General features: G+C 37.1%; 4 protein-coding genes, 1 non-coding gene and 1 pseudogene across 5 annotated transcripts; 4 read left to right on the top strand and 2 right to left on the bottom strand.

The window, feature by feature from the left end:
* Positions 1-9223: 9223 nt before the first annotated feature.
* On the bottom strand, positions 9224-9358 carry LOC129399234 (U11 spliceosomal RNA). Its single transcript, XR_008627008.1, has one exon. It is a non-coding gene; the product is annotated as a U11 spliceosomal RNA (small nuclear RNA).
* A 19420-nt stretch (positions 9359-28778) lies between these two features.
* LOC129399162 (NKG2-A/NKG2-B type II integral membrane protein-like) lies at positions 28779-62871 on the top strand. The gene is made up of 7 exons (XM_055118457.1): positions 28779-28965; positions 29348-29431; positions 30055-30108; positions 30960-31111; positions 37704-37798; positions 62243-62334; positions 62807-62871. Exons 1-7 carry the CDS (start codon positions 28779-28781, stop codon positions 62869-62871), a joined length of 729 nt encoding a protein of 242 aa, XP_054974432.1.
* LOC129399230 (U11 spliceosomal RNA) lies at positions 45435-45561 on the bottom strand (annotated as a pseudogene).
* Positions 62872-63637: 766 nt separating the features above from the next.
* LOC129399161 (NKG2-A/NKG2-B type II integral membrane protein-like) lies at positions 63638-77596 on the top strand. Its single transcript, XM_055118456.1, has 6 exons — positions 63638-63824; positions 64325-64414; positions 64817-64870; positions 71028-71077; positions 76406-76540; positions 77585-77596. The coding sequence occupies exons 1-6, from the start codon at positions 63638-63640 to the stop codon at positions 77594-77596; spliced, it is 528 nt and encodes a 175-aa protein (XP_054974431.1).
* Positions 77597-77852: 256 nt separating this feature from the next.
* Positions 77853-83059, top strand: LOC129399160 (NKG2-F type II integral membrane protein-like). The gene is made up of 6 exons (XM_055118455.1): positions 77853-78039; positions 78891-78980; positions 79384-79437; positions 80312-80463; positions 82616-82710; positions 82930-83059. Exons 1-6 carry the CDS (start codon positions 77853-77855, stop codon positions 83057-83059), a joined length of 708 nt encoding a protein of 235 aa, XP_054974430.1.
* Positions 83060-96711: 13652 nt separating this feature from the next.
* On the top strand, positions 96712-107953 carry KLRK1 (killer cell lectin like receptor K1). Its single transcript, XM_055118454.1, has 7 exons — positions 96712-96751; positions 99034-99135; positions 104639-104731; positions 104934-104969; positions 105605-105756; positions 106204-106304; positions 107775-107953. Exons 1-7 carry the CDS (start codon positions 96712-96714, stop codon positions 107890-107892), a joined length of 642 nt encoding a protein of 213 aa, XP_054974429.1. The 3' UTR covers positions 107893-107953.
* The last annotated feature ends 36226 nt before the right edge of the window (positions 107954-144179 follow it).

Genomic DNA, 144179 nt, shown 5'->3' with positions numbered 1-144179 from the left:
CCTTATGCTCTGCGCTTGCTCTCTGGCCCTCTACTTTCCTTGCATTGCCCCTAGTTCAGCCTTTTGTGTTTTCTTTTGTATAATGCATATCTCTCTCTCTCTCTCTCTCTCTCTCTCTCTCTCTCTCTTTCTCTCTCTGTCTCTCTCTCTCATTTCTTGAGCTTTTTGTTTTCTTACTTTCTTACTCTCTCCTTCCTTCCTTTCCTCCCATTTATATCTGCACAGAATAGATTTAATTTCATAATTTTCTTTCCATTCGTATTTGATGTGAAAGTTCACTCTGTTTACTAAATTGCTGTGTTATTAGGGATGCATTAGTGAATTTAAAGCCATGAAAGAATATTCGTGTATTTGGTATTCATTGCACTTGTAGGTAAACTCTTGTTAGAAAAATTTCTGTAAATCTGGGGCTGGAGCGATAGCACAGCGGGTAGGGCATTTGCCTTGCACGCGGCCAACCCGGGTTCGAATCCCAGCATCCCATATGGTCCCCTGAGCACCGTCAGGGGTGATTCCTGAGTGCATGAGCCAGGAGTGACCCCTGTGCATCGCCAGGTATGACCCAAAAAGCAAAAAAAAAAAAAGAAAAAGAAAAAATTCTGTAAATCTAAGAATGTCCTACATTTCTCTTGAATATGCCTTCTGTGATTGAGTAACCACGCTTAACTTTTTATTTTATTTTATTTTTGTTTTGGGTAAAATCTGGTGGTTCTCAGGGCTTTCTCCTCACTCTGTTCTCAGGGATCACTCCTGCCAGTGCTCAGGGGGTCATATCAGATTGGCCAGTTTCAGGCAAGTTCCCCACCCTCTGAGTTATTGCTCTGGCCCCCTTTAAATTTCAATTTCATTTAATTAACTTAAGATGAACTTTGATGTCTACATTTCAGGTGGTTAATCTTGGTTAGTGTCTGCTGGAGGAACATGACAGTTCAATAATGTTATAATAATATTATAAGCATTATGAATTTATACTGCATCTAAAATGTGTGTGGACATAAAAGGTCAACTTATTTGTGTGTTTAATCTATGCATTGAATTGTTACTATATGTTATGATTTGGTGCATTATTTATGTGTACACAATACAGATTTATGTGAAAATAATCATATATCCTGGCAGATCAGTTTGTTTCATAAGCATTAAAAATTGCTTAATTCTCTGCTTCTGATTATGTTATTTCTTGCTTTTGCAAATCTGTTATTTTATTATTCTCACAAAGCTCTCATAAACCATTGAAAATAAATCGCAACTGAACACATCATTTTGAAACCATCATATTTTCAACATTGCTTCAATTGATTTGTTTTTTAATATATTCTTTCATTTTAAACTTTATTATTCTACATATGTTTATTAAATGTGTCTTTGTAATAAAAACACATTTATATGAACATTTTTCGTGAATATAAATTATTTTTGAGTCATATTTCACTTGCATCACTTGTCTTCCTGTTGATCTTCGATTTGCTCGAGTGGGTGACAGTAACGTTTCCATTCGTCTCTGTCAACTGCTAGTGTAACCCAATGGTATTTGCTCGGTCCAGGAGTGGGAAGAGCCTCAAACGGTTCATTCAGTTCATTCAAAGAAGTCTGACCATCTTGTTGGTGGGTGGCCATGCGGCCTTTTGACATCCTGTGGAATCCAGTCGGTAACAGCTCTAGTCCAGCGGTCATTTCTGAATAGCATTACGTGTCCGGCCCATCTGATTTTTGACACTTTGGCAAATGAAACAGCATCCCTGATTTTTGACTGTTGACAGAGGTCGGAACTCCACATTCCTTCTCTCACTTGAGTAAACATGATACTCCTAGCATGGCTCTTTCGATTCCTCTTTGGGATACCTGAATAGTGTTTTCATCCTGTTTTCGTAGGGCCCAGGTCTCTGAGGCATATGTTAGTGCAGGAAGAATGATGGAGCCCAGAGCCAGAGGTTCTTTGTCCTCTTAACCACTTCTTTGATACTCTTGAAGGAGTTCCACACTGCTCTCTTCCTCCTGTGCTGTTCTGGCGCCAAGTCATTCCACATGTTGTGTTCTCAACCCAGGTACACATAGCTGCTGCATTCGGAGATGTTTGTTCCATTGATAGCAAATGAAACGTCAGGGACTAGTTCATTTTTCATGAACATTATTTTGCTGAGATTCAGCTGCAGTCCGACCTTTCCACACTCACGGTCGAACTTGGCCAGCATTTGTGCCACTTGGCTAATGTTTGATGTTATTAGAATGATGTCATCAGCGAAGTGGAGGTGGTGTGTAGTTGCCGATCATCTATCTTCACACTCATTCCTTCCCATTCCAGTCATCGGATGACATTCTCAAGAGTGGCACTGAAGAGTTTCCGTGAAATGATATTACCCTGCCGAACCCTTCTCTTTACGTCAATGATCACTTCCTTGTAGAACGGTGAGATCCTGGTTGTGAATCCGTGATACAGTTTGCGGAGGATCTTGATGTACTGAGTTTGGACGCCCTGTTTGGCTAGGGTTTCAATGACCACTTCAGTCTCAATAGAATCAAAGGCCTTCTTTAAATCGATGAACGTTAGACAAAGCAGCATCTTGAACTCTTGCGAAACTTCAATGAGTTTGGTCACTGTGTGGATATGGTCGATCATGCTGAATCCTTTTTGGAATCCAATTGCGGGCATAGTTGTCCTTCATCTAGTGTTCTGCCTATTCTATTCAGAATGAATCGAGTGAACAACTTGTAGACAATAGATAACAGGCAGATTGCGTGATAGTTGCCCATGTCGTGAATGTCCTCCTTCTTGTACAACAGAATGGTGCTGCTGGTTTTCCATTGGGAAGGAAACTTGCATAAGGAGAGGTAGCATGTGAAGAGCCGAGCCAGTGTATTGATGAGTACTCGTGGAAGATTCTTTGAGTGTTCAGCTCAGACCATGTCTGGACCCAGTGCTGTTTGCGTCTTTACCGACGAAATGGTGTGTTGGATTTTGGAAGGGAGGACATTGGGAACAACATATCCATCCTGCGGAATTTGGTATGTGGGCAGGTGGACATGGCTGTCGAAGAGATCCAAGTAAAAGTCGTGAATAATCCTCTCCATTGCCCTTCTGGAAGATGTGATAGATCCATCGGAATGTCAGAGGGCAGTCATCTTGGTCTTGTAGTTGGCGAAGGACAGGTGAGCATTGCAAATACTTTCCCCAGATTCTGCTGCATTGGCCAACGCTGCTGCTCTTCTCTCTTTGAGGTCTTCCTTTATCGCTTTGCACAGCTTTGCGAGCTCGGGTGTTAGCTTGTGGTTGCCTGAGGCTCATGCCAAACCAAGCTGGTGAATGAGCTCGAGAGTTTGCAAAGACTTGCGTCTGTTTTTGGCTTTCCCACTCTCAGCATTCTTTGCACAGTCATGGAGGTGCTGAATCAGTCAGTCGACTGTATTCCTCATCGATATTGTCAACGATGGCATCTTCCCATGTTGCTGCAATAGTGACAAAGAGCTCGGGTTGGTGGTTATTCTGGGAGTTCTCTTCTTAAACTTAAACTTTGCAGTCTTTTCTCCCTGCTCTGTGAAGTAGAATTTTGCACGAAGGAGACAGTGGTCCTATCCCGTTTGGAATTTTAGGACAACAACATTATCCATCAGTCAGGCAAAACCTTCGATTGAATATGATGTGGTCAATTTCATTGTGGAACTGTCCACCGGGAGACTCCCATGTCCAACCTTTAGATTCGGCCTTCTGGAACTGTGAATTACCATGGATGGTCTTGGTTGACATGATGAACTCAGACAGTCTCTCTCCCTGTTCCATTTTAGACCTGGCACCCAATGTGGAGTTCTTCTGGTGACCTTTTTGGTCCTATCTTGGCATTAAAATCACCAACAATGATCTTGTAGAAGGTGTGGTCTTCTTTATAGAACTTCTCCAGCTCCATGTAGAACTTCTCAATTTCTTCTTTATTGTAGTTGGATGTTGGTGCATTTATGACGAAGATAGAAACTGCAGGCAGTGAGCCACATCTATTCAAGCCTAATCGTCCGATTCGGGTTGTTAAGCATTCGAATGAATCAATGCTCATGGCCAAGTTCGTGTTGATAAGGACACTGATGCCACCGATGCCTCTGTTGTCGCATGTTCCGAGGAACAGTTCTTCTCCAGTGTCAAAAATGGCATGATGTGATTGATGCCTTCTCATTCCGATCAGACCAATGATGTTATACTTGATCTTCTGGACTTGCACCATCAGGTCCTCATGGATGCTTCTGATGCCAGTGTACATGCGTTGAAAGTTCAGACAGTCATTTTAGTTTTTCTTCATTTTGGCAGTTCATCCCTGAAATTTTATCAGCCTCTTCTTGCTCATTCTTCTTAATGCTGCCATATCGGAGGCTCTTTCAGTGTCAGGCGAATGAGGCCCATTGTTGTTAAATGTTTTTGGCATATCAAATACGCCACGGGTAGCTTGCCAGGCTCTGCTGTGCAGGCAGTGTACTTTCGGTAGCTTGGCAGGCTCTCGAAAGGGATGCAGGCTATTGGGGCAGCCTCCAATTGCCCTTACAGATGTTCCCATGGTTCACACCATATTTGAACTCCATCAAATATGATGCAGAAGTCATGGAAAATGCGTATTAAATGTCTTGTGCTGTGTCGAGCGTGGCGGTGGCTGGATAGTGGAGGTAGTGGAGGTCAGCCGGTGAGTTATTTATCTCCACTACCCAGCCACCACCGCTCCAGGCCACTTTCCGGACAGTTAGGCCTAACCTCATGCACAAGTGAAGCCCCAGAAAACCAGGTAAAGCAGAACTTTGCCACCTTGGACTCCAGGCTTAACGAGACCCGGAAACAAGATCCTCTGTCTGAATTATATTTACTATCAAAAAATGACCATCATGAAGTTGTGAGGAGTAGAGATTCGAAACAAGATCCTCTGCCTGAATTATATTTACTATGCAAAAAATTGACATCATGAAGTTGTGAGGAGTCACTGTGACTGTCACTGTCATCCCATTGCTCATCGATTTGTTCGAGTGGGCACCAGTAACGTCTCTCATTGAGAGAGTTATTGTTACTGTTTTTGGCATATCCAATATGCCACGGGTAGCTTGCCAGGCTCTGCCATGTGGGCGTGATACTCTCGGTAGCTTGCCGGACTCTCCAAGAGGGGCGGAGGAATCGAACATGGGTCGGCCGCATGAATTGCGACCACCCTACCCTGTGAGGAGTAGAGATTTGTATTACCAAAATTTAGCAATTGAGTCCAGGTAGGTCATCAACATTGTTCTTTTTTAACTTATTTTTTATTGCAACCCCATGATTTAATAAGTTGTTCATAATGCCATTGTTTCAGGCATCAAATATTCCCATACCAAATGCTACAACTAGTGTGTCCTTTCCTCCACCAATACCCCACCACCCCAGCCTGACACCTTGCAGACACAATCAAATTTACTTCCTATTGTTTGTTGCAACAAAAAGGCAAATGGAACTGTCAAATTTGAGATCCAGTAAGAGTCAATTTGAGATAACTTGTACATCTCACAGTGATGCTACCAAGGACATTGAAGATCTGCCGTGCTGGCTGGTGCTACTTGAAACCAGTGTTATTGTGAGGCTTGTGGAGCTTGTGGTGCTTCTATGCAACATTTGAATCAGTTTTGCTCTGTTCAACAGTACTATGAAATTCTGAGGTGAAGGGCTGCGCAGTCCATGAGCTAAAAACCTGGAACAATTTGGTGGCATAGCTGTTTGATGAGGTTCAGTTGTGAAACTGGGCTGTTTTTAAAGTCTGAGACTGTTGCCTCTGGCTGTGGGCTGCTGGGACTTCTGGAAGAGGAGGGGGATCCTGCCCACCAACATTGTGGGAAGGTCCCAGTGTTCTCAGGCCAGGCCAGTCTATTTGGGAAGAATAGGTGGTGTCATGTTCTATTGTGATGCTGGGTTGTTTCCCTGTTGGCAGGTCATCTACATTATTCTTAATGAGACCTAAGGTTTTAGTATTTGTTATTGAGATAGAAGCAATTTAACAATAAAGGATGGTTCTGTCCTTTGTGCCACCCCCTCCTCCCATAGCTCTTGTTTCCAAGGTATTTGCTAATAGACCAGCTAAATGACAAACTAGAAGCTCAGAGTTAGAGCTCTGTATGGTGGGCGTGTGCCTTTAGCTCTCTTTAAATTAAAATCTAAGGATTTACTGTTGAAATTTCAAGTGACACTTCAGTAAGGAATCTAGTTTTTGTTTTGTCTTGTTTTGTTTTGTTTTGTTTTAACTCTTGCTTCTCTTTCTGAGTCTCCACAGGTCAGTCTGTCCAGACCACAGATATTTCACACCTTAAAAGTTTTTTTCACACCTCGTTTCTCTGTAGAGGACACTTCACATCCTGACCAGCAGAAGGTATTTGGTGCTGCTCTTCTCTCGCAATTCATGGAATATTATGAAATCTCTAATTGAAACAATTGAGATACAAATCAAATAGAACATTAGTATCTCTGTTTGAAAACTCAAGGTGAAAAAGAATAAAAATATAAAATATGCAAAGGATTTATTAATGATTCAATTTCTTGATTTTGAAGAATCAGTCAATACTTCAAAATCATTTGGTATTTGTAAACAGTTTGGCTATAATTCTTTATCTACACTATTTGTAGTATGCCTTTAAAAATCTCTTGCTAAAATGAATTTACCTGATCACACATATCAAACACAATGTTTCATACATTGATTTATATTAAATAAAATGTTAGCTCTTAAAAGGCATTAGGATTAGGAAGCTCCCATATTTTTGTTCCACCTTGCACAAATTGTTAAAAATTAAAAGACCTTAAAAATATTGAACAAAGTATGATATACATACATGTAAATGTGATAAACATCCATAAAAGCCTCTCCTATACTTTGAATCTCACATATTCATGTTATTATGAATAAGAAATCATAAACATTAATTTTATGAATTTAAAAATAAAATAAGCAATCTATTATTAAAATTTAATGAAGCTAGTCTGTTAAGTGTTTCACATGAATAATAATCTACATATTTTTCATTCTTATTTTATACCAGTAGGCTGTATTATAGGGTAATGTGCAATCTTTAAACTTAGTAAATGTCAAGGGTTTTAAATATAAAAGTCCGAATTAATCTTGTATGTAAGTTAAATTATTTTATCTGATATATTTTAATTGATAATTTAATTGACTGGTTTGAAAATCAACATTATCTTTATGAAAATTTGAATAAACAATTTTGTTCCATAGATAATCTTTCATTTGCTAAGGATATATATATATATTGATTGTTTCAACAATCAATATATATATATATATTGATTCAGTTGATTCAACAATCAATATATATATATATATTGATTGTTGAATCAATTGCCTGCTTCTTAGGCAAAATGTTATTTAAAATCATTTAAAATAAATATTTAAAGTAATTTTCCTTGGTACGCTTGCTATCATTATGATCTCTAATGTTTTCCTTTTTGTATCCCCAGCAAGTAATATTGCATCAAATTAGAAGAATCAAACTTAAAATTTGTTCTTTCATGATGCAGATGTTTAAATCTTTAAGACAGTGACAACTCAGCTTTTTATTGTTAACCTGTAAAATGACTATTACTCAAGTTTCCCCGCCCCCAGTGACTTGCTAGGATCTTGACCACACCATATATTAACTGCTACATGTAGTCAGTACAGATAACTGCTACATGTAGTCAGTACACAGCACAGGTCCCTGCCACGAAGCAGCTCAGAGATGAGACGTCAAAGAGAAAACGACCCACAACTAAATTTGGAATCAAGAAGACAGTTAATAAAAGGTAAGGACTCTAATAACTTTATTTCAGTAACGAACTAGTAGCAAATAAAGCTGGAAATAGACCTTGAAAACGTTTCTCAGAACCTTTAAAGTCCTAACAATATTAGTGCAAAGGTAATGCATTGAATAGACATTTGACTGTCTAGAATGAACAATTGGGTGTGGAGGTGCAGGGAAGAAAGGGAATGAGGCTTATATAGTTTTCATTGCTGGAATCAAAACTTGAAGAAGCTGGATTATAATACAAAATCTAAGAATGAATTTTACTCATGCATTGTAATTTGATGTCTTTAATTTTAAAAAAACCTCTTGGAATATTATATTTATTGAAAATGCAATGGCATTTTCTACAGTAGGATTACAATTTTACCTAGTGGTTCGGTTAACATATTGCCTGTGCTTGAGGGTACCTTTGGAAATAATGATATGATTACCAACCTTTCTCCTTTCTGTGTGTTTCCATTACTCCTCCTGCAGGTTTCCCCTTCCCTCTAGAACAGTTGATTGCTGAGGTCCTGGGAATTACCTGCTTGGTCTTGCTGTCTACCCTCGTGAAAACCATAATCCTTACATCCTGTAAGAATATGTTTGAGGGGTCTGGGGTATGACTCAGTGGGCAGGAGGCAGGACTAGCCCCTGAGAATAATTAGGTGTGCATCCAAAATAAAAATTAAAAAACAGAATTGAAAATTTTCAAGAAAAGTGTTGAATTTGATAATGATCAATGTCTATATACATTTATAATATCATAAAAATAACTTATTTTATATGTGAACTTAGACTGATTATTCTAAATATAGTAAAAATTTATATATAAAAATGCATATTCACTAAATTAATGTAAAATTATCATCACATAAATATTTCATTGCAATTTAATGAAAATTATAGTAATAGAGCAACTGCAGAGATGTGATATGTATTAACTTATTTCATAAATAAAAGAAGTGTAATAAAAGAATTAAATGTCTCATTGAGAAACAATTATTCATTTTGAGATATTTTAAATAAGATATTTATGTAATACTATGAATAGTCATATTCTTTCCCTATGCTTATAAAATATTCTGCCAAGTCTTCAACATTATTTCATCCCACTGCTCATCAATTTGCTCGAGCAGGCACCAGTAACGTCTCTGTTATGAGACTTGTTGTTACTGTTTTTGGCATATCCAATACGCCACGGGGAGCTTACCAGGCTCTATTGTGCTGGCAGGATACTCTCAGGTACTTTGCCAGGCTCTCCGAGAGGGGCGGAGGACTCGAACCTGGGTAGGCTGGATGCAAGGTGAACGCCTTACCCACTGTGCTATCACTCCAGCCCGATATCATTATTTCATGGTTAAACTAATGTTATTGTAGGTTTTTTAACCTAAGACAATGTAACTGATCTCAAATTAAATAATTATACTTATCATTATTATTAAAAATTATTTTTCGGGGGAACACCAGAACCCAATGATCACTAGCTGCCTTACTGTCAAAAAACTCTGTTTTCAAAATCTTTTGATGTTGTTTCTGCATGAAGAGCAAGTGAGCTGCCCTATGTGTGCCACTCACGGCAGAAGGGCTTTTTTAAAATAAATTTTTATAGAATTACTTTCCATTTTTCTAGATACTGAAATTGAAGTGCCAGAATTGAATAATGCATCTCTAACTAGCAGGATTCAGAAAGGTATATAATGCTTTTTGAAATTCTAATAATACAATTAATTTTTTATACTTTATACTATACTAAAATGAGATTATAGTAGAATACTTGAGAAATCAAAAATTATTCAATTTTGTGGTCAATGCTTACAGTTGTTTTGTAAGATGGAACTTCTTATTCAACATTGTGAAAAGATACTCATTTAGAACCACCATAGTTGTTTTAATTAGCTAAAGCTTTCCGCAGTTCTGTTATTGACATACTATACATTGAAATACAATAGGAATAAGATTAGTCTCTAAAAGCGGGGTTTTATTGATTGTCATTCCAAATGTGTGCAGTAGATACTTTTGTTCGTTTCTTAGCATTGAATTAGTTTTCATGGTAAATCTGCGTTCATTTCATCTTATTCTAATCCCTAAATAATCGACCAAATTTAAAACTAAAACTGTTATGACAGTTACTGAAATATTGGAACAAAATAATTTTGCCTTAAAGTAAAAGGAGTCTAGGGGGCTGGAGCAATAATAGCATAGCAGGTAGGGCGTTTGCCCTGCACGCGGCCGACCCAGGTTCGATTCCCAGCATCCCATATGGTCCCCTGAGCACCGCCAGGCGTAATTCCTGAGTGCAGAGCCAGAAGTAACCCCTGAGCATCTCCGGCTGTGACCCAAAAGGCAAAAAAAAAAAAAAGGAAAAAGAGTCTCCTGACCCTACTTTGATTCCTAGCATCTTATATAGTCCTCCGAGGAATGACGACTGAGCACAAAGCCAGGAGTTAGCCTTGAACACGGCTTGGTATATACCTAGAAGCAAACAAACAACAAAAAACAACAGGCACAAAATAAATAAGGAGTCAGCTTTCCTGAGAACTAGTACAGGGGCTAACACATACCTTGCAGCTACCTGCTCAGCTTCAATCCTAGCACCATAGCCTGTCTGTGTGCATCCCTAGAATCCCAGGTATTTCTTGGAATCCCAGTGCTGAAGCGGTACCATATCCCTGGGCCCCTGCTACAAGCCTAGTTCACTAAGAACTGACAGGAGGACCCTGGGCCTTCTGAGCATGCATTAGTGGCCCCTTGAGCAACCACCTCAAAACATAATTTTTTTAAAAAAGGGAGTCATAAGACATCTAGTGATTTTCAAGTACTCTGATTAGTGCTATTAATATTTTGTCTCTATCCTACTTTAAGAAACTCCGTTCTTCAATCTTGTGAAGGATAATGAATTCAAAATTGGTTAATACATATGCAATGGTTATCAGGGAGTCATGTTTTACACAAAAATGAGGAAGATTCACTTCGTATAACTACACTCATTGTTATCAATTGACTCAAATTCTTCCACCATATTTTAATGAGAGTTTTTTTTCTATTCTAAAATTGTCATTTTGTTCATTGTCTTTCAGGACATGCAGAGAGAGTATTTTTTTTTTCATAAGGGAAATAGTAGCAGAGCCTTCTCTCTTCCCGTGTACGGATGTGTTGCTTTATGTTCTATGTCTGTGAAGCACACAGCTGTGCCATGAACATATATATTTATACCTATACACATGTTAAAACTATTTTTTACATAGGGTTTTTAAATAATAACTCGTGATCTTCCTCCAGCGTGTCATTGTAAACATTGTCCAGAGGAGTGGCTCAGCTATTCCAACAGCTGTTACTATATCAGCGATGAAACAAAACCATGGAATGAGAGTTTGAAGGACTGCATTTCCAAGAAGTCTAAGCTGCTGTATATAGACAGTGAAGAAGAAATGGTAAGATTTTAAAAGTCTTAAACATTTTGATAAGCAATATTGAAGTCAACTTCATGTTTAAAGGAATATCAATATTTGGTACTTATTGTACTTAACTTTGTTAACATACTACTTGAATTCAAATATCCTTAAAAAATTTTATAACATAAATACAGATTTGATTTTTTTTAATTTTTATTTTTTAATCTTCTCTGGGGAGAGGGACACCTCTGGTGAGGCTGGTGATGCTTGGGGCTAATTTCATGCTCAGCAATCACTCCTAGCAGTGCTTGGGGATGATACAAATTGTTGGAAATCAAACTGGGGTCAGCCACATGTAAAGCAAGTGCCGTAACCCCTGTGCTCTCTCTCTCTCTCTTTCTCTCTCTCTCTACCACATTTGATTTTTCTTTTTTGGGGGGGGGTTTCATCAAAAACAGGGCATTTTGGGGCCTGAAAAATAATACTGGTTTAGATGCTTTCCTTGCCTTTAAAACAGCCAAGCCTCTTTCATCTCCCTGAACTACACAGGGACCCCTGTGCCCCACTTGGAGTGAATCCTGTGCACACATCCAGCATAACCAGGTGTGACTGAACAAAACCAGGTTTGACTCAAAAAAACAGAAACACAAAAAGAAGAGAAAGAAATGAAAATGTGGCATTTTGTTAATGGGGAGGCTCAGGGGTCACAAGATTGTACCTGGGCAGGCTCAGGAGTTTGCTAGGGATCAAACTCTGAGTCTTATGCATGCTCCATCACTTTAAGTCATCTCTCATTTCCCTGACAGTGTCTTCTTACTCTAAAATAAATGTTGCTGGCTAAAGCCATCATCAAAGAAATTAAATGTTTTATTTATTATATATATTTATCATCAAATAATAAGAATTGTGCAATTGCAAATAAATCATAAAGGAAAATCTTCCAACTCTGGTATTTTCGTTTTGTACTCTCCATTTGCTTAATCAATCAATATTCTGATTTTTAATATTCTAAATTATCTTTGCTCACTTTTTGCTTCATACGCATGGAAGTATTATGTGTGTCTCTCCTTTCACTTTATGTGATATGTTGCAGTTCATTTCTAGATTTTCATTTGTCTGTTGAAGTTAAATTTCCACTGTTCTGCTCTTTGGATATTTCATTTTGATTTATTTAATAAAAAGTTTAAAAGTAAGTTTTATGAATATGTTTATAAAATATATTTTATAATAAAATTCCTATTTTGTTATAATTATATTTGTATAGTGTGAAATATATTTATAAGTGAGTATATTTTATAGTATAATATTATACTACAATTGTAGTATGATACTACTACATAGAATACACTATACTATGTACTAGTGTAGTGTGATACCATAACTGTATTTAGTTATAAATATATGAGATGTAATAAAATCACAGGGATCTATATATGGTGTATGTAGCCAAAATATATAATTAATGAATACCTAATATTGTGATTATTGAATTTTTCTAAAATTAATTTATAACTGTATTAGATCACTGTCACCGTGTCACTGTCATCCCGTTGTTCATGGATTTGCTCGAGTGGGCACCAGTAACGTCTCCATTGTGAGACTTGTTACTGATTTTGGCATATTGAATAAGCCATGGGTAGTTTGCCAGGCTCTGCCATGCAGGTGAGGTACTCTCGGTAGCTTGCCGGGCTCTCTGAGAGGGGCAGAGAAATCTCGAACCCAGGTTGGCTGCATGCAAGGCAAATTCCCTACTCGCTGTACTATCACTCCAGCCCAACTGTATTAGAGAACTGTGTTAGATATTTTGCATAATAGTCAAAATTTAGCAATATCAAGAATTTAAATATTATAAGCTCTCTTGACTATATAAAAGCATAATTATGTTAATATGTATTTTTCTGATTGCTATAAATTGAATATTATTTTCTGTTCCATTAATTATTATAGTAGTCTCTTTATGACGTGTCTATTTGGTTCTCTTGCCCATTTTTTCTTCTTGTCTGTATTTTCCTTCCAAAATGTTTGTTTAATTTAACTGTGAACTTTCTTTTCCTTATGTCATTGAAGTTTATATGAGGGGTTTATATTGGAGTTTTTTAATGTGTTCTATTTTAATAACAGTAATTATTCTTATTCACTGTATCAGTATCACTGTCATCGCATTGTTCATCTATTTGCTCTAGCGGGCACCAGTAACGTCTCCATTTGTACCAGCCCTGAGATTTTAGCACCCTCTCCTTACTCAATTTTCTCAACAATTGGAAGCCCTTTCAGGGCTAGGGAAATGAGACCTGTTACTGTTAACTGTATTTGGCATATCGAATACACCATGGGGAGCTTGCCAGGCTCTTATTAAGTTTAATTATTATTTAATTGCAATTGTTATTGAATTTTAATTATTTTTAGAATATTAAAATAATTATGAATTCTGGAAGCAATTACCTTTCTAGATGTCTGATTTGTAAACGTTTTCTCTAAGATTATCATGTGTAATGTTTTCTGTTAAAAAATTCAGAAAAATGTTTCTGTGGAAAGTAAACTCCATCAATTTTTTTGTACATCATTCTTTTGATATTGTATCTAAGAAATATCTATCTCAAAGCCATTTAATTTTTTTCTAATATGTATTCTTGATTTTTATAGATTACATTTAGTTTCATGAGAAATTTTGAGGTATTTATGTATAAAGTGCAAGAGGAGGCTTATAGAACTGGCAATAGAACCAAGGTCTTTTGAAACCAATATTTGCCTACTGATTTGCTTTTTATTCAATAGTTTTGTATCTTTTTTTATTCAGAATGCTAATTATATTATTATTTTTTAATTATTTTTTAAAAAATCACTGGGAGATACAGTTACAAAGCTTTTCTGTTTGAGTTTCAGTCATACAATGATTGATCACCCAACCCTCCACCAGTGCACATCTTCCACTACCAAGGTCCCCAGTACCCACCTGCCGCCCCATCCCACCCCTCCCCCTGCCTCTATGGCAGACAATCTCTCCCATACTCTCTTGTATTGCTTGTTATGAATAGCAAGAACGGCTGAGTGCTCCAGGAATTCTAAAATTTTAGATTATTAGGATCTGGAGAAATCTCTGCAACGAGCTGCTTGGTTCAGACAATCCTTTGTGTGTCTCTGGATCATGCCCATTAAGGAGCTCAAGTAGCAGCCTGAAGGCAATTTCTGCGCCTGACTTCCACGGTCCCACGGGAGTATGAGAAGGACGGGCCCATGCCCTATCTCTTGAGGCCTGGAATTTGCCATCCCTGAATCTGTGTACCTGCACTTCTCATTGGGTTCTGGTAGTTGGTGGCTGCTGGGGATTTTTAGCGGACAGGTGGAGAGATGACGCCTGACCCAGTCTAAGGCCCCCCGGTGAAGTCAGCCTGTCTTAAAGTCCGGAGGTATCTTTGCAGAGAGATGCTTGGTTCAGAGATTCTTTTGTGGGGCTCTGGATGTATGACTCTTATTTCTATCTTTTCCAGAGAAATAAACTCTTGCATAACTCCTGCAGGGCACGGCTGCTCACCCACAAGGTGCCACGGTCCTAACTGTGGCTTTTGATTTCTTTTGAAATTTATGGGTCTCTGAAATAAGGCCAGTAAATGAACTTGTATAGCTGAGCTAGAGGTGGTTTGTGGGCGTAGTTCTCACATACCTAACTTTTGGCTGTTTAATTTGTGGGTGAACTTGGACCCAAGTTGTTGGTTGGGGTCTGGCCAAAGGCACAATAATAACTTGGGGTATCAGGAAGTCTTAAGACACCATCAGGCTGCTGATGCACTCGCCCCGCAGGCACAGGTTGCATCTTGCTAATTTTATCTACACACATATGTGTGAGGTGACACAGGCTTAATGGGACTTTGCTCCTTTGGCCAAATCACTGAATGTGATTTTCACAAGATTCAAATCACCTCATTGTCCTGCCGGTTGTGTCAATATTATCTATTTTATCATTGTCTTTAACAATTGGTTAGCTTTTTGATTATGCTATTTTGAAATGTGAATTTCAGCACGCTGGTTCATTAGAAGTTTGCTAAGTCTCAGGTCTATAAACATTCTTGAATGAAATAAGCTTATTCTTTCATTGTTTCTAACACTTCTTTTTCTTTCTGTATTTCCTCTTGTCATGTCATGTTTAATTCTAAATTTTTTTATATAGTGAGAGTCTCTGAAATTTTTCTATTTTTCTCTCGCCTCTCATGTTCTAACATGAAAAGTCTCTACAACTCTATCTCTAATTTCATCAATTCTATCTTTCGCATCTTAAATTTTCAATTTAGTGATTTTTTTGCTTCAGATAATGTATTTTAACTTATATCATATTTTTCATTTGATTTCATTTTTATTTTTCTATTGTTATTTCCTATCAGCGCTATTTTATATCATTCTATTAATTCAAATATAATTATCTTCTTGACATCATATCTGTAATGTCTATTTCATTCAATGACAGATGATACAAATAACTTAATTTTATTATAAAAATTAAAACTAACATACAAGAATTTTTTGATATTTCATAATGCTTTTCCTCATAGAATATATTTGTGGCTTTTAATATCCTGCCTTGGAGTGGACCCTCCAAAGAAACCAATGATGGTGTACAGATGTGGTCAGATTTTTCTTCCAAGTGGTAAGCTCCTTAAGCATCCTTATATTTCTATGTGTAGTAGTGATTAATCTTAGAAAGATTAATAATTGTATAGATGTGATACAAATATTTTTACTGAAAAATTTTACATGAATTTTTGAGATTTTGACATATAACTATTATTCTAGAAGTTATATGTATTTGGAGTTTTTTGATTATGTATATAGTTATGTATATACAGTTATGTGTATTCATCATATACTAGGTGTGACTTTCCAATATTAACTTTATATTATTTTATATATTTTAGGGTCTCAAGTTCTACAAAAAACCTGGACAAATGTTTCTATGTACATTATTCTAGAAAGAAAATTACACAAGCACCCTGTTCAGAAAGAAGATTGTATGTTTGTAGGCAGCAATTTCTTTAACTTAAATTTTGCAAACTGCTGTTCTTACCATATTATATAATTCTCATTTTTTCAAAAGGAATATAACTATATACAGGGTTATATTTATGTTAATTTTATTAATCCCAATTTGCATCCAAATTAAGAGTAAGATAGAGGGAATTTCCATTCCCCAATTCCCTCACCCCACGCCCCCATGGACATCACTATACATCACTATATACTATACATCACAGATGTTATAGCTTATACTGAGGATGTCTCTATTAACTCAACTGGATGATCTAAAGTCCATGATTTACCTTTGAATTCACATTGTTGTTGTAGAATTAATTTAAAATACACATTCATATGGATCACCAAATTATATGCCAGGCACATCTTGTACATTCCTTAATAATTTGTTATTTTAATAAACGTCTGAATTATAAACCATCACTTTGAGCTTTTTATTCATTATTTCTCATAATGTGTATATTTTGTAATTAGTTGATTGTTCTGACCCTTAAAAGTGTTGCCAAGGAGGATTAAACAGGCAAGGTATTAGTTGTGTACCGTATCTCAGAGTGGATTCAAGAGACAGAAGCAGGAGAGGTCTGAAGAAAATAATTCACTGTTCGGATTTGTCCATTAGGTGTGGATAATAGACAGAGGATACCTTTAGGTTAAAGAGGGGACCCAGAGAAGGAGTCCCTTGGAGATCAGGATTCCTAGGATGGATATCAGAGTTAATTGAAGCCCCGTGGCACAGACAGTGTTGGGGCCGAGCTGTCCTGCACGGCCCTGGGAAAGGGCAGTTCTAAGGTTACAGTAGAAATTGCTGATGGGTCCCAGGCTGCAGAGGGCAGCAGGCAGTGGTTCAGTGCAGGAAACCGGGACTACCCACAATGGCTTGCTGGAAGGTGAATTCCACAGGACTTCCTGCCTACTGCCCCTTAGAAACCGAAAGAGAGAAAAATGCCAGGAAGCAGGGTGAGTCCCTTTCCCTGCTGTGTCTCCCCAGTGACTTTTACTGACAATGATCAGGCAAACTTGTTTATTTGCAAAATAAATCACTGTTTCATAGATATTTATCTCTTTCAACTCGAACGTGATCCTCACAGTCAATCTATATGTATCAGAGAATATTCAAAATTAGTTGCCTACATCAATGGAAGCTGATCTAGTTACTGAAGTGGTGTTATAAACAGGGATTCTTCAGAGCCTTCAGAGCTACACTCAGGGATCCTTGGGGGACAACATGTACCAGTCAACTGAATGCAAGATACACTTCATAAACCCTTCTGGAATAAAAATTCATGCACTCTCTCTGTCTCTCTCTCTCTCTTTCTCTGTCTCTCTCTGTCTCTCTGTCTCTGTCTCTCTGTCTGTCTGTCTCTCTCTCTCCCCCCCCACCCCATATATATGTATATTTATAGTGTGTGTGTAGTGTTTGTTTGTTTGCTTGTTTTGTTCTTATTTTTGGGCTACACTGTGCAGTGCTTAGGGCTTACAACTGGCTCTTTGTTCAAGAATCATCTCTGGTGTTGCTTACGTGACCATATGAGGTGCCAGTGTTTGAATCTGGTCAGTTGTATACAAGACAAATACCCTGCCAGCCCAGAAGTTGTTAGCTCCTAAATGTTTACAATACCTTCTTGAAAACTTAAATGAATATACACTGTATATTTGAAATATTTTTTAATATTTGCTTATGAAATTTACCCATATTTTGGATATTTTATCTTTATTTTATAGTCTGCTAATAGCATACTTTTAATTTACTATTTTATTGCTATATTAGGCATTAATGAATATTTGATAATTTCTAGAGATTTTTATAATTTGATTTTGTTTTGTAGTCACATCTGCAGGTATACCGAGGCTGTTCCTCATAATTTTTCTCAAGGTACCATGTGATACTAAGGATGAAACCTATGGTCCTTACATGCAAAGTCTGCACACGAGCCCATCAAACTCTCTAACCCTGGCCCAGTTTCAGGATGATTTTTGTTTTTTAGTAAAAAAACTCATATACATATTCATGGTTTTAGCTTTAATATGGTCTTAAATATATTCTTAGTTTTAGATTCTAATCTAACTTTTCATTTTGAAATTAAACATTTTATAAAATACACTTACTTACATTTTTAATAATTATTTCTCTAGTAATTATTTAAATGAAAATTCTTTATTTGTAGAAAGATAGTTTGATCAATCAATTATTCAATTTTTTAAATGAAGCAAGATAGTTCCTATTTAACATAATTTTCTTAGAAAAAAGTAAGGGGCGAGAAAGAGCAAATATATTCATGGTAGAACACAGGCTTCTCCAGAGTGGAAAAGCTTGAAGAGAGAGATACGCGAACAGGGAGAACATGGGCTTAAAAGAACAAGTCTGATTTACATTTTTAGAGCTTTAATTCTTCCTTGAATTTGAATTTTTTCATAACAGTAATACTCATTGATAAAAGGGTCAATTTCCAAGTTTCATTTCTTTCTAAGAGAGACAACACAGGAAAAGAAAAAGGTAAGAATCATGCATTTTAAGTTAATGATAACAATGAATAAAATGCTAAATATTTATCAATAGTGATGGAATTAAAGAAATACTCTACTCAGTTATTTTAAATTCATGAATGTACCATTTATATTCTAATTTACAAAAATGTCATTATTTATACCTTTTGTGCAAACAGTGTTAACTACCACACCAAACCTACGACTAAAGTTTCCATATCCCTCTGTCACTGTTCTCTATTCTTAAGAGTCTTCTAATTTATGCCTCACTTCTTTGTGAACTTTGTGAATTTTATCTTTAAAGTCGAAGGGTTTGTTTGCATTAGACCTTGTCTATTTCCTTGCTTTGCTTCCTTACATATCACATACGATAAATGAGTATATAAGTGCAATCATTTGGTATTTTTCTCCTGACTTTCTCCCAATTCTTAGAAATATTCTATGAAAAGTCCAATGATTAACTTAAAAAATAATGTAGTCTTATTAGATACACAGAAAATAGTTTCAGCAATGGAGAGATAGCTCATGTGCAGGAGACCCAGATTCAGCTCCTGGAACTGTGCGGATCCCCTGGTGCCCACAAACACCACAGATAGTGACCTAAGACAGAGTCATGAGTAGCTTGAAATATTTCTGGGTGTTGTTCAAAAAAGAGAAAGAAAATATAAAAAATACCACTGCTTCACATAGCATAAAAAAGAAATTTTTTATCCATTATGATGCTAACAGAATCATTCCCTGGTAAAAAAAAAATGTGTTATGCTTGTATCACTTGTATCGCTTATCATCCCATTGATCTTCCATTTGTTCGAGCAGGCGCCAGTAACGTCTCCATTTGTCCCTGTCGAGTGCTAGTGTAGCCCAATGATATCTGCTCACTCTAGGAACATGAAGAGCCTCAAACTATTTTTTCAGGGTTTTGACAAAGAATTCTGGCCATCTCATTGATGGGCAGCCACACGGTCTTTTGATGTCCCGTGGATTCCAGTCGGTAACAGCTCTAGTCCAGCAGTCGTCTCTAAATCGCATTATGTGTCCAGCCCCTCTGATTTTTGATACCTTGGCAAACAAGACAGCGTCCCTGATTCTTGACCATTGACAGAGGTTGGAACTCCGGATTCCTTCTTTCACTTGAGTGAAACGTGATACTTCAAGCATAGCCCTTTTGATTCCTCTTTGGGATACCCAAATAGCATTCTCATCCTGTCTTCATAGGGCCCAGGTCTCTGAGGCGTCTGTTAGTGCAGGAAGAACAGTGGAGTCGAAAAGATGTGTCCGGAGCCGGCGATTCTTTGTCCTCTTAACCACTTCTTTGATGCTCTTGAAAGCGTTCCACTCTGCTCTCTTCCTCCTGCACAGTTCTGGCCCCAAGTCATTCCTCATGTTGATTTCTTGACCCACGTACATGTAAGCTGCTGCATTCGGAGATGATCGTTCCATTGAGAGCAAATGGAACATCAGGAACTAGTTCGTTTTTCATGAACATTGTTTTGCTGAGATTCAACTGCTGTCCGACCTTTCCACACTCGCAGTCGAAGTCGGTCAGCATTTGTACTGCTTGGCTAGTGTTTGGTGTTATGAGAACGATGTCATCAGCGAAGTGGAGGTGGTGTAATTGCTGAACTTCTATCTTCCCTCCCATTCCTGTTATGCTATACTCATCAAATATCAAAGCATATAATATGCAGCTCTAAATTTATTTCATGAAAGGATAAACTTTAGCATGAAAACACTTAAATTGGATTCTGTTGTATATCTATATCTCCATCTATGTACCAAAAATATAATTTCTTTGATGTCTTACTTTTATTTTTTGCTTAGTGTTATATTATGTCTATCCACCTTTCAAAAGGTCACTTGCTGTTAGTCCATTTTATAAAATGTCAAAGAAGAGATAAATTTATATGTATGAAGGTACACCAATGGAAGTGGAATAAAATGGGAAGTGACTTTTAATTGCTTTCGTATTTCTTTTGAAATTGATGAAAACTTTATAAATTTTGATAATGCTGTTAATTAAATTTAAATCTTCATTTTTTCACTTTCTGTCACTGTCACTGTCATTCCACTGCTCATCGATTTGCTTGAGCGGGCACCAGTAACGTCTCCATTGTGAGACTTGTTACTGTTTTCGGCATATTGAATACACCACAGGGACCTTACCAAGCACTGCTGTGCAGACGAGATACTCTTGGTGGCTTACCAGGCTCTCCGAGAGGGGCAGAGGAATTGAACTCATGTCGGCTGCATGCAAGGCAAATGCCCTACCCACTGCGCTATCGCTCTAGCCCCTTTATTCACTTTAATTAGAAAAATTTATGTTAGATGAATTATTCCCTTAGACAAGTTGTTAAATTTGGGGAATGGTGTTTGGAAATATATTAATACTTGAAGTAATGTGCTAAGGTGTCATCTTCACAATATTAAATGTGGTGCAGAGATTAAATACCCAGGTCTGCTGCATTTAAGGCTAGAGCTATATCTGGTGTACAATCGCTCTAGCCCTTAGTTTCATTTTTTTCTCTCTGAAAATTTTGCCCGCATGCCTGACTAGAGGGGCCCCTCTGAGGGGATGGGCTCCAGCTTCCCTCCCCACCCTGAGCAGAGCTCCTGGCAGCCGAAGACCACTGGAACCTAGTTACAGCCATGCTCGAGGCCCCTCTCCACATGTTCAAACAGACCTCACGCGTGAAGGTACCGGCAGAGGAACCCAGGTGTGTGTAATCCCATCAACAGCTATCATCCAGAGACTTAAAAGCGAGCTCCCAGAAGCACAGGGCCACTCGATATCTTGTAGCCTACTTCTCCCTCTGGGAGAAACTGGCAAGCTTCTGAGAGTTTCCTGCCCACATGGGACAGCCTTGCAAGCTTCCCATGGTGTATTCATATGCTAAATCCAGTAACAAGCTGAATCTCATTCCTCTGACCCTGAAAGAGCCTCCAGTGCGACATCATTGGGAGGGCAGAGTAGAGAGAGACTTCTAAGATCTCAGGGAAAGGACAAATGGAGAGGTTACTGAGCCTGCTCGAGAATTCGACAATTAACAGGATTTTGTGATCATGATTGTGAAAATTTTTAAACCAGAATATATCTTAAAAGCTCATTTATGAATAATAAATTCAAATGCAAAAATGTTAAGAATTAGTCCAGAGAAACTGAGAAAAATTGGGGAAATTGATAATATTTTTGCCAGCTACAATAAGGTTGAAAATGCATTCTTTAAAATAGTTTGGTTCATGGTTAAATTTTATTTTAATAGTGTTATGATATTATTTTATTAAAATAAAATTCTATTTTAATAGTGTTAGAATATTTTCATTATAACACAAGTCACACTATACCATATATAAATAAAGAAAAAAGTGTGCACTGTCAATTTTAATAACCTTGTAAAAAGTACAATTAAAGCCTTTAAGAGACACTAAACAAGGCCAAAGTGTTCAGAGTTGTGACTAAGAAGGAAGGGAGTTCACAGTACCAGTGCTCCAAATCTTTTGTCTTCAGGTTTTATTAAGGTACAAAATCAAGTTCTCAGAGGTATTTTCTCATGGAAAAATTACATAGTACTAAATGAGCCCAGAATTCCCAAGAAATTCTCAAGAATTATTCCCAAGAAATATCTTGACATAAGTTCTTTTAAATACACAGTGAAGAGAGTGGGCACTGAGAGGCCGCTAAGTGTGGTCACTCCACCTCATACCTCTTCATCCTCAGCAATGGAAAACAAATTATCTAATGCTTCCTTTTCAGCAGGTCTGACTTTAGGGGAGAGACTCTCCAAACAATAATAGTGAGTTTTGTTGAAATATTGTATGCAATCAAAGTGAAAGTAAAGTGAAATTTATTAGTTACACAGGCGGGGGGGGCTTAGGGTGGGGGGCTAGGGGCGTGGGGGGTTGGGGTGTGAGGGGGCGGGGTGGAGCTATACTGGGATTCTTGGTGGTGGAATATGAGCACTGGTGAAGGGATGGGTATTCGAGCATTGTATAACTGAGATTTAAACCTGAAAACTTTGTAACTTTCCACATGGTGACTCAATAAAAAATTAAAAAAAAAACACAGTGAGTGCAGTAATTTCTTGCTCATATTTTAAGTTACGCTTTGATTTAAAGAAAATTGACATTTTCCATTCTTGTATTGTGTATTTTGCACATAGAATGCTGTTCATGGAGACCATAAGTACTGTTTGCTTACAAGACTACCTGGTTTCTCCCTGAAAGATGCACAACCATCCAGGCCCAAAAGAAATTATGTGTGGCTGTCTCTTTGCTTCGCACGGGCAGAGCCTGGCAACTTACCCGTGGCATATTCAAAATGCCAGAAACAGTAACGATAGGTCTCATTACCCTGACCGTGAAAGAGCCTCCAGTTGTTGGGAAAGACAAGTAAGGAGAGGCTGCTAAAATCTCAGGGCTGGGAGGGATAGAGATGTTACTGGTGCCTGCTCAAGTAAATCGATGAGCAACGGATGACAGTGTTACAGTAATACAGTCTCTTTGCTAGCTCATATTATTTAATATAATTTACATGAGTTAGGTATGGGGCAAAATTTATAAATAATCAAACTAGAAGAGAACTTTGGTATCTTTATTTGGATAGTTCAGGCTAGAAAACATGATATCAATGAATAGAAAGCATGAATATCAAAGGATAAAAAATATAAAATAATGTCTTTGAATTTCATAAATATTCATTCTTCACTATGTAAAAACAGTTAAATGTATAAGAACAATGAATCTTTTTCAAATTAATGCAATTAAATGTTAATTTAATAAATATTCTCATAGGAACCATTTTTTAGAAGTCATAATAAATATAGATACGCTTAATTTTAATGTTTAGTCCATTATTAAAGAAGTTTCTTAAAATAGTACATACAATTGTGAAATTCAAATGTTTTCCTCACATTCTCACTTATTTTTGATTTTTCAAAATAAAAATCAAGATGAAGTACTGCTGGTGAAATTTTAGTTTATATAACACTTTGAAAAATATCAAGCAGAAAATTTTGGAAGTGCTTTTCAAAACATATGTACTAGACACTGATAAAAGAGTGTTCTAATCATATTATATGGCTGCATAAGGAACAGATGAAAAAATGTTATTTGTGCCAAAATAACAATTAGAGTAATGAACTATTGAGAGCTATAAAAGTCAATATTTGAGTGTATTTATATATATTATGTCTTACATTTTTAAATTTTCACTTAAGTAAATAAAATCACTGGACTAAAAATAAGTTTTTAGAAGTTAAAATTTTAAACCAAAAATTGATTTTAGTTCTACTCACTATAAAGTTCATTAACTATATTTTTTAACTTACATTATCTAATTTATTAAAATTTCTTATACAACTCAAACTACTTTCACTGACTTCCATAGCTCTATAATGCTTCTGAAAATTTGTGCCAATTGCATCATTCCAAGTGATCTTTGTCCATCTTTCAAGTATTGTTTCTAAACCATTAAATCAATTGACAATTTATTACCTAGAATGTGTATTTTAAACCTTTGATTTTAAGATCAAACATTATTCTATTTCAAATAAATTTAGTGTCATAAAAAAGCTAAATAAACTATTTTTTCAACATTTGAAAGATTTCTATGAATTCCATGATCATTTAAAATAATTATTTGGTGATCCAAAGAGAGTGTACAGGAGGTAAGACATTTGTCTTGCATGCAACAGGGTCCAAATCCCTTGTACCACCTATGGTCCCATAAACACTGCCAGCAGTGATCCCTTGTACAGAGCAGAGGGAAACCCTGAGCATTGTCAGGCCTAGCCTAACTCCTCCCCCTTCCCAAATAGTGATAAAAATTAAAAGTTCATTTGATAACAAGTCACTTTAGTGCAGGAAATAGTTAATGCTAATTTTCTTCCAGTTTTAGGTCATTCCATCTTAAAATATTAACAGACTTAAGGTTTTGTCCTAAAAATTAGTGCATCAATATTTTCTAATAGGCCATATATCTTTTCTGCCATCTATCTTTTTCTTATAGTGTTGAAAATGCTTCCATGGAATCTGAGTTTAAACTAATGAGAATGTTATTATTTGTGTGCTAATTATTATTTACCATCTTGATGTTTCTCCAACCAATAATAATGCATCAAACATAGAACTTCATTCTAAAAGCTAGTCTACCACAAAACACCTTTAAAAATGTATCACTGTATCACTGTCGTCCCATTACTCATCAATTTGCTCAAGTGGGCACCAGTAATGCCTCCTTTACAAGACTTGTTACTGTTTTTGGCATATCGAATACTCCACGGGTAGCTTGCCAGGATATGCCGTGTGAGCCAGATAGTTTTGGTAGCTTACTGGACTCTCCGAGAGAGGTGGAAGAATCAAACCCGGGTCATTCGCATGCAAGGCAAACGCCCTGCCCGCTGTGCTATAGCTCCAGTATATATGTATATACGTATATATATGTATATATATATACTCCTCAACTCTTATAATTTACTGATGAAAGAAATAAAAGTATCTTTTGTAAAGCTTATGAGGTAACTTGAAAAAGTCCCTAAAGATGGGACTAGTTGTCAGGGGACCAAATGATATGATCAGTAGAAAGGAAATTTTAGTTCCACCCCCATTAACCTCCAGGGAGAGGAGAGAAAAGCTGGGCTGAAGATTGAATCGATCAGAAATAGCCAATTACTCAATCATTAATGTCTAGACAATGAAGTCTCCATTAAACCTCAGAAGGAATGGGTTTGGAGAGCCTTTGTGTTGATGAAGATGTGCAGTTCCAAGGAGAGTGGCATCTGTAAAGTAGGCAGCGTAGCTCTGTGCCCTTCACAACACCGTGCCCAAGCGTCACTATTAATCTGGCTATTTCTCAGTTTTGTCCTTTTCCAGCCACAAACAGATGCCTGTCTTCGGAAACTCTCGAGTTCATTCGTCAACGTGGTTTGGCATGAGCCTCAGGCAACCACAAGCTAACGTCTGAGCTCACAAAGCTGTGCAGAGATGCGATAAAGGAAGACCTCAAAGAGAGAAGAGCAGCAGTGTTGGTCAGCGCAGCAGAAGCCGGGAAAAGTATTTGTAATGCTCGCCTGTCCTTTGCCAACTACAAGACCAAGATGACTGCCCTCTGACGTCCCGATGGATCGATCACATCCTCCAGAAAGGCAGTGGAGAAAATTATTCATGACTTCTACTCGGATCTCCTTGAGTTGAGACTGAGGCAGTCATTGAAGCCCTGGCCAAACAGGGCGTTCAAACTCAGTATATCAAAATCCTCCATGAGCTGTATTGTGGATTCACCACCAGGATCTCACCATTCTACAAGGAAGTGATCATTGATGTAAAGAGAGGGGTTCAGCACAGTGATACCATTTCACTAAAAGTCTTCAGTGCCGCCCTCGAGAACATCATGCGACAACTGGAATGGGAAGGAATGGGAGTGAAGATAGACGGTTGGCAATTACACCACCTCCGCTTTGCTGATTACATCATTCTCATAACACCAAACATTAGCCAAGCAACACAAATGCTGACCGACTTCGACTGAGAGTGTGGAAAGGTCGGATTGCAGCTGAATCTCAACAAGATGATGTTCATGAAAAACGAACTAGTCCCTGAAGCTCCATTTGCTCTCAATGGAACGAACATCTCCGAATGCAGCAGCTATGTGTACCTGGGTCAAGAAATCAACATGAGGAACAACTTGGTGCCAGAACTGCGCAGGAGGAAGAGAGCAGCGTGGAATGTATTCAAGAGCGTTGAAGAGGTGGTTAAGAGAATGAAGAACCTCTGACTCTGGGCACATCTCTTCGACTCCATCATTCTTCCTGCACTAACATACGCCTCAGAGACCTGGGCCCTATGCAAACAGGATGAGAATGCTATTAGGGTATCCCAAGGAGGAATCGGAAGAGCTATGCTGGGAATATCATGTTCACTGAAGTGAGAGAAGGAATCCGGAGTTTTGACCTCCGTCGATGGTCAAAAATCAGGGATGCTGTCTCATATGCCAAGGCATCAAAAATCAGATGGGCCGGTCATGTAATGTGATTCAGAGACGACCGCTGGACTGGAGCTGTTACTGACTGGATTCCACGGGACGTCAGAAGACCTTGTGGCTGCCCACCAACTAGATGGTCAGATTTCTTTGTCAAATCTCTGAATGAACGATTTGAGGCTCTTCCTGTTCCTGGAGCGAGCAGATATCATTGGGCTGCACTAGCTCGAGACAGAGACAAATTGAGACGTTACTGGCGCCCGCTCGAGCAAATCGAAGATCAACGAGACTACAAGTGATACAAGTGATACAAGTCCTTTTCTAATAAACCAGTAATCTAGTAAGAATGATATTTTTAAAATGGGGTTTATTTTCTTGCATTTTGGGGTCACACTCAATGATGCTCAGGGGTTACTCCTGGTTCTGCACTCAGAAATTAGTCCTAGTGGTTTTGGGGGGACCATATGGGATGCTGGGGGTAGAATACAGGTTGGCCACATGCAAGGCAAATGCCCTACCTACAGTCCTATGGCTCCAGCCCCCCAAAAGATGATTTTCTGAGTTCAGTGAACAGCTCTAATCATTTAATCCAATGTAAGACGACCCTTTGAAACTCACAATTTATGGCCTGCTGTGGGTGAAAATCACAGGGGACAATTTAAGCTTTCTAACTGGCTTCTCAAGGTAGGAAGGGAGGAAGGCAGTTTTGTGGACTGAGCCCTTAATCTGTGTAATCTGATACTATTTCCAGGGAGATACTATCAAATTAGTTGAAATGTAGGACTCCCTGATTCTAGTGTCTTATAATTTCTTGCTAATATGTGGACATCATTCCCCCATTAGAATTGGGTGCAAAATCTTTTAACTTTGACTTTGGTTTAATACAAATTCTTTTGTATTAATAATACAATCATATAATCCCACAAGCTCCACCAGGACTGATCCCTGAGCACTAATCTAGGTATAAACCCTGAGCACAGCTGGATGTGGTACAAAAAACAAACAAACAAACAAAAAGGGCTCATAGATATTATGGCTAGAGATGTGTTTTGTGAAGCTCAAGGATTTCATTTTGGGCTATTTCTCTGCCCATTTTAGATATTTTTAAACTATCTTTATAGTTAACATTTAATGTTGTTATAGTTAACATTCTTTAACTATTTTTGGTTTTTTAGACACCATGATTTATAAAGTTGTTTTAGGTGTATAGTATTTCCATCTCTACATCCTAACACCCTATGACCGCATCCCTCCACCGGTGGCTTGAAGCCATGTTACTTGCTGTGATGTCTATGGATCTGAGAAATTTTAAAAAATATATACATTAAGCTCCTACAAATACTAAGAAATACTTGTGATATATAGTTCCTTCTTCCCTGACCATTATTTATACTCCCCTTTGCTGACGATTTTTTCAATTGTGAATATCTTATCTAATGTTTCAGCTGTGTCTTATGAAATTCTTCTTTTGAAAGAGCCACGTGCAATTTTTTACTCTCTTGAAAGGTTGTACCATTTCATTATAACTAGAAAGGGCTTTTGGAATGTTACCAATTTGGTAACATTCCTCTGGCAACAGATCTAGGCCTTAATAGGACAGAATTGGATTGAATTAGATGGCTAAACCTTCTGAATCAATGATCCAAAACTTTTGGAGGGAGAGCAACTGTATTTGCCAAACTGAAATGGATACTTGTGTACAGACAGGTGAAAGTTCCTTTTACCTTGTTCACTTTTCATGGTATATTATGTATTTCATCAGGAACCTAATAAGAGTTATTATCTGTCGAGATTGTGTAACTGAGACTTAAACCTGAAAGTTTTGTAACTTTCCACATGGTGATTCAATAAAAAAAATAAAAATAAACAAATAATAATAAATTTTTTAAAAAAAGAATTATTATCAAACTTTCACTTTAAAAATGAGCTATCTTTAAAGTTCTATGGAAATTAGAACCAGACTTTTACCTTATGCAATATATAGTTCCTCATGCATTGTTTGCAGTACATGTGGTATAATACAACTGACACTCCACCCACTTTGACTAGGGTGAGAACCTTGTCATCTTAGACCCCTGTCTTCAGATTCAGTGGGTAATTGCAGTTATCAGCACAGTCACCTACAGTTCCCAGCTGCAGAGATGAATAACCAACGGGTAACCTATGAAGAGCTGAATCTGCATAAGGGCTGGAAGAGAGGCCAAAGGGAACCCCAGGTCTCCAGAGGCTCTGATGCAGTAACTGAGCAGGAAATAACCTATGCTGAGTTAGATCTTCAAAACCCTTGTCAGGATCCTCAAGGAAATAACCAGCAGAACCACAGCAGAGGTAAGACTTTTTCACAAATACAATAGAATGTAACTGCTCTAGTATTTGCACAACAGTGGAATAGAGTAAGGAATGATCTGCTCCTGTTCTTTTGCTGGTGAGAATCAGATCGTGAAATTGAAATATGGCATTTTAGCATGAAATCTGAGAACTAATTTTATTCAAGCATTGTAATTTGTTGCTGTTGACCAAAATCTCATGTGGGTTATATTTACTGAAAATGCAATAGATGCAGTATCCAGGGAGAATTTTAGAATGGCAGAAATAGTTTTAGAATTCAAGTTCATACCTGTTAATCCCTGTACAAGTGGTTTGTTTTATATACTAACCATCTACACATTTGTGTCTGTTTTTTATTTTCTGTGTTTTTATTTTCCTCCAGTCGCTTTACCAGAGAAATTCATTGCTGGGTCCCTGGTACTCCTCTGCCTTGTTTGGATGATAATAATTATCATTGTTATTCCCTGTAAGTAAATTTTGGAAAGATTAAAAGGAGACTTTTCACATTAATGATTGTGACTTTAAATATTCATAATGTGAATAGGCAGAAACTCTCATTTCGATCAATGTTCTTGGAAAATGTCTAATAGTTATTCTAAGTATATTAAAAACTACCGATACAGGGGCTGGGATAATAGTATATCACTTGCCTTGCACACAGTGACCTGGATTCTCATATGGTTCCCCAATCGTTTCCTGAAGTGACCCTGGAGTACAGAGCCAGGAGTAACCCCCTTGTCCGACGCCCAGGTTGGACTAATTTGGGTGTGGCCCCAAACCAAAAAGCGAACAAAAACAATTCAATACAGAACGATGTGAAAATTGATATAGTGTAAAAATTGTTATAAATTAATTCTGAACACTGATTAAGTGAAATCAAGTAAGAGATGGTGAGATTAGGTATCTTAGGGTTTTGAAATATTCTCCCCAATGTTCATTATTTTATTAAGTTCTCTAAAATAATTTCCTTTTAGGGTACTCTAATCCTTAGCAAATTAATAAATTTCTCAAACAAAATTTCTTTCAAAGAACTAAAATACTGCCTTATTTAAATCAAAATTGACTTTTTTATGTATTTAATTCTTCTAGCTACTGAAAAACAGGAGTCAAAAAATTCATCTCTGGTAACAGAAGTGCAAAAAGGTATGTTTTTGAAAATTTCAGATGTTATTAGTACCTTTTATATTTTATCTTAAGTTAAACCAAAATGTAAATCGGGCTGAGGAGGTGGCTTAAAGAGTTGGAGTGCAGGGCTCACAGGTGGGTACCCCAGGCTCCATCCCTGGCACCGCATAATTCCTTTGTATTTCCAGAAATGATCCTTGGGGAGCTACAGGGCGTAGCCACCGAGCACTTTCTCTATGTCCCCCCCCATCATTAATAAATAATTACAGGAGAGCGTTCTTCTAAGGCATCAATGGGCAGAAACATTTGTTTAAAAAACACCATATCTATAAAGAATTGGATTAACTTTCTCATTGTTAAAACTTGAGAAAAGAGCTCATTTTTATAGTCTAAAATGTAGTTTAAGGACTGAAGAGATAATAAGGAGTTAAGGCACTTATCTTGCATGCGGCTCTCGGCAGCTCAATCCCTAACTCTGTGTACGGTCCCTTCGCACCACCTGAAGTGATCTCTGCGCCTAGAGCTAGGCATAAGCCTGAGCCGTGTTGAGTGTGGTTCCTAAACCAAAAACTTAGCTCATTGACTTTCAGGACAAATAGAGAGTGGATTTGTTATGATATCTTTATATGGGTCTATATGTTAGGGAATAAAAATTCTGTGACTGCGCATATGTTTTAAATGTACCACCTCAAGTACATAGATATATATGCACCTATATTTAACATATCTATACATATGTATGTGTTTATATACATGAGTATATAACTACGTATATATGTATACATATATACATATGCTTATCCATGTATGTAATCTTATTTTAGTTAAGAATTAAATAGCTTTTTCATTATGACTTGATTTTTCTTCAGCAGATCATTGTAGTCAGTGTCCAAAGGAATGGTTCACATATTTCAACAGCTGCTATTATATCAGTAATGAAAAGAAAACATGGAATGAAAGTATGATGGCCTGTGTGTCTAAGAAATCTAAGCTGCTTTATATAGATAATCCCGAAGACATGGTAAGATTTTAAAGCTGTAACTATTTTGTTAAATGATATTTCAATGAATATTATGTTTAAAGAGCTCATCAATATTTTTATGCATTATAGATTGTTAAGTTTAATATTATGATTTAATATTAATATAGTTCAATATTAATATTAATAAAGCTTAATATTAATATTACCACTCAAGCAATTCGGTGAGCAATGGAATGACAGTGATACAGTGAAGTTTAATATTAAGTTTTTAGCTCCAGCTAAAATTTTTCAATTGCAACAATTTTTCAGCTATTGTGATTACATTTTTATACAAAGAATTATTGAACATTTAGGTTTCTAGGGCAGTGCACAGGGGTCACGGGCCTGTACCTGGCAGTACTCGAGTGGATGTGGAGCCAAAGATCCAGTTAAAGATATTGCTCCATCCCTTCCGGCAATCTCTCCAGCTCCTTTAGAGCCTTCTTACTCCAAAATAAGTCTTACTTTTCTTATCAAGGAATCTAGACATATACTGCCAATATTTCCCAAGTAAAAAGAGCAGGTCCTTTCAAGTAAAATCTTCAAATAAAGTCTTCCAAACATGGTATATTCCTTTTGCCCTCTCTTTTTGCTGAACCAGTACTCTGAATTTTAATCTATTATAAATTATGGTTGTTTTGTTTTGTTTTGTTTTTGCTTTTTGGGTCGCACCTGGCAATGCACAGGGGTTACTCCTGGCTCTGCACTCAGGAGTTACTCCTGGCGGTGCTCAGGGGACCATATGGGATGCTGGGAATCGAACTCGGGTCTGATTCCTCCGTTCCTCTCGGAGAGCCTGGCAAGCTACCAAGAGTATCCCGCCCGAACAGTAGAGCCTGGCAAGCTACCTGTGGCTTATTCGATATGCCCAAAACAGTAACAACAAGTCTCACAATGGAGACATTACTGTTACTCACTAAAGTAAATCTATGAACAATAGGATGACAGTGCTACAGTGCTACAGTGTGAATTATGAATAGAAACATATAGTATATTAATGAAATGTTTTATGGTTATTGTGTTCTAGTTATATTAATTTTTTTACTAGTGAATCACCATAAGTTACAGTTACAAACTTATGAACTTTCACGTTTGCATTTTGTTTATATCCCTCCACAAGTGCCCAGTGCCCTCCACAAATGTTCCCATCCACCCTCCCACATCATCCCCCCCACCTCCCCACCTCTGTGGCAGGGCATTTCCTTTTGTTTTCTCTCTCCTTTTGGGTGTTGTGGTTTGCAATAGAGGCACTGCGTGGCCATCGTGTTTGGTCTATATTCTATTTTCAGCGTGCATCTCCCATCCCGTGCGGGTCCTCAAACCACACTTTACCTGGTATTCCCTTCTCTATGCGAGCTGCCCCTTCCTCCAGTGTGTGGGGCCAGCTTCCAAGCCTTGGAGCCAACCTCCTGGTACTTATCTCTACCATTCTTGGGTGCTAGTCTCCTATACTGTTATTTTATATTCCACAGATGAGCGCAATCTTTCTACGTCTGTCTCTCTCTTTCTGACTCATTTCACTTAGCATGGTACTTTCCATGTTGATCCACTTATATGCAAAGGTCATGACCTCATTTTTTCTAACAGCAGCATAGTATTCCATTGTGTAGATGTACCAGAGTTTCTTTAACCAGTCATCTGTTCTAGGGCACTTGGGTTTTTTCCAGATTCTGGCTATTGGAAACAGTGCTGCAATGAACATTCGAGTGCAGATGTCATTTTGACTGTACTTTTTTGCCTCTCTGAGATATATTCCCAGGAGTGTTATTGCTGGGTCAAATGGGAGCTCAATTTCTAATTTTTTGAGAAGCGGCCATACTGTTTTCTGAAAGGGCTGAACCAGTCAGCATTCCCACCAGCAGTGTAGAAGGGTCCCTTTCTCACCACATCCATGCCAACAGCGGTTGCTTTTGTTCTTTTGAATGTGTGCCAGTCTCTGTGGTGTGAGGTGGTATCTCATGGTTGTTTTGATCTGCATCTCTCTGATGATTAGTGATGAATTTTTTTCATGTGCCTTTTTGCCATTCGTATCCCTTCCTTGAGAAAATTTCTGTTCATTTTTATCCCCCATTTTTTGATGGGGTTGGGAGTTTTCTTCTTGTAGATTCCAGCCAGTGCCTTGTATATCCTTGATATCAACCCTTATGTGATGGGTATTGGGTGAATATTCTTTCCCATTCCATAGATTGTCTTTGTATTTTGGTCACTGTATCTTTTGCAGCGCAGAAGCTTCTTAGGTTAATATAGTCCTATTTGTTTATCTCTGTTTCCACTTGGTTGGTCAGTGGCATGTCATCATTGAATATACCAATAGCTTCAATGTCGTGAAGAGTTTTGCCAACCTAGTCTTCAATGTACCTTATGGATTCTGGTCTGATGTTGAAGTCAGATCCATTGTTCAAAATGTTCAGATCCATTTTGATCTGAATCTCGTGCATGGTGATAGGTCGAGATCTAAACCCATTTTTTACAAGTGGTTGTCCAGTTATGCCAGCACCATTTGTTGAAGAAACTTTCTTTGTTCCACTTCACATTTATTGCTCTAATTATATTCATTTTAATGGTGAAAATATTGCAGATAAAAATTTAAGACATAAACATATAATAGATGATAAATTGATTAATGTATATCAATTTGTTATATTATTCAGGCATTTTCTAATATTGTGAAAACACATTTTGTATAATAGTATTTTGATCTAAAGCTTAAGACCATTAGTAATTTAAATATTATAAGTTTTGATGACTACATATAAGAATTATCCTGACATTAATTTTTGTTTGTTTGGGGGTCACACCCTTCTGTGTTCTGGCATTCCTCTGACTCTGCACTCAACAACTACTCTGGGGACCAAATGGGATGCTCAGAATCAAACCTGGGTAAGTTATGTACATGTAAGGCTTGCACAATACATGCTGTATCATCTCTCTGACCCCAGAATTATTATGATATTGATAGGAATTTTCCTGATTGGTATAGTCTACTAATATTGCAACATTTTAATATTAATATTTTCTGTATCTTTTGACATTTTTCTTACCAGTGATCTTTATTTTCCTTCCAGCACTCTTTATTTTCCTTCCCAGATGCTTATGTCATATTTAAGTTATGAACTCTTTTATTTCATCAGATGCAAATATGTTATTTTTGACACAGTGGTTTAAATTTTTTAATTTCTATTGGTGCCTTTTAAAAATTATCAATTTGATAATTATTTAATTATATTAAGTTTAGTGGGCTGGAGCGATAGCACAGCAGGTAGGGCATTTGCCTTGCACATGGCCGACCCAGATTCAATTCCTCTGTCCCTCTCAGAGAGCCTGGCAAGATACCAAGAGTATCCTGCCCACACAGCAGAGCTTGGCAGGCTACCGGTGGCGTCTTCTATATGCCAAATACAGTAACAAGTCTCACAATGGAGGCGTTACTGGTGCCCGCTCGAGCAAATCATTGGGATGACAGTGATAAAGTTCGATTCTAAATTCTATTTGGACTTGAATTTCTATTTTTATTTCTAATTTCTATTCTATTTATATATATTCAGGAAACAAATTTCATAAAAAAATTTCATAAAAAACAGTAAGACTTGATTTCTGTCTTTGCTACAATTTAGTGCTAATAAAGTTCCAATAGGTCTTTTTAGTGCTATTAAGTTGTCCTAGTAAATACACAAAGTCAACAGCCCAGGAGAATATAAGCAGAACAACTCTAAAGATAGTGTCACATTTTTGTTTTACAGTGCATATGAAAGTTACATTTACACTATACTACTATAGGTGCCTTATGGCTGAAAAAAAACCCACTCTAATTACATGTGATAAGTAATGCAAATTGACACAAACCTCCAATTTGTAAAACCTGCAACTGCAATACTGTTCTGTGCTGGCAAGTCATATTGGAGCTCTGTAAGACAAAAGTATCTAAACTATATTTCCGAATATTTACCACTCTAAATATACACTTGGATTTAGTAAGTTAAGGGCTTACTAAATGCTAGTAAGTTGAACATTTAGGATCTGTTACTTGACTCTACCAAGAACTGACTTGATAGATAACCCAAGATAAGCCATACCACATTGAGGTTGGTATTTCTGATATTTTGGTCATTAATACCAGCCCCCCTTAAAAAGAAAACTTTGAATTTAGTAATGGTAGTAATGGTAGTAAATAGCTAGTTATTTTCCTTTTAAGCTCTCAAATGAAAATCCATTTTCATTAGTGACCGTGCTAGAACTCCAGCCCTGGTAGGGCGTTTGCCTTGCACACGGACAACTTGGGTTTGATATCTCTGCCCCTACAGGAGATCCCGGGAAGAAACCAAGAATGTCTTGCCCACACAATTCGATATGCCAAAAACAGTAACAACAAGTCTCACAATGGAGACGTTACTGGTGCCTGCTCGAGGAAATCGATGAGCAACAGGATGACTGTGACAGTGACAGTGATTCAGGAAACAAGTATCTTTAAAGATGCCTAATTTGTAAATAATTTTTCAAAGTTTACCACGTATAATTTTAATCATAAAATAAAAAAAATATGTTGATTTATTATTTTGTTTTGTTTGTTTGGTTTCTGTTTGGAGACCACTCTTAGGGGGACTGTATGCTGGCAATGTCAAGCCAGGGTCACACACATGCAGGACAAAAAAGACAAACACCTAACCTCCTGAACTATCCTTCAGGTCTTAGAAATAAATTGTTTGTTAAGTATACTTCAGTTATTTTATAACTCTTTCCTCTGACGAATCAAACTGACCTCTATCTAATTAAAAGGAATCCACATTTTTCTAATATATCTTCTTCATATTTTATAGCTTATATTCAGGTATTTTAAGATTTTTATAGCATGATATATGGATTAAATTATGTTCATTATTATTACCTTCCTTGCATATTTGTCACCAATTATTTCTGCATGTTGAGAAAGACTGTACTCCCTACTTAATACTTTGGTAATTTTGCTCAAACCCACATGTTATAAATGGGTGATGTACTTTTATATTTCTCAGTGTCTCATTGACTTAAATACTTTTAGGTTGAGTCTGAAATATAAGTATGGCTTACTTAAAGTAAGTTTCTAACAGTAATTTGTATTCTTTCTTTTTAAATGCTAGATTTTTGTATGCTTTATTCTATTACTTATCTTTTAGAATCAGTTTCTTTTTTCCTTATGAGAGTCACTCCTGGAGGTGCTTTGGTGCCTCGCGAGCTGAGAGTCAAACAAAGGCCTTGCACATGCGTTGCTACACTGTTAGCTAAATATTTGGGCTAATTGATTAGTTTTCTGTTCAAAATCTTCCACATCATATTCAATGCATTCAGTATCGGAGTGATTACATAATTTTACCTTCTTTATTCTTATATTGTAATGGATTGATATTGAGACTAAAATATAAATCCTACATGGCATCATTTCAATAAATCATCTTTTTTCATATAAAGTGATATGTTGCATCTTCAGTGTGATGACTATGTCCTATAATGCACAGAGCTGTTTTATTTGAATGTACATTTGTTTATTTTTATATTTTTCTTTTGTTGTCCGTGTTTTGATGCCCTACTTGGGAAGTCATTGCCGATTATACTATCCCAAACTTCCCTCCATGTTTTCTTCTAGAAATTTCATAGCTTCGAGTTCTGTAATTAGTACCTTAATCCCTTTGGATTGAAAATGATATATATGGTTCAGTAAAAAAATCCAAATAGATTGGCAAGTGTAGAGCCAATCTAACTGTCAACATTTCTGGCTGGATTCTTTGTCAATTGAATGGTCTTGGTGCACATATGAAAATTATTAGACAAAATATAGCACTGTTTATATCTGGATAGATGACTAAGGTTTTGTTTCTGTGAGGGAATATGGTCTATTAGTTGCTGTTATTCACCTTTATAAGTAGGCTAGGTATGAGACCGTTAGATTCAGGCTAGGTGGGATTTATCTCAACCTTTGTTTTTCATTCTTTAAGTAACCTCACTGTTCTCTCAAGATGATTTTTAGCAGTTGTCTTCGATTGCCATTTAGTCCTTTGATTATGTTTCGAGATATGAATTTCAGTGTGTTGATTTTATTAGCACTTTACTGAGTCTCTTGAATTTACAATATGTATGAACTAAGTTTAAAAAGTTATTTCTCTATTGCATCTAGCAATTTTTTTGTATTTATTCTATTATGATTGTATTTAAACCTAAAATGGTTTTGCACATACTTTTAGGGTATCCGACACATTTTTCTCTTTTCTCTCTCATTCTGCTATGATTATTTCTACAGTTCATCTTCAATTTTCTCAATGTTTTTCTTTTGCACTTCAAATTTTTAAAGTTAATGTAATGTTACTTTTGTTTCAATAGTATAGTTTAACTCAGATTTTCCATTGGTTCATTTGTTAACTTAATATTCATATTTCCTGTTCATTTCTTCATTTTCATCATTCTATATTTTTATTATCTGAATAAAATTATTATTCTCACAGCACACATCTATAATAATTGCTAATATTTAATTTTATAAGATGAAAATAACTAAATTTTGTTATTACCAAAATTCAAATCAGCATAAAATATTTTACTTGAGTTTTCATAATATTCTTTATAGAAATTTTTGGAAGTCTTTGATGTCCTGCCATGGATTGGATTCGGAATTGATAACTTAAGGATATGTCCAAGTGAATTGTTTTTATCTTCCAAAAGGTAAGCTACTTGAGCATGCTTGCATTTTGTGCCTATTAAATAGTAATCATAGAGAAAAAAATATGCAAAGTCATATGAATTCAATAACTTGCTTTGGAAAAATTTTACAGAAAATACTCAAATTTTAAATATAGCACTCCAAATAGTTCATTTATCAAGTATTATTTTTTTCTTTCCAGTATTAATTATATATTATTCCCTTTGTTTCAGGTCCTCAGTGCATCAAGAGAGGAATGAAAATTGTTCCTATGTAGATGCTGATAATAAAATATGTGTTCCTATATCCTGTTTAGAAAATATGACATATGTGTGTAAGCACCAAATACTTTAAGCTAAATAAACTTGGTCTATTGCTATTATTAGCATGTATAAAGTGCACATATGTAATTTCTTCAAAAGGCATACAACTGGTTTTAGAACTATCTTAAAATGTTTATGTTTAATCGAAATGAAGAACCGTAGAGGGTGGCCTTCCCATTCCCATATTGGCAAATTCTCACGCATGAGTCATATCACTAACCAAAGACCACGAGTCTATATTAATGAATCTTTCCAGCTGAAGTCTTTTATTTACCTGAAGATTCACCTTTTATGTTGTAGAATTAATTGGAATTAATTGTTCATGTGAATCATCAGCTGATATAGTGATATACATATTAATTTTTCTATTTTAATAGATTATATATGAGTTATATATCACCCTGGCAATAACTTTTATATTTAATTAGTCTACAATATTACAGATTCTTAGATTTTTCAATTAACTGATTTGCTCTGGCCCTTGAAAATGTTGAAATGGATTAAATAGCCAAGAGTTCAAGGTGTGTGTGTCAGAGTGGACTCAGGAGAGAGGAAGCTGGGAAGATCTGGGGAAAACAATTATTGACGACTTGTAGGGCATTGTTTACTAAGAGGGGGTAAAAAGAAGGCAAAGAATAAAAGAATAGCTCAGTTTAATTGAAGGTCCCCATTGGGGTCTCTGGTAGGACTAGCTCCCCTAAGGCTAGGTTTTAGACTTACTGAAGACTGGGTGATCACAGAGAGCTCTGGGGCAGAGGTGTGCCTTTATGACCTGGGGAAAGTGCACTTTTACAGTGGCAAACTGAAATTAGTGAGATTCATCTCAGGGAGGGGCTGGCAGGGGAAAATCTCTGTACAAGAGCCAGCAGCAGAGTCTGCAGTGCGGGGATGCAGGGAATAGATATTGGCCATAATCATTTTCTTGATTGTGAATTTCATAGAATTTCCTGTGTGAAAGCAGGTGACAAACTACACCATTAAATAGCCAAAGGAGAGAATATCAGGAAACCAAGAAGAGCCCTTTCTCTGCTATCTTTCTAGTGACTTTTACTGGCAAAAATCAAACACTATGTAAATCAATTTATTGTAAAATAAACCAGTATTTCACAAGATGTGTACTGCTTTCACATGGTATTATGTTATCAGTATTATCTTGCTTAGTCCTTATACCATACAGAAATGGATGAATATTGAATATGGATGTTGATATGAGTCCATATATGAATACTGCACTGGAGCACTGTCTCATCCCATTGTTCATCCATTTGCTCAAGCAGGCACCAGTAACATCTCCATTATGAAATTTGCTGTTACTGTTTTTGGCATATTGAATACACCACCGGTAGCTCTGCTGTGCGGGCGGGATACTCTCAGTAGCTTGCCGGGCTCTCGGAGAGGGACAGAGGAATCAAACCTGGGTTGGCCGTGTGCAAGGCAAACACCCTACCCACTGTGTTATTGCTCCAGTCCAAATACTGCATATATCAAAATAATTAGACCTCATACATGTGGTCATATATCTGATTGAAAGCATTTTCCACTGAAAAACATGGATTTGGATTTGGATTTCCTGTTCCTTCATTTTGAATTATTCTCGAAATTTTATATTCACCCTCAGTGTTGTAGAATTCATTTAAAATAATCACTCAGTCCAGATAAATCCGGAGCCGCTGAGTGTGAAGCGGACCCTCTGCGCCTAAGGACTTTGATTCCAGAGACCTAACATATTCGGGCATCCAACGCAGCATCTAATAGCAATGCACTGGGACAGCAAACTGGGCTACAACTCTGTGCTGCCTGCGGGTGGATTTTCTCTTCCCCACCCTGTCTTCCTGCATGAAAAACAGCACCCCCATGGCAGGCGCCGTCTTCTAAGACTCCAAACCCAGTGGTATTCGATTTTTACACTTGGGGCTCCCAGGGACTCATGGGAAGGGGGCATAACCGGCACGTCCTCGGCCCAGATAAATCCGGAGCCACTGAGCATGTAGCTGACCCTCTGCGCCTAAAGACTTTGATTCCAGAGACTTCTTACAGCAATGCACTGGGACTGTGAGCTGGGCTATGCAATTTCTGGCAGAATTTTCCCTGGACTTTATACAGAAATCCAAAAACGCGCAGACGCAGTTGTGTCCGCGCAACTTAACATTTATAATTGTCAGCAATGTGATATGGTTTCTTTTGAACAGGTCTGACTTGGGGGGGAAACTCCAAATAATTACAGTAAGTTTTTGTTGAAATATTGAAGGTTATTAATGTAGCAGCCACCTCTCTGGACTGTGAACTAAGCAAAAGCCCCATGCTGGCGTGTGGCGTACACCATACTATGAGGTGCGGGAAGGGGGATGAGGGGGGCAAAAAAAGGGAAAAGGAAAAAGGAAAAAAAAGAGTTATGTACTTGTAGCAGTTGGGCTACATATCTCTTCATTTCCAGCAATGGAAAACTAATTATCAAATGCTTCCTTGGTAGTAGGTCTGTCTCTCTTGGGTGGAAACTCCAACAACTATAGTGAGTTTTGTGTTGAATTATGGAATGTAATCAAGGTAAAGAGAAAATGAAGTGAAATTCATTAGTTATACAGTAGGGGGTGGGGGGTGGGGGCGGGGGTATACTGGGGTTTTTGTTGGTGGAATATGGGCACTGGTGAAGGGATGGGTGATTGAATATTGTATAACTGAGACATAAACCTGAGAACTTTGTAACTTTCCACATGGTGATTTAATAAAAAGTTTTAAAAAAAAGAAAATAGATTTTTTTTTACAATATGTGGCTGAAAAAAACAAATTATTACAATTCTTGAGAAGAATTAGTGACATAATTAATTACCTATTTTTATTTTTTTACCTGTTTTTATAGGATTATGACTGTCGGGGTCCTGGCCAGTCAACCCCGGCACACTGGAGTATGAGCCCCGAAGTCACAGGACTTACTCCCTATGGGAGAGGGAGTGGGAAGGGGAGAAGCCTCTGCCCTGGCCGTCTGCTCGCCACAGGATTCCTACTGCCGAGAAAGAAGCCAACGGAGAAGGTCACCAAGCAGAGCGGGGAAGCCTGGTGGTCAAGCAGACTCCGTTTATTGATTCTTACACAGGGGATTTTATACACACAATCTAGGGTCGGGGGGACATTCCAGGCATGTATCACGTTTACCCCATGGAGCTCAGTACAGATGCCAGTTAATGATTTGTATTCCCCAATCTCAGGGCCAGGTTAACTAGCTCAGGTAAATGTTAACTGTCACAGCCCTCATCCCATTGTCTCCTCAACCAGAGTGCCTGTGTGGAATGCAGGATTGTGTGGAATCCTGGGCCCCTGTAAACAGGGCTGGCTCTTGCTTTCAGGGGCAAGGGGTTTAGTCAAAATCTCAGGCCAGCTACTGAGACCCCAACATATGACATTTGAAATATTTCCATTAAAAGTGATATCATGAGATTGTGAGAAGAGGTTCATAATACCAAAATCTAGTAACTGAGTCCAGGTAGGTCATATACATTGTTCGTTTTTAAGTTATTTTTTTATTGCAACCCCCTGATTTACTAAGATGTTCATAATACTGTTGTTTCAGGCATTAAATATTCCCATACCAATTTTAGCACTAGAGTGTCCTTCCACCAATACTCCACCATCCCAGCCTGACACCTTGCAGATACAATCAAATTAACTTCCTATTGTTTGTTGCAACAAAAAGGCAAGTGGAACTACCAAATTTTAGATCCAGTAAAAGTCAGATTGTGATAAGTGTTACATCTCACAGTGATGTTACTAAAGTCATTGAGGACCTACTGTGCTGACTGGTGCTAGTTGAGCCTAGTGTTATTGCTGATGTTTATTGAACTTGTTGGGCTTCTCTGCAGCATTCCAATCAGATTTGTTCTCATTTAACATTACTATGAAATTCTGAGGTACATGGCTTTGTAGTCCATGAGCCAAAGATCTGGAACAATTTGGTGGCATTGCTGTTTAATCAGGTTCGGTTGTGAAACTGGATCCTTTCTAAGTCTGAGAGTGTTGCCTCTGGCTATGGGCTGCTGGGACTTCTGAAAGAGAAGGGGGGATCCCTCCCATCCCCATTGTGGGAAGGTCCCAGTGTTCTCAGGCCAGACCAGTCTACTTGGGAAGAATAGGTGATGTCATGTTCTCTTGTGATGCTGGGTTGTTTCCCTGTTGGCAAGTCATCTATGTTATTCTTAATGAGATCCAAGGCTTTAGTGCTTGTTATTGAGATGGAAGCATTTTCACAGTAAAGGATGGTCAAGTCTTTTGTACCGCCCCCTCCTCCCACAGCTCTTGTTTCCAAGGTATTTGCCAATAGACAAACTAAATGACAAACTAGAAGCTCAGAGTCCTCTGTGTGGTGGAGGTGTACCTTAACTCTTTTGAAATTCAAATCTAAGAATTTCCTTTTAAAATTTCAAGTGACACTTCAGTAAGGAATCTATATATTTTTTCACTCTTGCTTTGCATTCTGAGTCTCCACAGATCAGTCTGTCCAGACCACAGATATTGCACACCTTGAAGTGCTTTTCACACCTGGTCTCTCTGTAGAGGGCACTTCACATCCTGGCCAGCAGAAGGTATTTGTTGCTGCGTATCTCACTAGCAATTCATGAAATACTATGAAAACTAGAAATGAAACAACTGAGATACAATTAACAAATGACCAAATCAAATAGAATATTAGTATCACTGTTTGAAGACTCAAGATTCGAAAGAGACAAAAAATATAAAACATACAAAGGATTTCTTTGACTCAATTTCCTGATTTTTAAGAATCGGTCGATTATATACTCACATACATATCTGACTTTGTTAATCAATACAATATAACAAAACTCCATAAATATTATGGCAATGAGCAGTTTGCTTTGGTATTTCTAAGCAGTTTGGTTTCTGTATGTACTCTATTTTCAGTCATGTCTTTAAAAATATCTTGCTAAAATGAATTTACTTGATCATACATATCAAACAGCATATTTCATACATTGATTTATATTAAACAAAATTATTTTAGCTCTTGGGCTGGAGTGGTAGAACACCAGTAGGTCATTGCCTTGCACGTGGCTGACCCAGGTTCAAATCCTTCGTCCCTCTCAGAGAGCCGGGCAAACTACTGAGAATATCCCGCCTGCACAGCAGATCTTGGCAAGCTACCCCTGGCATAATCAATATGCCTAAAACAGTAACAACAAGTCTCATAATGGAGACATTACTGGTGCCTGCTGGAGCAAATCGATGAACAAAGGGATGACAGTGCTACAGTACTACAGTGCTATTTTATTTGATATAAAATAAGGCAAGTGTCTTTCTCTTTAAATTCAAATCTAAGGATTTCCTGTTGAAATTTCAAGTAATACTTCAATAGGGAATCTAGTTTTTTTCACTCTTGCTTTTCATTCTGAGCCCTCACTCTCCAGTTTGTCCAGCCCACAGACAGGCTGTACTAAAACATAATGTGCGATCTTTAAACTTTTTATGCGTCAAAGGTTGCAAATACAAAAGTCTGAATAAATCTTGTATATCAGTTAAACTATTTTATCTGATATATTTCAATTGATAATGTAATTGACTCTTTGGCAACCAATATTATCTTCATGAAAATTTGAATAAACAATTTTGTTCTATAGATAATCTTTCATTTGCTGAGGAGGGAAATATTGGCCATTGAATCAATTGCCAGGTTCTCAGGCAAAATTCTATTTAAAATAATTAAAAATAAATATTTAACGTTTTATTAAAAATTCTTAAAGTAATTTTCTTTGCTTGTTTGCTATCAGTATTATCTCTAATGCTTTCCTTTTTGTATCGCCAGCAGTAATATTGCATCAAATGGAATAATTAAATTTAAAATGTGCTCATTTATGATGCACATTTTTAAATCTTTAAGAAAGTGATAACTCAGTTTTTTGATTGTTAACCTGTCAAATAACTATTACTCAAGTTTCCCCGCCCACAGTGACTCTGCTAGGATCTTGGCCACACCCTCTGTTAACTGCTACCTGTAGTCAGGACAGAGCAGAGGTCTGCCACTGCTCAGAGAGAGGCCCGCCACTGCTCAGAGATGAGACGCCCAAGAGAAAACAACCCACAACTGAATTTGCAATCAAGAAGACAGTTAATGAAACGTAAGAGCTCTAATAACTTTATTTCAGTAGCAAACTAATAGCAAATAAAGCTGGAAGGAAACCTTGAAAATGTTTCTCAGAAACTTTAAAGGCCTAACAATATTCCTAGTTCTAGAGTAAAGCGTTGAATAGACAATTAAATGTGTAGAATGAACAACTGGGTGTGGAGTTGCAGGAAGAACAGGGAATGAGGCTTATATACTTTTCATTGGTGGAATCATAACTTGAGGAATTTGGACTATGGTGTGCTAATATGAAATCTAAGGACGAATTTTACTCATGCATTGTAATTTGAAGACTTTAATTTTAAAAAATCTCTTGGAATATTATATTTATTGAAAATGCAATGGTATTTTCTACAGAAGGATTACAATTTTACCTAGTGGTTTGGTCAATACAATGCCTGTGCTTGAGGGTTCTTTTGAAAATATTATATGATTACCAACACTTCTTCTTTCTCTGTATTTCCATTTGTCCTCCTGCAGGTTACCCCTTCTCTCTGGAAAGGCTGACTGCTGAGGTCCTGGGAATTACCTGCTTGGTCTTGCTGTCTACCCTCGTGAAAACCATAATCCTTATTTCCTGTAAGAATATGTTTAAGGGGCCTGGGGTATGACTCAGTGGGCAGGAGGCAGGAGTAGTCCCTGAGCATAATCGCATCTGCTGCCAAAACAAAAATTTAAAGAACACAGTTGAAAATTTCAAGGAAAATGTTCAAGTTAATAATGATCAATGCCGATATACATGTTTAATATCATGAAAAATAACTTATTTTATATGTGAATTTAAATAGACTGATATTTTAAATATAGTAAAAATTTAAATATAAAAATGTACATTCATTAAATTAATGTAAAATTATCATCACATAAATATTTCATTGAAATTTATACAAAAATTACAGTGATATAGCAACTGCAGCAATGTTATATATATTAATTTTTTTCATAAATTAAAAATGTAATGAAAGAATTAAATGTCTCATTGAGAAATACATTTTTATTCTTGAGATATTTTAAACAAAAATTTATGAAATACTATGAATTGTTATATTATTCTTCTATGCTTATGAAATATTCCCTCAGGTCATCAACATTATTACTTGACGGTTAAATGCATTTTAATATGGTTTATTTTAATCCTACATACAATGCAAAAAATCTCAGATTAGAAAATTATAATTATTGCTACTATTCAAAATAAATTTTGGGTGGGAGGATACCTTGACCAATGATCACCCTAGTGCCAAAAAATTTTGATCCTGAAATCTCTTGATGTATAGTCCTCAGGTAGAGCAAGCGTGCTGCCCTACGTGTGCCACTCACAGCAGAAGCCCTTTTTAAAATAAATTTTCATAGAATTACTTTCCATTTTTCTAGATACTGAAATAAAAATGCCAGAGTTGAATAATGCATCTCTAGTGACAATGACTCAGAAAGGTATGTTATGTTCTTTGAAATTTTAATAATACAATATGTTTTGTTTTTATATTTTATAGGCTATACTAAAATGAGATTACAATAAAATGTTTGAGGAATTGGAAATTATAAAATTAAGCGATAAATGTTCATAGTTATTTTACAAGATGGAACTTCTTCAACATTGTGAAAAGAATCCTCTTTAGAACTACCATAGTTGCTTTAATTAGCTAAGACTTTCCACAGTTTTATTACTGACATAATATACATCAAAATATAATAGAAATAAGATTAATCTCTAAAGATGATGTTTCATTCATTGTCATTCCAAATGTGTACAATAGATACTTTTATTCATTTCTTAGCTTTATGTTACTTTTCATGGTAAAACTGAGTTAATTTCATTTTATTCTAATTTTAAATAATCTGAATACATATGCTTATGCATATAATATTATTTTAATTAAAGATCAAATAGTTTCTTGATTATGACTTGACTTTTCTTCAGCAGATCACTGTAATCAGTGTCCAAAGGAATGGTTCTTATATTCTAACAGCTGCTATTATATCAGTAATGAAAAGAAAACATGGAATGAAAGTGTGATGGCGTGTGTGTCTAAGAAATCTAAACTGCTTTATATAGATAATCCTGAAGAAATGGTAAGATTTTAAAGCTGTAACTATTTTGTTAAATGATATTTCAATGTATATTATGTTTAACGAGCTCATCGATATTTTTAAGCATTATAGATTTTTATTTACTGTTTTCCATAGAGGTTTATTTTATTTATTTATTTATTTTTAATTTTTTTAAATTGAATCACCATGTGGAAAGTTACAAAGCTTTCAGGTTTAAGTCTCAGTTATACAATACTCGAACACCCATCACTTCACCAGTGCACATATTCCAAAACCAAGAATCACAGTGTACCTCCCCTCCACGCCCCCTGCCTCCCGGCCCCCCACCCCGACTGTGTAGCTTATAAATTTCACTTTACTTTCTCTTTATTTTGATTACATTCAATATTTCAACAAAAACTCACTATTGTTGTTTGGCATTTCACCCCCAAAGTAGACCTACTGAAAAGGAAGCTTTTGATAATTTGTTTTCCATAGCTGAGAATGAAGAGATATAAGGTCATGCGGCCGCAATAGCGGCCTCAAGGTTTTGGATTTCTGTATTTTAGTATTTTAGTAACTAAGTCCAGAGAAACTTCTGCCAGAAGTTGCATCATTGCAAGCTTGTACCTCTCTGCTACTTTATATTCCACATATGAGTGCTGTGTCACTCATGTTGAGTGAAGTGAGTCAGAAAGAAAGAGACAGACATAGAAAGAAGCATTGTAGATTTTTAAGTTTAATATTAAGTTTTTAGCTCCAGCTAAAATTTTTTAATTGTAACAATTTTTCAGCTATTGTGATTACATTTTTGTTTTGTTTTGTTTTTTTGCTTTTTGGGTCACACCCAGCGATGCTCAGGGGTTACTCCTGGCTTTGCACTCAGGAATTACTCCTGGCGGTGCTTGGGGGACCATATGGGATGCCGGGGATCGAACCCAGGTCGGCCGCATGCAAGGCAAACGCCCTACCCGCTGTGCTATCGCTCCGGCCCCTGTGATTACATTTTTATACCAGGAATTCTTGCACATTTGTTACTTTTTTGCTTAACTGGCTTTTATAGAAAACAGTGTCTTGTTCATGGAGGTCTCTAGAGCAGTGCTCAGGGGTCACAGGCCTGTACCTGTGCAGTACTCGGGTACCTGTACCTGTGCAGTACTCGGGTACCTGTACCTGTGCAGTACTCGGGTACCTGTACCTGTGCAGTACTTGGGTGTATGTGGTGCCAAAGATCCAGCTAAGGACTGTGCCCCACCCCTTCCAGCAATCTCTCCAGTTCCTTCAGTGCCTTCTTACTCCAAAATTAGTCTTATTTATCTTATCAAGGAAGCTAGGTATTGTACTGAAAATATTTACCAAGTGAAAAGAAGTGGGTCCTTGCAAGTAAGATCTTCAAATAAAGTCTTCGAAACATGGTATATTCCTTTCACCCTCTCTATTTGCTGAACCAGTACTCTGAATTTTTTTCTTAGTACTATGAATTTTAATCTATTATAAATTATGTTTTCTTAAACTTGAGCTTCACATACAAGAAAAGATTATTATGTGCTAATTTTCATTCTCATGTATATTCTTCCTTATTTTTGTGTTTATAGTTTTCACATTTTCACTGTTCTATTTCATGACTTAATATTTTAAATATACTTATACATATTTAGTTTTACAGATATGCATTTTATAAATATTTTATTAAAATCTTAATTCATTACAAAGTATATATTATGGGCTGAAGCGATAGCACAGCAGGTAAGGCGTTTGCCCTGCATTAGGTCGACCCGAGTTCTATTCCTCCATCCCTCTCGGAGAGCCTGACAAGCTACCGAGAGTATCCAGCTTGCACGGCAGAGCCTGGCAAGCTCCCTGTGGCGCATTCAATGTGCCAAAAACAGTAATAACAAGTTCTCACAATGGAGACATTAGTGGTGTGCGCTTGAGCAAATCTATGAACAACAGGATGACAGTTCTACATTGCTACAGTGTATATTATGAATATAAACATCTAGTATATTTATGAAATGTCCTATGGTTATTGTATTCTAGTTATATTAATTTTAATAGTGAAAATATTGCAGATTAAAATTTAGGACATAAACATATAATAGATGATAAATTGATATATGTATATCAATTTGTTATATTATTCAGACATTTTCTAACATTTTGCATAATAGTCTTTTGATCTAAAAATTATGACCATTAGTAACTTAAATATTATAAGTTCTGATGACTATATATGAGAATTATTCTGATATTATTTTTTGTTTGTTTGGGGAAAACACCCATCTGTGTTCTGGCATACCCCTGACTCTGCACTCAACAATTACTTTGGGGACCAAATGGGATACCCAGAATCAAACCTGGGTAAGTTATATACATGTAAGGCTTGCACCATACATGCTGTATCATCTCTCTGAATCCAGAATTATTATGATATGGATAGGCATTTTCCTGATTGGTATGGTCTACAAATATTATAATATTTAATATTTTAATATTAATATTGCCTGTATCTTTTGCCATTTTTCTTACCAGTGATCTTTATTTTCCTTCCAGCAATCTTTATTTTCCTTCCCAGATGCTTATGTTATATTTAAGTTATGAACTCTTTTATTTTATGAGATGCAAATATGTTATATTTGACTCAGTGGCTTAAATTTTTAATTTCTATTTCTGCCTTTTAATAATTATCAATTTGATAATTATATACTTACAGTAAGTTTAGTGGGCTGGAGTAATAGCACAATGGGTAGGGTGTTTGCCTTGCACATGGCCAACCCTGGTTCGATTCCTCTGTCCCTCTCAGAGAGCCCGGCAAGCTACCAAGAGTATCCCACCCACACAGCAGAGCCTGGCAAGCTACCAGTGGCATATTCTATATGCCAAAAACAGTAACAAGTCTCACAATGGAGACATTACTGGTGCCCGCTCGAGCAAATCAATGAGCAATGGTATGACAGTGATACAGTGATAAAGTTCTATTCCACGTTCTATTTGGAGAGTTTTTTATATATATTCAGGAAACAAATTTCATTTAAAAAATTCATTAAAAATCAGTAAATCTTGATTTCTGTCTTTGCTACAATTCAGTACTAAAAAACTTTCAATAAGTATTTTTAGTGCTATTAAGTTGTCCTGATGCAGAGAGTCTCTTGCCCGCACGCCTGGTTGTCTTCCCCTGGGCTCCTTGGAGGGGATGAGCTCCAGCTTCCCTCCCTGCCTCAAGCAGAGCTCCCGGTGGCCGAAGACCACCGGAACCCAGCCACAGCCATGCTCAAGGCCCCTCTTCACACGTTCGGACAGGCCTCACGCATGAAGATACTGGCAGAGGAACCCAGGTGTATGTAATCCCATCAACAGCCAACATCCAGAGACTTAAAAGCAAGCTCTCAGAAGTGATATCTTATAAACTACTTCTCCCTCTGGGAGAAACCTTCAAGCTACTGAGAGTTTCCTGCCCACATGGGACAGCCTCGCAAGCTTCGCATGGTGCATTTGTATGTCAAAGCCAGTAGCCAGCTGAGTCTCATTCCCCTGACCCAGAAGGAGCCTCCAATGTGGCATCATTGGGATGGCCGAGAAGAGAGAGGCTTCTAAGATCTCGGGGATAGGACAAATGTAGAGGTTACTGAGACTGCTGGAGCCACTCGACGATCAATGGGGTTTCATGATGATGATGATGATGATTAAGTTGTCCTAGTAAATATAGAAAGTCAACTTCCCAGGAGAATACAAGCAGGAACAACTTAAAGATAGTGTCACATTTTTGTTTAACAATGCGTATGAAAGTTACATTTACACTATACTACTATAGGTGCCTTGTGGCTGAAAAAAAATCCACTCTAATTACATGTGATAAGTAATGCAAATCGACACAAACCTCCAATTTGTAAAACCTGCAACTGCAATACTGTTCTGTGCTGGCAAGTCACATCGAAGATCTGTAAGACAAAACCATCTAAACTACATTTCCAAATATTTACCACTCTAAATATACACTTGGATTTAGTAAGTTAAGGCCTTACTAAATGCTAGTAAGTTGAACATTTAGGATCTGTTACTTGACTCTCCCAAGAACTGACTTGATAGATAACCCAAGATCAGCCATACCACACTGAGGTTGGTATTTCTGATATTTTGGTCATTAATACCAGTCCTCCCTTAAAAAAAAATCTTTGGATTTAGTAATGGTAGTAATGGTAGTAAATAGCTAGTTATTTTCCTTTTAAGCTCTCAAATGAAAATCCATTTTAATATTTCTTTCTAAAGAGTGACCGACCGTGCTGTCACTCCAGCCCTGGGCTGGAGCGATAGCACAGCGAGTAGAACGTTTGCCTTGCACACGGATGACACAGGTTTGATTTTGCTGCCCCTCTCAGAGAGCCTGTCAGGCTACCGAGAATATCTCGCCCGCATGATTTGATATGCTAAAAACAGTAACAAGTCTCAAAATGTAGAAGTTACTGGTGCCCACTTGAGCAAATCAATGAGAAGTGGGATGACAGTGACAGTGACAGTGACAGTGATTCAGGAAACAAGTATCTTTAAAGATGCCTAATTTGTAAATAATTGTTCAAAGTTTACCACATATAATATTTATCATAAAATAAAAAATATGTTGATTTATTATTTTGTTTTGTTTGTTTGGTTTCTGTTTGGAGACCACTCTTAGGGGGACTGTATGCTGGCAATGTCAAGCCAGGGTCACACACATGCAGGACAAAAAGACAAACACCTAACCTCCTGAACTATCCTTCAGGTCTTAGAAATAAATTGTTTTGTTAAGTACACTTGTTATTTTATAACTCATTCCTCTGATATATCAAACTGACCTCTAATTAATAGGAATCCACTTTTTTCTAATATATCTTCTTCAAATTTTATAGTTTATATTCAGGTATTTTGAGATTTTTATAACATGATATATGGATTAAATTATGTTCATTATTATTACCTTCCTTGCATATTTGTCACCAACTATTTCTACATGTTGAGAAAGACTATACTCCCTACTTAATACTTTGGTAATTTTGCTCAAACCCACATGTCATAATTGGGTGATACACTTTAATATTTCTTTGTGTCTCATTGACTTAAATACTTTTAGGTTAAATCTGAAATATAAGTATAGCTTATTTAAAGTAAGTTTCTTATAGTAATTTATGTTCTTTCTTTTCAAACTGCCAGATCTTTGTGTGCTTTAATCTATTACGCATCTTTTAAAATCAGTTTCCTTTTTCCATGTGAGAGTCACTCCTGGAGGTGCTTTGGTGCCTCTTGAGCTGAGAGTCAAACTAAGGTCTTGCACATGCATTGCTACACTGTTAGCTAAATATTTGGGCTAATTGATTTATTTTCTGTTCAAAATCTTTCACATCATATTCAATGTGTTCACAATCAGAGTGATTACATAATGTTACTTTCTTTATCCTTATATTGTAATGGATTGATATTATGGGACTAAAATATAAATCCTACATGGTATCATTTCAATAAATCATCTTTTTTCATATAAAGTGATATGTTACATCTTCAGTGTGATGACTATGTCCTTTAATGCACAGAGTTGTTTTATTTGAATGTACATTTGTTTATTTTTATATTTTTCTTTTGTTGTCCATGTTTTGATGCCCTACTTGGGAAGTCATTGCCGATTATACTGTCCCAAACTTCCCTCCATGTTTTCTTCTAGAAATTTCATAGTTTCGAGTTCTGTAATTAGTACCTTAATCCTTTGGATTTAAAATGATATATATGGTTCAGTAAAAAAATCCAAATAGATTGGCAACTGTAGAGCCAATCTAACTGCCAACTTTTCTGGCTGGATTCTTTGTCAATTGAATGGTCTTGGTGCACATATAAAAACTATTAGACAAAATATAGCGCTGTTTATATCTGGATGGATGACTAAGGTTTTGTTTCTGTGAGGGAATATGGCATATTAGTTGCTGTTATTCACCTTTACAAGTAGGTTAGGTATGAGACCCTTAGATTCAGGCTAGGTGGGATTTATCTCAACCTTTGTTTTTCATTCTTTAAGTAACCTCACTGTTCTCTCAAGATGATTTTTAGCAGTTGTCTTCGATTGCCATTTAGTCATTTGATTATGTTTTGAGATATGAATTTCAGTGTGTTGATCTTATTAGCACTTTACTGAGTCTCTTGAATTTACAATATGTATGAACTAAGTTTAAAAAGTCATTTCTCTATTGCATCTAGCAACTATTTTTCTGTATTTATTCTATTCTGATTGTATTTAAACCTAAAATGATTTTGCACATACTTTTAGGGTATCCAACACATTTTTCTTTTTTCTCTCTCATTCTGCTATGATTATTTCTACAGTTCATCTTCAATTTTCTCAATGTTTTTCTTTTGCACTTCAAATTTTTAAAGTTAATGTAATGTTACTTTTGTTTCAGATAGTATAGTTTAACTCAGATTTTTCATTGGTTCATTTGTTAACTTAATATTCATATTTCCTATTCATTTCTTCATTTCCATCATGCTATATTTTTATTATCTGAATAAAATTATTCTCACAGCACACATCTATAATAATTGCTAATATTTAATTTTGTAAGATGAAAAATAACTAAATTTTGTTATTACCAAAAATCAAATCAGCATAAAATATTTTACTTGAGTTTTCACAATATTCTTTATAGAAATTTTTGGAAGTCTTTAATGTCCTGCCATGGATTGGATTCGGAATTGATAACTTAAGTATATGTCCAAATGAATTATTTTCATCTTCCGAAAGGTAAGCTTCTTAAACATATTTGCATTTTGTGCCTATTAAATAGTCATCATAGAGAAAAAAATATGAGAAGTCATATGAATTCAATAATTTGCTTTGGAAAAATTTTACAGAAAATACTCAAATTTTAAATATAGCACTCCAAATAGTTCATTTATCAAATATTATTTTTTTCTTTTCAATATTGAGTGGGCACCAGTAACGTAACATCTTTTCAATATTAATTATATATTATTCTCTTTGTTTTAGGTCCTCAGTGCATCAAGAGAGGAATGAAAGTTGTACCTATGTAAATGCTAAGAACAAAATATGTGTTCCTATATCCTGTTTGGATAATAGGCTATATGTTTGTAAGCACCAAATACTTTAACCTAAATAAACATGGCCTATTGCTATTATTACCATGTATAAAATATACATATCTAATTTCTTTAAAAGAAATACAACTGTTTTTAGAACGATCTTAAAATGTTATGTTTAATCCAAATAAAAAACCATAGAGGGAGTTCTCAGCCTTCCCATTGGCAAATTCTCATGCATGAGTCATATCACTAACCAAAGACCACGAATCTATATTAATGAACGTTTCCAGCTGAAGTCTTTTATTTACCTGAAGATTCACCTTTTGAATTGTAGAATTAATTGAAATTAATCCTTCATGTGAATCATCAGCTGATATAGTGATATGCATATTAATTTTTCTATTTTAATAGATTATGTATGAGATATATCACGCTGGCAAGAACTTTTATGTTTAATTAGTCTACAATATTATGTACTCTTAGATTTTTCAATGAACTGATTTGCTCTGGCCCTTGAAAATGCTGAAATGGATTAAATAGCCAAGAGTTCAAGGTGTGTGTGTCACAGTGGACTCAGGAGAGAGGAAGCTGGGAAGATCTGGGGAAAGCAATTATTGATGACTTGCAGGACATTGTTTACTAAGAGGGGGTAAAAAGAAGGCAAAGAATAAAAGAATAGCTCAGTTTAATTGAAGGTCCCCATCGGGGTCTCTGGTAGGACTAGCTCCCCTAAGGCTGGGTTTTAGACTTACTGAAGACTGGGTGATCACAGAGAGCTCTGGGGCAGAGGTGTGCCTTTATGACCTGGGGAAAGTGCACTTTTTCAGTGGCAAACTGAAATTAGTGAGATTCATCTCAGGGAGGGGCTGGCAGGGGAAAATCTCTGTACAAGAGCCAGCAGCAGAGTCTGCAGTGCAGGGAATGGATATTGGCCATAATCATTTTCTTGAGAGAGAATTTCATAGAATTTCCTATGTGAAAGCAGGTGGCAAACTACACCATTAAATAGCCAAAGGCGAGAATATCAGGAAACCAAGAAGAGCACTTTCTCTGCTATCTTTCTAGTGGCTTTTACTGGCAAAAATCAAACACTATGTAAATCAATTTATTGCAAAAGAAACCAGTATTTCACAAGATGTATACTGCTTTCACATGATACTGTCCTATGTTATCAGTATTATCTTGCTTAGTCTTTATACCATACAGAAATGGATGAATATTGAATATGGATGTTGATATGAGTTCATATATCAATATTCCACTGTAGCACTCTCTCATTCCATTGTTCACCCATTTGCGCGAGCAGGCACAAGTAACGTCTCCATTATGAGACTTGTTGTTACTGTTTTTGGCATATTGAATACACCACCGGTAGCTCTGCTGTGCGGGCGGGATACTCTCAGTACCTTGCCGGGCTCTCTGAGTGGGACAGAGGAATCGAACCTGGGTTGGCCGTGTGCAAGGCAAACACCCCACCCACTGTGTTATTGCTCCAGTCCAAATACTGCATATATCAAAAATAATTAGACCTTATATATGTGGTCTTATGTCTGATTGAAGGCATTTTCCACTGAAAAACATGGATTTAGACTTCCATGTTTAAATCCATGGAATTTTTTCTAGAAATTTTATATTCACCCTTAGTGTTGTAGAATTCACCTAAAATAATCATTCATATAAATCATCAAATAATGTAGTCCTGTATTCTATACATTATTTAATAGTTTATATTTTGTTAAATTATTTACAAATTATGAAATAATAGAATATTAGTCCTCAATAGTGTATATATTTTTATTTTCTGGTTAATTGATTTGTTCAACCTTGAAGGTATTGGAAACCAGGATCTACTCACTCAAAATAGCATGATGCACAGATTAGATTTGAGTCAATGAAGAAATGTCAGAAAATGATAAAAATAATTCTTTATTCTGGTATTTAAAAGTTTAAGTTTAACACTATTTACAATAACCAAGAATTGGAAGCAACAATCCAAGTACTCATTGATAATGAATGGATAAACAAAATATGCATATGGCTGCAATGGAATGTTGTTTTATCATAGAAAAATTTCTTATTCATGCCAAAATTCTGATGAACATTGAAGATTTATAATGTAAGTGAAATAAGCTAGACACAAAAAGACAAATAATTGTATTCCATTTACCTGAGGCACTTAGAATAACCAAACTGATGGAGAATAAATTACCAGAGACTTGGGGGAAGAGTGATGGGGACTTATCAGTGCAGTAGCTACTGATTTTTGCTTAGGTAGAAAAAAGGTTTTGAAATTAAATAATGGAGAACCCTGCACAATACTGTGTATGTAATTTATAACACTGGGTTTAATTTTAAAAATGTTCCAAATAAAAAAGCATTTTCCATAATATTTAAAAAATAATGTAATGCACAAAAATATTTACATAATATTTAAATAAATACATTGGATTATACATGAGTTATACTAGTCAACATACTTTTAAAAAGGGTTGAAAAGAAAGAATTGGGTCTCTATGCTTTAAGTAACTTGTACAATATATCTTGATGTACTAGAGAGTTTTTAACTTTTTGTTAAGAATAATTTTGGAGGGGCTGGAGCAATAGCTCAGTGGGTAGAGCATTTGCCTTGCACACGCCCGACCAGGGTTTGATTCCCAGCATCCCATATGGTCCCCTGAGCACCGCCAGGAATGATTCCTGAGTGCAGAGCCAGGAGTGACCCCTGTGCATCGCCAGGTGTGACCCAAAAAGAAAAAAAAAAGAATAACTTTGGAAGCACGGATTAAATAAAACAACAAGAATAGTTACAACCCATATTTGATAGTTACTTTAAAATAAGCATGGCAAAAGTAGGTGCATTGAAGCAACACCATGCTGAATTTCCAGCTGAAGTCATCATGTTTATTTATCACTGTATTAAGAGTAAAAAATGCCTATAGGGAGATAATTAACACATAGTCACGTGTTTGCCATCAGATGAAGAGTCAGACGGAATCCTCTGCTCTTGGAGACACTGTAATGAGCAGATAAGATCCAATTGCAGTACCATAATGACAATTATAAATCATTATTACTATTACACTGAGACGAGGGCTCTGTATCTGAGTATGTGGTACAATACTCTAGATCATATACCCTTGCGTGTATGAGATCCTGGATCCAATTCCTGGATTCTCACGTGTGTAAGTCCTTCTTCCTTTAGTTGGTTGTTCGAGCCCACACCCAGGGACACCAGCTGTGTAACTCTCCTCACCCTCGCACGGGGATTACATGTGAAAGGATGTTCAAGGGCTCTCACAGCGGTTCTCTCTTGCCGCCCGCGTGCAGTGCTCTCGAGCTGCTTCTCCACCCAGGAGGGCTGTTGCCTTGGAGGGACGAAGGAAGAAAGAAGGCCAAGCTGGTTGCTGAGTAGTAGCTGTTTATTCAATCTCTCGTCTCTCCCAGCTCTCTCCACCCCTCTGTATGTGTGTGTGTGTGTGTCGATATCTCTGTCTCTCTAACTACACAATTCTTCCCACTGTATCTGTATCCTCTCTCTCTTTCTGCTGCCTCCCCATGGGAAGCACAATCAAAAATGTTTTTCCAGACTTCCGACCACCTGCAGCCCACAAGGGCAAAACAGCCCTAAAGGTATGTTTCTCCTCTCCTTAGACCTGCAACTTAATTAACATCTTTTATTCTCCTTCCTAATATTTACCATTCTGTATGGACATAGCAATAGACACTTTTTGGCTTGTAGGGTGACTCTCCTGGGGACATCTTACCACAGACTCAGACTACAGTGCTCAGCCTGATCAATCATTCCTAACCCCAGCAGGGTCCAAATCTAGTTATAACTTTTGGATCATGACAGAATTTGTCCATGACCAAGTTCTTAACTTATAGTTAAGCATTAGGGCATTTTGGCCTGGCCCATTTCGACGCCAGGGTAGCCATAGTTCACGGCTTGCCCTGGGTCCATCCAGTCCATCACCACGACCCTGCTTTTGGGAATCTAGGAAGTAAGGGCAACTGAGGATTATGTCAACAGAGCAGATGTCCAGGAGGTAATATTATCTGGAGTCAATCAACTTCCAAGACACAGGCTTGTCTTTTTAACTGTCTTCCTGTATCCATACAAAAAGCATTTTCTCTGAAATAACTGACCATACAAAGGATAGTAAGGAGAAGAGAAAGACAATATTTACAAGTCAGAGTCTGATTAGGAGACAAAGGTAATTGACAGGTTGAGGGGTAAATCAACAAACACAAACTTCTAGTGGCCAGAGCCCAAGGGCAAACCAACATATCCTACACTCAGGGGAAACCTAAGAACTTTCTGGAATGCCCTTATAGCACTGAAGTTCCACCAGATACAGACCTGATCCTGAATACCATAAGGATTCAGGATTCTTCTAACCATTAAGTTTTTTTTTAAGTTTCAAAGATTTAAAGAAGCTTTGAAAATAAACATTTACTATTCACCCATTGATTTTCTTTTCTTTTCTGAGGTTCAGTTGATATAGTACAGGAACTGTTGATTCCATAGCATAAATTCAGCCCATCTTTTTTTTTAATGTACCTTACATCCACAGATGTTCACCTGGTACATGACCTTCTCGTAGTGGAGATTAACAGCCGTCAAAGTGTCACGTGGAAATGTTGGTTCCTATGCCCATTCTCAGAACACTTGTTCCACTGCAAGGCGTATAAAATCTGCCAGGGGTGGCTGGGGGAGAACTCTCCCCATCGGCTCCCGGGTTTGGGGGTGGTCCCAGGCCACTCGCCCACCCAGGGCAGCCCAGGCCATGGGGCAGATGGGAAAGGAAACAAGGGCCAAGCCGCTTGATTGATCAGTTGCCATTTATTCCATTCTCTCCACACACCTGTTCCAGTCTCTCTGCGCTCCCCACTCTAGACTCACACTGCCCCTCATTCCCATTTCCTCCTGTCTTTCCCGCTCATCTCTCCATTCTCCATCTCGCAGCCTGGGCTCTCACTCTCTCCTCTCTGGCTTCTGACTCTGACCGCTTCTTCTGGATTCTGACTCTGACCGCTTCTTCTCCAACGACTCCCTCACTCTCTCTTCCAACTCTCTCATCTCTCTCCCCCGCACTCTTCCTTCCTAGCACCTCATTTCTCGGTCCCATCTCTCTGGATTCTTCTTCTTCTTCACTAGTCTCTCCACCTTAACTTGTCTCTCTCCCCCTTGCCCTCTGGGCCCATGCTACACCCAGCCTGGCAGCAAAATCAACTTAAGAAAGCCCTTCCTGAGGGTCCACCAGGTTCAAAGGAAAAATCACCTAGAGGTATTCCAAAGCCCTTCCTGACTGCCTGCAGGTGTTTTTCTCCTTTCCGAAGTCCAATAACTCAATCAACATCTTAATACTAGTTATTTTTGTGTGGACACAATAAGAGATACATTGAGGCTTGTAAGGAGCCCCTCCTGGAAACATCTTGCCACAGACTCAGACTGCAGTGCTCAGGCCAGATTAATCATTCCTAACCCTAGCAGGATCCGAAACTAGATATTACTTTTTGGATCATGACAACATTTGTCCATGACCAAGCTCTTAACTTATAGGTACTTTGGCCAGGCCAATCTCGATGCCAAGGTAACACGTAGCTCACTTCTTGCCCTGGGTCCATCCCCTCCCTGCCTTTGGGGGTGCTAGGAAGTAAGGGCAGCTGAGGCTTAGGTCGAGAGAACAGGTGCCCAGGAGGAAAATATCATTTAGAGTCAAATGTTTCCCAGATTACAAAGGCATAGTATTAATTACTGTCTTCCTGTCCCCATACAAAAGGACATGGCTCTGAAGAAACTATGCAAAGGACTCAAGGAGAAGAGAAAAACAATATTTGCAAGTCAACAGCACACAAAGAACGAAGTTACAAACAAACACAGAGGAAAGGGAGCACTTTAATGGGAGTAACCCAAATAAACCTAAGCTACCTGTGGCAATGTTATCCTACACAAGGGTCTTCACATGGGGACTAAGATATATGGGCTTTTGGACATGAAGATGGGAAATGAAAACAGTTTAGAGTTTACTTGCAGTAAAATCTGAGTATAAACTCTGTGACCTTATTAACCCTTACCTTATCTACATAACTGGTTTGGGCTCGCTTTCTTGCTTGTAGAGTTGAAATAGTGTCTTTTTCATAGGGTTGTCTGAAGATTAACAGACGGGCATTTGCAAAAGTTCTAGGAAAGTAGTTCCTGGCACATACATATTAATTAAATATCTTATTTTCTGCTGCTTTTGGGCATTTTTATACTCCCCCACCTTATTACTTTACATTCCACATATGGGAGAGTTCATTTTGTGTCTATCCCTTTTCTTTCTCATAAAAGTTATAAATTGTTAGTGAGATTACCTTCATTCAGCTTGGTAACGTCCAGTTCTATACACCTCGCAGCAAATAGCAGGATTTCACTTTTTCTTACAGCCAAGCAGTATTCCATTGTGTTTATGTAATAAAACTATGGTAATAGATTTTCTTTTTCTCAGTCATCTGTTCTTGAACATTTGGGTTATTTCTGAATTTTGGCTATTCTGAACAGAGCTTGAATGAGCATAGAAAATATCTTTTCTGAATAGAGTTTTTGGGTCCAGGGGTAGATACCAAAAAGTGAAATTTCTGGGTCAGATTCATAGTTTTCTAAGAAGTTCTGTCTATATTGATTTCCAAAAGGACAGGGCCAGAAGGTATTCTCCCCTGCATTGACGGAGGATCTCGGTTTCCCCACATCAACATTGGTTGTCTTTTTTTTTTTTTTTGGTGCTGTGTCACATGCTAGTGTAGCCCAATGACATCTGCTTGCTCCAGGAACAGGAAGAGCCTCAAACCGTTAAAACTTTTATATATCTTGGAAAATTAATCCTTTAGCAGAAGAATTTTTGTTATAAAGACAAACCAGCCAAATATGGTGGAGGGTGAATCAGTGAAGAATACAAAAGACAACTGTTTGATAGTTCAGTTTCTGGCATGATGATATAGCTTTATAAGTAAGTTTTATTCTACCTGGAACTTTTTCAACAAGATGATATCTTAAAAACTCATTTGCAAATAATATAATTGAAAAAAATATATAATTGAATGCAAAACTTTTAGGAACTATTTCATAGAAACTGAGAAAAAAATTAGAATTCAACTAAAGTCAACAAGCAAAAACAGTAACACAAAAATCTCAAGTAGCAATGACAGCTTAATAAATCCTCAAAGACTTAACAGCCCAGTGGGGATATTTACAATTTTCACAAAGTTTATTTTAATGAAGTTCTTTCAATAATTCCTCTAGCCACATAATTGAAATAGTAATATAAACCAGATAATTTTGTGCACGGTAAGAGGACAAGCTTGGAGGGTGGTTGGGAAAATGGGGACATGGTGGAAGGAAGGTGATTCGGGTGATGGGATTGGTGTTGGAAGATCAAAATCTGTTAAGATCTGTATTCTGAACAGATATGTAAGTCATGGTATTTAAATAAAGTAAAAAAATAGAGAGCCATTGATAATTGTGCCTGTTAAAATGAAGTTGAAAATCCATTCCTTAAGATAATTGGTGACATTTATTATTAAGTTCTTGATAGTATTATTATTTTAGAATATTTTTATTGGGCTGGAGCGATAGCACAGCAGGTAGGGCATTTGCCTTGCAAGTGGCCGATCTGGGTCTGACTCCTCTGCCCCTCTTGGAGAGCCCAACAAGCTACCGAGAGTATCCCACCCTCAGGGCAAACCTGGCAAGCTACCCGTGGCATATTCGATATGCCAAACACAGTAACAACAAGTCCCACAATGGAGACAATTTTCTCATGCCCACTCGAGAAAATCGATAAACAACGGGACAACAGTGCTACCATGATACAAAATAGAAATAACACAATACAGGCAAAAACAAAAGAAGCCTGTGCTGGCAGCTGGAGTGATAGTACAGTATGTAAGACATTTGTCTTGCTCACAGCCAACATGGTTTCCATTTTTGGCACCATACATGGTCCCCTGAGTCCACCAACAGTGATACCTGAGTGTAGATCCAGGAGTAAGCCTTAGACTGCCAGGTGTGACCCCCATACCAAAATTAAATGGATGAAAAAGAAATAAAAGTATTTCCACCATTTAGAAATCTCTTTTTCTCCCCATTTATTAATCTTGTCTAAACCTAGAATTAAAAACTTTAAGAAGCTAGTAATATCTTAAATAGTATTTTAAGTAGTAATTTAAGTAATACTATTTTTAAAACGTAATATTTAAAGCAAAAAATTTAAAGCTAAGGTAGCTAGGTAGAGAAGGAACCAATATGGCAATAATAGTTGGAAATGATCACACTGGACAAGAACTGAGTGTTGAAAGTAGGTAAGGGGTATTCCTGATAGCCTTTCAGTATCTGAATTGCAAACTGCAATGCCCGAAAGAGGAGAGAGAGAGAGAGAGAGAGACAGACAGACAGACAGACAGACAGAGACAGAGAGAGACAGACATAGAGAGACAGACACAGAGAAAAGCGAATGTGCCTGCCATAGAGGCAGTCCAAGGAGGGAGGCGGGAGGTGATGGGGGGTAAAATGGGGACATTGGTGCTGGGTAATGTACACTGGTGGAGGAATGGGTGTTCAAATAGTAAGACTGAAACCTAATAATGAACAGCTTTGTAAGGGACTATCTCAGTGAAAAAATAATAATACAAAAATTAAAAACTCAATTAAAAAAAAACAAAAGCTAGAAATACGGTAAAAATACACAGTGCTTGTGACTTCCATCTTGTTTTTTTAAGATACAAAAACATTTTCCTAGGAGCATTTGCCCATGAACAGATTGACAGTCCCCTGTATTCCGCAGCTCTGTCTTGAAGTAAATTCTTCTCAAAAGTCTGTAAGTATAATAATTTCCTGTTCATATAATATCAACATTTTCCACTCTTACGTCTTGCTTTGACCTTCACAGAGCAGTCTGTGAAGACCACAGTGACGATTTGCCTGTTTGCAAGACGACCGGGTTTCTCGTTGGAGGATGTGCAAGCATGGATTCCGCAGAAGGTATGTGCAGCTCTTTCCGTCTCTGTGCTAGCCCATCTCGTTTTCTGGAGTTTACAAATACTATGTATAACGCAACATTTGTCCTCAGATATATAAACCATTGATGTCTTAATTTGAATAATTCAACTAGAAAATAAATTAAGATATAAAATTTGTCTTTGAAGTTCATAAATGTCTGATTCTTCATGTGGAAAATTAGCTAAATGTAAAGAGAATAATTGTGTCTGCAAATTAATAAAACTTTAAAAATTATTTTAAACAGTCGATTATTATTTTATTCTTTATAAAAGCCAGTTGAGTATTGTGTTTTATATTCATTTTATATACAAATCTTTATTTTCACATTGGCAAACCAAATTTCTGGATGTTACTTTTGAAATGTCAACTTTGCAAAGTCAGAATTAAATTCAGATTTCAATTAATAAAGAGACCCTTGCTTATCTTATTAAATTTATTATCTGATCTATTGCAGTAGTTTATACAACAAAATCTACCCTCACTCGTTTTAGCAGCAATAGGAAATTTCTGGAAATTTGAAACAATAGTATTGTTTCATAAATAATCTTTGTCATTTGAGGTATGAGATCTTAACCATTAAATTATATCTCAATCTCTTACATGGTAGTGTTTAATTTTTATTTTATCACATAGGTTTTGTTTGGGTTAACTTCAGCTTTCTATTTAAGTGTATTGATATAAAAATATTTCTTTAAAGTTTAAGATATTTACCAAAACTTCACAGATATTTAAAATAAAGTATCATTTGAATGTAAGTGATGAAAGAAAGCTATTTTAATAGAGGATCCAGCTAATACTATACTCTTCGAATTTTAACCTATGATCTGAAAACATTCAGAGACAATATTTGTTAAAACCTAGTGCACTCTTTTTCTATAGAATTAAATGTTAAGTTGAGAATATTATTATTCACAGACTTTAATAAACTATTGTATTTATGAAATAAACTATAGTATACATAAAACTGTTTATTCAAGAATACTACTGCTATGTTTTTGCTTTATATTCTGTCAATAATAGATCAAGAAATAGAATTTCATTCAAAGATCTATCCTACTATGAAACTTTAACAAGTACTATCTATAAAATTCTAAAGAAATTAGACCTAGACTTTTACAATGTGCAATATTTTACATTATTTGCAAACTGAATATCACCATTCAACTGATACTCCACTCTCATTAACTAGGCTGAGGATCTGCCCTCTAAGATACCGTGTCTTCAAATTCAGTGTGGAAGTGCAGTTGTCAAAGAGCACAGTTACGTACAGTCCCCGGTTGCAGAGATGAGTAACGAAAGGGTAACCTACGCGGAGGTGAACCGGCAGAAGGATTCGAAGAGGCAGCAAAGGGAAAAAAAGGACTCCAAAAGCTCTGTCACAGAAACCACGCCGGAAATAACCTACACAGAGTTAAATCTTCAAAATGAGTCTCAGGATCCTCAAGGGAATAACAAGCAGTGCCGCTGCAGAGGTCAGACAATTAATAGGCAGAGGATATAAGTGCTCTAGGATGTGGACAACTGAGGTACACTGAAATGGGTTTCAAACCCTTGCAAACTCCCCGTGGCGCATTCATATGCCAAAACCAGTACCAATGATGGGTCTCATTCCCCTGACCCTGAAAGAGCCTCCAATGAGGCACCATTGGGGAGAATGAGCAAAAAGAACCTTCTAAAATCTCAGGGCTAGGACAAATGGAGATGTTACTGAGACTGCTCGAGAAATTCAACAATTAATGGGTTGATGATGATGAATTTTATCCAAGCACTGTTATTTATAGCCATTAACTAAGAGCTCACGGGTGTCATATTTACTGATAGTGCAATGAATTCTATCCTCAGCGAGAATATTAGGACGACAGACACAATTTCCATTTCTAAATTGGTTTACGTGACTCCCTATGTATGCAGGTTGCCTTGTGTGTTAATCTTCTACACAAAGAAGATTGTTGTTTCGATTTCTCTTCTGCAGGTTTCCTATCTCCTCCCAAGAAGCTGATTGCTGGGATCTTGGGACTCGTCTGCCTTGTGATGGTGATAATAGTGACCACGGCTATTCCCTGTAAGTAAATTCTGAAAAATTCATAAGGGAACTTTTCACTTTAATGTTTGTCTATGTCTTTAAATATTTTTAATGGAAATTTTAAAAAAGACTCAAATGTAAGTAGGTAGACAAAATGTGAAATGGCTATTTTGAGTTTGTCAGAAACATAAGTAAAGAATAGTTATAGGAATACTATTAATGCCGTAACACTAGCAAAGCAAGTAATATTAAATTTGGTAAAATTTTGTCCTTTCAAGCCTTGAAATATTCTCTGTTCAATAACTCATTGACCTATTGTTTCCTTAGCTAAATGTTTTTTAGTTTCATTTTGTTCTCATCCTTAGAAATCTAAATATTTAGCAAACAAAATTTTATTTGAATCAATGCTAATAATTGTAAGTATTAATTTGATTTTTCTAGCTTCTGAAATGCAGCAGTCAAATAGTTCATCTCTGGAATCAAGGATCCAGAAAGGTATGATGATTTTAAAGTTCCTGATATTATAAGTAAAATTCGTACTTTATTCTATATCAGGTTTGGTATAAATATAAGTACGGTGAGGGAGAGGATGAAAAGAGTTGGAGTTCAGGGCCAGAGCAAGAGTTCAGCAGGTAGGGCATTAGCCTTGCATTGGCAGACCCGGGTCCTGGCATTCCATGTTGTTCCCCATGTACCGCCAGGAGTAATTCCTGAGTGCAGAGCCAGGAGTAACCCTTGAGCATCATTGGGTGTGGCCCAAATAGCAAAACAAAAACAAAAACAAAAACATACAAAGAGTTCGAGTTCATATTTTGAATCAGTGAGTCTATAGTAAATCAAAATGTCTCCAAGCATTGCCAGGAGCAATTCCCAAGCCCAGCCAGAGGGTAACCATGAACACTACCGGTAGTGGCCGCTCCAAAATTATACAGATTTTTTTAAATTTTGGAAATGGATTATGAAATTAGATAACAGACTTTCAATAAATGCAGAAGAGACTTTCTCTTAGGCAACAATGAGGAGATGCAATCTTTTTAAAACATCATACCTATCTATGCTGGAGAACTGGTTCAAAGGTCCTACTATTGAAATTTGGAGAGAGATAACATTTATAGGCAGAAATGTGGATTAGCTCATTGACTTTCAGAACATATATTGAGTGGATATTTTTTCCCTTTTTTCACATGCCGTTTATATGGGTATGTTAAATAGGGAATGAGAAGCTAATGTTTTTGTATGATTATGTATGTAAATGTGTTGTGTTTGGTATGCCCCACCCTGTGAATTACATAGACATGTTATCTAGAGTTGTTTATGCAAAAGTAAAAATTAATTTTCATTTAAAACTAAGCTTTTAAATTATATCATGGTCTTTCTCCAGCATGTCCCTGTAAACATTGTCCACAGGACTGGCTCATATATTCCAACAGCTGTTACTATATTAGCGATGAAACAAAACCATGGAATGAGAGTTTGAAGGACTGCATTTCCAAGAAGTCTAAGTTGCTTTATATAGACAGTGAAGAAGAAATGGCAAGTTTTAAATAATTTTAAATATTTTGTTAGTAGTACTCAAGTCAGTATCATGTTAAAGAGCTTAGTAATATTTAGTTATTATTGCACTTGAGATTTGTTAATTTTACATAACTTATATTCAGCTATTCTTAAAATATGTCTATATCATGGATGCACTTTTGGTATTCTTGTTTTGATTTTGATTTTATACATCATTTTTCTTGGAAGGTGCACACACCCAATGTTGAGGGCTTATTGCTGGGTCTTCACAAAGGGATCACTCTTGAAGATGTTTGGGAGAACATCTTCAAGATCAGGAGAACAAACGGGTCTGCAGTTTTTAAGCAAATGCCTTAACCCCTTTACTCTTTTGTGAGTGCCATATTTTTTTAAATATCTTTTTCTGTTTTCATCAAAAATAGGGAGTTTGTTGTGTGAGAAATACTATAGGAGCTAAGACTCTTTCTTTGCATGAATTTAATCATGTTTCAAATAACCACCACATATGGCTGCTTCTGCCTTACCTGGAGTGATCCCTGTCTAACTAGAATTAGTTGCCAATGACCAGGTGTAACTAACTAAATAAACAAACAAAAAGTAGGCATTTTGCATGTCAGTACCTTAATTCCGAACTTAGCCTCATCAGGCATTTAAATATTAAAATGATTATATAAAAGTATCATTAAAATAATATGTATTTTTTTTGATTGCAATAGATTGGGGGCTGGATAGATAGCACAGTGGTTAGGCATTCGCCTTTCACACGGCCCACCTGTGTTAAGTTCCTCCGCCCCTCTCGGAGAGCCCGGCAAGCTACCGAGAGTATGGGGCCCACACGGCAGAGCCTGGCAAGCTACCCGTGCGTATTGAATATGCCAAAAACAGTAACAATAAGTCTCTCAATGAGAGACGTTACTGGTGCCCGCTCAAGCAAATCTATGAGCAATGGGATGACAGTGACAGTGACAGTGACAACAATAGACCGAGCCTATTATTTTCTGTTTTATTATTAGAATGTTTTGTTATCCTTTTTTCCTGCTCAGTTTTCCTTTTTGAGGTCTATATTTTCCTTCCAAAATTTTCTTATCTAATTTAGTTGTGAATTCTTTATTATTTTTATAAAGTTGCAACTTTTTTTTCTTTTTGGGTCACACTCAGTGATGCACAGGGGTTACTCCAGGCTCTGCACTCAGGAATTACTCCTGGCGGTGCTCATGGGACCATATGGGCTGCTGGGAATCGAACCTGGGTCAGCCAAATGCAAGGCAAACCCCCTACCTGCTGTGCTACTGCTCCAGCCCCTAGAGCCCTTTTTTTGATAAGGGGAGTTCATATTTTCATATAGGAGTATTTTAATAACTTCTATTTTAATAATTATTTACCTTTATTAAGTTCAATTATTTAATCTGAATAGCTATTAAATTTCAATTACTTTGTTATTTTGAGAATATTTATTTTATTTTAATATTGTCAAAAGAACAAAATAATTATATATATTGGGCTGGAGCAATAGCACAGTGGGTAGGGTGTTTGCCTTGCATGTGGCTGACCTGGGTTTGATTCCTCTGTTCCTCTCAGAGAGCCAGGCAAGCTTTTGAGAGTATCCTGCCCACACAGCAGAGCCTGGCAAGCTCCCCATGGTGTATCTGATATGCCAAAAACAGTAACAACTCTCACAATGGAGACATTACTGGTGCCCGCTCGAGCAAATCGATGAGCAACAGGATGACAGTGATACAGTGAATTACATATTATGTAATATTTTCTGGAAGCACGATCTTTCTAGATTTCTGATTTGTAAATATGTTTTCTAAGTTTATCACAAGTAACTTCTTTTGTTAAAGAATCAAAAACATATAGCTGATACTAAACTTCATCAATTCTTTTATGAATCATTTTTTGGTAGCATATCTAGTAAATTTAGTAAAGCAAAGTCACTTCATTTTTTCTAACATATCTTCTTGATATTTTATTGTTCATACTTGTTTTTTGAGAAATTTTGAGATCTTTATGTTTATAGTGCTCATGGAAGTCTTACTGAGCTGAGAAACAAACCAAGGCTTTTTCCGCCAAATATTTGTCCTTATTGATTTGCTTATTATTGGACATTTCTGCATCTCATTTAAAGCTTTCAGCGTCAGAGTGAAAATATTACTTTATCTTTTTTTACTTTTAATCATGTAATGGATTAATATTATGGAATTAAAATGTAAATCCCACACTGTATTGTAAAATAAATGTACTTATGTCACAGGCAAACCCAGCATGTTGCATTTTTCAGGGTTGAATATGTTCTGTGATTCATGGAGTATTTTAGTTTGATATATATTTGTCTGGGGCTGGAGCGATAGCATGGGGGGCTAGAGCAATAACACAGCGGGTAGGGTGTTTGCCTTGCACACGGCCAAACCCAGTTTAATTCCTCTGTCCCTCTCAGAGAGCCGGGCAAGCCACCAAGAGTATCCTGCATGCCCGGCAAACCCTGGCAAGCTCCCCATGGCATATTCAATACCGCAAAAACAGTAACAACAAGTCTCACAATGGAGACAGTACTGGTGCCTGCTCGAGCACAACAATGAACAATGGGATGACAGTCCTGTATATTTGTCTATTTTTCCTTTTGCTGTCCATGTTTTGATGTCTTATCTGTGAAAGCATTGTCAAGAAACCACTGTCAAGAATCCCTGCCCCATATTTTCTTGATGAATTTTAGTAAGTTTTGGTTATATGTTTAAGTCTTTATTTGGTGAACATTGTATAGTACTAGTTTAGGGTAGAATTTCAAATAGATTCTTTAGTACGTGAGAGACCATTTTCCCATTTCTATCTTCATTCTTTTCTCAATAAGCAGTGTTGGTGCTTATGTCAAAAATCAGTAGGCACAGGATAAATCCAATCATTCTATGTCTGTGCCTCTCCCTCAGACTCATTCCACTCAGCATGATGCTCTCCATGTCTGTTTTTCCTGGCAGCTGAAAATAGGTAGAGGGACAAACATGACCTTTCACTATTTGTATTGCAAACCATGATACCGAAAAAGAAAGAAAGAGAGAGAGAGAGAGAGAGAGAGAGAGAGACAGAGAGACAGAGAGAGAGAAAGAGAGAGAGAGAGTGAGAGAGAGAGAAAGAGACATGCAGACAGACACAGAAATAAACACAAACACAGAAAGAGGTAGAGAAAGAAAAAGAGAGAGACAGAGATAAACACAGAGAGAGACAGAGAGAGTGAGAGAGAAAGAGGTACGAGGCTGGGAGAGAGGCGTGGGAGGGAAACTGGGGACACTGGGGATGGGAAATGTGATGTGGTGTGGTAAAGGGACAGGTGTTGGAACATTGTATGACTGAAACCCAATCATGAACAACTTTGTAACTGTGTTTCTCATGGTGATTCAATTTAAGAAAATAAATAAAAGAAAAATCAGCAGACACAATATAGAAGAGTTTATATCTGAGCTGATGGTTAAGTTTTGGTTTCCATGTGGGGAATATGTGTCTGAGATTTACTGATCCTATATTTTGTTACAGAAGTCTACATATATATTATGTATGAGATTACTCAGGTTAAGTTAAACTTAGGTAATTTAAGCTCTGATTTTCACGTAATTCAAGTTACCCCATTATCCGGCCAATTTCTTCAATACTATCTATTTTTCATTGTCTTTAACTATTGTTTAGTGTTTTGATTATGATCTTCTGAAATGTGAATGTGTGTATGCTAATTTGACAGTTTGATAAATCTCTTGGGCATATATATACTTTTGAATTGATTAAGGTTGGTCTTTCATTGCTTCTAACACTTTTCTTCTTTATGCATTTTTATATTTACATGTATGTTATATTTAAACCTAAATTGCTTCCCTTATACAGTAAAAGTTTCTGAGATTTCTCTATTTTTCTCTCTTATCTTTCACATTCTAACATAAAAAGTCTCTATAGCACCATCTTCAGTTGCATCAGTTCTATGTTTCATATCTCAAATTTTTAGTCAATTTAGTAATTTTTTCTTTAGATAATATATTTTAACTCATATTTTCACTTAGCTTATTTGTTATTATTATATTGATATTTCCTATTTGATGCTATTACATAATATTCTATTCAAATATAATTGTCATCTTAACATCATATTTATAATGGCTAATATTTTTAAAAGACAGTTGATATAAATAACTGAATTTTATTACAAAAATTAAAGCTAACATACAAGAATTTTTTGATATTTCATAATCCTTTACCTTATAGAATATATTTGTGGCTTTGAATATCCTTCCTTGGAGTGGACCCTCCAAAGAAACCAATGATGGTATACAGATGTGGTCAAATTTTTCTTCCAAGTGGTAAGCTCCTTAAACATCCTTATATTTCTATGTGTAGTAGTGATTAATCTTAGAAAGATGAATAATCGTATAGGTGTGATACTAATATTTTTACTGAAAAATTTTACCTGAATTATTCAGATTTTGACATAGAGCTATTGTTCCAAATATACTGTATATTTATCATATATTAGGTGTGACGTTCCAACATTAATTATATATTATTCTCTATATTTTAGGGTCTCAAGTTCTACAAAAAACCTGGACAAATATTTCTATGTACATTATTCTAGAAAAAAAATAACTCAAGCACCCTGTTCAGAAAGAAGATTGTATGTTTGTAGGCAACAATTTCTTTAACTTACTTAAATTTGGGAAACTGCCATTCTTACCATCTATAAGGTTCTCATTTCTTCAAAAGCAATATCATTATATTCAGTTATTTTAAACTATTTTTATAGCTCTTTAATTTGCATCCAAATTAACAGTAAGATAGAATTTTCATTGGCCCGGCCCCACTTGAAGATTCTCTCCCGTGGACGTTCCTAAGTGAGATGGTACAGCTTTGACCGAGGATAAGTTTGTATTACAGCATCTTAACAATCTGAAGTCTGTGATTCATCTGAGAATTTACCCTGATGTTGTAGAATTAATTTAAAATGCACATTCATATGGATCATCAAATTATATAGCCAGGTACATATTGCACATTCCTTAATATTTTGTTAGTTTAATAAATAATATATGGATTATATATAAACCATCACGATGAGTTTTTAATTCATTATTTCTTATAATAATTTCTAAAATTTTGTAATTAGCTGATTTTCTGACCCTTAAACGTGTTGCCAAGGAGGATTTAACAATCAAGGTATGAATTACATACCTCAAAGTAGACTCAAAAGACAGAGTGGGGAGATTTGAAGAAAACACTTCCCTGTTTGTTTGGAATTGTCTATTAAATGGGGATAAATGAAGATAGCGCATACCTTTAGTTTAAGGGGGGACCCAGAGACGGGGTTACTTGATGATCAGGCTTTCTGGGGATTGATTTCAGAGTTCACTGAAAACCTGTGGTTCAGACAGTTTGGGGCCAAGCTGGTCCTGCACGGCCCTGGGACAGAGCAGTTCTAAGGTCACAGGTAGAAATTGCTGAGGTTGGGTCCCAGGCTACAGTTCTATCCACAGGCTCCAGTTCCTCTAGAGCTGTGGATAGACCGAGAGCAGGCTGCAACATCAGGGTAGCTCCAAGAGGGGAAGGCCTAAGTGCCCACAAGTAAGCCAGTTACAGTTGTCAAGGGCGTTCTCATCAGGTGGGCTCTGATGCAATGGTTGAAAAAAATGAAAAGGAATCTCTAGGGTTAGGCTGAGCTGAAACCAACCAGCCTTCAGACTGTACTGTAGCCAATATTACAGATGCTTCCTCAGTGAAGCCATCCTGTTCTAATTGGTATATTCCTAAACCCAGCAAGGCCATTTAAATACAGTCTACATTTGCAATTCAAATGATTCTCTATTAGTCTTATGGTGCTTATGCAAAGTTATTGGCCAAGTTAATTAAAAGTAAATAATCTGTGGCCCAGAGTGATAGTATAACAGTTGCCTAGCATGCAGCCTTCTTGAGTTTGATCCCTGGTACTACTGCATATAGTTCCCAAACTCTACCAGGAGTGGGGCCTGAACACGGAGCTAGGAATAAGCCCTGCATGGTCGCAAAAAAATCAAAACAGAAAAAAAACCCCGTCTGTTACTATGGTTATTTATACCAATAGTAAATGTGGAGGAAAATATTATTTCAGTTACATGCCTTTTTTTTTTTTTTTTTTTTTTTTGCTTTTTGGGTCACACCTGGCAATGCACAGGGGTTACTCCTGGCTCTGCGCTCAGGAATTACCCCTGGCGGTGCTCAGGGGACCACATGGGATGCTGGGAATCGAACCTGAGTCGGCCGCGTGTAAGGCAAACGCCCTACCCGCTGTGCTATCACTGCAGCCCTACATGCCTTTTTTGGCTGAAATCATATTGTGCTTTTCTTTTTTGTTGTTGTTCATTTTATTTATTTATTTTTTGCTTTTTGGGTCACACCCGACGATGCACAGGGATCACTCCTGGCTCTGAACTCAGGAATTATCCCTGGCATTGCTCAGGGGACCATATGGAGTGCTGGGAATCGAACCCGTGTCGGCCGCATGCAAGGCAAAGACCCTACCCGCAGTGCTATTACTCAGCTGTATATCTGCTTTTCTTAATCTTTCTAATTTGTTGTTGAAGCTTTCCCCACACACTGGAATGAATCCTAAATGTTACTGTGACTCTCTGAGCTAGCATTTCCAGGGTTTTTTTTTTTTGTTTGCTTCTAATTAACTTGCTCTTATGAACAATCCAGTGTTTTAAAGTCTATGGGAGCTAGAGAAGGGGAATTTGCTACAGGAAGAACAAGTGACTGTGCTTTATTTTTTCCTGATGCCTGAGTATACCAGACACTGGAAAGCCAAGAAAGCCTGTGACTGAGATGCTTTGCGCGTGGAACTCATAGTTTTCTCCATTTATTCTTTTCCCTTTATTAATGATGTGGACACACCTTACTGGACTGATTTGTTTGAGGACTGAGAGACTGGTTGTATAAAATAATTAGACAAAACAAATTCTGAGTTGCAGAACTTCTCAGGAAGTTGAGATAAGGTGATTTCCCTCAGGGACAAATTGTCACAGCCTCTGAACAGCCCAGGAATTCTATTTAGCATTTCCTAACCCCAGAGGCTCCCCAGTATTTAGGAGAGGGAGTTGTGGAAACAAGAAAAAACAAGGGAGAAAGGTGAAAAAAATTTTGATGAGCTCAAGTTGGATGTTCTAAGACAAAATACTATATGGCATGCTGAATTGTTTCCTGTGGAACTTTTCTTTCTAACAAAAACACCAACAAGCTGTATACAGAGACTCCTTCATTAAATTTGCCAGGAGCTAATATTGTGGTCACGGGACTATATGAATACATAATAAATAAATCTCTCCTCCTGAATGGAATTTTTTTGTTGTGTAAAATTATTTCTCTTTTATTTGGGGATAAATATTTACTGCAAGGTAGTACTATAATCCATTTTGACATAATGGTATTGAGTGTTCCATTTGTTTTTGTTTTCTTTTGATTATTCACCAAGACAATAGTATTTCCCTAATTGTCTTTTGCAATATCTTTCCATGAACTCAATTTTATCTTATATATTCTAAAATTTATATATATGTTCCTTTTCATGCTGACTTTTGGTTAGGAACGGTGTTAGGTCATACCTGGCAGTGCTCAGGGCTCTAGATTGTGATTTATTTGGTACATCAGACATGTCAGACTCTATTTTAAGTATAGTAAATGTTTGTGTACCAGAATTATGACCACTAACAGGAAGTATAGAAATCCCAGCAGTCAGAAAATAGTTTTCTAAGTTCTGTCTATACTGATTTCCAAAAGGACAGAGCCAGCAGGTATTCTCACCTGCAGTGATTGAGGATCTCTTTTTCCCCATATCAATGCCAACTCTCTTCGTTGTCTTTTTTTTTTTTTTTTTTGGTGCTGTGTGCTTATCCCACTTGGTGTGAGAAGATATCTTATAGTTTGGATTTGCATTTCCCTTGTGATAAGTAATACTGATTTTTTTTCATATGTCTTTGGGCCTCTTCTTTGAGGAAGCTTCTGTTTTTTGCTTCCCCCAAATTTTGATGAGGTTTTTTTGTTTGGAAAATTCTACCAGTACTTTTATAGCACTATAGTACTGTCATCCTGTTGTTCATCGATTTGCAGAACCGAAACAGTAACATTTCCATTGTGAGACTTGTTGTTACTGTTTTTGGCATATAGAATACACCATGGGTAGCTTGCCAGGCTCTGCCATGTGGGCGGGATACTCTCGGTAGATTGCTGGGCTCTCCCAGAGGGACGGGAAATTGAACCCGGGTTGGCCGAGTGCAAGACAAACACCCAACCCGCTGTGCTATAGCTCTAATGCTTTTATCACTTGTATCACTTGTCTTCCCATTGATTTTTGATTTGCTCAAGTGGGTGCCAGTAACGTCTCCATTTGTCCCTGTCACATGCTAGTATAGCCCAATGATATCTGCTTGCTCCAGGAACAGGAAGAGCCTCAAACCGTTAAAACTTTTATATATCTTGGAAATTAATCCTTTATCAGATGAATTTTTATTATAAAGACAAACCAGGCAAATATGGTGGAGGATGAATCAGTGAAGAATACAAAAGACAACTGTTTGATAGTTCAGTTTCTGGCATGATGATATAGCTTTATAAGTAAGTAAGTTTTATTCTACCAGGAACTTTTTCAACAAGATGATATCTTAAAAACTCATTTGCAAATAATATAATTGAAAAAATATAAAATTGAATGCAAAACTTTTAGGAACTATTTCATAGAAACTGAGAAAAAATTAGAATTCAACTAAAGTCAACAAGCAACAACAGTAACACAAAAATCTCAACTAGCATCGACAGCTTAATAAATCCTCAAAGACTTAGCAGCCCAGTGGTGAGATTTTACAATTTTCATAAATTTTATTTTAATGAAGTTCTTTCAATAATTCCTCTAGCCACATAATTGAAATAGTAATAGAGACCAGATAATTTTGTGCACGGTAAGGGGACAAGCTTGGAGGGTGGTTGGGAAAATGGGGACATGGTGGAAGGAAGGTGATTCGGGTGATGGGATTGGTGTTGGAAGATCAAAATCTGTTAAGATCTGTATTCTGAACAAATTTGTAAGCCATGGTATTTAAATAAAGTAAAAAAAATAGAGAGCCATTAATAATTGTGCCTGTTAAAATGAAGTTGAAAATTCATTCTTAAAGATAATTGGTGACATTTATCATTAAGTTCTTGATAGTATTATTACTTTAGAATATTTTCATTGGGCTGGAGCAATAGCACAGCAGGTAGGGCATTTGCCTTGCACATGGCCAATCTGAGTCTGATTCCTCTGCCCCTCTTGGAGAGCCCAGCAAGCTACCAAGAATATCCTGCCCTCACGGGAAAGCCTGGCAAGCTACCCGTGGCATATTCGATATGCCAAACACAGTAACAACAAGTCTCAAAATGGAGACAATTTTCTCATGCCCACTCGAGAAAATCAATGGGAGAACAAACAATGGGAACAGTGCTACCGTGATACAAAATAGAAATAACACAATACAGGCAAAAACAAAAGAAGTGTGTGCTGGCAGCTGGAGTGATAGTACTGTATGTAGGATATTTGCCTTGCTCACAGCCAACATGGTTTCCATTTCTGGCTCTCCACATGGTCCCCTGTGTCCACCAACAAGCCTTGGACTGCCAGGTGTGACTCCCAAACCAAAAATAAATGAATAAAAAAGAAATAAAAGTGTTGCCACCATTTAGAAATCTCTTTTTTCCCCATTTATTAATCTTGTCTAAACCTAGAATTAAAAACTTTAAGAAGCTAGTAATATCTTAAATAGTATTTTAAGTAGTAATTTAAGCAGTATTATTTTAAAAGGTAATATTTAAAGCAAAAAATTTAAAGTTAAGGTAGCTAGGTAGAGAAGGAACCAATATGGCAATAATAGTTGGAAATGATCACATTGGACAAGAACTGAGTGTTGAAAGTAGGAGAGGGGTATTCCTGATAGCCTTTCAGTATCTGTATTGCAAACTGCAATGCCTGAAAGAGGAGAAAGAGAGAGAGAGAGAGAGAGAGAGAGAGACAGACAGACAGACAGACAGACAGACAGACAGACAGAGACAGAGAGAAACAGAGACATAGAAAGACAGACACAGAGAAAAGCGAATGTGCCTGCCATAGAGGCAGTCCAAGGAAGGAGGTGGGAGGTGATGGGGGGTAAAATGGGGACATTGGTGCTGGGCAATGTACACTGGTGGAGGAATGGGTGTTCAAACTGTATGACTGAAACCTAATCATGAACAGCTTTGTAAGGGACTATCTCAGTGAAAAAAAAATAATAAAAAAATTAAAAACTCAATTAAAAAAAACCAAAAGCTAGAAATACGGTAAAAGTACACAGTGCTTGTGATTTCCGTTTCATTTTTTTAAGATACAAAAACATTTTCCTAGGAGCATTTGCCCATGAACAGATTGACAGTCCCCTGTATTCCGCAGCTGTGTCTTGAAATAAATTCTTCTCAAATGTCTGTAAGTATAATAATTTCCTGTTCATATAGTATCAACATTTTCCACTCTTACGTCTTGCTTTGACCTTCACAGAGCAGTCTGTGAAGACCACAGTGACGATTTGCCTGTTTGCAAGACGACCGGGTTTCTCGTTGGAGGATGTGCAAGCATGGATTCCACAGAAGGTATGTGTGGCTCTTTCCATCTCTGTGCTAGCCCACCTTGTTTTCTGGAGTTTACAGATACTATGTATAATGCAATGTTTGTCCTCAGATATATAAACCATTAATGTCTTAATTTGAATAATTCAACTAGAAAATAAACTTAAGATATAAAATTTGTCTTTGAAGTTCATAAATGTCTGATTCTTTATGTGGAAAATTAGCTAAATCTAAAGAGAGTAATTGTGTCTGCAAATCAATAAAACGTTAAAAATTATTTTAAACAGTCTATTGTTATTTTATTCTTTATAAAAGACAGTTGAGTTTGTGTTTTATATTCATTTTATATACAAATCTTTATTTTCACGTTGGCAAACCAAATTGCTGGATGTTACTTTTAAAATGTCAACTTTGTATAGTCAGAATTAAATTCAGATTTCAATTAATACAGAGACCCTTGCTTATCTTATTAAAGATATTATTAGAGTTATTGCAGTAGTTTATACAACAAAAATCTACCCTCACTCATTTTAGGAGCAATAAGAAATTCCTGGAAATTTGAAACAATAGTATTGTTTCGCAAATGATTTTTGTCACTTGAGGTTTCAGATCTTAACCATTAAATCATATCTCAATCTCTTACATATGTAATGTTTAATATTTATTTTATCACATAGATTTTGTTTGGGTTAACTTTAGCTTTCTCTATAAATGTATTGATACAAAAATATTTCTTTAAAGTTTAAAATATTTATCAAAAGTCCACAGATATTCAAAATAGAGTATGATTTGAATGTAAGTTATGAAAGAAAACCACTTTAATACAGGATCCAGCTATCACTATACTCTCTGAATTTTAACCTTTGACCTAAAAGCATTCAGAGACTTAATATTTGTTCTAAAACCTAGTGCACTCTTTTTCTATAGAATTAAATATTAAGTTGAGAATGTTATTATTCACAGACTTTAATAAACTATTGAATTTATGGAATAAACTATAGTATATATAGAATTGTTTATTCAAGAATACTACTGCTATGTTTTTGCTTTATATTCTTTCAATAATAGCGCAAGAAATAGAATTTCATTCTAAGATCTATCCTATTATGAAACAACTTTAACAGGTACCATCTATAAAATTCTAAAGAAATTAGACCTAGACTTTTACAATGTGCAATATTTTACATTATTTGCGAACTGAATATCACCATTCAACTGATACTCCACTCTCATTAACTAGGCTGAGGATCTGCCCTCTAAGATACCGTGTCTTCCAATTCAGTGTGGAAGTGCAGTTGTCAAAGAGCACAGTTACGTACAGTCCCCGGTTGCAGAGATGAGTAACGAAAGGGTAACCTACGCGGAGGTGAACCGGCAGAAGGATTCGAAGAGGCAGCAAAGGGAAAAAAAGGACTCCAAAAGCTCTGTCACAGAAACCACGCCGGAAATAACCTACACAGAGTTAAATCTTCAAAATGAGTCTCAGGATCCTCAAGGGAATAACAAGCAGTGCCGCTGCAGAGGTCAGACACTTAATAGGCAGAGGATATAAGTGCTCTAGGATGTGGACAACTGGGGTACAGTACACTGCAATGGGACAGAATAGGGAATATACTTACATTTTTTTAATTGCCAAGAATCAGATTTTGAAGCTGGGATAGGGGCTCTAATAGGGGTATGCGGGACTTGGGGCTGAGATCTCAAAGCCTGCTCAGACTGGGACTGGGCCTCTTCCACCCAGATCCCCCATTTCCCAGTAGCTAGGCAGTCACACCCAGAAACTGCCCCCAGCACCGTGTAATTCCATCAACATCCAGAGACTATAAAACCAAACTCTCGCTTTGCAACTGTGAGACATCTTATAGCCTAGTTCTCCCTCTCAGAGAACCTGGCAAGCTACTAAGAGTTTCCTGGCCACATGGGAGAGCCTTGCAAACTCCATGTGGCGCATTCATATGCCAAAACCAGTACAAATGATGGGTCTCATTCCCCTGACCCTGAAAGAGCCTCCAGTGCGGCACCGTTGGGAAGGATGAGCAAAAAGAGGCTTCTAAAATCTCAGGGCTAGGATGAATGGAGACGTTACTGAGACCCCTCGAGAAATTCAGTGATCAACGGGATGGTGATGATGAATTTTATCCAAGCACTATTATTTATAACCATTAACTAAGAGCTCACGAGTGTCATATTTACTGATAATGCAATGAATTCTATCCTCAGGGAGAATATTAGAATGGGAACAGACACAATTTCCATATCCAATTTGGTTTATGTGACTCCCCATGCATGCAGGTTGCCTTGTGTCTTAATTATCTACACAAATTGTTTTTTTTCTCTGTTTCTTTCACTCTCTACTTCTACTTTTCTCCTGCAGGTTTCCTATCTCCTCCCGAGAAGCTGATTGCTGGGATCTTGGGACTCCTCTGCCTTGTTATGGTGGTAATAGTGACCAGGGTTATTCCCTGTACGTAAATTCTGAAAAATTCATAAGGGAACTTTTCACTTTAATGTTTTTGTCTGTGTCTTTAAATATTTCTAATGGAAATTTAAAAAAAAGACACAAATGTAAATATATAGACAAAATGTGAAATGACTATTTTGAGTTTGTCAGAAACATAAGTACAGAATAGTTACAGGAATACTATTAATGCCGTAGCACTAGCAAACCAAGTAATATTACATATGGTAAAATTTTGTCCTTTGGCCTTGAAATATGAGTTCAATAACTCATTGACCTATTAAGTTTCATTAGCTAAATGTTTTTGTAATTTCATTTTGTTCTCATCCTTAGAAATCTAAATACTTAGCAAGCAAAATTTTATTTGAATCAATACTAACAATTGTAAGTGTTAATTTGATTTTTCTAGCTTCTGAAATGCAGCAGTCAAATAATTCATCTCTGGAATCAAGGATCCAGAAAGGTATGATGATTTTAAAGTTCCTGATATTATTAGTAAAATTTGTACTTTATTCTACATCAGGTTTGGTATAAATATAAATATTGTAAGTGAGAGGATGAAAAGAGTTGGAGTTCAGGGCCGGAGCAATAGTTCAGCAGGTAAGGTATTTGCCTTGCATGTGACAGACCTGGGTTCAAATCCTGGCATTCCATATGGTCCCCCACATACTGCCAGGAGTAATTCCTGAGTGCAGAGCCAGGAGTAACCCTTGAGCATCATTGGGTGTGGCCCAAATAGCAAAACAAAAACAAAAACATACAAAGAGTTGGAGTTCATATTTTGAATCAGTGAGTCTATAGTAAATCAAAATGTCTCCAAGCATTGCCAGGAGCAATCCCCAAGCCCAGCCAGAGGGTAACCATGAACACTACCAGTAGTGGCTGCTCCAAAATTATGCAGATTTTTTAAAATTTTGGATATGGATTATGAAATTAAATAACAGACATGCAATAAATACAGAAGAGACTTTCTCTAAGGCAATAATGAGGAGATGCAATCTTTTTAAAACATCATACCTATCTATGCTGGAGAACTGGTTCAAAGGTCCTACTATTGAAATTTGGAGAGAGATAACTTTTATAGGCAGAAATGTGGATTAGCTCATTGATTTTCAGAACATATATTGAGTGGATATTTTTCCCTTTGCACATGTCCTTTAAATGGGAATGTTAATTAGGGAATTAAAATTAATCTTTTTGTATGATTATGTATGTAAATGTGTTGTATTTGGTATGCACCATCCCATGAATTACATAGACATGATGTCTAGAGTTGTTTATGCATAAGTAAAAATTTAAAAACTAAGCTTTTAAATTATATCATGTTCTTTCTCCAGCATGTCACTGTAAACATTGTCCAGAGGAGTGGCTCATATATTCCAACAGCTGTTACTATATTAGCAATGAAACAAAACTATGGAATGAGAGTTTGAAGGACTGCATTTCCAAGAAGTCTAAGCTGCTTTATATAGACAGTGAAGAAGAAATGGCAAGTTTTAAATAATTTTAAATATTTTGTTAGTAGTACTTGTCAGTATCATGTTAAAGAGTTTAGTAATATTTTGTTATTATTGCACTTGAGATTTGTTAATTTTATATAACTTATATTCAGCTATTCTTTTTTTTTTCTTTGTTTTTTGGGTCACACCCAGCGATGCTCAGGGGTTACTCCTGGCTTTGCACTCAGGAATTACTCCTGGCGGTGCTTGGGGGACAATATGGGATGCCGGGGGTCAAACCCGTGTCGGCCGCGTGCAAGGCAAATGCCCTACCCAGTGTGCTATCGCTCTGGCCCCTATTCAGCTATTCTTAAAATATGTCTATATCATATATGCACTTTTGGTATTCTTGTTTGTTTTGATTTTGTTTTTATACATCATTTTTCTTGGAAGGCGCACACACCCAATGTTGAGGGCTTATTGCTGGGTCTTCACAAAGGGATCACTCTTGAAGATGTTTGGGAGAACATCTTCAAGATCAGGGGAACAAACTGGGGTCTGCAGTTTTTAAGCAAATGCCTTAACCCCTTTACTCTTTTGTGAGTGCCATATTTTTTAAATATCTTTTTCTGTTTTCATCAAAAATAGGGAGTTTGTTGTGTGAGAAATACTATAGTAGCTAAGACTCTTTCCTTGCATGAATTCAATCATGTTTCAAATAACCACCACATATGGCCGCTTCTGCCTTTCCTGGAGTGATCCCTGTCTAAGTAGAATCAATTGCCGATGACCAGGTGTAACTAAATAAGTAAACAAACAAAAAGTAGGCATTTTGCCTGTCAGTATCTTGGTTCTGAACTTAGCCTCATCAGGAATTTAAATATTAAAAGGCCTGATGATTATATTAAAGTATCTTAAAATAATATGTAATTTTTCTGATTGCAATAGATTGAGCCTATTATTTTCTGTTTTATCATTAGAATGTTTTGTTATCCTTTTTTCCTGCTCAGTTTTCCTTTTTGAGGTCTGTATTTTCCTTTCAAAATTTTCTTATCTAATTTAGTTGTGAATTCTTTATTATTCTTATAAAATTGCAACCCTTTTTTCCTTTTCTCTTTTTTGCTTTTTGGGTCACACTCAGTGATGCACGGGGGTTACTCCTGGCTCTATTCTCAGGAATTACTCCTGGAGGTGCTCATGGGACCATATGGGCTGCTGGGAATCGAACCTGGGTCAGCCGTGTGCAAGGCAAAATGCCCTATCTGCTGTGCTATTGCTCCAGCCCCTGGAGCCCTTTTTTGATAAGGAGAGTTCATGTTTTTATATAGGAGTATTTTAATAATTTCTAATTTAATAATTATTTACCTTTATTAAGTTCAATTATTTAATCTTAATAGTTATTAAATTTCAATTATTTTGTTATTTTGAGGATATTTATTTTATTTTAATATTGTTAAAATAACAAAATAATTATATATATTGGGCTGGAGTGATAGCACAGCAGGTAGGGTGTTTGTTTGCCTTGTATGCAGCTGACCTGGGTTTGATTCCTCTGTCCCTCTCGGAGAGCCTGGCAAGCTCCCAAGAGTATCTCACTCGCACAGCAGAGCCTGGCAAGCTCCCCGTGGCATATTCAATATGCCAAAAACAGTAACAAGTCTCACAATGGAGACAACATTATAAATATGATGTTAAGATGATAATTATATTTGAATAGAATATTATGTAATAGCATTGGATAGGAAATATCAATATAATAATAAAAATAAACTAAATGAAAATATGAGTTAAAATATATTATATAAAGCAAAAATTACTAAATTGACAAAATATTTGAGATATGAAACATAGAACAGATGAAATTGAAGATGGTGTTATAGAGACTTTTCATGTTGGAATGTGAAAAATCAGAAATAGGGGCTGGAGCGATAGCACAGTGGGGAGGGCATTTGCCTTGCACATGGCCAACTCGGGTTCAATCCCCAGCATCCCATATGGTCCCCCGAGCACTGCCAGAAGTAATTCCTGAGCACAGAACCAGGAGTAACCCCTGAGCATCGCCAGGTGTGACCAAAAAGAATGCATTTTTATATTTATATGTATGTTATATTTAAACCTAAATTGCTTCCCTTATACAGTAAAAGTTTCTGAGATTTCTCTATTTTTCTCTCTGATTTTTTTTTTTTTGCTTTTTCCTCATAGAATATATTTGTAACTTTTAACATCCTTCCTTGGAGTGGACCCTCCAAAGAAACCAATGATGGTGTACAGATGTGGTCAAATTTTTCTTCCAAGTGGTAAGCTCCTTAAACATCCTTATATTTCTATGTGTAGTAGTGATTAATCTTAGAAAGATGAATAATTGTATAGATGTGATACCAATATTTTTTACTGAAAAATTTTACATGAATTATTCAGATTTTGACATATAGCTATAATTTCAAATATACTGTGTATTCATCATATATTAGGTGTGAATTTCCAATATTAACTATATATTATTCTCTATATTTTAGGGTCTCAAGTTCTACAAAAAACCTGGACAAATGTTTCTATGTAGATTATTCTAGAAAACGAATAAGTCAAGCATCCTGTTCAGAAAGAAGATTGTATGTCTGTAGGCAGCAATTTCTTGAACTTACTTAAATTTGGGAAACTGTCATTCTTACCATCTATAAAATTCTCATTTCTTCAAAAGCAATATAATTATATTCAGTTATTTTAAACTATTTTATAGCTCTTAATTTGCATCCAAATTAAGAATAAGATAGAAAGAATTTTCACTACCCCGGGGCCCCCACTTGAAGATGCTCTCCCATGGAGATGGTACAGCTTTGACCGATAAGTTTGTATTACTGCATCTTAACAATCTGAAGCCCGTGATTCATCTGAGAATTTACCCTGATGTTGTAGAATTAATTTAAAATGCACATTCATATGGATCACCAAATTATATAGCCAGGTACATATTGCACATTCCTTAATATTTTGTTATTTTAATAAATAATATATGGATTGTATATAAACCATCACGATGAGCTTTTTTTATTCATTATTTCTTATAATTATTTTTCAAATTTTGTAATTATCTGATTGTTCTGACCCTAAAACGTGTTGCCAAGGAGGATTTAACAATCAAGGTATGAATTACATAGCTCAATGTAGACTCAAAAGACAGAGCAGGGGAGGTTTGAAGAAAACACCTTCCTGTTTGTTTGGAATTGTCTATTAAATGGGGATAAATGAAGATAGAGCATACCTTTAGTTTAAGGGGGGACCCAGAGATGGGGTTACTTGATGATCAGGCTTTCTGGGGATTGATTTCAGAGTTCACTGAAGACCCGTGGCTCAGACAGTTTTGGGGTCGAGCTGGTCCTGCACGGCCCAGGACAGAGCAGTTCTAAGGTCACAGGTAGAAATTGCTGAGGTTGGGTCCCAGGCTGCAGAGGGCAGCAGGCAGAAGCTCAGGGATCTGGGGCAGACCACAGTGACTTGTGGGATGGTGAATTCCACTGAACCTGCTTCCTCTTAGAAGCCAAAGAAGAGAAAATGCCAGGAAGCAGGTGAAATCCCTTCCCCTGCTGTGTCTCCCCAGCGGTGTTAACTAACAATATTGGCAAATGACATTCACAAATAATTGCTCCTTACCCTTAAAGCTGATGAAAAGTATCCAAGAGCTACTTAACAAACTCAGATGTTATGAACCATTCAAAGTTCCCCAAACTACTTTTTGCATATAACTATATGTATAAATGAAATTTTAAAGTGTTTTGGGGGTGAGGCAGGTGTGCAGCACCCAACTATTCTCAAGCTGTACCCCTTATCTATGTGCAGTGTTCTTTTCTGACAGTGTTTGACGGACAGTATGCAGTAGGGGATCAAAGGATGGTTTTCTTTGAGCAAGGCAAGCATCTTACCTATTGCACCATCTCTCCTGCCCCCTAAAATTGTATTTTTATCCTTAAAAAGCCATGGGAATTACATGGTACTATAAGTTCAGGTTAAATCCCATCCTCCTTGCCTCCAAATTCTACATGACTGAAAAAGAAGGAAGTACAATATGGAAATGCTAAACTAAGTTGGATTTAGAATAAACAGAATCAGAGGGCTGGAGAGATGTTACAGTGGGTCAGGCACTTGTTTTCCATGCATTTCACCAGGGTTAGATCAAAAGCAACACAAATGGTACCCCAGGCCCCACCTGGAGTGATTCTTTAGCAGAGAGTTAGGAGTAAGCCCTGAGCAAAAATGAGTGTGGCCCCAAAACCATACAAACAAAAGTCACAAATAAGTTAGGAACAGAAAGATCACGATGGTAGCTTTCCTTGTGAAACTGTGAGAATGAACTTTAAGTGTTGAACATAATTACTTGTTAATCAGGACTTTAGAATTAAATACTCATTTAATTCCTAATGTTCAAAGGAGATTGTGCTCTTTCAAAGTTACTTTATGTTGAAATGAAACAAAAATGTGTGTTCCGTGCAAGCAGTTCCAGAGAGAATTCAGAAAAATAATTTTTATATTGAATATTTCCCCCAATTTTGCTCATCTGAAAATCTAATTCATTGGTGCTAAGACAGAAAGATGGGGATGGCAATGAGGTGTTTTGGGGAATACTTAATCCAAGATGTGTATCAAAGAAGTGACCAAAGACCCAAAAGCTTATTGAAATGTCTGAATCGGCATCTTTGCTAACAAATAGAATTTGCTCCTACCCAATTAGAGAAGTTTTGGCAGAAACAGAAGACTGAGATGGAATGTAAAATAAGAGCACCCAACCCCATGGACAGACTTTCATCTGCGAGAAATCCTCAAGTGGAGACAGCTTGGGAAAAAAACCCTATAAAACCAACTTTTGTGGGGATGGAAATATAGTACAGGGACTAAGATGCCTTACTTTGCATGTGGATGACTGGGTTTGATCCCCAACACCCAACAGTGTCTTCCAAGCCCTGCCAGTAATGATCTCTGAGTACAGTGCCAGGTTACAGACTTACCATTAACTGAAGATAAAATAGCAGTGGTTTTGGAGAACCTTAACACTTCAATTTTCAGTGGCTTGAGATTTTCTGCATGGGACTGAATGAACTATTGAGAATATAGTTATTTTTGGTAGGAACTTAGTAAATTGACTTTCAGTGAAAGAACTAAAATTCTCACTTTCTTTCTTGAACTCTTTAGTATGCTTTTAGCGCTTTCTAGCAATGTATTGCTTACCTAAATACAAAAGGAGAGACAATGCTTTGCTTTTGCAACTGATCATTTGTGAACTTGTTATATTTCTGAGTTTGTTTTTTTCTGGAATATCAGAGACAATAATATTCCATAATTTAAGACTGAGGAAACATTTAATGCCATGTTTAAAGTTCCAGTCAGCTACAGGGGTGAACGTTCATCCCCTTAGATACTGTAGAGTCACAAAGATTAAACAAGTTAAAAAATATGTACTGTAGGTGGATCCTGAGAGTAAATAAGGTTTTCTTACATAACTTGGCGATTTGTGAAATTAGATTTACTCAAGCTTCCTTTGTCCAAAATTGGCCTTAATTCCTACCATCCAGAATGTAAGTTCCACTAGAGCTGTGGATAGACCGCGAGCAGGCTGCAACGTCAGGGTAGCTCCAAGAGGGGAAGGCCTAAGTGTCCACGAGTAAGCCAGTTACAGTTGTCAAGGGTGTTCTCATCAGGTGTGCTCTGATGCAATGGTTGAAAAAAATGAAAAGAAATCTCTAGGGTTAGGCTGAGCTGAAACCAACCAGCCTTCAGACTGTTCTGTAGCCAATATTACAGGTGCTTCCTCAGTGAAGCCATCCTGTTCTAATTGGTATATTCCTAAACCCAGCAAGGCCATTTAAATACATTTACAATTTAAATGAATGTCTATTAATCTTAGGGTGCTTATGCAAAATTATTGGCCAAGTTAATTAAAAGTAAATAATCTGTGGCCCAGAGTGATAGTATAACAGTTGCCTAGCATGCAGCCTACTTGGGTTTGATCCCTGGTACTACTGTATATGGTTCCCAAAATTTGCTGGGAGTGAGGCTTGAACACAGAGCTAAGAATAAGCCCTGCATGGCACCCAAAAAATCAAAAAAGAAAAAAAGACCCGTCTGTTACTATGGTTATTTATACCAATAGTAAATGTGGAGGAAAATATGTATTTCAGTTACATGCCTTTTTTGGTGGAGATCATATTGTGCTTTTCTTTTTTGTTGTTGTTTTCTTTCTTTTTTTTTTCTTTTGCTTTTTGGGTCATACCCAGTGATGCGCAGGGGTCACTCCTGTCTCTGCACTCAGGAATTACCGTGCTCAGGGGACCACATAGGGTGCTTGGAAATAGAATGCAGGTCAGCCATGTGCAAGGCAGGTGCCCTACCCGCTGTGCTATCACTCCAACCTCATATTCTGCTTTCTTTAATCTTTGTTATTTGTTGTTGAAGCCTTCCCCACACACTGGAATGAATCCTAAATGTTACTGTGATGTTCTGAGCTAGCATTTCCAGGTTTTTTTGTTTGTTTGTTTGCTTCTAATTAACTTTCTATTATGAACAATTCAGTGTTCAAAAGACTATGGGAGCTAGAGAAGGGGAATTTGATACAGATTGTAGGAAGAACGAGTGATTGTAGGTTGTTGGTTTTTTTTTTGATGCCTAAATATACCAGACACTGGAAAGCCAAGAAAGCCTGTGACTAAGATGCTTTGAGCGTGGAACTCATAGTTTTCTCCATTTATTCTTTTCCTTTTATTAATGATGTGGGCACACCTTACTGGACTGATCTGTTTGAGGACTGAGAGACTGGTTGTATGAAATAATTATGAAATTATTTGTATGAAATAAGAGTTGCAGAACTTCTCAGGAAGTTGAGATAAGGTGATTTCCCTCAGGGACAGATTGTCACAGCCTCTGAACAACCCAGGAAAGTCTGTTTTAACATTTGCTAACCCCAGAGGCTCCCTAGTATTTAGGAGAGGGAGTTGTGACAAGAAAACACAAGGGGGAAAGGTGAAAAAAAATTTGACGAGCTCAAGTTCGATGTTCTAAGACGAAATACCATATGGCATGCTGAATTGTTTCCTGTGGAACTTTTCTTTCTAACAAAAGCACCAACAATGCTCTAGACAGAGACTCCTTCATTAAACTTGCCAGGAGCGAATATTGTGGTCACTGGACTATATGAATACATAATAAATAAATAATATAATCTCTCCTCCTGAATGGAATTGTTTTTGTTGTGTAAAATTATTTCTCTTTTATTTGGGGATAAATTTTTACTGCAAGGTAGTAATATAATCCATTTTGACATAATGGTATTGAGTGTTCCATTTGTTTTTATTTTCTTTTGATTATTCACCAAGACAATAGTATTTCCCTAATTGTCTTTTGCAATATCTTTCCATGCACTTGATTTTATCTTATATATTCTCAAATTTATATATATGTTCCTTTTCATGCAAGATCTCAGATGGCTTTTGGTCGGGGAAGGTGTTAAGGTCATACCTGGTGGTGCTCAGGACTCTAGATTGTGATATTTTTTGGTACATCAGATATGTCAGACTGTATTCTAAGTATAGTAAATGTTTGTGTACCAGAATTATGACCACTAACAGGAACTAAGGGAATCCCAGCAGTCAGAATATATGATACTATCATAACCTGTCTGGCCACAAGTTTTTGTCCACAATATTGCCAGAGATAACCTTCTTTATATACATTCCAAATTAACATTACAGAGTTCTAAATTGATAGATATACTAATTCAGTATATAAAAATATTGCTGATTTTAAGTATTCTAAGAGGTTTTGGCATATTTAAATACCCTAAAATATTCTTAAATTTTTTAGAATATTAAATATAAATATGAACATTCTTATTTAGAATAATCAAGATTTTGAGAAGAAAAGTACAAAACTAATTGACCAGGAAAACTAAGTTGAAATAGGAATTAAATTGATCAAAGACAAACTTCAGAGGGTGATTGTGGGAAAGTCATTGCTTTTGTATATGAGTCAATTTTCTTCAACTTATCAATTACTGTCCTGGCAGAAAAGAGCAACTGGAACAGTTACCATGGTGATCTTTGAGGAATTTCAATCATCCCTTTCTTTCAAGAATAAGGAATACGGAAAGAGAAAATTGCCTTAAAACAATTGGGAAGATTAATATTTAATAATGTTTGGATTATTTTGGGTATTATAAAATAGATGTATTTGGGAAATAAAAGAAAAAAACCCAAATACCAACAGGTGGCAATATATTAAACTAAAACAGTTTCTAAACAGTGAAATAACTTACATTAAAATTAAAAAGTATTTGTACACACCATAAAGAAGTCACAATACTCAACAGTATCAAAACAAATAAAGGAAACAAAAAGATGGAGAGATGGGCCAGAGAGACATCCAGTGGGATGCACGCATACTTTGCGTGGAGTAGGTCCAGGTACAATCCCCGCACCACCAAGTCCCACCACTAGCTCCCCAGAGCAGAAATGTGAGTAGCCACTCCTCACTTCTCCATGCATGGAAAGTGATAATTAAAGAACAAAGTTCTGACTTGGGAGATCCTGGTTCTGCCATCATCTGTAACTAGTGAGACATTTTTCTCTGGAAATAATTTGAGCTTCAGATCTGCTACCTAGCCACTTAAGAGATATTGGAATTTCATGACATACACAAAATTTTCAAGTATATTTTTATATTTAAAAAATAAATCTGAAAACTTTTTGAACGTAAGATGCAGCAGGGGTGAATGGTGTCATTTTTTCCAGGGATGTGGGGATTACCACTGTGGCAGGAAATGAAAGGTTAAATGGCAAACAAATAAACAGGTTAAAAAAAAAAGAAAAAAAAACAGGATGTTGTAAATTTAAGGCCACATTTATGTCCAAGACCTGTGTGTGATTTGAGAGAAATTTTAAAGATTTTTTGTCTTTTCCTTTGCAATTTTGAAAGTAATACCACAGAGTGGTGACGGGGTCTTTGCTGTTCCGTTACTTCTTATAGGTTGATACTAGCAAACACCGTAAAATAACCTAATGTGGGTTAAACTAACATAATGAAAATATTTATGGAAAAAAGATAACTCAATAGAACTGCCTATCTTTAGAATTATGCAAATGTGTTGCTTATTTTTTAGAATTATACAAATTTCAATTGAGAGGGGCCCAAGAAGTCATTTAGGAATGCTAGGGAATATTTATTAGTGTCAAGATGGAAACCTGTTTTCTGCTTGCTACCTGGAGTCCTACTGTAATGTGTATGTAGACTTAACGGAACTAATGTCTCATGCTCTTACAATCTCCTGGTTAATACTGTGTGCCTTACCAAATATACAATGTCTGGCCGAATGTATAATCAGTTCTGAAGAACTGTTTCTTCATTGTACTTTTTTTAATTTTTAATTTTTTTTGCTTTTTGGGTCACACCCAGTGATGCACAGGGGTTACTCCTGGCTCTGCACTCAAGAATTACTCCTGGCGGTGCTCAGGGGACCATATGGGATGCTGAGAATCGAACCCGGGTCGCATGCAAGGCAAACTCCCTACCCGCTGTGCTATTGCTCCAGCCCCAATTCATTGTACTTTTTAGATTACTCATTATTTTACTTCAGTGAACCTCTGCAGATCCAGAGATATTTTCTCCCAGTCACTCATAAACTAATGGTCATGTGAATTCAGAATTCGTCTTTTCAACCTCTCTCATCAATATAGACACATTTACAGAAGAAAATCAAGGTTAAAAGGCACTTAATTTTCAATCTTTGCATTCCACTTAGGAGGCAGAAATAGTTCCCACTTTTCTGCACAAATGTTGCATGTGGAAACACTGTTCTAGCTCCATACAAATGTGTAAACTCTTTGAAAGTCTTTGAAGTTAAAAAAATGGAGGGGGAAGTTTTACTTGGTAATAAGTGTAGATCTCATGTTTTCATTTTGAGCAACTGCCCAGTAAACACCTCTGACCACTTCTAGTTTTAATATCACAGTTTGAAACAAGCATCCTGCCGTGAGGGTCTTTTTCTAGCCACAAAGCTGCAGGCGGCCTCACCACCTCCTCCCCTAGGAGCACAGGAAGGGCTCAGCCCCCAAGCCAGCTCATATTTTACTGGCCAAGACGCTGACTGGTAAGATAGGTGTTGTTGGTTTTTCTCACTTAAAGTAATATTAAATACTGTGAAACCTAAGTTGTTTTGATTTTTGTTTTTACCAGATAACTTGCGCCAGGCTGTTTGCAAAGCATTCTTCACTTTCATTTTCTACAAGTTTTAAGAAGCCAGATATGAATATTTGTCTAAAGCTCTAATAATGAGTTTTATAGTTAAATGAGTATTTATAGCATGAACTCATTTTTTTTTGGCTTTTCCTATTCAGAGAAAAATGGAGACTTCTTTTATTACACTGAAGTGTTCTTAGATTTCAAATAGGTTTTCAGATTTATTATTCTGCATATGATTACATGCGGCAGAGACAAAAATCACTGTTTGTATTAGCTAAAAGTTTTTCCTACACTAATTCTTTCAACGGTGCTCTATCAGAACATTCTACTGTATTTTCTTGTTTCGGTGTTTTTGTTTTATTTTATTTCTGCTTATAATATTTTCCTGTCTTTGTCCTTTTAAAATGTATCTGATATGCTTGTTCTCATCCTCATATTACTTTGTCTAAATTAACATAACTTTTATAAGGATATTAAGATCTAGAGGACAAAGCCTCCACTTCTCCATTACTCTTCTCCAATACAGATAGGTCTACTGGGGTTTTGAAAGATGTTTTAATGAACACTGTGAAGACATGTAGGATTCTGCTTTGCAGGTTTCACAACAGAACTTGAGTCACTTAATGGAATTGGACTAATGCTAAAATATTTTAGGAAAATAGTACTTACATTACTTACATTAACTCTGTGATTCTACCAAACTATACTCACCTTTGAAAATTTTTGATTTTGCAAATTACTTCTATATTGTTATGCTACTATAGTTTCTAATTGCTCATTGCATTTTTATGTAGATAAGCATGTTGCATCCACAAGTTAAATTAAGTCTGTAGCTTTAATTATTTTGTGGTGGTTTTAAAAGATCTGACAATATGGGAAGAAGTGGACAGAAACTTCCTCAAAAAAGAAATACAAATGACCAAAAGGCACATGAGAAAATGCTCTACATCCCTAATCATCAGGGAGATGCAAACCAAAACAATGAGGTATCATCTCACACCACAGAGACCAGCACACATTAAAAAGACTAAGAACAACCCGTGCTGGCGTGGATGTAGGGAGAAAGGGACTCTGCTTCATTGCTGGTGGGAATGACGACTGGCCCAGCTTTTTTGGAAAACAATCTGGGCAGCATTCCTCAAAGAACTAGAAATAGGTCTTCGATATGATCCAGCAATAATACTTATGGGAATATACCCTGGAGACCAAAAAACACACAGCAGAAATGCCGTTTGCACTTCTATGCCCACTGCAGCATAATTCACAATAGCCAGAATCTGGAAACAACCCGAGTGCCAGAGAACAGACGACTGGATAAAGAAACCATGGTTCATGAAAACAATGGAATACTATGCAGCCCCCAGGAAAAATGAAGCCATGATATTCACTTATAAGTGGATGGACATTGATAGTATCACACTGAGTGAAATGAGTTAGAATGAGAGAGATGGACAAAGAATGATTGCACTTATTTGTGGGATATTAAAAAATAGAATATGAGACTAATACCTAACATCACTAGAAGCAAGGCTAGGAGGACTGGTCCACAGAAGTGGTGGTGGGGAGGGCAATGGATAGAGAAGGGACCACTATGACAAGGATCACTGGAAATGATCACTCGGGTCAAGAACTGAGTGCTGAAAGTAGGTCAAGAGCAAATATGATAATCTTTCAGTACTTGTAGGGCAAAACAATGCCAAAAGGAGAGAGAAAAAGTGAGGGTGGGGGAGAGAGGGAGAGAGAGAGAGAGAGAGAGAGAGAGAGAGAGAGAGAAGAAAAGTGCCAGAGAGAGAGGCAGGTAGGCTGTGGTGGGTGGTGAGGAATGGGAGGGAAACTGGGAACATCAGTGATGTGAAATGTGCACTGGAACATTGTATGACTGAAACCCATGAAACCCAATCACAAACAACTTTGCAACTGTGTATCTCACAGTGATTCAGTTAAAAAAAAAAGTTCTGACTGCTAACATTTTAACTAAGGTTGAATTTAGCTGAAGTTTAGCTTGTTATTAAGATTTATATGAACATTTATTAACTTCAAGATTGATCTTTAATTTGATTTAATAATAATCTTAATGCTTAATGAAGATTATATTCATCTTTAAAGGTTTTAAATTACAGTAAAAGTTCATCTAAATGTAATTTTTTAAGTTTTTAATCATAATGCAAACATTTTTAAGTTTGTTGTTTTGCAACAAATTTAACATTTTCCCATGAGAAATTATTAATACAATATAAAAATAAATTCGGTTTGGCATCTACACTAGCTGTATACACTTTTGATCTTGTTTTGCTACTGTTTTAAATATTGAAACAGTTTTCACAAACAATTGACATTCTCTTTCCATTTCATAACATACCATCCAAGTTGGACATCAAGGTGATTCTAATTTTCACAATTATTTCTTCTTCTCTCTACTATTTAGAATATTTTATGTAAGGTATAATAATAATAATAATAATAATAAATGAAAGTTTATTATTGCTTTCTTGCAAAAATATTTGGGACAGATTGCACTGATTGATTTTTCTACTAGCTAAAAATTATTCCTTAATGAATTTTATCATTGTTTGAACAGTGTGAATTTGATATTTGAAACTTGGTTTTCATGAGCACATGTTCAATTAGAATTAATGTGAATATTGGTTTCTTCAGCCATTTCCTCCTACTGTTTTCATTCTGATTAATTCAATGGATAGTGCTGGAGAATTTAAATAGAACAAAATAATGCTATTTGGGCAATGTGGAAGGACCTGAAGGAATTATGTCGATGAAACTATTCAGATGGATAAAGACAAATACTGTGTGATTTTACTTCAGGGTAAGTATATAAACATTTTTTAAAAAGTCAACAAATTAAACAAAATATATAACTATATTCTTGGTACTGAGCATGTCATTATATATGTCAAAAATATATAAAGACTTGAATCAGTGTTTCTTCAATAAAATGATTTTGAGCTCTGGGAAATTCAATACCCAAGTTTTCTATTTTTCACTTTAAAATGATTTTAGACAGTCACAGTACTGTCGACTGACCGCACCAAATGCTCTACTAACTCCTGATTAAGTCTCCCACAAGATGCAAGCCACGCAGCTAGAATTTATGGACATCCCTGTTCCCCTTGTGCTGAAAACTCTGGGGCATCTTTGGGAGGTGGACAGGCCAAGTACTGGCCCTACCTCACAGCTCAAGTAGCCTATCCACACCCGACCACTGCAGCCACACCAATGGCTCCACTCCACTTCACTAATATTCTTTGCAAAGATGCTGAACTGCAAATAATTTCAGGTATCCAGGTGCCCAGACCATAGGTCCTAAAGTCTCTGGAGTGCCAACACCTCCTAACTCCTCAATACAGAAACCACAGTAGAAGCACTCCAAATTAGATGCGATATCATTTCACACCAGAGACTGGCCCGAGTCCAAAAGAATGAAAGCAACTGATGTTGGGGCGGATGTGGGGAGAAAGGGACTCTCCTTCACTGCTGGTGGGACTGCCGACTGGTTCAGCTCTTTGGGAAAACAGTATGGATGCTTCTCAAAAAATGAGAAATTGAACTTCCATTTGACGCAGCAATACCACTTCTGGGAATATATCATGGAGAGGCAAAAAGGTGACATGACATCTGCATTTGTATGTTCATTGCAGCACTGTTTATAATAGCGAAAATCTGGAAAATACCTGAGTGCCCAAAACCAGATGACTGGTTAAAGAAACTTTGGTACATCTACACAATGGAATACTGCGAGGCTAGAGGTTAGAAAAGATGAAGTCATAAAATTTCCATATTAGTGGATCAACATAGAAAGTATCATGTTAAGTGAAATGAGTCAGAAAGAGAGAGACAGACATAGAAAGATGGCATTCATCTGTGGAATATAAAACAACAGAATGGGAGACTAACACCCAAGAGTAGTAGAGTTAAGGACCAGGAGGTCTGCCCCACAGCATGGAAACTGGCCTCACATGCTGGGGGAAAAGGCAGCTGAGATAGAGAAGGGAACACCAAGTAGAGGATGTTGGGAGGACCCATTTGGGTTGGAAGATGCGAACTGAAAGTAGATTATAGACCAAACATGAAGGCCACTCAATATCTCTATTGCAAACTACAACACCCAAAAGGAGAGAGAACAAAAGGGAATGCCCTGCCATAGAGGCAGGGTGGGGAGGTGGGGGATGAGGTGGCGGAGGTGGGAGGGATACTGGGATCATTGGTGGAGGTGAATGGGCACTGGTGGAGGGATGGGTAAATGATCACTATATGACTGAAAATGCAAACACAAAAGTTCCTAAGTTTGTCACTGTACCTCATGGTGATTCACGAATAAAAAATTTTAAAAAAGAAAAAAAATAGATGGGAAAGTAACAAAGATAAAAGACAGCTAAACAAAACAAAACAAAACAATAGCACCAAAGGCTCAACTAGCAACAGTTTAGAAAATTCTTAAGACAAGAACTTTACAACCTGTGATGAGATCTTAAAAAAATTTCATCTTAAAAATATTTAATTTTTCTACCTATTGATTTTAACATTGGAGCTTTGTTATCTAATCATTTTTAACTCTAGAATCATATCATCTGCGTTGTGATTTCTGTCTACATTAAATTTTAAAATAAAGTAAATTTTAAAATAAATGAAATTATTTTAATGCTTAATATTTGCTTCATTAATGACATGTTCTGTGCAGATGTAAAGCGGAGGTGTTGTGGTTTCAACAGGAAAGTGAGATCAGAACAGTAGTGATCATATCTATCCTGGAAATCAAAATTAAAATAGACATATCTAGTTTCAATTCTAATTAAGAGCTCAAGACATATCTAAATTGTCCACTTAATATAGAATTGCACAAGAACCAGGACCTGCTTTCTTTTCAGGTGTGTGTCTTTGTTTATCTGTATGTGTGTGAGTTGTGTGGTATGTGTGTGTATTTCAAAGAAATGTTCAAGAAATGAGGAACTTTGTGGTTTCAACTTCAAAAATAATTTTTAAAGTATTTTTCACTATAGAGCAACACTAATTATTATTTTTAAGTGTTTGTATGGAATTTTTAAGGGCAAGAAAAGTTATTATTTTTAATATTTTTTCTAATAGGTAATTAGAATCTAGAATATATTTATTAAAGAATTACAAGATATAATGCTGATATAAGGTGTTTTTTCTGAACAAAAATAAAAGTATGAATTTTTATATTTGGTTTTGTGAATTAAATTTCAGTTCAAATACTTGCACTTAAATATTTTCTGCTCAGGTGCAAGATGCTTATTAATGTCTCTGGTATACAATTTTGCTTTCAATCTAGAAACAAATGATGTATAAGTCTTCAACCCCCACAACAAATGCAATGCAACTTTAATTTTTCTGACTCTGAGTATTAGATAATACTTGTTAAAATTATTTTTTCTTAAGAGCTTGATTAGCACTGAGATGGTGCTATGTATATAAATATGAGATATTTTAATCATTATGGTAATGAAAAATTTTAAGTGAAGATGATAATATAGTAAGAAATTGAACTAAAATGAAACAAAAAAAGAAACATTAAATAAAAATGCATCTATCATACCTGAATTTACCTTTCAATGAAAGCATTATTACCAAATAAAATCAAACAACTATAAACCAAAATAAGACATCAGGCAAATATTTTTAAGTACCTTGACATTGTTAATAATGGTAGCATTATATTTTTAACTTTTTATACTTATCTTTTATAACCATGAAAAACATATCGTTTAAATTTATATGAGTTTAAATGAATTCTAATTCTTTTTTTCACTTTTTATAAAAGCATGGAGAAAAGTTTTCAGAATTATTATTTTTCCAATAAAAATCTATGGGGTCAAAGAGATAGTACAGTGGGAAGGGTGTTTGCCTTGCATGTGGTTGACCCAGGTTGGATTTTCAGAATCCCATGTGGTTTCCCAGTCGTCATCCCTGAACACAGAGCCAGGAGTTAGCCCTGAGCACTGCTGGCTATTATTTAGAACAACCAATTCAATTCTTTTGCAGCTTTCTTTTTGTACATGAAGATTTTGAATTAACTGCTGGAGTAGATTTACAGCCATAGTTACTCCATGGGGTTGGTGCGAGAAAGGTGGGCTCATCACAATACAGGTATGTATGTATTTGCCAAATAACTATGCATTTTGATTAAGATTTAGCTTTAAGATATTCAGAATTTGATATAAGCATATATGGCAATTTACTCTGATACCATCTTGTATATAGAATTTCACTGATTTACTATTGGTTTAGAATACAAATGTCAGGGATACTAGAACTTTGGTAGCGATAAGTGAAGCATACTCATATGTTGAGATGTGAAGATGATTTGATTATCTTTCCTGTGTGTTTATTTTATATTATGTTCATTTCTTTTACATCCAAATCTTTAAAATATTGACAGTTATTGCTCCCTTTCCAAAATTAAACACCTAAAGCTTCACAAACTGAGGCAGCCTAGAATAGGGACAGACAGCCACTCTTTTATATGTTGAACTATTTGTTGTTTACATATGTACAATGCAAATAATGTTTTAATTCCAGTGTAGTTATAAAAGGTCATTAGAATTTTACTTATAAAATACATACACATTACATTTATAGTATGTTTAGCCAATACTATTGCAATAATTTTTATTTTTTTACAGATACTTTACTTGTCTTCCTCCTAAAGTTTCGGGTTATATCATTTAACTTTATATTATATAAAGAAAATGAGATACACTACTATATGCTGTGTTTACTCTGTGATTGAAATAATTGATGCCAAACACATACTGTTTTATTTTAATTTTTTAATACCCATTTGGGGCTGGAGCAATACCGCAGCGGGTAGGGCATTCGCCTTGCACACGGCTGACCCGGGTTCAATTCCTCCGCAAATCTAGGAGAGCCTGGCAAGCTACTGAGAGTATTTCGCCTGCATGGCACAGCCTGGCAAGCTACCCATGGCGTATTCGATATGCCAAAAACAGTAACAACAAGTCTCACAGTGGAGACGTTACTGGTGCCCGCTTGAGCAAATTGATGAGCAACGGGATGACAGTGACAGTGACCCTCCTACTATTTTATCTTGCTATATGGGAAGCTAACTTTAAAAGTGTCCCTATAGTTGAATGCATGTCTAGATCCCTAATCTCTGTTTATTAGTGCTTATACTTTAGTATTATATTTTATTATAATTTAAAATGAATATTCTTAAATAGAGCATAGTATTTTGCTACATATATTTTATTTTTTTGTTTTTGTTTTTTTTGCTTTTTGGGTCACACCTGGCCGATTCACAGGGGTTACTACTGGCTTTGCACTCAGGAATTACCCCTGGCTGTGCTCAGGGGACCATATGGGATGCTGGGATTTGAACCCGGGTTGGCCGCGTGCAAGGCAAACGCCTATCCACTGTGCTATCTCTCCAGTCCCTTGCTACATATATTTTAACATGTATTAAATTTAACATATTAATAACATAAAGGGCTGGTGCGATATCACAGCGGGCAGGGCGTTTGCCTTGCACGTGGCCAACCCAGGTTCGGTTCCTCCACCTTTCTCAGAGAGCCCCGCAAGCTACCGAGAGTATCTCGCCCGCACTGCAGAGCCTGGCAAACTACCTGTGGCGTATTCAATATGCCAAAAAAGGAAAGAAGTAACAAGTCTCAGAGCAGAGACGTTACTGGTGCCCACTTGAGCAAATCAATGAGCAACGAGATGACAGTGAATAACATAAACTTAATTATATTATAAAGTTTGAATATTATATTAATAAAGTAATATCACTGTCACTGTTATCCCATTGATTATTAATTTGCTCAAGTAGGCCCAGTAACATCTCCATTTGTCCTAGCCCTGAGATTTTAGCAGCCTTTCTTTACTCGTCCTTCCCAATGGTGCCATATTGGAGGCTCTTTCAGGGCCAAGGGAATGCGACCCATCATTGTTACTGTTTTTGGCATATGAATACACCATGGGGAGCTTGCCAGGCTCTCCCATGTGGGCAGGAAACTCTCAGTAGTTATAAAAAAATAATTTAATTTTAGATTTTTAAAATGGTATGTACATATGGCATATTGTTTATTGGCTGGAGCTATAGCACAGCAGGTAGGGCGTTTGTCTTACACCCGGCTGACCCGGGTTCGATTCCTCTGCGTCTCTCGGAGAGCCCAACAAGCTACCAAGAGTATCCCGTCTGCACAGCAGAGCCTGGCAAGCTACCCATGACATATTAAGTATGCCAAAAACAGTAACAACAAGTCTCACAATGGAGCTGTTACTGGTGCCCACTCGAGCAAATAGATGAGCAACAGGATGACAGTGACAGTAACAGTGATATTGTTTATAAGATTTATGATCTATGTATTAGAAAAAACATCACTTACAGTGGTCTCAATTATTTCTAGACATTAGTGAAGCCAAGGACGATAACTTGAACCTGGTAAGGCACGCTTCTCGAAGACAGCAGAGAACTCCTACACCAGTGACAGATCAATGTGGCCCAAACTGTAAGTTTCATATCCAACTGGGAACTGTGATCTTGCACATCAAAGCATTTCTTTACTGTATATTTTGCATCCACTTTTCATGAAGAAAGAAAAAAAGATTAGCTCCAATATAATATTATAACACAATATAATTAACAAGCTGCTGTGTTTAGCAGTGCTTCCAATTCTAAAAATGTAATTATGAAAATGAGGATAATCATGGTAGCAATTTCTAGAGGATCAGTAAACAACAAGCTTTCTTTCAGGAGGATAAAATAGAAACGGGAGGAGAAGAGACAAGAGACACGAACGATCTTGAGAGTTACCTTCCAATGCAATCCAGAAACTTTCCTTCCCTGAAATATGTTCTTATCCTTAGTCATATATGCATGCAAAATATAACAGTATGTTTATTGAAATGCTAGTGCTGTATTTTGTTTCATGGGCCATACCTTGCAGCTCTGAGGGAATATTCCTGTCTACTCAGCTAGGGCTCGCTCACCGCAGTGCTTGGGATACAATATGCCATGCTGGTGATCAAATCAGGGTTAGCCACATAAAAGGCAATTGCTTTGACTTCTGGACTATCACTCTGTCCTTGATGCTGAAATTTTTTTTTTTTTGCTTTTTTTGGGTCACACCCAGCGATGCTCAGGGGTTACTCCTGGGTTTGCACTCAGGAATTACTCCTGGTGGTGCTTGGGGGACCATATGGGATGCTGGGGATCGAACCCGGGTTGGCCGAGTGCAAGGCAAACACCCTACCCACTGTACTATCGCTCCGGCCCCGATGCTGGAATTTTCATTATAGTTGAAGATGAAAAGAATTTTTTTAATGGTTAATGTTATGTAGGTTCTGTTTCATTTTAGAGGCCATACTAAAGGCTTTGCTCAGTTCTTACACCTAGCTCTGTGCTCAAGGATCACTCTGGGAAATGCACAAGAGGTTAAAAAGAGTAGTGTCAGAGATTTAACTAGGGCTGCCTACCTTCAAGCCAAGTGTCTTAAACCTTATAGTGTCTCTCTGGTTCTTACTGTGTAACTTTGTTTCTTAGAGACTCTTTTACTTAATTCAGAGGTTTTTAATTCATGACAAAACATTTTTAAATTTGTTTTTGTTTAATTTCTAAGTGTTTGAAGTTTTACTCGCTTCTGTTTGTGATTTGCATTTTCAAAGTATTTTGCTCTAAAAGGATAGTTGATATTTCTATCTTATTTATTTTATGGAGATGTGTCTTATGATCTAGCAGGTGATCTGTCTTGGAAAATCACCCAGGTGCACTGGAGAATAATGTATACTTAACTTTTGGGGCATGAAGAACACTATATATTTTTCTTTTAGGCTCATCTCTTCAAGTACTTCCTGCAAGTTCAGAGTTTTCTCACCAATTTTTGCCAACTTTATCTATTCACCAGTATGAATATGTAATTAATATACCAGAGGAGTGTTAAAGTTTCTTATTACTAGACCAGAGCAGTGTATAGGAGGAAGGGCACTAGCTTTGCATATGGCTAACCAAGATTTGATCTCTGATACCAAATATGGTCATTAAACATCTTCAGGAGTGATCCCTGAATGTGCACTCAGGAGTAAGCCCTGCACACCCCTAGGTGTAAGACTATACTAACAAATATTAAAATGTAAATGGTAGTCTCTAGCTACTATTGTGTTGTTGTCAATCACTTCTTTCGTGTCTGCTAGCTGAATGAAATTATGAAGATGAAGTAATTTATTGCTCTCATTTGTGGAAGTTCTGTGTGTTTGTGGTTTGTCTTGTCTTTTAAAGAAGCTCCTTTAATGTTTCTTGCAAAATCAGTTTCAAGATTTTGTCCTTCAATCTTTGTATTTATCCTTCAAATATGAATAATAATCTAGTTGGACAGAGTATCCTTGGTGAGGTTTTTCAGTTCATTAACTGTTTTCATTTGTTTTACTGTATCCCTCTATTATTTTCTGGCTCATAGTTTCATTTGATAGATCTTTGAATCTTATGACCTTTCATTTGTATGTAAGTTCCTTCTGTGATTCAATATTCTGTCTCTGCCTTTGATTCTAGTCATTCTGATTATAATGTGTCTTGGAATATTTCTGTTTGCATCTATTTTTACTCAGACCTTTCAGATTTCTTGAATCAGGTGTATGTATTCCTGGGAAATTCTTATCTATATTTTCTTTAAATAGTGTGTTTCTTTGTCAAGTTTTCCTTCTTGTTCCTCAGGGACTCCAGTGATTCTTATATGCTACAAGCTCATCCCATAGTTATCTGGTGTTCCGTTTATTAATTTCCAGACCTTATTTAATATTCTGTTGTTTTCTAGAAGTCTGCTTGATCTCGTCTTAGAGCTCACTGTTTTATTTTTCTTCAACTGCTGTTGCTCTGCTGCTGAGTTCATACGTTGAGATATTTATTTCATCCATCACACTCTTCAGTTCAGTCCATTCTAATTGTAGTTTTCTCTTTTCCATTCTCATATTTTTTACTCTTTATGTACTACCTGTATTATTGTTTCTTTGGTGTCATTAAACATCCTCATCCTATTATGATGTTTTAATAGTTATCATTTCAGAAGTTATAGAGATAATTTGTACTGGTAGAGCCTTATGTGCTACTATCTTCAGTCACAGAGCTTGGTGGGTTTCTTCGTGACTTCCCCACTGTGATTGCTGTGTTCTGAGGGCAGATTTTCATAGCTTTTCTCTTGTGAGAGCTCTCTAAGGTAGGGTGTTTCTCTTCCTACCCTGTAAGTCCTCACCTAGTGCCAAGAGATAGCAGTATGTGCAGTGTGAGCTGTGAGGAGTATTGGTGCTGCCTGACCACTGAAGCTGTTCAAGGTAGAAACGGGGGTGAACTTGGCAAGGAAATCTGCTTCTGGTTCCAAAATGGTCCTGGAATATCATCCAGGATGGTAACCTCACCTGGGACAGGCAAGAGTCTCATCTGGATTGAAATGCAGGTCCAGTAGTATTGGACACCATCAGACACACCACATGGTGCTCATGAGCTCCTGGGCCACAACCCATCAGTAGTTGCAATTCACCAGAACTCTACCTATAGATGCTGGGCGGGCTTCAGATCTGCAGGGTACGTGGACCTTTGAACTAATTTCCGGTCCTTGGATTTACGCATTTCTAAATGTGAATAATATTTAGTGAAGGAAAGTATGAGCACTAGGGTGCTTAAAGTCATTATAAACACTTCGATCATCACTATAGACTATTTTGACAGAAATTTTTAGTAATTGCAGAATCTTAATGCACAAAAACACTTTGAGCCAGCAATTTACTTTTGGGAATTTCTCCTAGAGAGATACACTAAAATATGACAGTTGTATATAAAATAGTGTCCACAGTATTCCTAAAGGAAAAAAATTAAATTGCAGTAGAAAAATTCACCAATATTTGTCAACAATAAGACTTGTTTATGCACTAATAAAAATGCAAACAGTGAATGAATAAAGTTGATAACTTGAAAAGACATTATGGAATACTCACTAACATATATATTTTAAGTTAAAACATTCACAAAATATTTTGTATAGCTTCTTTAATATTTTTGAGTAAGAGTTGTCATGGACTGCCCAAGTTTGTATATTTTCACATGATACTTGAAAGCTTTAACCATCATTTATTCTAGAGGGTTACTACAGAGTTTGGAGAGAGGAATAAGGAAATACTATTACATTTCGCACGAAGTAGTGATGTTAGGTATTCTGAGAACAGCCACTAAGGAAAATGCACTGATGTAACCTCTAAAAATGCTATAATTTTTATTTTTCAAACTGTGAGGTAGAAACTGATGCCATGGCAAGCTGCAGCCAACATTAAGACTCTGCTAGGCCTCAGTTTCTGTTTCCCCAAAGCAGGACTTTCAGTTGCTGGTAAACTCTCAGTTGAGCAATTTCCCAAGATAAGGAATTGGGCCGTTGGATCTAGCCGGTCATGAGGGGTCACTGTAGCCTCCTTAGAAACTGTTGCTAACCATTGCCTAATAGCTGACCATCACTGTAATAGAGCCAATGCTAAAAATAAGCCAGTATATAAATTGCTTCTTAGCTCTGAACCCTATATAAACTGCTTGTGATTTGGAGTCCGGGTCCTTGTCAAGACTCCACCGTGTTGGGTGAGACTTGGACCCTAGCTTGGACTAGCGCTAGCTCGGGCTAGGAGTAAAATTCCTTTGCTTTTGAGTTACTGCGTGTGGACTTGGTCTCTCCGCAATTGGGGATCTGAAACAGGTGCAACTGTAAAAAATATAAAAATGCGTGGGCACGGAAGGGGTGATGTGTGTGTGGTGTTCCAGGACTCTCAGGGCTGCTCTCTCTCTCTCTCTCTCTCTCTCTCTCTCCCACCACCCCCCCGCTCGTGTTCGGTGCTCTCGAGCCTCAGTGTATGGACCTGATCGGGATGGCTCCTCCTTTGTGCTCTGCTTCTGTGTGTCCCGCTGTGCTTTCTTCTGTCTGTTTCTCTAACTCTGACTCTGTCTCTGTCATCTCTCCTCTGGTCTCTTCCGATCGCTCTCTCTGGAGCCCTTCTGCTTCTCTCTCTGGAGCTCTTCTCGCTCTCACTTCTGACTCTGTCCCTTATTTCTCTCTCACTCTCACTTCTGACTCTATCAGCTTCTGGCTCTTTCTTTCCCTTGCTTCTGGCTCCAATGACTCCCTGATTCTCTTTCGCCTTGTGCTCTGCTTCTGTGTCTTCTCTCCTACTTCTCTTACAGTCTTAGTTTATATAGCAATCACACAGGGTGGTGACAGGAAGGTGGGCTGAACATTAACAAATCAAAAAAGAGGGGTAAGACCACTCCTCCAGGAGATTAACAAAATCTCATCTAAGGAGATTGCTCCAGATTACTAGGAGATCCACTTAAGGGCAGCATACCATCCAGGGTGTGTCACTTTCTTCTTTCCTCAGCTAGTAATCCACTTAAATAGTTATAGTAAATTTATGTCTAATATTTCTAGCAATGTCATTCTATAGGAGCACAGTAAGAGATATATCAAACTTAAAGTTTGGTTCTTCCTGAGGACATTCACTATATATTCCAGACCACAGTCCTCAGGCCAGGTTAGTCTTCCTAACCCCAGCAGGGTCCTAGTCTCATTGTTACTTTTGGATCATGACAGCATTTGTCTATGACCATGTTCTCAACTTATAGTTGAGTATTGTGGTGCTTTGACCTGGCCCATTTTGATGCCAGGGTAGCTCACAGCTTGCCCTGGGTCCATTCAGTCCCTCAACAGGACCATGCTTTGGGGGTGCTAGGAACTAAGGGCAACTGAGTCGAGAAAGAAGATGCCCAGAAATAAATATTATTGGAGTCAATCAGCTCCCAAGTCACAAAGCATAATATTAATTGTCTTCCTGTGTCCATACAAAAAGAACATTGCTTTAAGGTAAACTAAGTCCCCTGCAGCAAGGCTAAAAGGACAAACCCAATGTTATCTTACAACACAGCAAAACAAAAACACCTGAGCCTTTTTCATCTTCTCACTCACTCTCTCTCTCTCTCTGTTTTGTCGACAGCATCTCCATTTTTCCTTGCCAGATGCATTGCTGTAGCTATGGGGATCCGTTTCATTGTAATGGTAATAATAGGCAGTGCCGTGGTCATAAATTGTAAGTAATCACACAAAAAAGTAGCTAGCAAAATTGTTTATTTAACAATATTAATGCATAAATTAATATATAAGTGCTCAGAAATATAAGCTAACAATATTGGTTGTATCTGTCTATTTTTTCAATTTAGAATTTTAAGTATTTTTACTTGAAATATAAATTACAACACAAAATATTTTAATGTTTATGATTATTTTAATAGCATTATTTAATCAAGGAGCTCCAATATCTTTGAAAGGTAAGAAAGATTTCTAACATACTGAAACACATATTTCATATGTACATATAAAGGGATATGGGCATTAACCAAATTAATGTTGACATTAGCATAACAAAAGTGTGCAAGAAAAGTATTAGATACTGTTTATAATTCACTCTTGCTTTTATAATGTAAATTCTTTTGCTATGTAGGAATGCTTATAAAAAGTCAAAGATATTGGGAGTCTAATATGTAGGTCAGCAGTAGAGAATTTGTCTCACAAGTTGAGGTTCTGAGGACATAGTTATTAGGTATGATAATATGGGTTCAATTGTATAAAATTTTAGCACTGAAATAAGGTTATTTAAGCCATCTAGAAAAAAACCTGCTATAATGTTCATATATAATAATATATTGTACAAATTATGTGCATGGCAGAGCCCGGCAAGCTACCTGTGTTGGACTCGATATGCCAAAAACTAACAATGATGGTCCTCATTCCCCTAACCCTGAAAGAGCCCCCCTATGCCATCAGGATACACTAGCACGTGACAGGGATGAATGGAGACATTACTGGCACCTGCTTGAGCAAATTGATGAACAACGGGATGACAGTGATACACTGATACAGTGATATATTATGTGTATATTAATAATCTATTCTCCCTTTCAAGGAAATTACTGTGGTCCATGTCCCCCAAACTGGCTATGTTACAGAAATTACTGCTACCAGTTTTTTGACGAGAACAAAAGCTGGTACCAAAGCCAAGCTTCTTGTATGAGTTATAATGCCACCCTCCTGAAGATATATAACAGAGAGGAGCAGGTTGAGTATTTGTCTTGTTTTTCCTTTCTACCTTTTGTTTGAATTCATGAGGCAAATTTCCGGATTATGAGCTTGACCATAAAAAAGACACTTTATAAGATAGCACAGAGGCCAGAGTGATATAGCACGTAGGGTGCTTGCTTTGCATGCAGTTGACCCTGGTTTGTTCCCCAGCACCCACCTGGTTCCCCCTATGCCCACCAGGGGTGATCCCTGAGTACAGAGACAGAAGTAAGCCTTGGAGCAATTTTTGGTGTACCTCCCTGTCACCCCCCCAAAAAAAATACCGAGTAAGAAATCAAAGACATCACAAATATTATGTTCATGTTGTTTGAGTGGGAATTATATTCGAGGACAAATAGCATTTTCTGTGAAAAGAAACTGTTAAAAGGGTATGGCCCTTCATTAAAATTGTGAGCAATGGCATTATTTCTGCCTTTCAAATAGGATTTTTTAAAGTTGGTGAAGTCATATCATTGGATGGGGCTTCGGATTTTAACAAATAAGTCCTGGCAGTGGGAAGATGGCTCCATTCTCTCCTCTGACATGTAAGTCTTTGTATTGTAAGTTTACTCTGATTTATCTCTCAGCTGTCCCTCCCTATAACTCAAATATCACATTTTCTTTCACACAGTGACACAGTTGTCTAAAAGAGTTAGCAAAAAAAGTGACTAAAAAGTAAAATCGGTAGGCTATAAAGAAGAGCAGACTATGCCAACAATAACGGGTCATCTCAGTTGTTTACTGTGTCCTAAAACTTTTGCTCAACACTGTTATGCAAAAAATAAAAAGGAAAGAAAGAAAACCTCAGTTCTGTCCTTCTGGTACAACTTCTGTCCTCCATGTAGTGCTAGGTCACTGAGTCACACCAAGAAGTTCTGGGGTAGAAGGTACTTGCTACTGGGGTTAGAACTGTGCCTCAGGCGTGCCTCCAACCACTTTTAGTTATTTCCTCAGTCCCTACAGTATAAAATTCAGACTTAATCAGCTGTCAGCAGCATTTGTGGTATGAGAAGGTTTAGCAATTCCTAGGATATTTAGTGGGTTCTGTTGGTGTCTATTGGGGCTTTTATTCTGGTGTGTCAAGTTGACCTGACAAGGATCAGCTACAATAGGCTACATGAGTAAGGAGCAAGTAGTGAGTGATTTCCAGGCAACTGCCTCTATCAATCAATAAATATGGGATATTTATTGATGCAATTATCCATCCAGGATCTAGGATCCAGTGAGCAGAAAAAGATAGGCATTTAGTATCAGGACCAAGCTGTAAGAGGGAGCAAATCTTTCAGCACAAGAAAGGAGTCCTCAGCTCAAGAATGATTCTCCTCCCAGGTCCCTCTTCTTCACATCCAGTGTATCACTCTGGAATTTTCTCTTTCTGGTTGCTTATTGCTTGGTCTCTACTCCCAGATTCCAATCTCCAAGGGGGTGAGAGAGATTAGAAAGAGCCGGAAGTTGTGATAGACATTGCTTTCCCCAAATTGACAAACAGTGAAAAACTGTTAAATAAGAGCATTTCACTGGATCAACTCTGCATCACCATAAACTCTTTTATGGCTCTAACAAACCTATCCCCGAGGCAAATGAGCCATGACTTAAGGAGGAGGGTTTGTGTTAGACACAGGTGGGGCTTGTGTGTCTGACAAGGAGAACCTGATCTCCTACTAGTTGAGGAGAAATGGTAGCATCCATGAAGCAAAGAGACCTGAACTGCAACATCAAACCTCAGAAATCTCTATGTTAGTGAATATAATCCCATTATCAAACACAATACCTAGAACATTTATACTTTCCCAGTGGAGACATTTACAAGTAATGGTTCACATTTATAATATAATGCATTTTTTGCTTTTACTTCTTTGAGCTTGCTATATTTTGCATATGTGTTAATTAAGACAAACCCCAGAAACTTCCTGAAATAATATATCAGTACCCAGATTAAAATACATACGATACATCTATTGTTTTTCTAAATGAATAACTCACAAGTGTAATTTTTTTCCTCCTCTCTAATTTAGAGTATCAATTGTTGAAATGCAGGGTGGAAACTGTGCAGTTTATGGATCAAATTTTAAAGGCTACACAGAAAACTGTTCAACTCCAAACACATACATTTGCATGAAGAGGACTGTGTAAAGAACGTATGAATTATACTTACATAGATACTTCAAAGACATAAAGAAGATTTCCTGGTGTCTTCTACAAAGAATCTTCCAGAAGAATATGCTATTGATATTCATTGAATTTTTCTCTTCTATGCAACGGGATGACAGTGACAGTGACAGATGACATGCCATCAAAAATAAACCTGAAGGAAATCAAGTCAAATCAATTACTTATATTTTATTCAGTGTTTTATTTAATTTAGTGATGATGGTATGATGATGCACTACACCATAATTTGTATATCATAAAATATCATACTAACATGGTTGTAATCATGTTACCTTTAACATGACACAAAAAATAAATAATGCTAATTCTTAATTTAGTAAACTAAAAATATAGTAGAATTGACTTTTTAAATTTAATTTTTGGTCTGTTTTGCTAAGATATGAACAGCCCATGTACTCAGGACCAACTCCTGACTCTGAGCTTAGGGATCACTCCTGTTTCTGAGAAAACCTGGGTGGGTTGTGTGTCAAGACAAACACCTTCCCCTCTGTATTATTTCTTTGAATATTTTAATTTTACTTTTAATTGAGGTAACATTGGTTTATTAGAGTATAATGTTCTTTTCTAGGGATATATTTAACTAAAAGTAAATTATGATTTTTTAAAATATCATCAAATTTTAAAATAATAAATTTTATTAAATATATAGTAAATTTTAATTACTAAACCCTCTAGAGCTTGTCAAACCTGAAAATTTTAAATCTGAATAATGAATGAAGGCTATAAAGGAGTTAACATAATTTTTAAAACACTTAAAGAATCAACTTAACAGTTGAAATTCAAAATTTCAAAATCCCTGTGCTAATTTCACATAGCATGTCAAAACTATGTTGGCACAAATTGAATTATTCTTTGCAGTAAGATTATAGATCTGACTTCTATAGAGCACAGAAAGTCAGTAACTCAGTTGGGAAGAACTTACAAGTCTATAAAATAATTCACCTGAACTTAAATCTATAGAATGATTAAACATCGTCTGGGCTAATAGTTCGGATACAATTTTTTTTTAAATGAAATAACACATGCAAATGTACTGAGATGGAAAAGTCTGGAACCTTTGGGAACCTCAGCTTAATGGAGCAGACTGATGAAGGAGAGAGGTGAAAACTGGAGAAGAGATTAACAGAGCAGTTCATGAAGCGTTTTGCATATCTTACTCATCTGAATTTTATGCTAAGTGAAATTTCCATTTGTGTGTTTTATAAGGAGAATAGAAATGTAGGTTGACAGCATTATAAGGCACACACATCATATTTTATATAAAATAGATAAAAACATATATGAAATAGCAAAAAAGGCAGGATGGAAATCTGAAGATTCAAACTTCAATACATAAGTATCATATATATCATGTATGCATGATACATATATATACATACATGCCATATCTGATAACTTCCTTTTTCTCCCTCCTAGAACTTAATTTATTTGCATTGCAGGTATAAGTTTTTGTAGGCTCCACAAAGGACATTGTGCCCCCATCTGCCCGCAGGAGATTTTCCTGCAGAGAGCTCAGTCACCAATGGCAGGAAAATGCTGTGCTTTAAATTTAGCAACTTCTGTCCATTTTCCTACATTGATGAAGATTATTCATTTTCATGCCTTTTGCATTTTGTGTGGCAAAATATTTTAATATCTCCTGTTTAAAAACCACATTTACCCCATCATTTTTAATCTTATAAAAATGCAATTTTTCTTTGAGATTCATTGGATTAGGCAATTTTATCTTACTCAGATCATTCCTTTCTCTAACATGATTCTAATAAGAACAACTAAGACTAGCATCATATCTCAAAATAAACATGAGTATGAAACTTTTCACTGCAAAATTTGCTTAGGTAATCTGACCAACTTAAAAACATTTTATCTAAGTCTTCTGTCACAGTAAAGAGGGCGTGTTATTTAATATTTATATCTCAATAATGTTTCTTTACATTTCTTATTTTCTTTGTATTTTTCCTATGCTACTAATACATTGTTGTTCATTATACTTATTATTACATGTTATTTAAATTTAAAGGATTTTACATGAGTTGCAGTACTTAATATATGTAACATAAATAAACATTTCACACAATTAAAATTATTATTACTATTGCTCCGACCCAAGAATTTCTTTTTGCTATTAACTCATTCATCCTTATCTGGAAAAATTTAGTTTGCTAAGTAAGGATCAGAACTTTCATATTAGGGGCCTGAAAGATAGTACAGTGGGTAGGGTGCTTATATTGCATGTGGCCAAGCCAGGTTCTATCTCTGGCATCGCATAGAGTACCCCAAGCTCCACTAGGAGTAATTCCTGAGTGCAGAGTCAGGAAGAAGCTCTGCACACAGCCAGGTGTGGCCCAACCCCTTCCACCTCAGCAAACACCCAGAATCCTCATGCTAGCAAGTATGTATGATTATTTCAAAAGACCGATATTTAAATATATCAGTGAGGAACAGAGGAATAAATATTAATTCAGAAGCAGTATCATAAGATATACAGTATAATACTTAGACAAGAACATTCTTTTAGGAAATCAGACTGTAACAATTCAAATTTTAGGTATAACTGAAGCCCTTATTTGAACAAAGGACTTGTAATGGAAAAGCACGTGGTAAGGGCCAGAGAGATAGCTCAAGGATTAAGGCTGATACTTTGCATTCCTCAAGGACCCAAATTCAAGTGTTCAGCATCACCTAGACCCTAGAACCATTGGTGTGGCGCTAGTGGCCTGCAAACGCCCTGGGCCTGAACAACATCCTTTCTCTAAGCACCAGCACTGAACTCACTGAGTCAGTTTCCTAGTATCACAGGAAGTGACCCCTGACTCTCTTAAACGCTGCTTGGGAGCCTCCAACTCCCCAAATAAAATCATATTGATAGTAGTGGGCATATTATTAGCAATATATTAGATTTTTATACATAAAATTTTATAGTATAATTCCTAAGATTATTCCTAAATATCTTTAAGTTAGATACATTATATTTATGTTACATCATATAATATTGATTATTAATTTATGTTAATATCTGGAGTAGGAAGGGGATAAAGGGATAAAGTAACAAGACATTTTTTTTTTTTGCTTTTTGGGTCACACCCAGCGATGCTCAGGGGTTACTCCTGGCTTTGCACTCAGGAGCTACTCCTGGCGGTGCCTGGGGGACCATATGGGATGCCGGGGATCGAACCCGGGTCGGCCGCGTGCAAGGCAAACGCCCTACCCGCTGTGCTATCGCTCCGGCCCCAAAGTAACAAGACATTTTAAGCTCTTCATTTGTGAGATGCTTTTCACATACTTAAGTTTATCATTTACTCTTACAACCACCACAAGAAGTAGGCTCTGCCTCTCCTTATTTCATAGATCATGAAACAAAAACTGGAACAAGTTTGAAAAACAAGACTCAGAAAAGCAACATGGCAAGACTGTGTTATCAATTTAAACAAGTGAGTGTCAGGGCCTGTGCTCTTTTAAAGTGTGAAATTAATTCCACTGGCTGCACAGGGGGCGCGGGGGATGTTCAGAAGACAGGAGACACCCACTTTCTGGGCCACGGGTCTACAAATTTTAGTCAATGTTAGTAGGAAGTGGGGAAACCTGGAGACATCCTGCCCCCCCCTCCAAAGACTGTCCCAGGGAGAGGAGTGATAAACGCTTCACCACTCACCCTCAATTCATCGAGGGAAAGTTCAGCTGCTGCTGGGGGAGAACTAGGAATCTATTTGGCCATGAATTCTGCAGTAAGAGATAAACTCATCTTGTGTAGAAGGGACAGAAAACCAGGATCCTGAGGTAGAACAAAGGAGATGACCAGAGATGTGGAGGAGAGGAAAATGCCTCAGCAAACAGGGTCACCAATGCTACGTGGAGGCCACAGAGAAAGGGACAGAAGATCTGCCAACTTGAGCAACAAGTTCCATAGGAAGTAAGACCTTTAATTTAATTTTTGTTTGTTTACTTGTTTGGACCACACCTAGCAGTGCTCAGGTCTTACTCCTGGCTCTTTGTTTAGGGATCACTCTTGATGGGGCTTGGGGGACCAATTGTGGTGGTGGGGGTTGAACCCAAAAAACACATGTGCAAAGCAAGCACCTTACAGTAATATCACTTCAGCCCCAAACGGATAAGGACTACTTTTAAAGATAATGTCTGGGTCAGAGTTAATAGTACAGCAGATAGGGCATTTGCTTTGCAGCCAGGAGACCCGAGTTAGGTCTTCAGCATCCCCATGGTCCCTGAGCACCACCAGGAGTAATTCCTAAGTGTTGAGCCAGGAGTGACCTTGATCATTCCAGGACGTCGCCCCCAAACAAACAAAAAATGATAATGGGTTTAGAATTTGATATGAAAATGGATCTGTTGTTGAAATTTTAAGAGAAGGGATTTGAGATAGTAGTTGGGATTCAATAAAGCTACTGGGAAAGATAAGATCAGCACAGATAGATAAGGTATTTCAATCTGGGTTTGACCTCATTTGTGAGGAGGACAAACAAAGGTGGTGGTTAGACAGCATGATGTCATGGATGGGATAAATACCTGACTCTGAACTTGCTGGTAGCATCCTCACAGCAGCCTAAAGACATTTCCTGTAATGCTAATGACAGTTTTCACCCTGTAGATGAAAGCCTTTCCTCCAAATTTGGCAATACTGAGGTACCCATTCTCAAACTCCCTGAGAACTTTGAAAGCTCTTGAATTTATCTTCTTCACACTTCACGTTCATGTTCGGGCGAGCCTCACGCATAAAGGTACCGGCAGAGGAACCCAGGTGTTTGGGACCCGGGGCTGAGACCTCCAAGTCTGCTCAGATTGAGACTGGCCCTCTTCTACCTAGATTCCTCATTTTCCAGTAGCTAGGCGGTCACACCCAAGGACTGCCCCCAGCACCATGTAATCCCACCAACAGCCAACATCCAGAGACTTATAAACAAGCTTCCAGATCTTATAGCCTAGTTCTCCCTCTGGGAGAACCTGACAAGCTACCTAGAGTTTCCTGCCCACCTGGGAGAGCCTCCTAATCTCCCCATGGTGTATTCATATGCCAAAACCAGTAACAATGATGGATCTCTTTCCCCTGACCCTGAAAGCGCCTCCAATACGGCATCACTGGGAAGGACAGATAAAGAGAGGCTTCTAAAATCTCAGGGCTAGGACTAATGGAGATATTACTGAGACCACTTGAGAAATTCGACAATCAATGGGATGATGATGATGATGATGATGATGATGATGATGAAATCCACTTGGCAGAGTCAAGCTAGATCAGTGTCTACTCAATTAGAATCAAATCAGTGTAAAACACTGAATGTACGATCAATATATAGTAGATTTGACTAAATTCCATGTGCCACTTGAAGCTATATGTATATATCTGTATATATGTACTATATAATATACACTCTATACAGCATAGGGTGTATATATAGTGTATATATGTGTACACCCACACATGTGTACATAATCATATTTAAACACACACACAAGTGCCTTTACTCCTATACTACATCTCTAGCCACGAAGCACTTTGATTTTTTTAAAGTTCAAAGTATTTCAAAGATGTTTCCGTAACTTGTTTCTAAACCCTATCTTTCTAGTCATTTCCAGACTCGTGTAAGTCTCATTCTCTCAAGATCACAAGATTGTCTTCCCCCAAGAACCCCAGGTCACTGTATGTAGCTTCTTGGTGAGCAAACATCGTTCCTGGAGACTTTCTCTGATGCCTGACAGTGACGTGGGGTTCTTAAGTTTTTCTGATTTATTGGTTTAGTTTGTTTGTTTGTTCTTTGGGGGGCCACACCCAGCGGTGCTCAGGCCTTACTCCTGGCTCTGAACTGAGGGATCCCTCCTGATGGACTCCAGAGATCTTATGGGGTGCCGGGGATGGAACCCAGGTTGGTTACATTTAAGACAAATGCTCTACGTCCTGTTTTATCACTGTGGTCCCTAGTTCTTTTAAAGTTTTGAAGGATTAGAAGATGATTAAAATTTAATAACTGGAGATTTTCACATACTTCCCTTTTGTTCTCTTAATTTTCTTTCCATTTTAATCCAGATTCACATAATGTCCTTTTGAAAAGCATATAATTGAGTCTTTTTTACATTTAATTAATGGTATATTTTGTATAAATTTATTTGGATCAAATATTTCTAATTACAGTTTGGTTGAGCATATTTTAAAATAAGAGTATTTTCTTCTTAGAAATGTTTTGGGGTCCTCGGACACCATCCAGATCACACAGCTTTTTCTCCCGTGAGCACATGACACCCGCCATAGCCATGCCACCGGACCCAGCTCCAGGCTGTTTCTCTAGAGGCGCCCCAGAGCAGGGTGGGTGAGAGCCCTTCTGGCCCCAAGGAACCCAGTCCCAGCAGTCAAACACCTCCAGAACCCAAGCCCCACCACGCTCAAGGCCACGTCCCGCACGCTTGGGCTGAGCCTCAGGCAGGAGTGAACATATTCCTGGACATCATAAGACATTCCCTACCCATTCCTCAAGAGTACCACCCACATTTGGTGGGATTCAAGTAGTATGCAACCAACCATACAGGGAAATGTATATGCATGCCTATATACATACTTTCAGATATATATATATATGAAAGCTCACATCACTCAACCTTTAAAAACATGTTAGTGATGTGCTAAAGAATGTCTTGATGGCCCCTGCCAAAATAGAACAATCTTCAAACTGTTTCCTCTATGGATACTTTTTTTGTAGCATTTTCAGTGGTTTTTCATAACAGAAAATACAAAATATATTATCTCGGTTGTGTCTTGGGCCAGGGTTTAGACTTGGGATGGAAAAATCCTACATATGGTGGTGGGAAGGTGTAATGGTGTTGGGATTGGTGTTTGAATATTAAACTTAATCAAATATTGTGAACTACCTTATAAAATAAAAAAAATTAAAAATAAAAGTTTTGGTATTTTCTCTTTTATTTATAACAAATATTTTTATTTTAATACATTGGCTAGAGCTATAGCACAGTGGGTAGGACTTTCGCCTTGACACGGCCGATGCAGGTTTGATTCCCTCTCAGAGAGCCCAGCAACCTACCGAGAGTATCTTGCCCAAATGGCAGAGCCTGGCAAGCTACCCAGGGCATATTAGATATGCCCAAAACAGTGACAAGTCTCACAATGGAGACTTTATTGGTGCCCACTTGAGAAAATCGATGAACAATGGGACGACAGTGTGACAGACAGTGCTACATTGTTTTCTTACACATACAATATCCATGTACATTGCATTCTTCATTGTATAACCAACCATATTTTATATATATGCATTGACCATTGGAAGGGTCAAGTCTTTGTAAGTTCACCCTAGAAAAGAAAAAATAATTATAATTACATCTTAATGAAGTAATATTTTACAAATGAACCACACTAAAAGGAGAGTTATTTAATTTATTTAACAGTAATATATTAAAGTGACTGTATATAGAATAAATAAATAGTAAAATTTGTTTCATTTAAAAGGAAAGGACTTGGGGCTGGAGCAATAGCACAGTGGGTAGGGCATTTGCCTTGCATGCGGCAGACCCAGGTTTGATTCCCAGCATCCCATATGCTCCCCTGAGCACCGCCAGGAGTAATTCCTGAGTGTATGAGCCAAGAGTAACCCCTGTGCATCACCAGGTGTGACCCCAAAACCAAAAATAAAGTAAAATAAAATAAAAGGAAAGGAAAGGACTTGGCAGCTTATAGAATTTCAAACCACAGTTGCACTAAAAATATAGTAAAAATACGAGCGAGAGATTTCTGGTCCACCATCTTCAGAACTCTAAATTCCAACTACCAATTTATGATACCAAAGGGCTTTTAAATGGAAAATATGCTAGTAAATTCCTGTAAGGCAGTATTTGTTTCATTCAAAATGGAATGGAGGTGGTAAGATAAAAATCATGTTAGTCCTAATGATTCTTCATGTGTGCTCAGGCAAAATTAAAAACACAATTTTGGAGTGTTTAGTGACTCTGATCAGGTGACCACAGGCCTCCCCCAGGCCATAGTCACTGGCTCTGAGAACAAGATAGTTAAGTGATCACCTGGATGACTCAACCCTGCTCCACACACAGCACAAACAGAAAATTTTAAAATATATTTTAATAATCTCTTAAAAGTTTAGTTTCTTCTTTATGTTCTAATTTTTGGTTTGTTTGGAACCACATAAAGTCCATGGTTATGGGTGGGGGGTCGTATTTCAGATTCTACGGTGAGGCTTTACATTTCATTAGACATACATGGAATCTCCTATTACTTTTTGGGGGGGGTCACACCCGGCAATGCACAGGGGTTACTCCTGGCTTGCTTAGGGGACCATATGGGATGCTGGGAATCGAACCCGGGTCCGCTGCATGCAAGGCGAATGCCCTACCTGCTGTATTATCACTCCAGCCCTCCTATTACTTTTTAAGGGTCTGAATTACTTAGTCATCAATGGTTATCAATTTTATAGACACCTCCTTGCATTTTATTTTTTATATGTTTTCCAGCTTAAGCAATCTAACTTTTTATGGCAGCACAAATAACATTGTAAAAATCATATCAGTATTAAAATCAACAGTTTGAGAAAATCTCTTGGCATATTGTAATATTTTTCACCCCCACTCTTTCCACCCATTCTAACTTATTTTCTGTTCATTATCATATTTTAGAACAAACCATTAGTCATAGAGTCACAGCATCTAATTATATGCATACAAAATAATTAATATTATATTCCTGAGCTAGACTGTAAAATAATGTAAAAATATTTACTTGTCCAGGGTAAAAGCTGAGTCATCTAACCAAGTCCATTTTTCTTGCTTTCTATTGTATCGTACACTGATCCAAAACTTACGATCATAATGTAAAGATAACATCTTGGTCAATCTCTTTACAAAATCCTGGATAGAATGAGAGCAGAAAAGCTTAAATCAAAGACCATTACTTAGCTGTCTGTGTTTTCAGAAATTAAAAAGCTCTTTGTCTTATTGAACTCTTAAAATTGTATCTGGAATCATCTTACTGTATAACAGAAAATATTTGCTAGATTCATTTACATCCTATTAAAAGTCAATTATTTATCAGTAACTGTTAGAAGAGAAGTGAAGGAGGAGATTCTATATAGTAATGATAATTCAACTGATTATCCACTGCCCAGCAGGTAGGGAGTTTGCCTTGCATGCGGCTGACCCGGGTTCGATTTCTCTGTCCCTCTCGGGGAGTCCGGCAAGCTAACAAGGTTATTCCGCCCACATGGCAAAGCCTGGCAAGCTACCCATGGCATATTTGATATGCCAAAAACAATAACAAGTCTCACAATGGAGACGTTACTAGTGCCCGCTCGAGCAAATCAATGAACAATGGGATGACAGTGCTACAGTGCTATCCACTGCATGGCAGTAGCCAAATATAAAAGAGTGGAGATGAGTAAGAGATGACAGGTAGCTCCCTCTTGCTCTACTCCTCTCTCTGGGCCCACACTTGCACACAGATGGGCAGCAGAAGTAAAAGACAACTCCCATATGGGCCAAAGCTGAGAACAAAGGCAAGATAGAGGCAATAAAACTAAGAGACAGGCCCATAGCCCTGAGGACAAGAACCCCAGAACAACAAGCCCAGAGCCCAGAGCCCAGAGCCCAGCAACAGAGCAGTGAAAACAAAAGAAAGAGCAGACTGAGACTGGAATATCGGGAGACCAGGACATCATTCACTGGACCCAGGGACAGAGTTCACTGGAGAGGAGACCTGGACCTGTGGACATCACAGAACCTGGATCCCTGGACACAGTGGGACACCTGGACATCAGAGGATCCTTTAGAACCTGCTACAGTGGTTACAGATCATTGCAAGAGTGTGACTATTTAAGATATTAGGTTGTGAACATGTCCCCAGAGACATCAAGGGATTGGCTTCATATTCTTGCAAACAAATCCCAAGGACAGGATGGAAAAGCTAATGAGGGTCTACCACAGCATGAATCGTGATGAAGTTCATCAATACTCTGAATCCTCTATTAGGGAATGAAAGGCAGAATATGTATGCACAGAAACCAAGATGGTGGCCAATAGCAAAGTGTTAGGGAGTGGAAGGGAGAGCAAGGGACACAAGAGTAAGGAGGCCATAGGATGGACAACAGTCAGATGTGGAAAATCCAGCACAAGACTGGCACAGGACTCTGGGGAAAAGTTGCAAGAAGGGGAATAAAAGAGAGGGAACAGCATAACCCTATGTGTTCCCGGGAGTCAGGGAAGGAGGTGTGAGATAGTTCAGGAGTTAAGGTGTTCTCCTTGCTTGCTGCTGACCAGGGTTTGACCCCCAATACCAGATATAGTTCCCAAAGTTCAGAGCCAGGATTAATCCCTGAGTACCTCTAAGGAAAGCCCAAACACTCAGCCCCTCCCAAATGGTTTCTATATGGGAGTAGTGATATCAGAAAAGAATCCCAGGGTTCAGTTATGTCCTGAGAAACTTAGAAAATTCAAAAGATATATACTTGTATTTACCATCTCTTTTTCAGTATTAAGTTTAAGGAAACTTGAATCTTTCGTTGAACACTGAAGGTCACAGTTACTCCAAGAGCTCAGAGTTAGAGAAGCAGAGTAGCAGTTGGCCCCATACTGGTGCCAATTGTCTTCACAAGGCTGACAAACGCCAACTAAAGTAAAAGCAGAATAAGATTAAAGAATTCCTATCACATGTCTATAAATAGGAAAACCAGTGTTTAAAATGTAGAAAATAAATGATACATTGATAAAAAAATGTATTTGTCCAGTTTGAAGGTTATCCTGCTAATAAATTTTAATAATTCCAATATAATTTATGCTATGATCAATTTTAAATCATAATAACTTATGGATACTTTTGATATATCTACATCTTCAATAATTCTGAATTTAGTGAAATTTAGTGGATATATTTCTGATTATGCAACATTGCACATTATGTATGTGTAATATAATACAATCTTACTTTTTAAAATAACAACTTATTTATTTATTTTGCTTTCTTTAAAAAGATTTCTAAAAAAAATTTTTTTTTAAATAACAAATAACTTATTTATTTATTTTGCTTTTTGGGTCACAGCCGGCAATGCACATGGGTTCCTCCTGGCTCTGCACTCAGGAATTACTCCTGGCAGTAATGATAGAATTATATAAATTATAAATTAAATCGGCAGAGCCTGGCAAACTACCTGTGCGTATTGAATATGCCAAAAACAGTAACAATAAGTCTCTCAATGAGAGACGTTAGTGGTGCCCGCTCGAACAAATCGATGATCAATGGGATGACAGTGATAAATTATATCACAGTATCATTGTCATCCTGTTGTTTATTGCTTTACTTGAGAGGGCACCAGTAACATCTCCATTCGTCCCAGCCTTGAGATTTTAGCAGCCTCTCCTTACTCGTCTTTCTCAATGATTGGAGGCTCTTTCAGGATTAGGGAAATAAGCCCTATTATTGTTGCTGCTTTTGGCATATAGAATATGCCCCAGGGAGCTTGCCAGGCTCTGGGGATATAGGTGATTAAAGAGAGGGGAAACAGAGCAGAGAAGTTAAAGATAAACACAGAGGAATGGGAGTGCCTCGGGAGCACTGTCATGGGTGTAACCCAGTAAACCTAAGCTATCTGTGGCAAGGGAGAAAGGACAAACAAATGTTATCCTGCAAATGACAAATTCCATTTCCTAGCAAGTATCAATTATAAGGGAAATATGCCTGTCCTGGCACTGTCTTGTCATTTCTGGACCCCTTTGTGCTTCTGTCTGTTGAAGAGTTTCTTACAGCTAGTTGTTTTATGGAAGCCAACACACGATCATGATGGCATTTAAGCACTGGACCATTCCCTTCCAATGCGGTGCTCCTGTGTATTTGTGTGGAGCCCCTTGTGCTGATTCGGAGATGTGTTCTTTGGCCAGAACTTACTGCTACTTTTTGATCAAGGATGTAATATTTCTTACAATCACCCTTACATTTGTGGGTTTTGGAGTTCAGTGGAGTAGGTACTAATGGACTACTGGCCTAATGCAGTTGGAAGTAGCCAGGCTTCCCTATGAGAATTCCATATAACATTCCAAGTTGTGGATCTCATAAGATATGGTGTGAAGGAGAGTCCATTTCTCCCCACATCCATGCCAATACCAACACCGCTTGCTTTTGTTCTTTTGGATGTGGGCCAGTCTTTGTGGTGTAAGATCATATCTCATTGTTGTTTACTCCATGACTTGAAAGCCGGCCTCAAATGCTGGGGGAAAAGGCAACTCAGATAGAGAAGGGAACACCAAGTAAAGGATATCTGGAGGACCAGCTTGAGTCAGGAGATGCAAACTGAATTAGACTATAGGTCGAACACAATGGCCACTCAATGACTCTAATGCAAACTACAACACCCAAAAGGAAAGAGAGAACAAAAGGGAATGCCCTGCCACAGATGCGAGGTGGGAGGCAAGGGGGGTGCTGGGAGGGATACTGGGATCATTGGTGGTGGAGAATGGGCACTGGTGGAGGGATGGGTACTCTATTACTGTATGTCTGAAACACAAGCACAAAAATTTGTAAATCTTTAACTGTACCCGACAGTGACTCACTAATACAATTTTTTTTTAAAATGATAACAATAAATAAATTTTAAAAAACCCTCAAAGGGCCCTGCACTGTAGTTTGGCAATTGAGTGCTTTCAAATCAGGAGGCCCTGGGAATGAACCTTGGCACTGTCAAAAATGAATAAAATTTAAAAGGAAAAGCAAAGGTGTGCTGTGATAAAAATCAAAGGGGCGGGGTCGGAGACACAATATAATGGGTAAAGCACTTGCTTTGCATGCAGCTGACCTGGGTTCAATCCCTGACACCCTAAATAGACCCCCAAGGTTGTCAGTAGTGATCCCTGAGTACAGAACGAATAGTACCCCTAGCACAGCTGGGTGTGGCCCCAAAACACATTATGTGTTCATATGTATGTCACTGTCACTGTCACTATCATCCCGTTGCTCATCAATTTGCTCGAGCGGACACCAGTAACGTCTCCATTGTGAGACTTGCTACTGTTTTTGGCATATCAAATACGCCACGGGTAGCTTGCCAGGCTTTGCTGCGCGGGCAAGATATTCTCAGTAGCTTGCCGGGCTCTCTGAGAGGTTCATATGTATGTGTATAATAGATGTATTTATATATAATACATCCATATATATATATGCCCATATGTCCATATGTATGTATAAACAAGTCAGAAGAGACAATACAGTGGCTAGGGCATTTGCTTTATATGTGGCCCACTCAGGTTTAATCCCTGCTACCATTGTTGGCCTCCTTAGAACATATCCTTGTTATCTCTGAGCACAGAGTCAGAAGTAAACCCTGAACACTTTGGGGTATAGTACAAAAAACAAACAAAAAGATAGTATAGGAGGTAAGACAAAACAGGTGGATCCCAGCACCACATACAAACCCCTGAGTGCCACTGGCAGTACCCCCTGAGCACCACCAGATATGACTCAAAAGAAAGAAGATCAGCAGAGGGGTAGGAAATAAATACCTTGAATTACAAATTAGTCACTTCATCTTTTCGACCAGTCTAAAGACACTGTCTAAACTTTGCCTTTTCACCTGGGTTATTTAACAGATATTGATAATCCATCCAATACTAAAGTAAAAACAAATCCATTTTGCATCTCTTCTGTTTTTCAAAGCTTCACTGGAAAGAGCAAGAGAACTAGTACAGGGTTATGGCTCTTGTCTTGCATAAAGCTCTTGTCTTGCATGCAGCTACCTCAGTGTGATCCCTAGCACCACAAATGGTTCCCTGAGCTTCATCTGGAGTGATCGTGAACACAAAGTCAGGAGTAAACCCAAACACACACACACACACACACACACACACACACACACACACACATTCATTAGAATATAAACAGAAAATAAATTACTCACTTCTGCTTCTTAATAAAAGCTATCAATTATGATAGCTACTTTACCTGTGTTTCCATTTTCATCTTCTCGGATGTGAAGATCCTTTACAGATGTCTTTAATTCTAGAAGATCTCTTAGGTCTTCCTTATATACTTCTATATAAGACACAACATGGCCTCCTCCATACATATATAAACACATATGCTTATATATATTATATAAAATATATAATTTTTAATAATAAAATATTTCATTGTAAACAAAAATATAATTATAAAAATATTCCACACTGGGGCCCTTCAGAGGGGTGGGTTGAATTTCCATTCCCTCCCGAGCAGAGCCCCCACAGCTGAGGATCTCCGGAACCCAGCCACAGCCATGCTCAAGGCCCCTCTCCACAAGTTTGGACGAGACTCATGCATGAAGAAACTGGCAGAGGAACCCAGGTGTTTGGGACCCGGGGCTGAGATCTCCAAGCCTGCTCAGATGGGGTCTGGGCCTCTTCCCACCCCAGATCCCCCATTTTCCAGTAGCTACGCAGTCACACCCAGAAGCTACCCCTGGTGCCATGTAATCCCACAAACAGCTAACATCCAGAGACTATAAAACCAAGCTCCCAGAAGCACAACATCTTATAGTCTAATTCTCCCCTTTGGAGAACCTGGCAAGAAACTGAGAGTTTCCTGCCCACATGGAGAGCCTCGCAAGCTCTCTGTGGCGTATTCATATATCAAAACCGGTAACAATGATTGGTCTCATTCCTTGACCTTGAAAGAACCTCCAATGTGGCACCATTGGGAAGGATGACTAAAAAGAGGCTTCTAAAATCTCAGGGCTAGAACGAATGGAGACGGTACTGAGAACACTTGAGAAAATCAACGGACAACGGGATGATGATGATGATGATAAAATATTATTATACAATTTTATAATAAAAATATTATATAAATTACAAATTATAAAAAAATAATAATAAAGAATAACTTCTGACTCAGGGAACCATATGGGATGCTGCAAATTGAACCCAGGTCAACCACATGAAAGGCAAATGCCCTACCCGCTGTTTTATCACTCCAGCCCCCAATCTTATTTTCTTAAATTAATTTTCTGAGCATCAATGTAATGGACTTTGTTAATGTTCAATATGTGTAGAATATTTTCAAATTCATTCATTCTTTAATGTACCCATGAATTATTTAATATACACACGTAAATATACAGATATGTTTCTCTCTTAATTTTAGGAAACGCAGTTCTGTTCCTATGTTATCCTGAGCATTATTGATTGTTGAATCACAAAATTACCTGGATTCTGTCCAGCACGGTCTGTTTCCTGACTGGAGGTGAGATTTCCTGAATTCCTCCCATTTACTGAGTACAAAATACAGTATAATTTAGTCTGTCATTACTTAAATGATGTACTTACGCTGCACAAAATTTTTATATGTTCTATAAATGCTAATATACATTACTAATCACCTCCAGAAGAAATAATATAATTGGGTATGCTAATACAAGTTGTCTATTAATAGAAATTTTGCTGAAAATGAATGCAATAATATATCTAAGAGGAGATTATATAGTTGTTGATGCTGAAGAGAAAGATTCATTTTGCTTTTGCTTTTTAATTAGGTACTTTTTAATTAGGTACTTTAGTACTGTTACTTTTTAATTGGGTACTTTAGTAGCTTTTTAATTAAGCACTTTAGTACTGTTAGCAATAGTTTCAAGCTCTGATGTTCTAACAGATATTTATTACAAGTAATACTGGGTGATGTTCAATTAAAAATTTAGGTGATAGAAAGAAGAGCTAACTAATATGAACAAGGTAGCAGGAATGAGCCTAAGAATGAAATCAGAAGTTTAAATAAAGGAATGTTTCATATATTGATGTGTCTCTTAGAAAGACCTTTTACAGAAAAAGGCTAAGAATGAAACAGCTGCTTAAGATATATTGAACAGAGACAATGCCAAGCGTAAAACTAATGATGGTTCAGGCTACATTCAATTAGAAGTAAAAATAATTTATTGCAAAAGATTTGTTTGTGTGAGGAGTGAACAATAGACTCCTTTTCTATACGAGACTTACACTTTGAAGCTGAGATTCTAAGAGATACAAGAAGCACCACGCAGAAGATCCACAGTCCCAGGACCGTTAACTTCCAGGAACACCTTAGGACAAAACAGCCTGTTGAAAAGAGACAAGTGAATTTGTTCAGTTCATATTTTTTATTCACAGTTCTTTGTTATCAAACTAGAGAGATTTGCCATTACTCGGATTAATGGTGATGCACATTTATCAATTCATGATTTTGGGGAGAGGTGTTGGGCAACATCGTCATTGCTCAGGGCTTGTTTCTGGGATCACTTCTAGTGGTATTAGGGGACCATATGAGATGCCAGGGGAAAAAGTGAGGATCTGTCACATGCAAGTCAAGCTCCTTACCTGCTGAGTCTAGCCCCAAGCTGCATCTATCAATTCTTAAACCAACGAGCAACGGGATGACAGTGACAGTGATTTTATCAGACCACTCTGCTTGGGGTATTTGTGTATTATTTGAAATGCAAAATTCATCATAGAAAAATGCTAAATATAGAATGTGAGACCTCTGATAATTCAACAGCTATCCTCAGCTAACTATACCTGAGATTTTGGGAGGTTTTTAATTTTATGCACAAGGGATGTAAATTAAAACATTAGCATAAGGAAATACATGGAATTTAAGTTGAACAATGAATTTTTAATTACTTAAGTCAAAAACATAAAATTGTTTTTAGGCTTAGGTATTTACACTAACGGAAATCTAAGTTCTTAATTCAATAATCAGATATTCAAAGTTTACTTGTATCTGAAGATAAATTATGCATTACTGAGTTATTTATACTAATTAAAATATGGATATTGGGGCCAGAACAATAATACAATGGGTAGGGCATTTGACTTGCATGCATTTAACCTGGGTTTGACCCCCGACATCCCATATAATCCTCTGAGCATCGCCAGGAGTAATTTCTGAGTGTAGAATCAGGAGTAACACCACAGTCAGGTGTGACCCAAAAAGACAAAAAAGTATGGATACAAACAATACTTATGTTACACTATTAGCCAATTGCTTGTAATCATGCATGTCCAATAAGTTTTTAAAAGAGTAAATAATAACAATAACTAATTAGTGCTTTTATTCTGTAATCTTAACAGGAGTAAAATAAATACAATATTAATAAAAATAATTTTATGTAGTATCTATTTGCTCACTTGTCATCATTTATACAGGATTTTTTTTTTTGGTTTGAGGGTCATCTGGCAGTGCTCAGGGCTTACTCTTGAGTTTTCATTTGAGATCACTACTGGCAAGCTTTGGGGCCGGGGTAGTGGCATCTGGTGCCAGGAATTGGACCCAAGTCCGTACATACAAGGTAAACACTTTTTTCACTGTACTACCGCTCTGACCCTGCATCATGTGACAACTTTATTTTAGGCATTGTATGTTTTCTCTTTACATAATCTATCAACAATGTGCATCACGTCTAGGAAGGTTGTTTGTAAAAATTTGTGTTAGTGGTGTTCAATTTAAAACATACCACGTCCCTTGCATTAAAATATGGAATAAAGTAAGGACATAAAAGTTATTCACAAACCTCGTTGTCCAAAGCACCCAATTTCTTTGATTTCTGATACATCCTGTCTCTCTCTTGTCTGCTCCTGACATGGAGAATGCAGTTGCGACTCCGAGTAAGTCACATTTTCCTCTCTCATTTCTACAAAGCAAAAATGCAATGACAACATCACAAAAGCTCTATTTTGAGTTAATCAGTCATAGGACTGCCACCATAAAATCTGATGGCTTATACAGAGTATGCCCAGCTTACACTTAAAACTGCTGAAAACTTGGGGTTTCTTCAAACTAGATTATGTTTAAGACTCAACAGTCATGGAATTTTTGAAGAATTTAAAAACACTCTTATGATATATTGCATGGATCAATAATTTGTTTAAAATAATGACAAATATTTCACACCACTGATGTATCAAGAGTAGCACCTCACATTTGATGAGTTATAAAGTAGAAGACAAATGCTCTGGATCAAAAATAAATATTAAGACACAAGGCTCAGTCTGTGACATGTTATTAATCTCTTATGCAAGGACTCAGTAGTTCCAGAGTGAGAGAAGATAATATTTACATACTTTCCTCTAAAGAAGCTTTTCTGGATCGTTTTTAGTGGATTAATCATAACAAGCAAAAAAAAAAAACAAATTTAGCATCTGCCTTTTGGGCAGGCTTGGGTGGCGGCGGGAAAATTCAATATAATGGTGATGGGAAAGTGTAATGACGGTGGGATTGGTGTTGAAATTTTGAGCATAGTGAATTATTGTGAAAAACTTTATAAAACTAAAATATAAAAATTTAAAAATATTCAATGCTGAGAAAATGATAGCTTACAGATCGTTGACACATGTTGAATTATCTGATAGTTGTTTAAGAATAATAGGTCTTTCACACCTTCAATAGAAATACCTCCCAGTTTTTATTTAACCTTATTCTTTCAGCTCCTACACCCATGCTCACAGATTCTACCTGCTTATTATCCCTGATTATGAGATACCATGACAGCCCTTCAGTTTCTTCTATAATGCAAGAAAAATGTGTTTGCCTGTGTTGCTGCATTACCATCAGTTATTTATTTAAAACACGGCCAAATGTAACTTACTTAGTGATCTTTTCAATCTCTCAATAAAAGTCTATCTCCTCTTTCATGAATCCTTCATCAACCAATTATCACTTTATGTTTTATTTTATATTACTATCTTTTCATTATAACACACTCTGATGTCAGAAGTACTGATTTCTTACTGTCACAATTATTTACTAGGATCACCTCTTGATTTAGAATCTCAAGACTTGACTATTAATCCCAATCTATTGATTTCTACATTGAATATGTTATATCTAAATAGGAAACTAAAACTTTCAGGGAAATATTTAGAGTTTGTTTTAATGAATCGTCCAGATTATGACCATATATGTGTAGATCTAATAGTAAGATTTATTACAAATTTTACCAGGTAGAATTTTTGGTATACTTTCTTTAAATATTTTTTCGTAATGATATTAAGAAATTACACCCAATATTTTCTAATGATATAATTTCTAATGTTTGTCTAAATAAAGTAAAATATGTCTCATCTATTTCATTTATTGATTAATCTATATATTTCACCTGATTATACATATTTGTTATAAATCTTTTCATTTTTTTCCATTCAATTTACTTTTATTCATCTCTACTATAAAGTTGTTGAACGTGCTACATTAAAATACATTTTTTATCTTGGAAAATTTTAAGTACCTGCCTTTAGAGGAAGATGTCAGGATCTTTGCAGAATGCATGCTCTTGAGTTGATGTAGATCGGAACTCTTAGGACAAAAGGTAGGTTTAAGAATTGTTGATCGTCTTTGGTGTAAACTCCAGGCAGAACAAAAAGAGAAGGCAATAAGTAGGCTGATGTCTTTATTTGGCCTGTAAGTGCAATTAAAAGGCGAGCACGGAATGTAAGAAGAGTGCTCTCTGGATGCAACCACACAGGAAGTCTTTATGTCTGAAAACATCCCCTGGCCTGAGGCATGTTAACTCTGACTTTCAGTTAAATTAGAATACTAAGTACATTTGCAATAATTATCAATATAGCTCATTCAAATTTTGAATGTTCATATTTAATGAAATAGAAAGTTTATTTATTTAGAATATGCTCCATTTCTATCATCTTTTTTTTGTCTGCAATTTCTTTTTTTTCTGGTTTTATTTTTTTATTTTATTTATTTATTTTTAATTTATTTTATTGAATCACCATGTGGAAAGTTACAAAGTTCTCAGGCTTATGTCTCAGTCATACAATGCTCAAACACCCATCCTTTCACCAGTGCCCATATTCCACCACCAAAAAACAAAAAACACACACAAAAAAACCCAGTATACCTCCCACCCTCCCGCCCCCCCAACCCCCCAACCCCTCCTGCATACCTGATAAATTTCACTTCCTTTTCTCTTTACCTTGATTACATTCCATATTTCAACACAAAACTCACTATTGTTGTTGGAGTTCCAACACAGAACTCACTATTCTTTTTGGAGTTTATCCCCCAAGAATACGGCCCTATTGACAAGGAAACATTTGATAATTAGTTTTCCACTAATGAGAATGAAGAGATATAAAGTTGTGCGGCCGCATTAGCAGCCGCACAATTTAGGATTTCTGTATTTTAGTAATTAAGTCCAGGGAGATTTAAGTTGTAAATTGCATCATTTCCCTTCCTGGAGCAGCATGGAGCAAAAGCTTAGTTCACAGTCTGGAGACATGGCTGCAAGCACTCGCTGGGACCCCAAGTAATATAGTTGGCTCTGGATCCTGGTCGTTCAGCAGCAAAGTGGCTGTGCAAAGGCATGGCCACCCAAGCCGAATCTCAGCAGAGCTCGAGCCGGCACCGGCCCCGGCCCAAGACTCTGTCTGCAATTTCTTAAAAGAATTGTTGATTTAATCTTTATTTCCCCCTTCCCTTTATTGTTGCTTATTGTTGTGATGACTGAGGGTAGAACACAAATTCATTATGACACTTGTACACTTCTCTGTGGTGCTCACTAGTGGTCATACTACTTTATTCATGGTTCTTGAGCACATGGTGGTAGAACTTAGGCTCAGACATAGCCTCACTGGGGGCACTTTGCTTGCTGTGCTGCTCACATGGCTTTAATTGCAGTCTTAACTAGGATCAAGTATTTGGGTTGCATGCTTGCCCACTAGCTGCAGTGCTCTGGAGTAAGCATGTTCTCTCCTAGTGCTCTGGGTCCCAGTGAGAAGACAGGCTAAGACCGTGTTTCACATAGGTGGACAGAACTAGCAGTTCAATTTGTGGTGTCATGAATGCAAGGCAGGTCATTTTTGCCACTAAGTAATCCCCAAGATCCCTATGTAGTTATTGAGTATTTGTACTTTCTCATTTTAATAAGAGTTCCTGGAATTAGAATCTAAAAAAAAAATTGATGCAACTTTTGTGTTCAGTTTAAGAATATTAATTGGTTTTTACCAGTTTCTATGGTAGGCAGAGCTCTATGATGATCCCTAAACTTTGTCCCAGTGTACAAGTGTATAATCCCCTTTCATTGAATTCCAGTTGAATCTCTGGGTATAATGTTATTTCTCTGTGTTTACATGGCATGAAATACTAAAATAGAAGCTATTTTATCTTTTAAATATGCAAGGTAAAGGAAATCCCAAGGAGAACATCAGCATAATGGTAGTTTAGCATGAATACTTCAATAATTCCCTTCACCTCCAAATAATAAAGCAATTATAGATACACGAGGATTCTTCAGTTCATTGTCTGGACATTAATAAGGTATCTTTGTGACTGAAGGTGGGTGACTCAAGTATGTAAAGGATGTTGAAGTGGGGAAAACAGGCATTTTGAGAGAAACAGTTTCATATAAATATCTCGACCAAAGAGCAGTAACAAACTAGATATCCATGAAAATCACCCTAGTGAACCCAAGGTGGCAGAGATGAAATACAACACACAGGACAAGAGACAGCAGAAAGGATCACAGAGGGATTGTGTGATGCTCCAACTACCCTACTCCCATGGCTACTAATGCCCCAAAGTCTCTGTGTGCTGTTCTCACACACAGAAACTCCAAGACATGGGCAGCAGCACATTGGGGCACACAGAGGAGGCCTCCTCACACCTCCTTTGGAGAAACCAGCACCATTCACACTTCGCACCCTCCTTCTCCACAACTAAGCAGCACTGAGAGGCTGCAACAAAGACCAGCCTGCTGGTGACACTGCAGCAGTAACAGCAAGGAGTGAGGAGGCTGAAGGTAGTGAATTGTCTTCTGGAAAGACAGTATAGAAACTATGTTGAAGACTGCAATTTATGCTTAAAAAAAGGAAAATGAACAGAGATTTAGATAAATGAAATGTGCAATTTTTGGAATATACCATCAAACAACCTGAGATATAAGTCACATGACAATACAAAGATGAATATTCTCTTTAGAAGCAAATCTAAGGATAAGAAAATTGTGATTAATCATAGACAATGTAGAGTACTTTCATGAAACCTCAAAGTGATACAGGAAAAAACTCAGAAAGGCAATTCAATGTGCTCAGAAATGAAATAAGTGATCAGACACATAGAAAGGAATACAATGAGTGAAAGACAGAATACAAAAATAAAACCAACAACCAACCGATAAACAAACAACAAGAAAACATGAGCATAACATGGGTCTCATGATTATATGTACCATATAGTGTATACGCAGAATCTCCTGCCCCCGCACCAGGCTGTCTTCACCAGGACCCCCTTGAAAGGGGGTGGAGGGGTTGAGTGTACCTCTCTGCCCAAGCAGAGTCCCAGCAGCCGAAAACCTCCAGAACCCAGCCACAGCCATGTTCAAGGCCCCTCTCTACATATTTGGAGGAGCCTCATGCATGAAGGAACTGTCAGAGGAACCCAGGTATGCAGGACCATGGCTGACATCTCCAAGACTGCCCAGATCGGGACTGGGCCGCCTCCACCCAGACCCCCAGTTTTTCAGTAGCTTGGCAGCCAAACCCACAAACTACCCCCAGGGCCACGTAATCTCTTCAATGGCCAAGATCCAGAGACTATAAAACAATGCTCCTGGAAGAAAGCGATACAGAATCTCAACATCAGAGCCAAGGAAGCTACCAGTGGCATATTCGATATGCCAGAAACAGTAACAATAATGGGCTTCATTCCCCTGACCCTGAATGTGACAGGGATGAATGGAGACATTACTGGTACCCGCTCAAGCAAATCGATGAGCAATGGGACAACAGTGATACAGTGGTAAAGTGTATATATATATATGTGTGTATATATGTGGTATAGAGTATATAGTGTATATATACACATATGTATGTGTGTACTGTGTATACACATATACATTATATAAATATATACACATATCACTTCACTGTCAGTGTCATCCCGTTGTTCATCAATTTGCTCGAGCGTGCACCAGTATTGTCCCAATTTTGAGACTTGTGGCTACTGTTTTTGGCAAATCAAAAACATCACGGGTAGCTTGCCAGGCTCTGCCGTGAGGGCGAGATACTCTCAGTAGCTTGTCAGGCTCTCCAAGAGGGATGGAGGAATCGAACCCGGGTCAACCGCATGCAAGGCAAATGCCCTAAGCTCTGTGCTATTGCTCCGACCTATATATGTATACTCACATAAGATGAAAAGGAAATGAAGAGGGGAGTTTGGGCTATGGCCAGCTTTGTCCAGGGCCTTCTCCTAGCTCTTTGCTCAGGGGAGATGGTTGGTGGTGCTCAGAGAGAGTCATACGAGGTGCTGTGGTTCAAACTGAGGTTTGCTGTGTGAAAGGCAGGTGCCTTTACTCCTATACTACATCTCTAACCCCGAAGCACTTTGATTTTTTAAAGTTCAAAGTATTTCAAACATAGATGTTCCACTACTTGTTTCTAAACCCCGTCTTTCTAGTCATTTCCAGACTCGTGAAAGCCTCGGTCTCTCAAGGTCACAACATTGTTTTTCCCCAAGATCCCCAAGTCACTGTCAGGCATTAGGGAAAGACTCCAGGAACAATGTACGCTTACTGAGAAGATTCATGTAGTGACATACGTTTATTTAAAGTTTTTCCATTTTCATGATTTTGTTTGTTTGTTTAGGGGCCACGCCCAGCAGTGCTCAGGGCTTACTCCTGGCTCTGAACTGAGAGATCCCTCCTGAAGGGTTCCAGGGACCATACAGGATGCCGGGGATGGAACCCAGGTTGGCTACATTTAAGATCAATGCCTTACCTGCTGTATTATCACTCAGGTCCTTACTTCTTTTAAAGTTTTGAAGGATTAGGAACAGATTAAACCTTAATAGCTGGAGATTTTTTACCTATTTTCCTTCTGTTCTCTTATTTTTCTTCCCATTTCAATCCAGATTCTCATAATATCCTTTTGAAAAGCATGTAATTGAGTCCTTTTTACATTGAATTAATGGTTTATTATGTATAAAGTATATATGTCAGTATTTTTAATTATATTTTAGTTGAGCATATTTTAAAATATGAATATTTTCTTCTTAGAAGTGTTTTGGTTTTTCTCTTTTTTATTTATAACAAATATTTTTTATTTTAATACATTGTCTTCTTACACATACAATATCCATGTTCTTTGCATTCTTCACTGTATAACTGACCATTTTCTATATATATGCATTGACCATAGGAAGGGACAAGTCTTTGTAAGTTAACCCTAGAAAAGAAAATATAATTGCATTTCAAATGAAGTAATATTTTATATATGAACCCCACTAAAAGAAAATTTATACTTAATTTATTTAATAATACATTATTTAAGGGTAATGTATTAAAAAATGGTTGTATAAAGAATGAATAAGTAGTAAAATTTGTTTCATTCAAAAGTAAAGGATATAGCAACTTATAGAATTTCAAATCACTGTTCCACCACTAATATAGTAAAAATACTATATTTTGTTTAAAAAAGAGATTATAAAAGAGAGTTCTGGTCCAACCAATTAGAAATTTATCATATCAAACGGCCTTTAAATTTAATATAATGCCGTATTTGTTCCATTTCAAATAGAATAAAAGTGGTAAGATAAAATCCTCTTAATACTAATGATTCTTCATGTGTGTTCAGGCCAAATAAAAAGTACAATTTTGGAGGATTTAGGGGCTGTGCTCAGGTGGCCACAGTCCTCCCCCAGTTGTAGTCAGTGGCTCTGAGAAAAGGATAGCTCAGTGCTCACCTAGATGACTCAACCCTGTTCCACACAGCACAAATAGAAAACTTTATATTTTATTAATAATCTCCTACAAGTTTAGTTCCTTCTTTATGTTTTCATTTTTTTGTTTGTTTGGAGCCACAAACATACAATGGTTATTGGGAGGTATTTCAGACTCTACAGTGAGGCTTTACATTTTATTAGACACATATGGAATCTGCTATTTTTTTAAGTGTATGAATAACTTAGTTATCTATGGTTATAAATTTTGCAGAGACCTCCTTGTTTTTATCTTTTATATATTTTCCAGCTTAAGCAATCTAACTTTATATGACAGCACAAAAAACAACGTAAAAGTCATATCAGTACTAAAATCAACAGTTTGAGAAACTCTCTTGGCATATTATATTTTTCATCCTTCCTTTTCCCACCCATTCTAACTTATTTTCTTATCATTATCATGTTATAGAACCAACAATTACTCATGGAATCACAACATCTAATTATACGCATACTAGATAATGAATTAATATTATATTCCTGAGCAGAATTTTAAAATAATATAAAACTTTTTACTTGTCCAGGGTAAAAGCTGAGTCATCTAACCAAGTCCATTTCTCTTGCTTCTTGTTGTACCGTACACTGATCCAAACCCTATGGCCATGATGTGAAGGTTGCATCTTTGTCAATCTTTTTACAAAATTCTGAATAGAATGAAAGCAGAAAAACTTAAATCAAAGACCAGCCATTAATTGTCTGTGTTTTTAAAAATGAAACAGTTCTTTGTTTTATTGAACTCTTAAAATTGTACCTGGAATCATCCCACTGTACAACACAAAATATTTCTTAGATTCATTTGCATCCTACTAAAAGAAAATTATTTATCTGTAACTGTTAGAAGGGAAGTGAAGGAGGATATTCTAGATAGTAATGATAATTGAAATGATTATCTATATAAATGATTATATGGCAGTAGCCAAACAGCAAAGTATGGAGATGAGGAAGAGATGACAGGTAGCTCCTCCTTCCTCTACTCCTCTCTATAGTTCCAGATATGCACAAAGATGGGCAGCAGAAGTAAAAGACAACTCCCACATGTGTCCAATTGGACACATGTGGGAGTTGTGTCAGAGCACTTAGGCTCAGAGCACTAAGAACAAGAGCCCCAGAACCCCAGGCTCAGACCCAGAACCCAGCAACAGAGCAGTGAAAATAAAGGAAAGAGCAAACTTAGACTGGCATTAGGGGACACCAGGACATCATTCACTGGACACAGGGACAGAGTTCACTGGAGAGGAGACCTGGTCTATGGACATCACAGGACCTGGATCCCTGGACACACTGGGATACCTGGATATCAGAGGATCCTGTGGAACCTGCTATAGTGGTCACAGATCATTGTGAAAGTGTGACTGTTTAAGATAGTAGGTTGTGAACATGTCCCCGGAGACATCAAGGGATTGGCTTCATATTCTTGCAAGCAAATTCCAAGGAGAGAAAATCTAATGAGAATCTGCCACAACATGAATCGTGATGGAGTTCATTAATACTTTGAATCCTCTATTAGGGAATGAAAGGCAGAATATGTACCCACAGAAACTAAGAAGGTGGCCAATAGCAAAGTGTTAGGGAGTGGAAGGGAGAGCAAGGGACACAAGAGTAAGGAGGCTATAGGATGGACAACAGTCAGATGTGGAAAATCCAGCACAATGTACAGGACTCTGGGGACAAGTTGCAAGAAGAGGAATTAAAGAGAGGGAACAGCATAACCCGTTGTGATCCTGGGAGTCGAGGGAGGGGGTGTGAGACAGTACAAGAGTTAAGGTGTTTTCCTTGCTTGCTGCTGACCAGGGTTCCACCCCCAATACCACGTATAGTTCCCAAAACTCAGAGCCTTTTAAGCCCTGAGTAGCTCTAAGGAAATCCCAAGCCCTCAGCCCTTCCCTAATGGTTCCAATATGGGAGTAGTGATATCAGAAAAGAATCCCAGGGTTCAGTTATGTCCTGAGAAACTTAGAAAATTCAAAAGATATCTGCTTGTCTTTACCATCTCTTTTTCAGTATTAAATTTAAGGAAACTTGAATCTGTAGCTGAGCACTGAAGGTCACAGTTTCTCCAAGAGCTCAGAGTTGTAGAAGCAGAGTAGCAGTTGGCCCCATACTGGTGCCAATTGTCTTCGCAAGGCCGACAAACTCCAACTAAAGTCAAAGCAGAATAAGATTGAAGATCTTCTATCACATGTCTATAAGTAGTAAAACCAGTGTTTAAAATGTAGACAATAAATGGTAAGTAGTACATAGCACTGTAGCACTGTCGTCCCATTGTTCAACAATTTGCTCGAGCAGGCACCAGTAACATCTCCATTATGAGACTTGTTGTTACTGTTTTTGGCATATTGCCACGTGTAACATGCCAGGCTCTGCCATGCGGGTGGGATACTCTCGCTAGATTCCTGGGCGCTCTGAGAGGGCCGGAGGAATCGAACCCGGGTAGGCCCCATGCAAGGCAAACTCCCTACCGGCTGTGCTATCACTCCAGCCCAAGTAGCACATAGATGGCTATAAAAGGTCACAAAGGGGGTGCGTGGGAGGGGGAGACGATATGTGTCTGTTGTTCTGTTATCCGAGGGCACTCAGGGCAGTTCACTCTCGCATGTGCTGCTTGCCTTCCGTGCTCTCGAGCCTCTATATAAGGACCGAATCGGAACTGCTCCTCCTTGTGCTCTGCTTCTCTGTGTGCTGCTTTGCTCTCTTCTGTCTGTCTCTCTGTCTCTGTCTCTGTAGTCTCTCCTCTGGTCTCTTCCGACCTCTCTTGGTCTCTGCTTCTCTGTCTTCTGTCTGTGTTGTCTCCTTTGCGTCTGTGTCTTCCCGTGTGTCTCCCTGTGTCCTCTCATGTGTCTTCCCCTCTGTCTCTTCTGTCTTCTTCTGTCTCCCCTGTCTTCTTCCTCTGTCTCCCTTGCCTTCTTCCTCTCTCTCCCCTGTCTTCCCCCACAGTCTTAGTTTACATAGCAAATTACATAGGGTGGTGACACAAAGGTGGGTTGAACATTAACAAATCAACAAAGAAGGGTAAGACCATTTCTTGCGGAGATTAACAAAATCTCATCTAAGGAGATTACTAGGAGATCCGCTCAAAGGTGGGGTCCAAGCAAGGCTGTGTCAGGCTGTGAGCTAGTAATCTGCTTAAATAGTTATAGTAAATTTAGTTCTAATGTTTCTAGCAATGTCATTCTGTATGAGCACAATAAGAGATGTATCAAACTTAAAGCTTGGTTCTTTCTGAGGACATTCACTATATATTCCAGACCACAGTCCTCAGGTAAGGTTAGACTTCCTAACCCCATCAGGGTCCTAGTCTTGTCGTTACTTTTGGATCATGACAGCATTTGTCTATGACCATGCTCTCAACTTATAGTTGAGTATTGTGGCAATATGGCCTGGCCATTTTGATGCCAGGGTAGCCCACAGCTTGCCCTGGGTCCATTCCATCCCTCGTCAGGATCCTGCTTTTGGGTTACTAGGAAGTAAGGGCAACTGAGTTGAGAAAGCAGATGCCCGGGAGTAGATATTATTGGAGTCAATCAGCTCCCAAGTTGCAAAGCATATTATTAACTGTCTACCTGTGTCCATACAGAAAGGACATTGCTTTAAGGTAAACTAAGTTCCCTGCGGCAAGGCTAAAAGGACAACCCCCCCCATTATCCTACAGATAATAAAAAATGTATTTGCCCAATCTGAAGCTAACCCTGCTAATTTTAATAATTTCAATATATTTATACCATGATCATTTATAAAATCATAACTTATGAATACTTTTGATAAGTCAAGATTTTCAATAATTCTATATTTAATGAAGTTTGGTGAATATATTTCTGTATATGCAACATTGCATTATCTGTGTAATGTAATATAATCTTATTTTCTTATTTAACTTCCTGTGCAACAATGTATTGGGCTTAGTTAATGTTCAATATATGTAGAATATTTTCAATTCATTCTTTCTTTAACGTACCCATAAATTATTTAATATACATAAAAATGCAGATATGCTTTTTTATTAATCTTAAGGAAACATGATTTTATTTCTATGTTATCCTGAGCATTATTTATTGTTGAATCACTATATTACCTGGATTCTGTCCATCAGGGTCTGTTTCCTGACTGGAGGTGAGGTTTCCTGAATTCCTCCCATTTACTAAGAACAAAATACAGTATAGTTTAGTCTATCTGTACTTTAATGATATTTTATGCTGCACAAAATTTTTACATGTTCTATAAATGCTATATTACTAATTTCCTCCATAAGACTCAATACAATTGGATATGATTACAAAAGTTGTCTATTAGAAACAATTCTGCTGAAAATGGATGTAATAATGTAACTAAGAGATTATATAGTCATTGATTCTGAAGAGAAAAATTCTTTTTTCTTTTTCTTTTCAATTAGGTACTGTGATTTCAATATTGTTAGTAGTAGTTTCAGGCTTTAATGGAAATTCATTAGAGGTGATCCTGGATGATGTTAAGTTAAAAACTTAAATGATAAAAAGAAGGGCTATCTTATATGAACAAGGTAGCAGGGATGAGCCTAAATCAGAGAACTTTAAATGAAGGCATAGTTCATATATTGATGTGTCTCTTAGAAAGACCTTTTACAGAAAGAAAGCTAAGAATAAAACATCCGCTTAAGACATATTGAACAGAGATGATGTCAAGGGTAAAATAATGATGGTTCAGGATATATTAAATTAGAAGTAAAAATAATTTATTGCAAAATATTTATTTGTGTGAGGAGTGAACAACAGACTCTTTTTCTGAGACTTACACTTCAAAGCTAAGATTCCAAGAGACACAAGAAGCACCACGCAGAGGATCCACAGTCCCAGGACCATTAATTTCCATGAAAACAGTAGGACAGAACAGCCTGCTGAAAAGAGACAGGTGAGTTTGTTTCATTTCATATACTTTATTCACAGTTCTTTTGTTATCAAACTAGAAAGATTTGTCATTATTCAGATTAATGATTATGCAGATTTATCAATTCTTTTTTTTTTCCTGCGGAAGAGATGTTGGGCCACATCGTCAGTGCTCAGGGTTTGTTCTGGGATAACCTCTAGTGAGACTGGGGGACCATGTGAGGTACCAGGGAACAAACCTGGGTGTCTCACATGCAAGCTGAGTCTGCTGAGTCTCTGATCCAAATCTGTATCTATGAATTCTCAAAAAATCTGGAATTAATCATCAATATTAATTTAAGACACAAAATAATATATGTCTTTTATTGATTGACTGAAACATAAATATATGTATCTAATAATTTACAACATTGAAATGTAATATAAGATAAAGACGTGTTTTAAAATTAAATCACTGGTTGTTTCTCTCAGAAGTCATACTGCCATCATTTTACTCTATTACCATTACCAGGTATATGCTACCTACTTAAAATTTGTAAAAATATTTCTACAAGTCATTGCATTTTTTAAAAATATTTAGAAATTTACTCTTGTGAATGTAAATATAAGTGTACCTATTCTTTTTCACACATTGGAGTAATTTCCTTAATTTTTCCAAAAGAAGATTTTGCAATATATGTTTTTATGTTTTATTTTGATTTTGTGCTCAGGGCTTTCTTCTGGCTCTGTGCTCATGAATAACTCCTAATAATGCTCATGGGACCATATGTGGTACCAAGAATTGAGCTCAGGTCAGCTGCATGCAAGGTGAGCACCTTCTCTGCTATACTGTATCAAATTTTAGATGTTTGAAATACAGTGTTCACCTAATACCTTGATTTTTGAGTTGGGGTTCTAGCCCTATGATCAGGGAACTAAATGTGTTGCTGAGTCTAAAAGCCAGGCTGGCTCTATGCAAGGCAAAGTGTTTTGTCTTTTATCTTTCCTCTTTGGCCCAATACTTTTAATGTATACTTTGACTATGAGAATTTTACTTAATTGGCTTTTTTGTGTTTTGTGAATCTGCTGAAATTTATTTAAATAAATTGCTACATAGTCAATATCTTAACTCCTTTGCTTATTGATTTGTACTGTTTTCATTCACTAAGTGGGTTTTATTTATCAGTGTATTGCTGTATCACTATCATCCCATTGTTCATCGATTTGCTCGAGTGCGCACCAGTAAGTAACGTCTCCATTGTGAGACTTGTTACTGCTTTGGCATATTGAAGTTTGCAGGCTCTGCCTTGTGGCCGAGATACTCTTGGTAGCTTGCCGGGGTCTCAGAGAGGGACGGAGGAATCAAACCTGGGTCGGCCATGTGCAAGGTGAACGCCCTACCACTGTGCTACAGCTACAGCCCGTTTTATTTATATTTTGCAAATTTTTATAATAAAATTTATAAATGTTCAAGAAGTAAAATCTACCAGTTCCTTTTTCTCTTATATATCTCACTGTGCTGACATTTAGAAACCATATCCGTATACTGGACTTGCTTAGCTGTCTCACTAATCTAATTGTTCCTTTCTTTTATTGGATGATTCCAATAGTGCTGACCTGCATCATTTTAATGAACAGCTACTATATCTTCACCACCACTAAAGTGCATAAGACCTTCTACCAGTCTCATGCCATCCCTAGTCCAATCACTCCTTTTGATCCCTCCCCCACTCTTTGATAATGTTTTTCATTTAAAGACCAGGTATTTGATACTATCAGTCCCTTTCATGTATTCCTCTAGATACTATAGTTAAGTATTTTTGCTTCTCCCCTTCTTATTATTTCACTTAACTTGATATCATCCAGTTTCATCCAAGTTGCTGCAAACTGCAAGATTTCATCCTTGTTTGTACTTCAATGGCATCCTCCTGTGCAGATATTTCATAACTTCACTTTTCACTGATGACTGTTGGGCATTTGGACTGTTTACATATTCTGGCTATTGCTCTTAGCATTCACTGGGCATAGGTGTGGAAATAGTGACTTGGATTCACAGTTTGTGTTCTTGGAATAGACTCACAGGTATGATCACAGGGTCAGAAGGAAACTCTAGTCTTAATTTTTCTAAGACGTCTCCATAAAATTGGTCACATATGCTGAACCAGATGACACTCCCACCCACATTCCCAGAATTTTTTCCAGACACTTAGATATATGCTAATCTCACTAGTGTGAGATTGTACCTCATTATTTTTTTAAATTTCCATTTCCCTAGTGATAATTTATGATACATTTTTTCATATGCCGATTAGAAAACTATATACTCTCTTCAGGGAAGTATGTTCATTCGACCTACTTAATACCATTTTTTAAGGGAGTTGGCTTTTTTTGATCTTGAATGTTGCAGATGATCACTATATCATAGACATTCATTTTTTTATCTAATGTCTGACTATGAATATTTTCTCCTGTTTGGCTGAATGACTTCTTTTTTTTTAACTCGAGTTTCTTTTGCCATGCCAAATTTTATGTAGTCCTATTTTTTTTTAATTTTGTTGAATCACCGTGAGATAGTTACAAGAGTTCATGTTTGGGTTACAGTCTCACAATGATCAAACACCCATCCCTCCACCAGTACAAATTCCCCACCACCAATATCCCGGATATACACCCCCTTTCTCCATACTCTCTCTCTACTTTTGGGCATTATGGCTTGCAACACAGACACTCAGAGGTCATCATGTTTGGTCCATTGTCTACTTTCAGCATGCATCTCCCATCCCAGCTGGTTCCTCCAGCCATCATTTTCTTAGTGATCCCTTCTCTATTCCATCTGCGTTCTCCCCTCCACTCATGAAGCAGTCTTTCAGCTATGGGGCAATCCCCCTGGCCCTTGTATTTACTGTCTTTGGGTGTCAGCCTCATGTGATGTTATTTTATACTCCACAAATGAGTGCAGTTCCTATATGTCTGTCCCTCTCTTTCTGACTCATTTCACTTAGTATGATACTCTCCATGTTTATCCATTTATAAGCAGATTTTATGACTTCATCTCTCCTAAGATCTTTATACTCTCCTGCATAGTATTCCATTGTGTAGATGTACCAAAGTTTCTTTAACCAGTCATCTGTTTTCGGGCACTCGGGTTGTTTCCATATTTTGACTATTGTGAACAGTGCTGCAATGAATATATAGGTACAGATGTAATTTCTACTGTGCTTTTTTTCATCCTCAGGATATATTCCCAGAAGTGGTATTGCAGGGTCATATGGAAACTCAGTTGATGCAAATCAAAACAACAACGAGATATCATCTCACACCACAGAAACTGGCACACATTCAAAAGAACAGAAGCAACCAGTGCTGGCGTGGATGTGGGGAAAAAGGGACACTCCTTCACTATTGGTGGGAATGCCGACTGGTCCAGCCTCTCTGGAAAACAATGTGGACAGTCCTTATGTGGTCTTATTATTAAATTTTTGTATTTATTGTTTTAGTCAATGGGGTTAAATCATTAAAGACACTTCTGAGTTACTACCTAGAATTCTATTTGTGTTTTCTTTGTAATTTATAGATCCTGTTCTGAACTTGAAATCTTTAATATACATCAAATTAACTCTTGTATATGGTATAAGATACCCAGCTAAATTTTTTATTCTCCATTCAAAAGAATTTTTTTTTCAGATAAAAGAAATACAGCACTGTTGTTAGCTTGGATTTTTTCCCCATTAACCATCTGTTAATGCTATTGACTTCCCTTGTATCTTCATTTTTTTATGACGCTGGCCAGGACTTGTTCAGCATTCTTTCCCACTAGTGTGGTACCTACACAGCTTTGGGGCCTGGATATTGTTTTTATAAACCAGAAAAGTAACTATTCCCAGAGTACATAGGTGTTGGGAGGCTCAGAAACAAGATTGGAACTGCATGGCACACACGTCTTCAAATCTGGTCTTGCCTCATTGATTTTGAAAACCACTCCTCATCATTTTGGAATAAAAGCAACTGGAGGAGCTGGAGCGATAGTAAAGCAGGTAGGGCGTTTGCCTTGCATGTATTTGACCTAGGTTCGATCCCCGGCATCCCACATGGTCTCCTGAGCATCACCAGGAGTAATTCCTGAGTGTAGAGCCAGGAGTGACCCCTGACCATAGCCAGTTGTGACCCAAAAAGACAAAAAATCACGAATACAAAAAATACTCATATTGCACTATTGGCCAATTGCATGTAATCATGCATATACAGTTACTTTTTAAAAAGTGCAAATAATAGCAAAAACAAATCAGTGCTTTTATTCTGTAATCTTAACAAGAGTGAAATAAGTAAATATGATAAAAATAATTTTATGTAGAATCTATTTGCTAACTTAATTATCATTTATACAGTTTTATGTTTTTTTTTTTTGGTTTGAGGGTTACCCAGCAGTGCTCAGGGCTTACTCTTGACTCTTCATTCGAGATCACGACTGGTAGGCCTTGGGGCTGGGGATAGTGGCATCTGGTGCCAGGAATTGAACCCAACTCAGTAGGTACAAGACAAATGCCCTATTCACTGTACTATCACCCTGACACTGCATTATGTGTACAACTTTGATTGTTTTAGGCATTGTGTGATTTCTCTTTACGCAATCCATCATCAACATACATCAAGTTTAGGAAGACTGTAGATTGTTTGAAAAAGTTTGTGTTAGTAGTGTTCAATTTAAAACATGCCACGTCCCTTGCTTTAAAATATGGAGCAAAATAATAACAAAAGTTATTCACAAACCTTGTTGCCCACAGCATCCAGTTCCTTTGGTTTCTGATACTTCTTGTCTCTCTCTTGTCTGCTGTTGACATGAAGAATGAAGTAGCAACTTGGAGTAAGTCACATTTTCCTCTCTTATTTCTACAAAGCAGAAATTCATTGACAACACCACAAAAGCTGTGTTTAGTGTTCACCATAAAATTTGATGGCATATGTGGTCACTCCCAATGGTGCTCAGGGGTTACTCCTGATGCTGTACTCAGGAATTACTCCTAGGGTGCTCAGGGGACCATATGGGATGCTGGGGATTGAACTACGGTTGGCCGCATGCAAGGGAAACACCTTATCTGCTGTACTATCTCCCAGCCCACCCAGTTTGCATTTAAACCTACTGAAACTTATGGAGTTTCTTCAAACTAGAGAATATGTTTAGACTCAACAGTCATTGGAAATTTTGAAGGATTTAGAAACACTGTTATGATATATTGCATGGATCAATAGTTTGTTAAAGATACTGAGAAATATTTTATACCAATTATGTATCAAAAATAGCACCTCACATTTTATGGGTTCTAAAGTAGAAGGCAACCGATCTTTATCAAAAATAAAGATTAACACACAAAGTTTAACATGTTTATTAATCTCATTAACAACATGTTATTAATCTCTTATGCAAGGGCTTAATAGCTCCAGAGTGAGAGAAAACAATCTTCACCCACTTTCCTCTGAAGAAACTTTTTTGGACCATTTTTAATGGATTATTCATAACAAGCAATAAACAATAAATTATTTAGGATCTGCCTCTGGGTAGACTTGGGTGATGATGGGAAAATTCTAAATAATGGTGGTGGGAAAGTGCGATGGTGATGGGATTGGTGTTGGAATATTGAATATAGTAACTTATTGTGAACAGCTTTATAAAAATTAAATTTAATTGAAAATTTAAAAATATGTTAAATACTGAGAAAATGATAGTGTACAGATTGTTGACACATGTTGCCTTATCTGATAGTTGTATAAGGGTAATAGGTCTTTCACACCTTCCATAGAATTACCTCCCAATTTTTATTTAACCTTATTCTTTCAGCCCATACCTTCTACACTCATGCTCACGGATTCTATTTGATTATTATCTCCAGTTATTAGATACCACGGCAGTCCTTCAGTTTCTTCTGGAACACAAGAAAAATGTGTTTGCCTGTGTTACTGCATTACCATCAGTTATTTATTTAAAACATGACCAAATGCTACTTGCTTAGCGATCATTTCAATCTCTCAATAAAAGTCTATCTCCTCTTCCATGAACTCTCTGTCAACCAATCACCACCTTATGTTTTATTTTACATTACTATTTACTCATTAGAACACACTCTGATGACAGAAGTACTGATTTCTTACTGTCACAATTATTTACTAGGCTCATCTGTTGGTTTAGAATCTCAATATTTGACTATTACTCCCAATCCGTTACTTTCTACATTTAATATGTTATATCTCAATAGGAAACTGAAACTTTCAGGGAAAAATTAAAGTTGGTTTTATTGAATCATTCATACTATGTCTGTATATTAGTGGATGTGCAAATTTAATAGTAGGATTTATTGCCATTTTTTTCCAGGTAGAATTTTTGGTTTACTTTCTTCAAATATTTTTTCCATAATGATATTAAGAAATAATACCCAATATTTTCTAATGGTCTCATTTCTAGTGTTTGTCTAAAAAAAGTTAAATATATCCTATCTATTTCATTTATTGATTAATGTCTATATATTTCATCTGATTATACATATTTATTATAAATCTTTTTATTTTTCTATTCAACTTACTTTTATCAGCTTTACTTTAAAATTGTTGAACATGCTATATTATAAATATATAAAATGCATTCCTGGAAAATTTTAAGTACCTGTCTTTAGAGGAAGATGTCAGGA

Source organism: Sorex araneus, chromosome 10 (assembly GCF_027595985.1).
Source record: "Sorex araneus isolate mSorAra2 chromosome 10, mSorAra2.pri, whole genome shotgun sequence".
NCBI lineage: Eukaryota > Metazoa > Chordata > Mammalia > Eulipotyphla > Soricidae > Sorex > Sorex araneus.
Note: the sequence above shows the minus strand (reverse complement) of the source record. Positions and strands in the feature narration are given on the sequence as shown.

Bases quoted from the DNA above. Each gene is read 5' to 3' on its own strand.
- LOC129399160 (XM_055118455.1), top strand. From the start codon at position 77,853: ATGAGTAACGAAAGGGTAACCTACGCGGAGGTGAACCGGCAGAAGGAT. The intron at 78,981-79,383 runs GTACGTAAATTC...TGATTTTTCTAG, and splicing joins AGTGACCAGGGTTATTCCCT to CTTCTGAAATGCAGCAGTCA. The intron at 82,711-82,929 runs GTAAGCTCCTTA...TCTATATTTTAG, and splicing joins TCAAATTTTTCTTCCAAGTG to GGTCTCAAGTTCTACAAAAA.
- KLRK1 (XM_055118454.1), top strand. From the start codon at position 96,712: ATGGGGTTGGTGCGAGAAAGGTGGGCTCATCACAATACAG. The intron at 96,752-99,033 runs GTATGTATGTAT...AATTATTTCTAG, and splicing joins GTGGGCTCATCACAATACAG to ACATTAGTGAAGCCAAGGAC. The intron at 99,136-104,638 runs GTAAGTTTCATA...TTTTGTCGACAG, and splicing joins AGATCAATGTGGCCCAAACT to CATCTCCATTTTTCCTTGCC.
- LOC129399161 (XM_055118456.1), top strand. From the start codon at position 63,638: ATGAGTAACGAAAGGGTAACCTACGCGGAGGTGAACCGGCAGAAGGAT. The intron at 64,415-64,816 runs GTAAGTAAATTC...TGATTTTTCTAG, and splicing joins AGTGACCACGGCTATTCCCT to CTTCTGAAATGCAGCAGTCA. The intron at 71,078-76,405 runs GTATGAATTACA...CTGTTCATATAG, and splicing joins AGGAGGATTTAACAATCAAG to TATCAACATTTTCCACTCTT.
- LOC129399162 (XM_055118457.1), top strand. From the start codon at position 28,779: ATGAATAACCAACGGGTAACCTATGAAGAGCTGAATCTGCATAAGGGC. The intron at 29,432-30,054 runs GTAAGTAAATTT...TAATTCTTCTAG, and splicing joins AATTATCATTGTTATTCCCT to CTACTGAAAAACAGGAGTCA. The intron at 62,335-62,806 runs GTATGTGCAGCT...GATCTATTGCAG, and splicing joins AAGCATGGATTCCGCAGAAG to TAGTTTATACAACAAAATCT.